This window comes from Chenopodium quinoa, unplaced genomic scaffold, assembly GCF_001683475.1.
Source record: "Chenopodium quinoa cultivar QQ74 unplaced genomic scaffold, ASM168347v1, whole genome shotgun sequence".
NCBI lineage: Eukaryota > Viridiplantae > Streptophyta > Magnoliopsida > Caryophyllales > Amaranthaceae > Chenopodium > Chenopodium quinoa.
In genome coordinates, this window is record NW_018743722.1 from 1,116,365 (window position 1) to 1,260,543 (window position 144,179).

The 144,179-nt window shown below is 38.3% G+C and overlaps 2 protein-coding genes across 6 annotated transcripts; both read right to left on the minus strand.

Annotated features, from left to right (window-relative positions):
* Window positions 1–55,487: 55,487 nt before the first annotated feature.
* Window positions 55,488–76,567, minus strand: LOC110684559. Of its 3 annotated transcripts, XR_002503774.1 has the most exons (8): window positions 76,183–76,567; window positions 75,953–76,020; window positions 73,328–73,597; window positions 72,911–73,251; window positions 72,613–72,804; window positions 72,405–72,521; window positions 72,226–72,307; window positions 55,488–56,050 (listed from the first exon to the last, which is right to left on the minus strand). XR_002503774.1 is itself a non-coding variant. In XM_021860999.1 (4 exons), exons 1-4 carry the CDS (start codon window positions 76,040–76,042, stop codon window positions 72,741–72,743), a joined length of 765 nt encoding a protein of 254 aa, XP_021716691.1. In that variant the 5' UTR covers window positions 76,043–76,567; the 3' UTR covers window positions 72,528–72,740. The 3 variants fall into 3 exon arrangements, 1 of the variants encoding a protein (XP_021716691.1); XR_002503773.1 differs by having other exon boundaries at window positions 75,953–76,567; XM_021860999.1 differs by lacking the exons at window positions 55,488–56,050; window positions 72,226–72,307; window positions 72,405–72,521 and having other exon boundaries at window positions 72,528–72,804; window positions 75,953–76,567.
* A 43,895-nt stretch (window positions 76,568–120,462) lies between these two features.
* LOC110684560 lies at window positions 120,463–140,846 on the minus strand. Of its 3 annotated transcripts, XM_021861002.1 has the most exons (20): window positions 140,498–140,846; window positions 139,443–140,369; window positions 139,271–139,339; window positions 138,980–139,169; window positions 138,768–138,849; window positions 129,272–129,340; window positions 128,934–129,015; window positions 128,731–128,790; window positions 128,550–128,602; window positions 128,313–128,479; window positions 126,255–126,325; window positions 126,146–126,159; window positions 124,672–124,729; window positions 124,498–124,554; window positions 124,178–124,423; window positions 123,670–123,731; window positions 122,349–122,405; window positions 121,546–121,639; window positions 121,243–121,383; window positions 120,463–121,003 (listed from the first exon to the last, which is right to left on the minus strand). In XM_021861002.1, the coding sequence occupies exons 2-20, from the start codon at window positions 140,211–140,213 to the stop codon at window positions 120,899–120,901; spliced, it is 2,448 nt and encodes an 815-aa protein (XP_021716694.1). In that variant the 5' UTR covers window positions 140,214–140,369; window positions 140,498–140,846; the 3' UTR covers window positions 120,463–120,898. The 3 variants fall into 3 exon arrangements, with proteins under 3 accessions (XP_021716694.1, XP_021716693.1, XP_021716692.1); XM_021861001.1 differs by lacking the exon at window positions 126,146–126,159 and having other exon boundaries at window positions 126,160–126,325; window positions 139,443–140,253; window positions 140,498–140,845; XM_021861000.1 differs by lacking the exon at window positions 126,146–126,159 and having other exon boundaries at window positions 126,160–126,325; window positions 140,498–140,845.
* Between the last annotated feature and the right edge of the window lie 3,333 nt (window positions 140,847–144,179).

Sequence of the window (144,179 nt, forward strand, 5' to 3'; positions counted from 1 at the left end):
AGGGAAGGCCCCAACCGGATCTATGAAGAAGTAAGGGATGGCACCTACCGCCTGGAAACTCCAGACGGCAGGCGTCTGCCTAGAACTTGGAATGTAGACAATGTAAAAAAGTACTACTTCTGAGAATGTAAACTTTTTGTAAACAGTGAGTCAATTAATGAAGATTCAGATTTTGTTTGCAAAATTGAGTTATTGTTTGATTATCCATCCGGGTAATATCCATACGGATTCTTCATTTACCTAAATAAGTTCGATACATAGTAAAGGTTACACTTGTTTTACCGCCTGGGTAATACTCGGATACTCGGATCTCTTGTTTATTTAAGTTTGATACTTTGTTTATTTAAGTAAGTTTGATTATCCGCCTGGGTAATACTCATACGGATTTTTTATTTACCTAACTAAGTTTGATACTTGGTAAGATTAAATAATTTCCTGTCCGTCTGGGTAATACCCAGACAGACTCGTTTGTTTAAGCAACTAAGTTCGATACTTAGTGTAAATTCAATACTCCGACTAAAAACTAAGCACAAAATGGATATACAACCGGTCTCAAACAAGACCAGAGGCTAAAATGGTCGGATGGTTGCTCATTTTATAAAATTGCCTGTCCCAACATGGACAAAGGCGTCCGGCGACACCCCTCCGGGTGCAATCGTTGCAGAGAACAGGCTATTTGTCGGTTCTTTGTACCCATGCAGACGGCAAAAATTGAACGACCAAATTGGTCAACTCATAGCCGTCTGACCAAAATGACCTGTGAAGAATGATCAAGTTGCCGAATACGGATGCCCCCGGGCATCAGTCGGTAACCGGCTAAAGGTCTTACTTGGTTATTTATTCCAAAATTGCAATTCCTACCTCAATTAGGGCAAAGGAGTCGTTCAATGGCTATGAAATCTCTACCAAGACGGATAAACACCGTCTGGGTAGTGACTGGAACGCCTGTTGGTGTACGGCTGTGCACTTGGTTTGGGGAAATCACTAGTGTGATTGATTGACTTGCAAACATATCATGCTCTTTACAGCATCAGACATTTTCAAGTCAATCAACCAAGTACTCCATTTGAAACCAATCACACAGCCGTCCAGGGGTAAGGACAGCCCGACTATTGATTAGTTAGGCAAAAATCGCCGCATGCTTTTGATAAGTTAGGCAAAAATGAAAAATTAAAATTTGCGAAATTAAAATTCAAATGCAAAATGATCAAAACCAACTCAGTCGGTGCATTTCATAAAGTCCACCCAACCAAATGGTTGAAGTGGATTAAAGTGTTAACCGGACCCCGTCCGGGAGAAAGAGAAATTGTTAATTAACCTGGCTCCTCAGCCGGTAAATACAAATATACTCGGCACGCAGGCCGGAAAATAAGTTTTGGCATACAGGCGCTGAATAAAAGAAAAAGACAAAAAACAGAGATTAGCATACTGCCGCTGAAAAGTCACTTCTGGCCTGTAGGCGGCTCCTCCTGGTCCTCTTCCTCACCGTCTGAGGGAATCTCTTGCGCTTCACCCGGACCAGGTAGCTCAGGCACGAGGGGCACATTGTTAACATTAACCCAGGCGTCGAAGGACTCGGGCTTTTGATCACCCTTCTCTCTCAGGTACACCACGTCCTCGGCATACCTGTTGGCCAGTGCCCAGATGTTGTAATCCGCATCTGGGTACAAGGCAGCCCAGGCGATCTTCATTCGGGCATCATTGTCAGCGTCACTCTCAGCAACGAGATGGTTTTGCTCCGCCTCCAAGGTTGCTGCAAAGTTTATCTTAGCCTGAGCAGCCTCCTTCTTCAGCTTCTCAACCTTAGTCTTCTGGTTGGTGTTCTCTTCAGAAACACCTTGAAGTTTGCCAAGGTCCGTCTGGGCCTTCTTGAGCGCCTCATCAGCCTTTTTGGCGCTCTCATCCGCCTTCTTCCTGGCCTCCTCTACCTTCTTCTGGTCCGTCTCAGCATCACCCTCCCGCTGTTTGGCCGTCTCTAGATCCGCCTCCAGCTGCTGGATTCTAGACGCTTGTGTCATTATGATTGCTTTAGTTTCAAGTTTATTTACGATAGTGGAGTGTAAAGCAATATTGTCAGCGTCTAGGGCGGATTTTCTGGCCCTTTTCACCTCTTCCCGTTTGCGGAAATAAGGACGTTTGAGCCCGTCCACCCGCAGTATGGCCTGCAAAAAAGCAGGCGGTATAAGTATTGTAGGCGGGATAAAACACTTGGAAAAAATAAAATTGAATTGCCAAGTTTCTTACCTCATCCAGAATGGATAGAATGCGTTCAAGATTAAACGTCTCTATCCCAAGGATACTGTCTTTATCCAACTTTTGGACGGCTTCCAACATGGCCTTGGCATGCTTCTGGACGTCTGGCCAGCGGGGAGATTGATCTGCACCACAATCAATACGTGATGAGTGCGAAACTAAGGCAGCACCTATTTGTTGCCGGCCGGCTGAAGATGACGTCTGTTGAGAGTGGGATTTCACCCGCAAAGGCCACCCCAGCTCAAGGGGGGATTCAAAAGGGTTCTTACCTTCAGAGCCGGCCAAGCGGGAACCGCTTGCAGGCGTGGTGAATCCCGCGGCTGCTTATAAGGGGTTAACGAGATCAAGGCACACGCTGCCGCCTATCTTCTCGATTCGTCCCGCTATCCGCATCTGCTGATGCCCGGCTGAGGCGCCAGGAGTTGACGCAGAGGTGGATTTTTTGGTTTTGTTGAGAACGGCGGGGGTCTCCTCCCTAGCTCGTTTGAGTTGTTTCTCAAACGACTTTCCAACCTTTCCTCCCTGCAAAAATAACCAAAGTTAAGGTTAGCATCTGGGAAAAACAATTTTAAGAGATCAACTTATGAAAGGTTAGGCGTTTGTTACCTTTGCTTTGATCTCAGCCGCAGCCTTTTCCGCAAGCGCCTTGCGGATGGCTGCAGAGGACCGCTTGGGGGTTTTCTCCGTCTGCAACATGTTTAATGCTTCTTCTGCAAAACGAAGGAAATTGGTCAATATCATAAATCAATTCTAGTAAAAAGCTACTACAGACGGATATAAAAGCCCGCAGGCGGCTAGGAAACACTCGTCCCTGAACCAGGTGCTCTTGGGGATCCAGTTCTTGGGGACTTTTATTATTTCCCCGGTTGACAAGGTCGCGTCTGTGAGGCCAAAAAAGTCTTCCTCAATGATCTTGTCAAAGTCTTCCTCTAGGATCCGGGGAAAAGCACATTCCAGCCCAACAAGTCGGGCTTCTTATTTTACAGACGTAATTCATAATTCTCCCGTCTGGATGGAGCTGACATTAGGTAGAACCTGTGCTTCCAGCCGTCGAATTTCGAGACCTTGTCCAAGTTCATCATATATTGGGGCTGCGTGGTTAGAGTGTACCACGGCCTCCAGCCGCCTGGGCTTCTACTAAGATAATGCATACTAGCAAAAGCCTCCCAGCCGGAGTTAATCCCCTAGAAATCCCAGGCGGCAACATACCCCAGAATGTTTGTCCAAGAGTTGGGGGTAAGTTGCCAGACTCCGAGGCCGTAGCCTCTCAAAATTGCCTTCACCGCCTGGTGAAGGGGAAAGCGGAGACCAACCTTGAACGCCGCCTCATAACAGCCAAAATAGCTGTTGGCGTTCTCTTGATCGTCCTCCCAGGCGACGGTGCCATTCTCAGGCGGCACCCAGATCCTGTACCCGTCTCCTAGCGGGTGCATTTTAGTAAAATTCTTCAAGTTTTCCTCCATTTGGATCCGGTCCTTGGAGGAGACGTGGATGTTTAAGGGATCATCCTTCTTGTTCCACTTTTTCCTTTCTTCCTCCTCGCTATCCGGAAGCGGGGGTAAATCTTCACTGCTCTCAGAGGTAGAGTCGGAGCTGTCGCTCTCCATCTCCTCCTCACTTTGACTCAAAGGGGCAAAGACGGCCTCGTCGCCGCCTTGGTCACATTCCTCCAAGAAGGAATCAACAGGAGTAAAAGGGGCGTCCGGACGGGATCTCTCCAAAGCCGTCTGGTCTCCCTGACCGGACGTTTCTCCCTCACGCGTTTGGCCGCCTGAGCCTTCGCTCTTGTAATTTAGATCAGTTGTCGTCTGCATTGTCCGAGCCATGGTGTCCTACACAGACACAAAACTGGTCGGAATACAAGGCAAAGGGTGGTCCCAACACCCCGAGACGGCACTCCTAGTCCTAGACTCAGCCGTCCCTGGTGACCGGCTACACTCTAACCTAGGTTGTGCCGTGTGTTTTGGTGATGCATCCATTTATTGCAAGAAATATGTACAAGCGGTGGAAAAAGAAAAAGAGCTGAGAGAGACAGTGACGGTTCCTTTGGATGTGATATCTGAAGGTAGGCGGGTCCGGCTGGGTTGATGGAGAACAAACTTTCTTACTCGCGTCTGACTCACGCGGATGACTTCTGCTCTCTCAAAGTTTTCTCTCTAGAAGATTTTTGTAAACGTACAAAATTATGAGGGTAAAACGGCTATATATAGAGGGTAAATACGGGGGCATTTCCGTAATTTACTCAAAAGGTGAACGGTTACTCTTTAATGGTAAAATTACCACTAACCGGAGCGTGACATGTGTCATAGATGCCACGTGGCGTGGCACGTCACATCTGTGAGGGGCAAATGTTTAGGGTAATTTTACCCCGCCACGTGGTCCAATCAGAGGATGACACGTGTCAGCCTCAGGATGGCCCAAAGTGGACCAATCCTTGCTTGACATGTGTCACTCCATAAATTAAGGGGAAAGGGCGGCCTTCGGGCCCAAATCCCGAGAAAGTCGCAAAACAGCGCAGCCCACCAATGATTAGGGTTCAGTGACCTAATCAGGGGAACAATTCCCAAAGACACTATAAATAGGGAGATGTCCTTCTTTTTTAGGGCACGTTTTACCATTTTATTACACATTTTACTCTTTGATAGAGACATCCTGAGCTTTGAATCCGAGCAGATACCTACCTAAATTTCCGCACCTTTTTCTCCGTTTGTTTTGCAGGTTCAGCTCACCCCGAATCAGTCTTCGTGTTGTAACTCTCCCGAGGGACAAAAAACACCCAAAACAATGGTCACCCCAACTGACTTTAGTCTCATCACGGGACTGGAGTTCAGTTCTACTACGTTGTCGTTCGACAGCAACATCAGCGTCTACTCCCCTGAGGTTGATGAGATGCTGGGTCCCATTGTTGTTTGGGCCCATGCTGAGGTGGAGTCATCACAGTTCAGCGCCAAGGGTATTCACTGGTCGACTCTGGCGGCAGCTTTCAAGGATGATGCGACCACCCGAGAGCAGTGGGTACGCATCTTTGCGCTTATCTTGCTGTCCGGGACATTTTCTCCTTACAAAGGTAGTATAGTGCTTCTTTACTACCTTCCTACAATCCGCGATCTTCACCTGATCGGGACTTATGACTGTGCCAGCTTAGCCTATGGTGATTTTGTTCGAGCGTTGCGAGACTCGTGTCGTCACCAGTCCTACACGGGGAACGTCGCTCTGTCTAGCTTCTGGAGAGTCGTAGAGGTATACTTTTATCTCTTATAAAGTTAGCTCTAAGCTTTTGTTTGCACTTGTTGATATTTTTTTTGTCATTTGTAGATCTAGTTCTACGAGTACTTTCCTTCGCTTGCGCCGGCGATACCGTCGCCATGCAGGTTTCCTGTGAGCGCCTGCTGGGGAGGCCGCCACGTTCGGGCGTCTAGCGCATATGTTCGAGAGAAGATCCTCTCGGTATGATTTTTTGCATAGTTGAACACTTTTGTATGGCTTTTGGTAGATTCTTATCTCATAGGCATTCTTCGTAAGAGCATGATGTATAGTACCGGCCATGGAACGACTTGGTTATCCCTGGGTTAGCCGTGCAGTATACTAATGAGCGTCGTTACTTCTTAGGGACGTATGGGGCGGTGTCATACCTTGGAGAGAGGGTTGCTATTCAGCACTCCTCGGATGTTTTCGTCGCCCCTGCTTCTCCGCCGCATCACATGTTCAATGGCGCGAGGCTGCTCTGCATGTCGGAAAGGGCTGGTACCCCTTAGCGATCTCATGCGATCCAAGGGCGGTACTATGAGGAGGAGCTGCTGCCGTTGTTAGCTCCGACCCCTGTTTAGTCTGAGGAGGCGGCGGTATGATTTTCATCTTTTACCTTTTGCTAAGTAGCCCCCAAGAGATATTTTACTCACATTGGTTTGCTTTCTGTTAGGCTGGTCCTACTGAGTTCGTGCCTCCTCGTATGTCCATCCATTATCAGGGGACATATGGGCCTATCGAGGAGATGATTCCTCCGGCTCCCAAGGATAAACGCTTTGTGGAGCGATCGATTCTTCGCCACAAGACTCGGGTGAGTTTATTTACTTGCAGTTTGTTCATGTCTGTCATGCATTGTTACTGACTTTATTTCTCTGACAGTTCTCGCGCGAGGTGGTCACGACGATGGCGAGGTGTATAGACGCCTTCTGGAGCCAGCTCTTTCGGATGAGGACCGTGGCCACGTGTCGTCGTGATGACGCTGTTTAGGATGTAGCTTTTTCTCCTTATTTTTGCATTGTTATGTTTCTATTTCGATTGTTTCTGACTTGGTTTCTTCTTGCAGGGTCATCCCATTCCTTCTCGTACCCAGACGAGACCTGAGGTGCGGAGAGAGTCGGCGAGGTCTAGCTCGAGGCGTCACCGTACTGACTCTGGCAGTCGGGGCGGTCAATCAGAGGCTTGCCGGACTGAGGCGGTGGAGGGCTCGGGCTCTTCATCTGAGGGTGCACGTTCTGAGCCCGCAGGCCATGGAGATGCTACCTCGGCTCCTAGAGGTGGTGGGATGTACAAAGTCGGCTCGTCATCGCAGCAGCCTCCGCAGCCTCATCCTTTATCGGTTCATGAAGGCGACCTTGAATGGACGGGTCCTGAGCAATGTTTTCCTGCTCCTGGATAGACTGGAGCTGGAGCGGGTGGAGATTATACTCCTCGTACTGCGCAATTCTTTGATATGATGGGCGTCCCTCATCTTTTTCGTCCTCCAACGCCGTAGTTTGTACCTGTTTTTATGTATTTTGACTTGTATAGAATTTTGCGTAATTGACTCATTTATTAGACATATTTGTATATACATATTATCGTTTATTTATTATGATTTACTTATCATGCATTTATCTTTCATTTTTATGTGCATATTTGTGTGTGCAAAAATAGTGATAAAAATAATTTTGCGCAAAAATTTCCGTCATTTTTATTATTTATGGAGGGTATCCGACTTTCTCTCCCAAAAATAAAAAATGAAAAATAAATTGGACTTGGAACAAACTTAAAAATTAATTATGTCTGAATAAAAACCGTAAAACAAAAATTGAAATTAATATGTACAGGTATTTGTATAAAGGGATAAAATCGTAAAGCCATTGTAGGGGTTCTAATCATAACTAGAAAAACGCGGTTTTGAATAGCTCGCTGATAAGACACATCAGCGCAACGCGTTTTGCGTTGGCGCCAGGCGCTGCTGCTGGCGATTGGCGCCAGACTCTGGTGCCAGACGATAGAGTCGTCGTTTGGCGCTGAAGGGCGCTGACTCCGAATCCTTTCCGGATTAAAACTGTATCGATGTTGTGTATAAATAGCCTCCTAATCTGCCAAATTTCTTCATCATAGTTTCAGCAAATTAATTAGTCTTAGCTTTTTGAAAAAATAATCATGTCTTTAGTTACTAAGAGTTTACCAACTTCACTCGTGAATGGTGTCGGTCTTTAACTGCAAAAGAGATCAAAGAACTAGACTTTATCCATATGGGAGGTATCTATGGTGTTAAGGGGGTAGATCTTAATATAGACTTTATTCATGCCGCCTTAGAATATTGGGACACAAATACTCATCGTTTTAAACTAGGGTGTGATGAAATTAGCCCTTTACCGTAAGAATTTGGTGCTATCTTAGGCTTCCCATCATTAGATATTGCGGTAATCCGTAAGAATTTGGTGCTATCTTAGGCTTCCCATCATTAGATGGTAGTGTAGTTAATTTGAAAGAATTTGCACGCCATTACTTTGATAGACCTTATTCTGAATCTTTTCATGTTTATAGAAGTAGGGTTTTTCCCTTTTGCATGCTTAACCAATATCTTCTCACTAGTGGTAGAACTAATGAGGGCCAAGCAATTACATCAACTGTTTTGGAGCAAATCGAATCTAGGAGAAATCCAACGTCATTAATTGTTGGAGAGACTATGCTTAGTGTAGGGAATATTTCAAGCATTATCCCTAGCTTGAACCCCATTGTGATCATACACTAAAGTACGGTGTCGTCCAAAGGGAAATAATATAGAGCAAAAGAGTCGCCAACAAGTTTTAGGAATTTGTAAACCAATCACCAGGTGAAGGTTACACCCCTTAACGATCTAAGATATCGTCAACTCCAATAGGTCTGGAACCATGACTAGTAGTTCGGGGATGAAGGTACAAATCCAACCTAAAAGAGATTTAACTTTCCCTAATAATAGGCCTCTACTTTATTCTGATCGTATTCATGTGCGCTTTCTGACTAACATGCAATCAATAGGTTTACTCTAAACCTGTTTATCTATGTTGGTTAAATATTAATGCACAAATCAAACTATTATTGGCGATCACTTGAATTATAATCATATTAACCCTAAACAAGATTATTAATTATCTTATTAAGCGTGATTACAAGTACAAATTCCATTTAAACATGCATAAAAAGCGTGATCAAGCAATAAAAATAAATATCAAGCAACATCATAATAATAATAACAATGATAATAATAATAATAATAATAATAATAATAATAATAATAATAATAACAATAACAACAACAACAACAACAACAACAACAACAACAACAACAACAACAACAACAACAACAACAACACAACAACAACAACAACAACAACAACAACAACAACAACAACAACAACAACAACAACAACAACAATAATAATAATAATAATAACAATAATAATAATAATAATAATAATAATAATAAAATTATAATCATAAATCATGTTAAAGAATAATAATAGTGTGGGGAATAAATTCAAGCGTTAACCCCTAGTTTGAACCCCACTGCGATCATACACTAAAGTACGGTGGCGTCCAAAAGGGAAGAAGATAGAGCAAAAGAGTCGCCAACAAGTTTTAGGAACTTATAAACCGTTCACAGGGTGAAGGTTACACCCCTTAACGATCCAAGAGATCGTCAACTCCATATGGTCTAGAACCAAATAAGGGTTCGGGGATGAAGGTACAAATCCAACCTAAAAGAGATTGAACCTACCTTAATAATAGGCCTCTACTTTATTCTGATCGTATTCATGTGCGCTTTCAAATTAACATGCAATCAATAGAATTAACCCTAAACCTGTTTAATCTATGTTCGTTGAATGTAATGCACAAATAAACTATTATTGGCGATCACTTGAAATTATAATCAAATTAAGCCTTATAATATTATTAATTATCTTATTAAGCGTGATTACAAGTACCAATTCCCTTAAAACATGCATAAAAGGCGTGATCAAGCAATAACAATAAATATAATCAAGCAACATAATAATGATCAAAATAAATATCATCATTATAAAATTATAATCATAAACTATAATTAAAACGATCATAATAATCATAATATCAATAATAATAATCATGTTAAAGCATAGCAAGATCCTAGGCATGATACTAACAAGATTAATAACAAACCCTAGCATGTCACTAAGTAATAAAAATCAAATCTTTATCCCTAACATGATACTAACATGAATAAATATTAAGAAGAAAATAAAAGGCATCGCAGGAATCATAATTGATATAAGCAAATCACCCTAAATATCATACTAAGAAAAGCATCTTAACATGATACTAGGAATCAAAATAACATCCTAAACATGATTTCTATATCATAACATCAATTAATCAATTAAAGTACTTACTTTGATTCCTCGTACCTCTTTCTAATAACAAAATACACACGTTAGTAACTTCAAGGAAAATAATAAACAAACAGTTAAATTAAATAATTGAAATAGAGATTTGGGACCAAACCCTCAGAAATTAAACCTTTCACGTCTAGGGCGAAGGCAACTTTGAATATGGCTAGGTGTTTCTAGATCTTGCGAATGCGGAATTTTGTATGCAAAAAGCTAGGTTTAGAAAAAAGAAAGAATTGAAAGATGAATGAGAGGATTAATTGAATGAAAACTAATTGTAGGTGAATGCGTTTTTAACGCGTTTTCGAAAATTAGATATATTTGCCGTACTGGAGGATAAAATCATATATTTTCTTCGAAAATGCTATTTGATTTTAATTAAAACTCTAAAAAGTCAACAAAAGTCAATTTATGAATGCTAATTGAATTAGGAATAGAAAGAACCTTCTAGAAGACTAAAACCATTCCTAATTGCATTAGGAATGATAAATCATATTAGGCCCTCCCCTACATCATTGGGCCGCATATAAAGCTCAAACCGGGCCCAGTTTAGTAAATTGGCCATAACTTCCTCAATATTCATCGGAATTGAGCTTATAATATATCGTTGGAAAGGTCTTTGCAATCCCCATCAAACTACACTACTATTGGACCCATATCATGGACCAACCAAACTGGATTGGCTGTTTTCTTAAAATAAGTTTTCAAAAACAAAGAGAAGAGAAAAGAAATTAAAACTATCCGCAACACTGACTTTCCACACTTTCGCTTCATTCGATTATGATTCGACGTGAAAGGTACTCATCACTGGGTTTTGTTTTGGGGAGATACAAATGGGTGAAGTCTCTGAAAGTAACCGATTTGTTTTGATGACCTCCTGCAAGCTTGAGAATGCCATCCCGCTTGAAAACCGCTACGCCCGTAACTGCTTCCAAATTAGAAGATTGCTTTGCCTGAAACGATCCTCCTCCGCTATGATAATAATCCACAAGCAAGGGAACACTATCGAAGATTATTTCTCTTGAAACAATCCTCATCCACATTGATAATACTCCGCGTCCAAGGGAATACTATCGAAGATTATTTCTCTTGAAATTACCTTCAGTTGTTTGTGACAACTCTCCACAAACTAGGGAATGCCGTCGAAGATATCCTCGCTTGAAGTCATCCTCATTTGATGCGATAATTTTCCTAAGGAAATTACCGAAGACCTCCATCTGGCGATATTTAAAAGTTCGCCTGAACTTTGCTCCTGCTATGCTTGTACGTCGGTGCTTCTGCTGCTTTGAACCTATATATCGGTGCCTTTTGCGAATGAACCATTATGTCGGTGCTTTTTTTGCTTTTGAACCTATATGTCGGTGCCTTTTGTTGGTGAGCCAATGCTTAGCCACTTTAAGCTAAGTGAGACGATCTTTTATCAGGTCGATCAATTTATCAAACCGTTTATCATGTCAAATCTCTTAGAGGGGCTAACTGGCGTACCAAGAAACCCAACAATATGTTGTAGAAAGGTAGAACAACCTCACCAAGTGGCTGGGTGTTCTGGCGCCGCCGAAAAGCCGTCAGCACCACACAATTAGCCTTAGCGCCAGGCGTTGGGATTGGCGCCAGGCGTTGGGATTGGCGCCAGGCGCCAAGCCTAATTTTTGACGCCAATGCCTAGGGCTTGGAGTTAGCACGGGGATTTCCTTAAATACTCCTTTCTTCTTCATTTGCTGCTTTGCTCGTCGTGTATGCTGCTCGAAAAACCGCAGAACTTCACTTGCTCGATTCTTGATCGTTTCTCAACCGAATTCACTCAAATCCGTTGTAAATCAATGTTCTTTACATCTACTTTCCCGATCTATGTAAGTTTTCTTCAAACTTACATCAGTTTTTATGAATTTTTGGCATGTTATTCACGAATTTCATGTAAATTAAAAATGCTCAACTCGCTTTGTTTGTCAAGTTTTATGCCATGAAATTGCTTGATTATGTTTATATATTGCCTTAGGAGTAATTTGAGACTTGTTTGACTCAGTTTGGTGAAGAAATGAGCAACTTGCCATTGTTGGACCTCTTAAGGTCGTGAAGAACAATGTGACTTGTTCTTGGTGTTTTTGCTAGAAATTCTTGTCCAATTTGTCTCAATAATTACTATAGTATTGCAATAAATTGTGTGATTGCTTGAAAAATGCCGTTATGCTCAATTTGACTTTGTGCTCTGTTTTAGTACTATGTAATCTGTTTTTTGCGAACATAGTATCATGCGGCTAGGCGAACCTTAGATACCACAGGGCCTTAATTTATGATGATTTTGCACAATGTAGTATGGCTAGACAGCAAGTTTCAGGTTCACGGTCCCGAAACACCCGAAGGGAGCATGAGCCCGTAGAGGATGACGTCACACCTTTTACTTCGCTTGGTCGAATCCCTGAGTGGGATGAGCGGACCCTGTTCTTCGCCTCCGTCCACCACATTTCTGAGAGGGTGAGACGGGGCATCACGGTCGGGAGGACGCGCTATCACGATTCTGGCTGTGATGGTTTGGGCGATTTGTACAGGATGTACATCGCCAGGGATCTTGAGACGAGACTCCTATGGAAGTCTTGTGGACTGTCTCCCCTGTTTGAGACCTCCGAGGCTATGGCTGCCTCTAGTGGGGGTCACTATATAGTGCGCGCTTTGGTGGAGTTCTTCTGGGACACCACTAACACTTTCCACTTCCCCTAGGGCGAGATGACGGTCACCCCTACGGACTTCAGTCTCATTATAGGACTGGAGTTCAACTCTGTGCCACTGTTAGCTACTGCCGTTGTTAGCTCCAGCCCCCGTATCGGCTGAGGATGTGAGGGTAAGATTTTTTAGCTTTTATTTTCTATTAAGTATCCCCCAAGTAATGTTTTACTGACTTTTTTCTTTATCAGGACGGTGCTACTGAGTTCGTGCCACCCGTATGTCCATCCATTACCATGGGACATATGGGCCGATCGAGGAGATGATTCCTCCGGCTCCCGAGGGTGAGCGCTTCGTAGAGCGGTCGATTCATCGCCACTAGACTCGAGTAAGCTTGGTTTATTTGCAATTTTTGTCCATATATTATGTATATTTGCTGAATTATTTCTTTGACAGTTCTCGCGCGAGGTAGTTTTGGCGATGGCACGATGTGTAATTTCCTTCCGGAGCCAGCTCGTCTGGATGAGGAATGCGACCACCTGCCGTCGGGACGACGTCATCTGAGAGGTAGTCCTTTTTTTTATATTTTTTGTATTACCGCTTCGATTTTTCCTTGTTTCTGATTTCATTCTTTTTGCAGGGCCAGCCTATTGCTTCTCACACGCGCACGAGAGCTGAGGTGCAGAGGGATCCGGGGAGGTCTAGCTCGAGACGTCGTCATACTACGTCAGGGGGTAGAGGCGGTCGATCTGAGGCTGCTCGTGCTGATGTTGCGAAGGGCTCGGGATCTTCTTCTGAGGGTGCTCATGCTGCACCGGTAGGCGAGGGAGAGGCTACCTAGGCTTTCAGAGGTGGTGGGATGCACGAGGTAGGCTCGTCATTGCAGCAGCCCCCGCAGCCTCAGCCTCAAGTTGATCCTGGGTGGAGCGGACCTACATTGAGTTTTCATCCTCCTGCGGAGACTGGAGCTGGAGCTGGTGGAGAGGTGACTCCTCGTACGGCGCACTTTTACGATATGATGGGTATACGTCCTCCAGCGCCGTAGTTTGTTCTTGTGATTTTTTATTTTGACTTTTTTTATAGAACTTTGCCTTAAACTCACTATATTTAGACATATTTTGTATATTTATACTATTATGAATTTATTTTATTTGCTATTATTATGTGCATGTTTGTGTGTGCAAGAGAAGTGTGACAAACAATTTTGCGCAAAAATTCCGTCATTTTTATTATTGATGGAGGGTATCCGACTCTTTCCCCCAAAAAGAAAAAATAAAAAAGGAAAAAATCAACTAAAAGCTTGTGTGTATAAAAACTTGGAAAATTAATCTAAATAAATCCAAAAAAGAATAATATAAATAATATAATAGCTATATTAATTAATAAAAGAAAAGGATAAAAACATGTTAAGATGAGATAATCGGAGCCGTAAAGTCATTAGCCGACTCGAGTTTTTAAGGTAAAAACGCGATTTAAGCGAGTGCGCCTGACGTGGCAACTTGGCGCCAGCTGGCGCCACGCAATGGCTCATAGCGCCAGGCGCTACACTTGGCGTGTGGCGCCAAGTGCTGGCGGCTGGCGCCCATTACGAAGTCCGACGCCAATTGTCGCTGATTCCGTATTTCATTCTGATTAAAACTTCTCGCGATTTGTGTATAAATAGCCCCCTGCCCAGCCGATTCTTCTCACAATTCCAGCAAGTAAAATAATTCTATGCCTTAGAAAAAAATAATACCATGTCTTTAGTCACCAAAACTTTCACCCAATACACTCATGAATGGTGTCGATCTCTTAATGCTAGAGAAAGAAAAGAATTAGTTTTGTTCCACTTGGGGGGAATTTATGGCATCAAAGGGGTAGATCTTGACTTAGATTTCATTCATACCGCTCTAGAATTTTGGAATGTTGATACTCATTGCTTTAGAATAGGGTATGATGAGATTATCCCTTTGCCCGAAGAATTTGGTGCTGTTTTAGGCTTCCCTGCAACAGACCTTATAGTAATCCCTAGAGTAGATGCATATTATTATAAGGATTTTGAGCGCTTCTTTAATTTAAAAGAAAGGGATTTATCAAAAATAGTAGATGGCAACATAGTTAATTTGAAAGAATTTGCACGCCATTATTTTGATAAACCTTTTTCTGAATCTTTTCATATATATAGAAGAAGGGCTTTCTTATTTTGCATACTTAATAAATTTTTTCTTAGTAGTGGTAAAAAAAATGAAGGATAATCAATTATAACCACCGTTTTAAAACAAATTGAATCCGAGAGAAATCCAATGTCGTTGATAGTTGGAGAGACTATGATTAGTCTAGATGAACTGAAAAGGAACCCAAAGGAACCTTTTTGCGGCTCTCCAATTTTATTACAGGTAGAAAAATAATATTTTTAATTACAGAAATCAAAATATATATATTTGTATTGTAATAATAATTTATTTGCATTGCAATTTTTTTTTTACATATGTGGCTAATGGAAAGGCTAGGATTAATTAGCCCTCCGGACGATATTGAGAAGTATACTCCCAATTTCTTCGTGAGAAGGAAGAAATGTTTCCCTAAAATTGGGCGCCATGGGTGGAGAAAGGTCTTCGGATCTCATGATTTTGCTATCAAGTGGGTCGTCCCATGGTGGAAAATAGAAAGGATGGTTGGTGTCAACAAGCAACCTTTATGTCGTCTTCCAAGTTTGTCTCGTGTGACTTGTTATTACCCTTGCAGGGTAAAAAGACAATACGGCTTGCTTTAGAATATTCCTTCCGGGGATCTTCGTCCTCCCTATGAGTACCCTATTTCTCAAGAAGTAGACAGATTTGATGTTATTGGAGTGCTAGACCTTTATGGGAAGTGATTACCCAAAAAGTTCCTCCTTCTTTCCCCAACAATGTGAAGAAGTGGTTGCTGAAGAAACCTTCGAAGGATTCGAAGAACGATCAGGGTAAAACTGATGTGAAGAGTCGTCTAGGTGACAGAGTGATTCTTACCAAGGAACGCATAGGTGCAAGAGTTGAATTCAAAACACCTGCAATGCCCAGGAAGAAAAGTGCTACCAAAGATAAAGGGAAAAGGAAAGCTGACACCACATATAAAAAGGCTTGGGTGGAAAAGAAACATGGAGTATTAGCTGAAGGGGAGACTATCTACTCTAAGATTGAATGTAGGTCCTCTAAAAGATGCCTACTAGCTAAATTTATGGATGAGGAGGAGGAAGCAGACAAAAATTGGAAAAGTGCTAGGAAAGAAAAGAAAGATTAGGAGCATTGTTTAATTCCAAATTATTAGACTTAGTTTAAATTTTCATTTAAAGTTAATTTATTTCAGCTTTATTTAAATTCCACCAATAATGTAATTTTATTTTATTAATGAAATTTCAGCTTTTAATTAAATTATTTACTTTAAATTTATTTTATTAAAGCAATTAAAACCGAAAAAAAAAATTAATTTTCTAGAAATCCTTCGAGTACGGAAGTCGAAAATTTTCCAAAAAACACCGAAATTTGCCCAGAATTTATTTTCTAATTGGCGCCGCTTATTTGCGATTGGCGCCTGCCAGGGAAGTCTGGTGCCAGGCGCCAATTTTATCGGCTGGCGCTGATGGTTGTTGGCTGGCGCCAGGTTCTTCTCTGCGACGTCGATATTTCGCCGATTTTCTGTCGAATTTTTAATTAATTCTGAGACACGAGAATGTCAAAAAATAAGGTGGTCGCACCCGTAAAGGGTTGCCTACGTATCCTTTCTTAAGGAATCAGGTCAAACGTAGCTCTCTTGAGTATCCCACTCAAGTAATTACGGGTAGTATTTGTTAAGTTGGTCAAGATTTGTCATGTTCGAGAATTCTTTGCCATCCATATCATTTAGTTTTGCTGCACCTCCTGACAGGATTGTTTTGACAATGTAGGGTCCAGACCAATTAGGTCTAAATTTACCCCTTGGATCTAAAACATTTTTTCTTATTGCTTTTAACACCAAGTCTCCTACTTTGATGTTTCTTGTCTTAACCTTCTTATTAAAATGCCTAGCCATACGAGTCTGGTAACACTGAGTGTGATGTAGAGCTTCTAGTCGTTTCTCATCGAGTAGAATTAATTCTTCATATCGTGCCCTAGTCCATTCAACTTCATCGAGTTTACTCTCTAATGCAATGCGTAGAGATGGTATTTCTAGTTCGACAGGTTGTACGGCATCCATTCCATATACCAAGGAAAATGGCGTATTTCCTGTCGATGTACGGATTGACGTGCGGTAACCCCACAACGCAAAGTGAAGTTTGTCAGGCCAATCCTTATAATTTTCCGTCATTTTTCGATGATAGTCTTTAAAGTTTTATTAGCAGCTTCGACTGCTCCATTTGCTTGAGGTCTATAAGGGGAAGAATGATGATGTTGAATGCCATATTTTTGTAGCATTTCTTCACATTCGGCTTGAAAGTGAGTTCCATTGTCACCTATCATTTCATGTGGGACTCCGTATCGGCAAATAATATTTTTCTCGATAAAGAGTGCTACATGTTTTGCAGTGAGTTTAGCGTATGATTGCGCTTCGACCCACTTCGTGAAGTAATCGATTGCTACTAGGATATATTCGTGGCCTCCTGTTCCTGGGGCAGTGATTTTGCCTATGATGTCAATCCTTCTTTACTACACATAAGAGAGCTCGACCCTTAGGTACCCTTTTATGTAGTTCGTTGTCTATGAGTACATATTTTGAAGCCAAAAGCCTTAATGCTCGTTTTGCTCTTTTGTCAGCATGAGGAGGGTATTCTCCTTTGGTGACATAATTGAGTATGTCCGTGTACTACGGTTCTTCTTTTCTTCTTCTTCGGCTTGGACTGCTTCTTCGTCTCCTATAGCCTGGATGTATGCTGCTTTGTGCCTTTTTTCTATAGTTAGAGGCACTTGCTCGATTTCCGTGGGAATCCTAACCATTGAGGCTAGTCTTTCCAAGGCATCAGCAAATTGGTTTTCTTCCCTGGGTAGATATGTGTATTCTACCTTCTCTAACTGATCGGTAAGAGTTTCCAGATAGGTTTGGTAAGGGGCTAGGCTTTCGCTCTTTACTTTCCACCTTTTAGATATCTGATTGATGATCAAAGAAGAGTCTCTGAATATCCTTAACTTTTTTACTCCCAATGCCAAAGTTGTTTCAAGGCCTACCACGCATGCTTCATATTCAGCAGCATTGTTGGTAACGTCAAAATCAAGCTTTATTGAGATTGGAACATGTTCTTCTTTAGGTGCTACTAGTAACACTCCAACGCCACATCCCTTTTGGTTCGAGGCTCCGTCGAAGTACAAGGTCCAAGTATCATTTTCAGTAGCCATTAGGTCTTTGTCTGGAAATTCATTGTCTTGTATTGGCGTCGAGTCTTCTATTTGGAAATCTGCTAGAAAGTCTGACACCAAGGATCCTTAGATAGCTTTTTGTGGCATGAACCTTACATCAAACTGGGCTAGATTGACTATCCATCTTGATATGCGTCCGTTGAGTGTAGATTTCTCAAATAGATACTTGAGTGGATCTAATCGGGAGACTACAAAGACGATATGCACTAGCATGTAATGTCTTAACTTGGTTGTGGCCCACACCAAGGCGAGGCACAACTTCTCGAGCTGGTGCTAATACGGGAGGATTTGCAAGATAGGCTTTGATCTTTTCAAAGGCTTTTTGACACTCGTCATCCCATATTACTGGTACATTCTTCTTAAGCTTTTTGAATATTGGTTCACATATTGTCGTCAATTTTGATATGAACCTACTTATGTATTGCAACCGGCCAATAAATCCTCGAATCTGTTTCTCACTCTTGGGCAGTGGCATCGACATGATTGCTTTGATCTTGGTTGGGTCTACCTCTATTCCTCTAGAGCTTATGACGTAACCCAAAAGCTTGCCTGAGGTTACTCCAAAAGCACACTTAGATGGATTCAACCTCATATTGTATTTTCTTAGCATTTCGAAAAATTTCCTTAAGGCTACTTGATGGCCTGGACGGTCTTTTGATTTTACAATCATGTCGTCAACATATACTTTGACTTCTTTATGCATCATGTCTTGGAGTAAGGCAGTTGCTGCACGTTGGTAAGTAGCACCCGCGTTTTTCAACCCGAATGGCATTACCGTGTAGCAGTAAGTGCCCCATGGTGTTATAAAAGTTGTTTTCTCCATGTCTTCTTCTGCCATGAGAATCTGGTTGTAACCTGCGTATCCATCCATGAACGAGAGGAGCGCGTGATTTGCCGTGTTATCTACCAGAATATCGATGTGTGGCAAAGGAAAGTCGTCCTTTGGACTTGCCTTATTTTGATCTCGATAGTCGACACACATTATTACCCTTCCGTCTTTCTTCGGAACTGGGATGACGTTGGCGACCCATTCGGGGTATTTGGATACCTTGATGAAACATAAAGTTATTTGTTTTTGAACTTCTTCTTTTATTTTAAGAGCTACGTCAGGTTTCATTCGACGTAACTTTTGCTTTACGGGTTTCATTCCTGGAATTAGTGGAATAGTGTGTTGAGCTATTTCTCTATTAATGCCTGACATATCTTCATATGACCAAGCAAATACATCGATAAATTCTTTATGTAAGTTAATTAAATCGGTTCTTTCTTGTTTATTCAGTGTTAATCCGATTTTAACTTCTCTTTTATGAGTTGAATCATTTGAGATATCAACTGTTTCAGTTTCTTCAATTACCGGTGTTTTCTTTTCGAGTGTTTCCATTGCTTTAATAATTTCTTTGTCTTTTTCATTGTTAGTTAAGCAATGCTTGTCATCTTGGGTTAGAGAAGAATACGAGAGGTAAGGAGAACGAGAAATATTATTATACTCTGAGATCATTACATCAAAGAGTGATATGTCCTCAAGGACTGGATCATTAACTATCCTAGGAGAAGAAATAGGAGGGGGAGGTGTTACTACTAAAGACTTACAAGACTCTAGGGGGAAAGACTCTGACTCAGACTTAGACGACTCTTCAAACATCGTTCCTTGCCCTCTCGTGATGGATATCTCCCTTCCGCTTGGAGTAGTCACCTTGATAGTCTTGCGCCACCCTTGTAGAGATCCTTCAGCCGGAGTGATTAACTTCGAGGGATTGAAGCTTTCGCTTTGTAGGACTGTTTGAATGAGCGAGGAGTTATCCTTTTTATAAGTTGGCTCATTCTTTTCTCGCCTAAACAGTAATCCCATGACGTTAAAGCCACAGCATGGGGGTGCTTTCTCCTTGTAGACAGGAGTTGGGATTTCTTCAGTGAAGTAGCAATCCAAGAAAATCTACCCGGTTGTCTTATGCCGTTTACAACAAATGGCTTGGGAAATTCATGGCATGGATAGTCCTCTCCTTATTTTATAAATTGACCATTAAGAGTAAGAAGGTATTGATCCATTGGGATTGCTTTCTATTGAATGCGAGCGTCCCTACGTGATTTTGACTTTTCCTGGGCTCACTTGAGATCTTTCCGAGTCGGTTCGAAACCAAGTCCGAAAGTGTCTAACTTAGAGAGGCCAGGTGACTCCAGCGGTTTTTCCATTCCTTTCTTCTTTCCTAGGGTCATCCCAGGAAAAATTCCTTGTTTCTTAAGCATGGCATTGACAATCATGTTGGAATAGGGGTCATGGCAAAGAGGGGTCCTTTCATCCTCTTGGATTAAGGTCTTCGTTAAAGCCCCATAAATCTTCATCGTCCTCATCGTGCTCCACATTAATGATTGGATTCTCTATAGATTTGATCCTCATAGGCAAAGCACCGATGGTGATTGGAATTCCCCCAACTATAGCTTTTACTTGTTGATGGAGAGATGAATGGACGGCCTTTAGATCATGAAGCCAAGGGCGTCCCTTATGTCGAGCATCCTCGCAGTTCTAAGTGGACAGACGTTGATGGCCGATCCATTGTCTACAAGAGTCATAGGAACATTCATCCTCTTGCAAACTACTGTGAGGTTTAATGCCTTGTAGTGTTTGTCACCTTCCGGGGGTAAATCCTTGTCAGAAAAGGTGATCAAATTGATTGGACTAGGAAGATCACTTGTGAGGAAGTTGGCTGGTCCCTCAGGAGTAGTGTCAGAATCTATCCAAATTTTGTCCAAGGCATTCATTACAGCCAACCTATGTTCTCGAGATGTTGCCAAGAGTTTCCATACATTCATCTCAACTTTTGTCTTCTGAAACTGTTTAACAATATCATTATCTTCAATGATAGGTATGGGAACTTGTTGTGTGGTTGGCATAGGTTGCGTTGAAACGGGAGGTTGCATTCTCCCGGATCTTGTGAGGACGTCTATCGATGAGTCTTCTTCAGCCCAAATGTCATCTGTGTTGTATGAAACAAAAGGTGTAGGTCCTACTATGTCCTTTAGATAGACATCTTCTTCATCACTGTCCCAAACTCCATTAATGGTTGCATCCTCTTCTTGTTGAACTTGGACTAGTCTCTTTTCATCAATAATTTTCTAAACCAAATCCTTGAATTTGAAACAGTTTTCTATAGTGTGACCCCCTGATTGATGATACTGACAGTAACATCTATCTGTTCTTTTCAACGATTCGAATGGTCTTAGTTCGAGAGGTTTGATCTCGCCACTCTCGGAGAGCACTTCGAACATTTGTGCGTATGGGATCCCGATTGGAGTGTAAATCCTATTGCCCTTCTTGGGTTTTTCAGTGACTTGTAAAGGAAAATACTTTGCCTCATAAGTCGTTCCCTTGCTAGCTAGAGGTAATGAGATCTTATTAGCTTCCACAAGATCTTGGATAAGATTTTGAAACCTGTAGCATTCATTTTTGGTATGACCGTTTCCTTGATGGTACTTGCAGTATGATTTGTGATCCCACCTCGGAGATCGCTTTTCTGGTGTTGGATCCTCTATTGGACCAATATGTTTGATTAGTCCTTGATCATAGAGACGATAAAAAGTAGCATCATAGGTCATTCCTATGGGTGTAAATTCTCTTTTAGGTTTATCTTTCGGAAGTGGAATCTCATCATGTTTCTTTTGGGGTTCCTTTATAGCCTTGAGAGCTTCACGTAGTAAATGTGATACCTCCATCATAGACAGTGTGAGAAATTGTATATCTTCATTACTTGCCGGTTCTGGAAGGTTATCCTTGACATCGAAAAAGATTTCCTCTTCCTTTTCTGCGGCATGGATTTCTTTGACGGGTCTAATGAGAGATGAGGGTTCAACCTCGTTTTCCTCATCAGAGATAGCCAGGGTATGAGCGAGAGGTGCATTTTCAATTCTTGGCTTCTTACTGGCAGGGGGAAACGACAGCTTGTTGTTGTCAATTAAGTCTTGGATAGCTTCCTTAAGCTTCTAACAGTTTTCGGTAAGGTGGCCCTTACCTTGGTGATACTTGCAGTGTGCATTGGGGTTCTAATTAGCCGACCTCTTCTCGACTGGTGGGTCCCCAAATGGTCCAATAGGAGTTATAATACCTTTTGCATTTAATCGATCAAATGCGGTGTCATAACTCATGCCAATAGAAGTGAAGTTCCTCCTAAATGGTTTCTTCTGTCCTTGATTGTTCATAGCAAGGACTTCTCCTAAATTAAAAGTGCTAATGTTGTTTGAGTGGGCGGTTTTGGAAGAAGAAGGATTGTCGTTCTTCTTTCCTTTCCAGCCACTATTGGAGTTGTTGTTGGCAGCTTTTAACTTAGCCAAGTCGTCTTCATTATTAATCCCAATGTCATAAACGTCCTTGAAGGTATGGAGATTATTTTTATACTTGAGATGCTTGGAATATTTTTATTGAAGATTTTTGATGAACAACCTCATAGATTCTTTTTCACTTGGCACCTCAATCATCTTAGCTGAGGTTTCCCTCCATTTGTTAAAGAAACAGGTGAAGCCTTCATTCTCTTTCTGCTTGAGGATTTCAAGTTCCCTATGGTCAGTCTCGACTTGAATGTTGCACTTGTATCTATCAACGAAAGCGTTTGCTATGGACTCCCAGGTAGAGCTCTTTTCTTTCTCAAGAGAAAAGAACCATTGTTGGCAAACAGTCTCGATAGATAGTGAGAACAGAGAGGGGAAAACCTTCTTATCAATACCCTTAATACTCATTATTGTTTCGAATGCTCTTAAATGAAAGTAAGGGTTTTCAGTTGCTTTGAATTTTGAGATGTCTTTGGCGTTGAACTTCTGCGGAAGAAGATCTTTGTCCACCGAGACCCCTTGTGATGTAAGTTCTTGGAATTTGTAGTCGCTAGACAGCTTGCTTAGACTCTCTTGCATGAGGTCCATCTGTTGTTGCTTCACGGGATCATCGATCTTGAGCGCGAGAAGCTTCAGTGTCTCAGTCACGGTAACCAGTTGGTTCCTAAGGTTATTGACTTCTTCTTGTGTTGCCATTATAGTGTTAACTTTCCTCTTACGAGCTATGGGTTTGTCAAAAAGTTGGACTTGTACGAAAAGGTTGTCTTTGATTAACCGTCCTTCCTTTCTTGCCCACGCGCTGTAATTTAAACCATTTTGCGTTTTAATTACTTGACTTGAATCAACTTGACTTTACGGTTTATTTTAAGGAGGAAAAAAAAAGAGAATAAAGTATATTTTGGCCAAAATAATGTACATATTTTTAGGGAACTAAGTATAGTTTTTTATTGGAGGATTAATATCCGACTTACCCCCTTAAAAAATGACGGAAAAAACGCACACACAAGACTCTCTTAAACATGGTCAAAGTATGTGTATTGGTGTGTGCGTTGAGTGTAAGTGACATGCTTGGACTCTTGTGTAAGACCATGGGACTTAGTGCCTAAACTCGATCATCGACTCAAATAAGTACTATTGACAGCAAAACTTACTCGAACTAGTTAGCAAACTGATTAATTAGACCCTAGGTGATGACTCGACCAATAATCCGAACTGTCGGCCAAACGACAGGACTGGCGTCGCAATGTGGAGCTTAGCGCCAGACGACAGAGCTATCGTCAGGCGCCTCACTCCATATTGTGGCGCTACAGCTCAAACCTTGGCGCTAATATTGGAGCTTCGATCTGGGACTGTTTTCGGTGTTATTAGTCAATTGGGGTATGCCTAAAGTCGTACTAGGTCAATTCCGATTAATATATTAGACTTTATTGACTCAAATTAATTAATTAATTAATTAATTAGGCAAAGTTCTTTAAGTCATTAATTTATTTAATCTCAACACTAGACAACAAACGGTTAAGAGAAATCATAATATTTATGCACAACAAGTAATGCACAATTAGTCAAGTAGGCACAATATGATGCAATGAGTTTGCAACCTAACTATGGCTCTAGTTCTCTAAAGTTCGGGATATGGTTTAGTCAATAGAGGGTCCATGGTTAATTGTCCAGATGCACCGCGCGGAAGCCTAACCCTGAAGGGTTGGCGTGAGTGGATGGGACACCGCGAGTTTTAGAAAAAACTTGCTTCCATGGTTTTGTGAATTCAACATCTCGGATGTACCCTTTGTTGCACGGAGCGTTCAATCGGGTAGATGGAGCATGAATTCCCAGAGGGTTATGTCCATATGTAGAACACATATGGGTTTCAGAAAAGTGAGAAAAAAATCAATCAAGAAGTAGGATCGAGCAAACAATACGAAAAACTGGTCGAAATTAGAACGCATATTTCTGGCTCGGTACTGGGGGAAATTGGCGCCAGCAAACAAAGACTGGCGCCAGCTTTTAGCTGTAGCGCCTGGGGCCAATACTCTGGCCCCTGACGCTACTTCCCACATGCCTCAGCAGCTTTCTGTGCTCGATAAAATTTTTCAGTTTCGCGCGGTGTTATTTCGGTCCTAGTTGTGAAAGATATTTCTCAAATTTCCTACGTGTAAAATCCTATGTTTTTAACTCATTACGGATGGTCTTTCCAATGAGATCTTTTTTATGCATATGACAATAATGTTAATCAAAATTACGCACATGAAATACTTAGAACGTTTCGAGTCTCATCCACTCATTCTAAATCATTGCCGAAACAAATTTAGGAATTAAAAAAGAAATCCTCCCCAACGGAGTCGCCAAAAACTGTGGGGAATAAATTCAAGCGTTAACCCCTAGCTTGAAACCCACTATGATAATACACTAAAGTACGGTGGCGTCCAAAAGGGAAGAAGATAGAGCAAAAGAGTCGCCAACAAGTTTTAGGAACTTGTAAACCGTTCTCAGGGTGAAGGTTACACCCCATAACGATCCAAGAGATCGTCAACTCCATAAGGTCTAGAACCAAATAAGGGTTCGGGGATGAAGGTACAAATCAAACCTACAAGAGATTGAACCTGCCCTAATAATAGACCTCTACTTTATTCTGATCGTATTCATGTGCGCTTTCTAATTAACATGCAATCAATAGGATTAACCCTAAACCTGTTTAATCTATGTTGGTTGAATTTAATGCACAAATAAACTATTATTGGCGATCACTTGAAATTATAATCCAATTAACCCTAACAATATTATTAATTATCTTATTAAGCGTGATTACAAGTACCAATTCCCTTTAAACATGCATAAAAGGCGTGATCAAGAAATAACAATAAATATAATCAAGCAACATAATAATGATCAAAATGAATATCATAATTATAAAATTATTATCATAAACTATAATTAAAACAATCATAATAATCATAATGTCAATAATAATAATCATGTTAAAGCATAGCAAGATCCTAGGCATGATACTAACAAGATTAATAACAAACCCTAGCATGTCACTAAGTAATAAAAATCAAATCTTTATCCCTAACATGATACTAACATGAATAAATATTAAGAAGAAAATAAAAGGCATCGCAGGAATCATAATTGATATAAGCAAATCACCCTAAATATCATACTAAGAAAAGCATCCTAACATGATACTAGGAATCAAAATAACATCCTAAACATGATTTCTATATCATAACATCAATTAATCAATTAAAGTACTTACTTTGATTCCTCGTACCTCTTTCTAATAACAAAATACACACGTTAGTAACTTCAAGGAAAATAATAAACAAACAATTAAATTAAATAATTGAAATAGAGATTTGGGACCAAACCCTCAAAAATTAAACCTTTCACGTCTAGGGCGAAGGCAACTTTGAATATGGCTAGGTGTTTCTAGATCTTGCGAATGCGGAATTTTGTATGCAAAAAGCTAGGTTTAGAAAAAAGAAAGAATTGAAAGATGAATGAGAGGATTAATTGAATGAAAACTAATTGTAGGTGAATGCTAATTAAAACTAAATATTGATGATAATCCCTTGAATGAAAACGGAGTTATTAATACGTTATTTATGGAGAAAATCAGCCAAAAGGATAAAATAAACAAAACAGAGTTTGGCGCACGTAAAACAGAGCTGGCGCCAACCTTGGCTAACTGGCGCCAATGGCTAGCACCAGGCGCCAGGCCTAGTTCCAGGCGCCAGTGCCTGGAGTTAGGCGCCAAGCCTGTTTTGAACGCGTTTTTGAAAATCAGATATATTTGCCGTACTGGAGGATAAAATCATATATTTTCTTCGAAAATGCTATTTTATTTTAATTAAAACTCTTAAAAGTCAACAAAAGTCAATTAATCAATGCTAATTGAATTAGGAATAGAAAGAACTTTCTAGAAGAATCTAGAAGACTAAAACCATTCCTAATTGCATTAGGAATGATAAATCATATTAGGCCCTCCCCTAGATCATTGGGCCGCATATAAATCTCAAACCGGGCCCAGTTTAGTAAATTTTCCATAACTTCCTCAATATTCATCGGAATTAGGCTTATAATATATCATTGGAAAGGTCTTTGCAAGCCCCATCCAACTACACTACTATTGGACCCATATCATGGACCAACCAAACTGGATTGGCTGTTTTCTTAAAATAAGTTTTCAAAAACAGAGAGAAGAGAAAAGAAATTAAAACTATCCGCAACACTAGACTTTCCACACTTTCGCTTCATTCGATTATGATTCGACGTGAAAGGTATTCATCACTGGATTTGGTTTTGGGGAGACACAAATGGGTGTCTACAAATAGTAAAATCCTAGACATGATACTAACAAGATTAATAACAAACCCTAGCATATCACTAAACAATAAAAATTAAATCTTTTGCCCTAACATGATACTAACATGCTATTAGGAAAGACAATAGGAAGCATCGCAGGAAACACAATTGTCATATTTGATATTAAAGTTACCCTAAACATGATACTAGGAAGATCAAAACACCCTAACATGACGCTAGGAATCATAATAACAACCTAGACATGATTTCTAGAAATCATAATATCAATCAATTAAAGTACTTACTTGGATGCCTCGTATCACTTTCTAATAACAAAATACACACGTTAGTAACTGCAAGGAAAATATAAAACAATTCAATTAAATAATAATTGAAAGAGAGATTTGGGACCAAACCCTAAAAATTAAAACCTTTCACGTCTAGGGCGAAGGCAACTTCGAACAATGCTAGGCGTGTCTAGTGCTAATGTATGATGAATTGTGTTCGTAAAAGATTTGGTTTAGAAAGAGAGAGAGAATCAAGAATTTCTTGATGAAAGTTGATGAGAATTGGTGAATGAGAGAATTGATGATATTTGATGAGAATTGATGATTGAAAACAGAATTTTAAGAGAATCAGTCGGATAGATAAAAAAAACAAATCAGAGTTTCAACGAGAATAAAACACGATTAGCGCCAGACGCTGGACATTAGGCGCCAGGCGCTAATGCTTGTCGTTAGGCGCTAATAATAAGTTTCACGCGTTTTTGTTTTTATCATATCTTTTGATCAGGAAGTCCAAATAATGCATATAATATGTCATTAAAAAGCTCTTGAAGTCTAATTTCCAACCCAATCTAAATCAGATTAAAATATTTTTTAGATAAAAGTATTAGACCAAAATAGTAAGACGGTGTCAGTTTTGGATAGACTTTCATATCTCATTCATATCTTGTTCGTTATTGCTCGGATTTAATATTATAATATATCATTGGAAAGATAATTTCAAGATCTATCCAACCACATAAAATTTTGATAAAGATTATTAGGCACGAAAAAAAAATTTGATAGTCTTTGAACATCTTTAAATTCGAATAGAATTAGGATTTAAGAAAAATGAAAGTTTTTTAAAAAGGAAAGTTTTTATTTAAGTCAAATTCTTTAATCTTATCTTTTCAAAAAGGATAATTAAGATCTTTTAAAAACTTATAAAAGCTTCTAATTAATCCTAATTAGTTTAGGAATAGGATTAGACCTTTGGACCCTCCACATGATCATTGGGCCTTAGGTAAGATCTGGTTCGAGCCTGGTTTAGTATTGTGGCCATAACTTCCTCATTACTCATCAGAATTTGGCTTATAATATATCGCTGAAAAGGTCTTTTCAAACCCCATCCAACTACACCATTATTGGACCCATACCATGGACCAAACTAAACTAGAATGCACGTTTTTCAAAATTAGGGTAAGAAAAGAAATATTTTTAAAAACAGAAAGAAGAGATATTTTAATAAAAACATCCTCATCACTAGACTTTTCACACTTTCGCTTTGTTTGATAATTAAATGACATCCTCATCACCTCTATTGCTAATGTATGAGGAATTGTGTTTTCCCAGATCTTGTGAGGACGTCTATAGGTGAATCCTCTTCATCCTAGAAATCACCTACTGAATATGACACTGAAGGTGGAGATCTTTCCATGTCTTTTAGGTAGACGTCTTCTTCATCGATGTCCCAAACCCCGTTAATGCTTATGTCTTCTTCTTGTGGGATTTGAACTAGCTTCTTATCATCAATCATTTTCTGAATTAAATCTTTAAATTTAAAACAGTTTTCAATAGTGTGTCCCCCTAATTGATGGTATTGACAATAGAATCTATCTGTCCTCTTTAGCGATTCAAATGGTATCGGTTTGAGAGGTTTGACCATACCACTCTTGGAGAGAATTTAGAACATTTTAGAATTTGAAGTCCCAATTGGAGTATAGAGTTTATTACTCTTCTTGGGTCCGTCAATTACTTGTAGAGAGAAGGCTTTCTTCTTCGTGGGTGGAATTTTATCATACTTTTTCTGAAGCTCCTCTGCTTGTTTATTTGCAAATTTGAGAGCCTCACGTAGCAAATATGTTCCCTCCCACATGGACCATATAAGCATTTATACGTCTTCCTTGCTTGCTGGTTCAGGAAAGTCATCCATGGAATCGAAAAAGATCTCCTCCTTTTCTTCGATAGCATGAATTTCTTCAATAGGCTTAATGAGAGATGAGGGATCAACCTCATTTTCCTCATCAAAGATGGCCAAGGAATGAGCGAGAGGTGCGTTGTCAATGCTTGACTTCTTACTGGTAGGGGGCAATGGTAGTTTGTTATTATCAATTAAATTTTGGATAGCTTCCTTAAGCTTCCAACAATTTTCAGTGAGATGGCCCCTACCTTGGTGATATTTGCAGTTTGCATTGGGGTTCCAATTAGTTGTCCTCTTTTCAACTGGTGGGTCCCCAAATGGTCCAGTAGGAAATATATGACCTTTTGCATTTAGTCGGTCAAATGCGGTATCATAACTCATACCTATAGGAGTAAAGTTCCTCCTAAATGGTTTTGTCCTTGGTTATTCATAGCAAGGACTTCACTCAAATTAAAGGTGCTAACATTGTTTGAGTGGGTGGTTTTGGAAGAAGAAGGATTGTCGTTCTTCTTGCCTTTACAACCACTGTTGGAGTTATTGTTAACAGCTTTTAGCTTAGCCAGGTCATCTTCAATATTAATTCCAATGCGTAAATGGCCTTGAGGTATGTAGATTATTTTGATATTTCAGATACTTGGAGTACTTCTCTTGAAGGTTCTTGATGAACAACCTCATAAATTCTTTCTCGCTTGGTACTTCAATCATCCTAGCAGAGTTTTCTCTCCATTTGTTGAAGAAAGAAGTGAAATCTTCATTCTCTTTCTGCTTGAGTATTTCAAGTTCCCTATAATCAGTTTCAGCTTGAATGTTGCACTTGTACCTATCAATGAAAGCGTTTACTATTGATTACCAAGTAGAGAATCTCTCTTTATCAAGGGAGAAGAACCATTGTTGGCAAACGGTTTCAAGAGATAGAGAAAATAAGGGGAAATACTTTCTTATCAATACCCTTAATACTCATTATTGTTTCAAAAGCTCTTAGATGAAAATAAGGGTTGTCAGTTGCCTTGAATTTCGGGATGTCGTTGGCATTGAACTTCTGCGGAAGAAGCTCCTTGTCCACCGACACCCCTTGTGAACTAATGCCTTGAAACTTGTAATCTCTAGATATCTTTCTCAAGCTTTCTTTCATAAGGTCCATTTGTTGTTGCTTCACAGGGTCATTGATTTTGAGGGTTAAAGCCTTCAATGCTTCAGTCATGTCATTCAATTGATTCCTAAGTTCATTGACTTCCTCCTGAGTTTCCATTATCTTCTTAGCTTACCTTTTCCGAGCGATTGGTTCGTCAAAAAGTTGAACTTGAATGAAAAGGTTGTCTTTGATCATACGCCCTTCCTTTCTTGACCACACGTTGTAAATTAAACCATTTATTTAATTGACTTGACTCAAATTGACTTTGACTTTACGGGTTTATAAAGAAAAGGAAAAAAACAAAAATAGGGTGTATATTTTTGGAAATCAAGTATAGGGTTCAAACAAGTGGTTTAATTGGAGGATTAATATTCGACTTACCCCCCCCCCCCCTAAAAAAATGACAGAAAACACGCGCATACAAGACTCTCTTTGACATGGTCAAAGTGTACATACATACTAGTGTGTGCTTTATATTTTGAGTGCGAGTGACATGCTTTGACTCTTGTGTAAGACCATGGGACATAGTGTCTAGACTCAATTAAGGACTTAACAAGATTATTATTATTATTATTATTATTAACAAAATAATCGAATTGATTAGCAAACTATTTAAATTAGACTCATAGTGATGACTCGAGCAAAATCCCGAAATGTCTCCAAAGCAACAGGACTATCGCCGCACTTGCAGTGTAGCGCCAGACGATAGAGCTGTCGCCAGGCGCTACACAACACAGTGTGGCGCTGCAGTCCAAATCGCGGTGCCATTGCTGGAACATTGATCCAGGACTGCTTTCGGTTTTATTACTTTACAGGGTATACCTAAAGTCGTACAATGTCAATTCTAATTAAATTATTAGACTTTAATTACTCAAATTAATTAATTAATTAATTAGGAAAAGTTCTTTTAGTCATTAATCAGTTTATTTAGTTTTAACACAAGTCAAACAAACGGTTAGGAAAAACACATAGAGTATGCACAACAAATAATGCACAATTAGTCAAGTAGGCAGAATATGATGCAATGAGTTCGCAACCTAACCATTGCTCTAGTTCTCTAAAGTTCGGGATATGGGTTAGTCAAAGAGGTTCCAAAGTTAATTCTCCAGGTGCACCGCGTGGAACCCTTACCTTTTTAAGGGTTGGCGCGAGTGGATGGGACACCGCGAGTTAAAAAAAATAACTCGCTTCCATGGTTTGGTGAATTCAACATTCTCGGATGTACCCTTTGTTGCACTAAGCGCTCAATCAGGTAGATGGAGCAAGAATTCCTAGAGGGTTATGTCCAAACGTAGAACAAATATGGGTTTCAGAAAAGTGAGAAAAAACTCAATCAGGAAGTAAAATCGAGCAAACAATGCTAAAAACTGGTAAAAATTAGAATGCATATTTCTAGCTCGGTATTGGATGAACTTGGCGCCAACAAACAGAGGTCGGCGCCGCAATTTGGCTCCGGCGCCTGGCAACAGAAGTGTCACCTGGTGCAAGAGTTAAAATCTCGGCGACAGACTTTGTTTTCTGACGCCAGTTCCTACATGCCTCAGCAGCTTTCTGTGTTCGATAAAATTTTCCAGTTTCGCGCAGCATTATTTCGATCCTACGTGTAAAAATCCTATGTTTTTAACACATTACGGATGGTCTTTCCAATGAGATCTTCATTATGCATATGACTATAATGTTAATCAAAATTGCGCACATGAAATACTTAGAACTTTTTGAGTCTCATCCACTCATTCTAAATCATTGCCAAAATAAATTTTAGGAATTAAAAAGAAATCCTTTACAGTGGAGTCGCAAAAAAACTATAGGGAATATTTCAAGCATTACCCAAAACTTGAACCCCACTGTGATCGTACACTAAATTACGGTGGCGTCCAAAGGGAAAGAAGATAGAGCAAAAGATTCGACAACAAGTTTTAGGAACTTGTAAACCGTTCACGAGGGGAAAGTTACACCCCTTAACGATCAAGGAGATCGTCAACTCCAATAAGTCTGGAACCATGATTGGTAGTTCGGGGTTGAAGGTACAAATCCAATCTAAAAGAGAAAGAACCTGCCTTAATAATAGGCCTCTACTTTATTCTGATCGTATTCATGTGCGCTTTCTGACTAACATGCAATAAATAGGATTAACCCTAAACCTGTGTAATTTATGTTGGTTGAATATTAATGCACAAACAAAACTATTATTGTCTATCACTTGAATTATAATCATATTAACCCTAAACAAGATTATAAAATATCTTATTAAGCGTGATTACAAGTACCAAATTCCCTTTAAACATGCATAAAAGGCGTGATCAAGCAATAACAATAAAAATATATTAAGCAATATAATAATAACAATTATAATCATCATCATAAAGTAATCACATTAAAGCATAATAATATCAAGATCCTAGGCATGATACTAACAAGATTAATAACAAACCCTAGCATGTCACTTAGCATTAAAAATCAAAGCTTTAACCCTAACGTTATACTAACATGATATAGGAAGAGAAAAGGAAACATCGTAGGAATCATAATTGTAATATTTGATATTAGAAATTATAGTTATTACCCTAAACATGGTAGTATGAAGCAATAAAACATCCTAACATGATACTAGGAATCAAAATAACAATCTAAGCATGATTTCTATATCATAATATCAATAAATCAATTCAAGCACTTACTTGGATGCCTCGTACCTCTTTCAAATAACAAAATACACGCATTAGTAACTTCAAGGAAAATATAAAATCAAATAATTAAATCAAATAATTGAAATAGAGATTTGGGACCAAACCGTTAGAAATCAACCCTTTCACGTCTAGGACGAAGGCAACTTCGAACTTGGCTAGGTGCTTCTAGATCTTGTGAATGAGGAATTTCATATGCAAAAGACTAGTTTAGAAAAGAGAGAGAGAGAGAGAGAGAGAGAGTAATCAAGAGATTCTTGATGAGAGTTGGTGAGAAGAATTGATGATTGAATATGGAGGTTTTAGGAGGCTATTTACAGAGAAATTCTGCTGGATATGATAAAAAAAAAAAACAAATCAAAGTTTCGAAAATAATAAAACACGAACGCAGCGCCAAAACACGCGTGGCGCAAAACGCTGGACTCTAACGCCAGACGCCAGGTCTAGCGCCAGACGCCAGGTATGGCGCGAGGCACTGGTCCCGTCGTCAGACGCTAGAAATAAATTTCCACGCGTTTTCTTAATTTGATAAAATTTAGCCGTAAGAGAGGGAAAAATCGTATTTTCCTTAAAAACACTTATTTTATTCTGATTAAAATTCTTAAAAGTCAATAAAGTCAATTTATGAATGCTAATTAAATTAGGAATGAAAAGAACCTTCTAGAAGAATCGAGAAGATTATAATCAATTCTAATCGCATAAGGAATGATAAATCAATATTAGGCCCTCCTCTAGATCATTGGGACGCATATAAATATCAAACCTGACCCAACTACACCATTATTGGACCCTTTCCATGGACCAAAAAAAACTGGATTGGCCGTTTTCTTAAAACAAGTTTTCAAAAACAGAGAGAAAGAAAAGAAATAAAAATTAATCGCAACACTAGACTTTCCACACTTTCACTTCACTCGATTATGATTCGAAGTGAAAGGTACTCATCATTGGGTTTGGTTTTGGGAAGACACAAATGGGTTTCTACAGTTTCCAAATTATTTTATCTATTCCTTTACATACATACGACTTATCTCATGCGCCGCCTGTCTGAATTACAAGCGGTACCCTTTCTTTAACTAGCTTGAAAAAATAATAGGAAGTTACCAACAAACATCAAAGTAATGTGAGACCAATGGCTAGATAATAAGCTAAACAAAAAAGGTTTAGTGGCTATACAACTGTCTTCCAAAAAATTAGACATGAGGCCAATGGCCGGATGGTTACCCATTTTATAAATTCGCATGCTCCAATGTGAAATATGGCGTCCGGCGACGCCCCTCCGGGTGTTATCGTCGCAGAAGGCATTCTATTGTCTGCTCTACAATTGAATGGAGGCGGCATAAATTGAACGACCTAATTGGTTAACTCATAGCTACCTGATCATGGCAATCTAAAGAATGACTAAGTCTGCGGTGGCCGGATGTTAGATACATCAATCGGTAGATTACCTCTTAATTAGATTACCTCGTTAAATTATACAAGTCCACCCAGCAGGGGCATGCGGACATTGAGTATAATTAGATTATGGCCACCTACATAGACGGCCAGTTTGAGAATTAGCCTAAGTAGGATGAAACTCACTCGAAATGGGGTGAGCACATAAGGCTTATAGAACCGCCTGCTATTGTAATAGAAAATTAGTAGGCAGACAATTGCAAACTTCCTATTTCATGCAACTTGTAACATTTGTAACATGATCACTCATCCGGATCCGTTGAACATGGGTAGGCGCAAATGGCCGCTTGGAAAATATGAGACGTCTGTAAAGGAAGAATCTCTGGTAGGCCGATGCTCACTTAACACTAAAGTTCATTCAACTTGTAATACTTTTTGCATGAACAACCATTCTACCATGGCATAAAGGTCTAGTGACCGCCTTAGTGATTGGCTTGGGGCAATCGCCTTAGTGATTGATTGACTTGAAAATCAGTCATACCCCCATCCGGCATTACCTATGTTCAAGCCAAACAACCAACTTGTAAACCCAAGTGCACAGCCACCCAGGGGCAAAACCATCCGGTATACCGTTCAAACACAAAATTCAAAACTCAGAAAATAAAACACAAGTGTTAGAAACCAAACACAAACATTAAAAACCGACCTTTTGGGCAGATGATTCATCATAAAAAGCTAACCCCTTGGCCTGCAAAATTAAAAATTCAAATTTTTAACCAGCTAAACAACCGGTGAAAAAAAAGAGAAATTGTTGATTAATTCGACTCCTCAGTCGGTAAAGAAACAAGAGATACTCGGCACGCAGGCCGGAAATGTATTTGAAATGGCCATCCGGCCACAGGATCAACATTTAAATTAATCAGCTTTAGGAGAGGACTCGGCTTCATTTTCGTCCGCCACTTCTTCATTGGCTGGATGATCCCCATCGCCTTCCCTGGCCTCGTCCTCATGCTGGTCCCCCTCGCCGCCATCAGCTCCCTGGCCCGCTTGAGCATCCAGGTCCTCTTTAGCTTGCACATAACGATACTCCCAAATGGAGTAGTCGTCATTGGGAAAGAGAGCCTTCCACGCCATCTTCATGCACAGTCGGCCTCGTTTTCCTCAACGAGCATCCTTTTCTCCTCTTCCACCCTAGCAGACCATTTGGAGGCGAGCTGCTTTTCCTGGTTGGAAAGCTTGTTTTGAAGTTTCTCATTTTGAAGCTTGAGACTATCCGACTCTTTGCCAACTGATGAGCGTCATTTATGGTGCTCAAAAGAATAAGATTTAGGTTCTTTTTCTCTATTTTCTTTCATTATTTTTCCATATTTTTCTTAGTTTTATTTGGTTTTCCATTTTAATAACTCATTTTGAGTTTTGTTTAGTTTTATGTGTTTTTCATTATTTTAGTCCTTAATTCATAGTTTTAGTTTTATTTCTTTTATTTATTTATTTTTATTTGTTTTATTTTATTATTCTTCTATTTCTCCCTCATGTTTGGTTGTTCGTGTAGGTGATTGCTCGGGACAAGACACGAGTCAAATTGTCATATTTAGAGTTCCGATGTTCAAGCTTGATGTTTCGAGGTCAAGTCATCACCCTTGCTGCCGTCTTATCCTACACCCCACTATATCCTACCCTCCACCACACCAAATCACTCCTTTTGTTGCAACACAACAGCCAACAACACCTATAACAGCAACGCTCCCCTGCTCCCAACACAACAGCCTCACAAACGACCAGCTTCCACCAGCTCCTGCTCACCCTTTGCTTCACCAATTCACAACCCCAACAACAACAACTACCACTCACCAAAGCCTCACGTTGCTGCCTCCACCGCACTTGATGGCTCAACCAAACCAGCCACCTATCCACCAATTTCCCAACACCATTTGCGTCACCAATTTAAGCACAAATTGCAGCAGCAGCTCCAGTTCATCTCCAACCACATTCCCCTGTTCCCGCAACAGCCACCACTCCGCAACATCACCACTAATCGGCAGCCACCCTTCTCCTCCTTGAGCTGCCACCAATCGAACTCAATCAAGCCCCAATTCAATTGAAATTCCCCGAGGGCGCGGGTGTGAGAGGAGCGGACGCGGGCTCGATGCCTCAAATCAGGCAGTAAGTAGCCGCGGTTGTCCCGAGGTCTTCCCGCGGACGCGGTGGCTCTGGAGAGGGCGCGACTTAGACCACCGCGGGCGCGGCTTTTTGGGTTCAATTTGAACCCGTATCACAAGCTTCTCACGTGGTTTTAATGAAGACCAACGGCCTTGATTGATGCCCGATGATAGATGATGAGATGAGCGGTGATGATTGAAGTTGATGATGATTGATGGAAGGTGAAGATGGTGATGCGCTTCAATGGAGAACAAGTAGCTGAAAAATTCGAAGGAGAAGTGTATATTTTTGGGGTCTGATGTTTTGATTTTTGATGGGGATTTGTTTTCTTTTTCTTTTCCTTTTATTTTTATTTATTTCCTTTCCTTTTCATTTTATTTTATTTCTCTTTTTAATTTATTTTCCTTTATTATTTTTATTTCCCTTTTTCTTAGTTTATTTATTTTATTTTCTTTCCTTTATTATTTTTCTTAACTTAGTTTAAATACCCATTTTTGGGGATAATTAGAACCAACTTTTATTCTATTTTCTGAATTAGTTTAGAGCTTAGTTTTCTCTCTCTTAGGTTGAGAGCTTCTCTCTCTAGATGGCTAGATTAGGAGTAGTTTTAGAGAGAGAAAGTGAGGAATTTCAATGGTGATTGAGAGATTGAAGATGCAAGTGTGACAATTGTGATGGAGATCTTCCTAATTATCAATGAGAATTTCTAAACTCTATCTCATTCAATTGCTTTGTTTAATTTGATGTTTGTTTGGCTTTATTTTGATATTTGATGTTTGATTAGAGTAATTGTTCTTGATATTTTGTTGATTCTTGTTCTCTATAGTTGATAGTTGATTTGATGATGTTGTTTGAGTAGTTGTTGACTAGGAATTGGGTGAAACTTGTATGATTGATTGATTGTGATTAATTTTGGAATTGTGTTGATTAATTGTTGAGATTAAAGTGATTAGTGAAGGTTTACATGTGTGTAATTCAATTTGGCCTTGAGAATTATGCTAGATTGCATTGTAGTTGCTAATGACATGAACAATTGATTTCGGAATTGCAATTATCAATTGGTTTTGATTGTGATTCTCTTAGTTTGTTATTCATAGTGAACCCTAGCTTAGCAATTAGGAGATAGCTCTTTGATTCCTATTGATTGCTCTTATCATTTAGTCCTCACAACCTTTGATTGACATGCTCTTCCCAAGTTGTTGCAATTGGCATGATTACTTGTTGATCCCCATTCCTAGTGTTTTATTTCCTTGGTTACTTGTTTTGTTAGTTGTTAGTATTCTCTCTTACCTTCGTCTTCGACCTAGCTTAGGCGCATAATTGAAAGTGCTTGAACATTACCGTTCCTTTGGGTTCGACCCTTGACTTGCCTCTATACTCGTATTAGGGTTTGTTAAGTGTTTATAAATTTAGTTTGACCGAGGGAAGATTAGATAACGACCTAGTTTTCCCTTCGTCGCCAACATCATGAAGCTCTTCAAACTTCTCCTTAGCCGCCTTCAGCTCGGCCTTCAGGTCCGTCACCCTCTTCTGGGCCGCCTCCAAATCTTTCTTCACTTGCAAATTTGCGATCGCCTGTAAGTATAGGATATATTGAGTCAACAACTCAGTCTTATTTACATCAAACATGGCTTTGTTAAGATTGGAAGTGGCCCTTAAGTTGGCAGCCCTTACCTCTTTCTGCTTGTCGTTGAATGGGTTTTTAAGACCATTAACTCGCAGCATGGCCTGCATTCGACAAAAAGAAAAGGAAAGGTTAGTATACAGTCGACAAGGGCAAGAGTTAGAAAATAACTTTAAAAATCCCTCTTCCAAATTTGCAAGGATTGCATCAAAGTTCAAGGAGCCAACTCCTTTGATAGAGTCACGTTGTTCAGCACAGATGGCGACAATCATGTCCTTGGCAATTTGCTTAACATCCGGCGCCTAAGGAGCGTCTACACAATCAGTACTTGGAGAGAGTCTGGCATAGATTCGGCCAAAAGACCGGCTGGTTTCAGAGTTGGTTGGCGAATGACTGTAAGTCTTAACCCTACAAGGGTAAGGCAAGGGATCAAAGGCGGAGGTACCTGGGATGATGACCAGATCCTGAGCATTCTTGTCCCTCCGCCTGCTTGAATGGCCGACTGGAGAGTTGGTGGCCCTAATTGGATTTTTTTCCTTAGTAGATTTGAACTCCTCCGCCTGCTTCAACGCAGCCATGACAACTGGCGACTTGCCGCCTGTAGAGGGGTGGGACTCAGACTGGCTGGTCGACGGTTTATGAGCAACCGTCTTCTTTCTTTAAGTCGGAATTTGGCCCTCATCCGGAGTATTGGCAGTATAGGCGGCTTCACCGACCGTCCTCAAAAAGAATCAACTTTGAAATAAGAAGTTTAAAAAAAGGCCAATGAAAAGAAGGAAGATGTAGAAAAACTTATAATGCTCAAGTTGTTCTTTCTTGAACACTTAGTTTTTGTGCTTTATTATTTAGCGATAAGCCGAGGCGCCGCCTCCTGGTTTTTTGTTCGGATCAAGCTGAGACATTGCTTCTTCTGCAAAAGGCCGAATGAAATGTTAGTAAAAAAAAATTTGATGAAATGATAGCTATGTAAAGACTCAGGCGGCTGCCCACCTCTTCCCTACTCACTGCTTAGGCAACAGGCGGCCAAATAGAAAAGATCAGTTAGCCAATTGAACTCTGGGATATAGCTTTTAGGGGTAATCTCTTTCTCGTTTCCCCCCTTTACCATTTTCACGTCAACTTTAAAAAGACCAGGCGTCAAAATCTGGTCCCAGCCTTCATAAGATACAGCCGGGAGAATAGCTTTCTGACCTAAGAGGTAGGGATTTGGTTCCAAGAATTATACTTTCGGTTCTAAATGGTATCAAGGGAAGAAATAATGTAAAATTTGTTTCTCCAATCCTTCCATTTGCTTTCTTTCCCCAAAGTCATCATGTAACCTTTGTTACATGACAAAGTGAACCACCCGGGGCTGGCTGATACGAGAGGTTTGCTTAGGTAATGCATATGGGCGAAGGCTTCAAAGCTAGGCTCAACTTCCTGCATCCTACAGGCGGCTACAAATCCTAGAATATTAACCCAAGAATTGGAAGCTAGTTGCCATATCCCCAGGCGGTACCCGTCACGGATCCTTTCAATTGCCGTATCCAACAAAAACCTATGGCCCGCCTGTATTGTGGCCGCATAGCACCCAAAGCATCTATCTCCATAACTTGGTCAAGCGGCCAGATGACTGAATCGTCAAGGGCTGGAACATTTATCTCATAGCCGGCACCCATGACATAGGTGTCCAGGAAATCAGCCAAGTGTTTCCGCATGGTTCTCTGGGTAGATGCGGATATATGGGTGAAGTAAGGAGTAAATTTTTCTTAAAGGGAGGAAGAAGTTTCTTCCTGGCCTCACTCGACAGAGGAGGCCCCTTCCTCAGAGCCTTCCTCAGCATTCACAAGCAGTTCCTCCTCACTTCTGAGGTCGCCTGAGCTAGCATCTGACTGAGACGAATCCTCTCCAGAGCCGGATGCCTCTTCGCTGGGAGCATTTTCTGGTTCAATCATAATCGAGTCAGTCGACGTCATTGGGACGCTAGATGGGTAATAAGATACCTCGCTTCTAGGCACCCTGATAGGAATCTCGTCCTCTTCATCACTATACGACCGAGATGTCCTTTTTGTTCTAGCTATAAGATCAGTTCAGGACAGGCGGCACTCCTAGTTCTAGAATCAGCCGTCCCAGGTGACTGGCTGACACGTACCCTAGGTCGTGCCGTGTGTGTTTGTGATACCATTTTTTTTATAAAAAAAGAAACAAACACAGGCCAACTGAAAGGAAATTGAAAAGAGAGAGAAAAGAGCAGGCGGTTACCTGAAAGAGGTAGTGCTGAAGTTGAACAAGCTGACTGGGTCAGACGACAAATAGCAAGCGACAGACAGAAGTTCTTTTTCAAAGAAAAGTCAAAGATTCTCTCAAATTCTCTCAAGACTTTTTTCGTAAATGAGCGAAAATGTGAGAGCCAAAGTTTCTATTTATAGAGGGACAACTCTAGAGGCATCCTGGTAAATCCCCTTAAAAAGCAAACAGTAATTACTGTTCCACTGCTGTGTGAGTGACACGTGTCACAGATGCCACGTGGCTTGCCACGTCACATCTGCGAGGGGCAAATGTTTTGGGTAAAATTACCCTGCCACGTGGTCCAATGAGAGCAGGACACGTGTCCACCCTATATTGGCCTAAATTGGTCCACTTATGAAATGACACGTGGAACCCACTGTCATCAAAAGGAATGACGGCCTTCAAAGGCCCAATTTCCAAAAAGCTGCCAAAAGTGCGGGCAGACAACCAAATCTAGGTCAAATGACCTACGTAAGGGCACACTTATCCAAAATGACCCTATAAATAGGGAGATTTCCCCCATTTGTGGGATAGATTGAATTTATTACAATATCACCGACATTCTCTTACATAAAAGAAATCTCCTGATCTTGGAATCCGAGAATATCTCACCTTTATCTTTTTTCGCACCTTTTACTTACTCCAACACGTTTTAACTTGATCGTTGGAGCGGAGCTCCAACCACCCGGAGTCTCCGTTGTTTTTCAGGTACATGCACTCCTCAACCAGACTTCGAGTTGTAACTCTCTCGAGGGACAAAAACACCCAAAACAAATGTTATTTGATTCATGTCAAACAAATTAAAGGTGATATATATTACATAAAATGAATTAAGGAATCATTAATTAAATATTAGGTTATCCTAAAAAAATATATATAGTACTATAATTATGCCAACAATGTAAATAAAAAGAGAGAAGATGTTTAATTTATTGATATTATTTTATTTACTTATCCATATATTTTTAATTTATTATCAAGAGATGGATTAATATTAGGAAATGTTGAAGATGATGTTTCAATTTAGATAAGTTAAAATCATTAAGTATTACATTACATGTAAGTAAAGAATATAGTACTATGTATTCGTCTATTGCACATTCTCTCTTTAATCCTTACTCCATCAGGGTGCGTTCTATTAATCTGATTTTTCACAAATCTGAACTCATCTTACTTAACTTATCTTAATTAAATTGTACTTATTTGAAATTATTAAAGATTATTTTAGTAGTAATATAAAGTTTGATAACCCTTAACAGAATTTATTTTTTCAAAATAGAACTTATCTGAACTTATTACACATAATAAGTGAAAATAAGGTGAACAAAACAGGCCATTTTCTAAAAATATTAAGATATATAATATATAAACTCTTATTTTTCTTGAAAAACGCAAAACATATACAACTACCATTTTTTTATATTCAAAAGAGGAACAAAGCCAAGATAAAGAAAAAATACAAAATAACAAAATAAGCTACCTACGGAGGGACCAAGCGTGGTAAAGTCACACCTCTAGAGTCCTCCTCTAAAATACGACTAAACTCCGAAGGAACATTATTAATGATAGCTAATTGAGAGTCTTGAACAACTCCGAGGTTGGTCAACCAATCCGCCGCTTTATTCCCTTCGCAATACACATGAGCCACTCGGACATTCCATCGATCATCATTCAACAGCTTCTGACAATAGATTACGTCATGAATATTTTCACCTCTTGGGACATTCTATGTTTGCAATGCTAGAACACATGCCTGATTGTCGAGTTGAACTCAAGATTTTCAATTTGTAAATTCTGAGCCCATTCCAGACCTCGAGTTAAAGCCATTATCTCGGCTCTATAGGTTGTGCAGTACCTAAAATTGGAGCTAAAAGCCGATATGAAATTGCCTCTTGATAAGTGACTTTTATGTCACTTATAGGGGTGTTTATTGAGTAGTTTTCCAGCTTATTTCCAATAATTTAGCTCATTTTATCCTTTGTTTCTATTATTTTCTTATTCTCATATTTTTTCTTTATTTTGAGTATTTTTGTAGTTTTAAATAGTTTTTAGTTTAGCATTTAATTTTAATTTATTTTATTTTAATTTATTTCCGATTACCCTCGTGTTTGGTTTTGTTTGTAGGAACGTTCGGGTCGTGGCTTGATTATAATCAAAGTCATGTTCGAAAGTCTAAGGTCAAATGTTCTAACGAGCAAAGTCTAACTCCCTCACTCCCTTGCCAAATGCCAAGCTGCTGCCCTCTTGCTAGCAGCTTATCATACACCACTCTCTCACCTATCCTCCACCATAATCGGCACTAACAACAATTCTCTACCTCCCTTGCTCCAACCTCCAACTACCTGCGAACACTACCACACCTCCCACCACTTTGCAACCTCCCCTACTCCCTGCTAAACCACTTCTGCCTCCAGCCAAAACCCACGCAAACGCCACTCACGCAGCAACTGCTAGCCACTTTAACCTCCAACCATCGGCCGTTCCACTCACAACAATAATAAAAACAACACACCCGCAACTCCAATCAGCTATGCACACCAGCCCACAGCCCCCTGCGTGCACCACCTATGCTCCTAGCTAACTCACAAGCAACTCACAGCCTCCACAGCCGCCAAAACAACCAGCAATAATCCCCATAACAGAGCAGTTCCAATCCACAACAATTGCAACCAGCGAGGAGCAACCCAGGCCAACGCAGGCGCGGCCTTGGGTCTTTTCACCCCTTGCTAATTTTCGGTAGATGGCTGGGGGATGCCTAGTCGCGGGCGCTCCGAGTTTTGCGTGTGAAACTGTACGGAATTAATGTAATTGGACAGCTGAGATGCATTGAGTCGAATTAATGGCTGCGATTTGATGATGATTGAAAATGAAGCTTTTGAAGTCGTCTAATTTGATGATGGATGCTTGCTATGGTGGTTGATAGAGGAATAAACTAGTCGTTAATTGCCTATCCCAAAATAAAACACTATTTATAAAATCCTAAACCAACCTAAAACAAGTATAGGTAAGTATAGGGTCGAACCCAAAGGAGTTAGTTGGTGTTATCTTTAGCCTAAATCAAGCTATTTCGGAGATTAAAGTAAGAAAATGGTTGGTGTTATGATAGAAAAATTAGACTAATCAAGTAATTCAATAAGCTAAATGCTAGGGATATTGGTTCCACATGCTAATTCAATAATCGTGCTAATCGACAATTTCATCGTTTGATTCAAGCATTGCAAAGGACAAACAATAGTAGCAATCAAGAGAATTCAAGAGCTATCTCCTAGAGGCCAAACTAGGGGTCACTATGAATGGCTAATCAAGGAAATTCACAATCAAACTCAATCAATTAAAGCAATTCTCAAATTGATGGTCATGTCATTAAGAAATGCAATGCAATCTAGATTAATCTTATAGGTTTATCATTCCTAATCTTATTAATCACATGCAAAACTATGTCAACCAATTTAATTGCAACAATCTTATCAATCAAAGATCATCAACTAGCACAAATTATCAATCAAGCATGCTTCCCCTTTCCCTAGCAACTAATCTACTCACTAATCATGGTGTAACTCAAGAACAAATCACTAGAATTAGCATTGATCATCATTCTAAATCAAAATCAAGATAAAGAAATATCAACTACAATATCCAATTCAAATCCAAGCAATACAAGCAATCAAAGATGAAACTAAATCAATCAAGTAAGAGATGAACTAGAAGAAGAAAATCTTACTAACATTAATGATTGAAAATGAAGAAATCCAAGCACAATTGTTCCAATGTTGAAATACAAATCCAATACCAAGAACTTCTCTCTAACTTCTCTCTCTAAAATTAAGCTAATGAAAATTATCTAAAAGTTATCTTCAAAAAGGAATTACAAGTTTATTTATAGGCAAAGAAGAAAAACGTGATTCCTACGCCCTCTCCAATAAATCCCGCGCCCGCGGAAAAATGGGTACGGAACCCATTAAAAACTCTGCGGGCTTTCAAGGCAACACCCGCGCCCGCGGCAAAAGCGCGGCGAATCCTCTGCTCTCAAAGGGTGATTAGAGGGTCGCGGTCTCTCTGGTACGAGCGGGCTCTCCAAACTACCCGCGCCCACGGCAAGCCTGCGGAGAGTTCCTGGTTGAAATCTGCCAATTTGGTGCATATGAGCCCGCGCCCGCGTCAGACTGGCAGGGCTTGATGCATATTAGTCCTTGCCTTTTTGGTGCATATTAGTCCTTTCCTTTTTATTTGGTGCATATTAGTCCTTGCCTTTTTGGTGCATATTAGTCGAAATCTGCCAATTTGGTGCATATTAGTCCTTGCCTTTTTATTTGGGATGGCTTTTACGTAGTCAATTGCCATTATTTTCCAAATATAAACAACTCAACCTTGTTTACCAATTTAAACCAAAATCCAAACTTATACACCACAATCTTCCAACATTGACCATTCCTTCACAAAAACCAAGAAAAAAATGAAAATGAAACAAAAGGCTCAAGAATTCTAAATATGAGGCTTGAAAAGAAGGGAAAAAAGTTCAAAGGGCTAGCAAGTAGGCAAATGTATCCCTAAACCCAAAAGTAAAAATAAGGAAACTATCCTAGAAAAAGGAAAAATACCTCCCCGAAAAGATGTCGTTGTCCTCCCTAGGTGGTTCGGTCTCGGTCTTAGGAATCATACGTTAAGATTCAAGATTAAGTTAGCGAAAGTCAAGGATCCATGCCGCTCATGCAAGCATATGATGAAAGCTTGAAAAAGTATGAATCTCACATGGTTGTAGCAAAAACTCACTAAGGTTGTCAAATCGAAGATAGGGAGCAACTACCAACATGCCACAAACAAGTATAATCCAGCTTCATGATCCCCCTAGTTCTAGACAACTACCCTAGCATGCTTTATCCTAGAATCAACCAAACTTATTCTCAAACCGTGCAAACCATGACCACCTAGTAAGGTTATTATCCAAAAGAAAGAGTCCATTGTTTACAAATCCAAGTCAAAAAAGAATGAAAGAGTGAAAAATAAAGCCTCAAAAAGCTATGTACAAAACCAAGAACAAAAAGAAGAGAAAAGAAGAGGAAAGAAAATAAAATATGGAAAACCAAGATAAAGGAAAAGTAGGAGAACAAAAAAAAGGACAAAGATGCAATCATAACACGTATTTCCCAATCGAAAAACAAGCGGTCAAATGGCCACATCGCCAAAGACCCAAAACACACTAGGTGTTATAATCATACATCCTCGAACCGTTCAACTCTCCTAAAACTAATCCTAATCTAAGAAACTAAGAAAAGTAAAGGAAGAAAAGTAAAGAGATAAAACAAGAAAGGCCTCACCAAGCGTCCAAGCTATGCTTCAATAATAAAGGAGCAAGAACGACCTCCTCTAAGAAGCTTCGAAGACCAAAGTAGTGGCTATGAGCAAGGTGAGAAAAAGAAAGAAAAGGACTATATACAAAATGAAATTGTTAGTAACTTCCAAACAAAAGCAAACAAAAGTAAACTTACGCGAAAACTATGTACAAAGAACCATAGAAACCATCATCATCATCATCAATAGAAGGGGCCACAAAACATCATCATCAAAAACCAAGACAACAAGATAAACAACATACCAACGAGACTACCAAGAGCGAAGCAAGAGAAACCCATCAAAGCCCTTTCAAACACATCCCCAAGAGTCCAAGGTGCCTCCCCAAAAACCTACCCTAAAACATCCTATTTGATTCCCCCCGTACAAAATAAGGGCATCGACCGCGATGCTTAAAAACATGCGAAGCTAAAAGGGAGGAAACAAAAAGGGAATCAAACAACCAAGGGGGAAACTATTGACCACTAGGGCTGGCACCACCATCATCAACATCCCAACCTCCGGTATAACCGGGAGGGAACCCATAACGACCCTTAAAAAGGTCAAGTTGAGATGTGGATAATTGGTCAAAAGGCTCCGGTTGCATACAGAGCTCGGGGTGAGTGGGGTGAGCATTGTAATAGTCGGGGTCACCCCGATAATCACTCCCCCTCGAGACCCGGTAGTCAAAATGACCGGACTCATCTTGGAAGTCACGCCTTGGCTCATCGGGGTTCGCAACCCCGGGCCAATATGGGTACGTGGGGAGGTTGTCACCACCCCGAGATGGCACCAGCCCTTGTTGGGGCGGCACATAAGGGTAGTTCACCGGAGGAGTGACCTCCCCCCTACGCATACTAGCGTCATATAGGGCGCTAGTTTGAAAAGACAAAGTTTGATGGTTTGAATACATACCTTGCATGCTCAATTGCACGCACTCCATATGCTCACGCATAGCCTCCATCTCACGGAGATATGCATCTCCTTGGTTGTCTTGTTGGTGATGTTGTTGTCTTCTTCTTCCTTTTTGTTGCGGTTGTTGTTGTTGTTCATGCTGAAATTGCCATTGTTGTTGTTGCTGCTCTTCTTCATCTTCTTCTTCTTCACCTTCACCTTCTCCTTCTCCACCTTCACCATCATGCCCATCATTATCATCATCGTCCTCATCACCATCATCCTCCTCCATAACATTCTCAACCCTCCCATTATCCTCGGGAATCCTCCAAATAATCCTAGCCTCTCGAATGATTGAGGTGGCAGCCGGGTTTGGGAGAAAACAATGGTGCACATTACGCACTAGCCAAGAGTACCCACCGTTTCCCTTAGTCTTAGAAATGAAGCGCAAGGTGTTAAGTTGCTTCATATCCAAATACATGTCTTCACTTTTTCCAATCGGAGTGCAAGACCTCAAGAAACGCTCTTGCTTGAAATAATGCACCAATCTAGTAATCATACCACCACAATGAATCTCACCCGTCTTCTTCCCATTGGTGATCAATTTACAACAATTCATGAAAAGATACCCAAAATCAAACCTTGGCCCCAAATCCGGCCTTGTAGCCTTCAAAAGCACCAAGATCTCCTCCCTCAAAAGCTTCCCTAGATCTTGCTTACTAAACAATGTATACCCAAGAATCCGATGGAGAATACGAAGAGCCGGGTGAATAATCTCGCTAGCAAGCGATTCCTTAGAGTGAAATGACTTCTTCCTAGATATGGCTCTCCACCAAGCAACCTCATTGTACTCGGTTTTGATAAGGGCAACAAAGGGCTCAAAGATGTCGGTATTTGGGTAGAAACCAAGGGCTTTGTTGAATTCCGCAAGGTTCATGGTATGCTTGGAATTGAAAAATTGAAAAGAGATGATATAGTCGGTATCCCCCGTCATATTAAACTCAAAGGTGGAGAAAAATTCAATGCATGGTTCTAAATAAGTTCGGGGGGATGACTTTACAAACTCATCCAAACCAAGATTACGGAGCAAATTTTTAAGATCGGCATCAACACCCAATTTTTCCATATCCTCGGGAAAATAGTTGCGGGACGGTCTAAATTTCCGGGATTTAATTTTATTATAGATAAGGGTGTGTTTAGCCCGGTTATGAAATTTGAGAGCGGGTAAAGGAGGAGGTGGGGCATTATCTTGAGTAGTTTGGTTTTGAGGGGGTTCTGTGTTTGAAGGTTGGCCACAAGAGGATTGGCCGGGGGATTGGTTTGAACTTCTCTTGCTACTCTTAACTCTCCTCAACAAATCCATAGTTTCAAGTTCAACCAACACAATGAATCACAAAAAACCACCCAAATTCAACACTACCACCAAAGTGAACAAACCTCCGTTCACAAGACCACCCAAAACCACCGCAAACTACAAAGTACCTGTTACAAGCAACAAACAACCAAAAATCCAACAACAACCAACAATATTAACAATCTATCACAAAAAGAAGCACAAAAACATCCAAAATAACTCCAAAACCACCATACAAACAACTAAAAACATCATACTCAAGCTTAATCAAGGCCACTCACAACCAATGCATAAAAATCAATTGAAATTGACAAAAATAAAACAAAGGTGAGAAGTATACCAAGATTGAAGACTCAAAGCAAGCACAAAACCGAGTAGACTCGAAATTCCCAAAGAAAACCACGAGAAAGAAGAGCAAACTTGATGAAAATGGAGTATGAAGGAAGTTTGGATGGAAATTTAAGAGAAAACAAGGGTGAATTTGAGTTAAATTGAGTGAAAGAGATGATTTGGGGTTAGGGTTTGAGAGGAGGAAGAGAGAGAATGGGGAAAATTAAGAGTGAATGGGAAAATAAGAGTGGAGAGAGAAAGAGAGAAGAACCGGGTCTACTAAAAACCCTGATGCCCGTGCCCTCTCTCGACAAAGTCGCGCCCGCTCCAATATTGTCGCGCCCGCAGAGAGACCGCGGGGCAACCACGGATAGTTTCTGGAAAATCCGAAAAATTCATACCTGACCAGGCGCCGCGCCCTCTCTAATTCTCTCGCGCCCGCTCCAAAATTATCGCGCCCGCGGAGAGACCGCGGAGAGACTGCGGAGAGTTCCTGATCCAAATTTGAGAAAATGAGCCGCGCCCTCTCTGAATTTCCCCCGCGCCCTCTCTAAGGCACCCGCGCCCGCGGAGAGCCCACAGAGAGACCGCGGAAAGCTACTGATCCGATTTCCACTTGTTGAAAGCAAGGGCACCCGAGGCCTCTCCAAGCCCGCGGGGTGCCCTCTCCCGTGCACTCTAAAACCTTTTATCACCCTCAACAAACACATTTAGTCCATATATGATGAATGAAGGCACCCTAAAAAACAAACTAAAAACACAAGGAAGGGTAAGAGCAAAAATCAACAAAAAAAACAAAAAATAAATGAAAGGAAGGAAAAGAGAGTAAAGGTGAGAATCCGGGTTGCCTCCCATAAGCGTTTTTGTTTAACGTCGTTAGCTCGACGTTTACCACCCCACTCAAGGTGGTTTGAAAATAATCATTTTATGAATAAGACCAACAAACACTCCATCAAAATATTTCTTAAGCCGATGACCGTTAACCTTGAAAGAAGATGAGGAAGGAGATATCTCCACGGTACCATTAGCAAAAACATCTTTCACCAAGAAAGGACCACTCCATTTTGACATGAGCTTTCCGGGAAATAACTTCATTCTCGAGTGGTAGAGGAGGACTTTATCACCCACACAAAACTCCTTTTTCTCAATAAGCTTATCATGAGCTTCTTTGGAACGAGCTTTGTAGGTGCTAGCACAGTCATAAGCATCAAGTCTAAGCTTCTCTAGCCCATGAAGATCCAACCACCTTTTCTCCCCCGCACTTTCTAAATCAAAGTTTATCTTTTTGATTGCCCATAAAGCACGATGTTCAAGCTCCACCGGGAGATGGCAAGACTTGCCATAGACAAGGCGATATGGAGTGGTACCAATAGGCGTCTTGAAAGCGGTCCTATAAGCCCAAAGAGCATCACCTAACTTGTCCGACCAATCCTTTCTATTCCTTGCTATCTTCTCAAGAATGAGCTTTATTTGACGATTGGAGACCTCGACTTGGCCACTCGATTGAGGATGATATGGAAGGCCGAACCGTTGATGCACTCCATGTTTCCTCAACATCTTTTGGAAGGCGTTGTGAACAAAATGAGATATGTTATCGTTTATCACAGCCTTAGGCACGCCAAACCTTGGGAAGATGATGTTGTTGAACAACTTCAACACTACTTTGTGGTCATTAGTAGGGGAGGCAATGGCCTCAACCCATTTAGAAACATAGTCCACAGCCACAAGTATGAATTGATTACCATATGAAGATGGGAATGGTCCCATGAAGTCAATCCCCCAAACATCGAACACCTCTAACTCAAGAATAGGTTGTTGAGGCATCTCATTCCTCTTGGATATATTCCCAACCCTTTGACATCAGTCGCATAACTTTACAAAGCCCCATGAATCTTTGAAGAGATGCGGCCACTACAAACCACATTGAAGAACCTTAGTGGCGGTTTTTGAAACGCCCATATGACCGCCACTTGGATCCGAATGGCACCTCTTCATTCGGGACACAACGCCGAAGCAAGCCATCCACCCCGCGTTTATACAAGATTGGTTCATCCCACAAGTAATGCCTTGCCTCCCTCTTAAGCTTCTTCTTTTGGTTCTTGGAGAAAGAAGGTGGAAACTCCCCACATGCTAGAAAGTTCACCAAGTCGGCATACCATGGGAGATCCTTAACCTTAATGGCATACAAGACATCATCAAGCATTCTATCTTCAATTGGTAGAACATCATCATGAATTTGATCACCCTCAAGGCGAGAAAGATGGTCCACCACAACATTTTCCGCACCCTTCTTATCCCTAATCTCTATTTCAAAAGTTTGTAATTCAAGCACCCAACGAATCAACCTTGGCTTGGACTCTTTCTTGGCAAAGAGATACTTGAGAGCCGCATGATCCGTGAAGACAATGGTCTTGGAACCCAACAAATAACACCGGAATTTCTCGAAAGAGTGAACAATGGCCAAGAATTCTTTTTCCGTTGTTGTGTAATTCTTTTGGGCCCCATTTAGTGTCTTGTACATATAGTAAATCACATAAAGCTTCTTGTCCACACGTTGTCCTAAAACACCTCCAATTGCCCAATCACTAGCATCACACATCAATTCAAAGGGTAAATCCCATCTTGGGGCTTGAACAATGGGGGTAGAGATTAGGGCCTTCTTCAATCTATTAAATGCTTCCAAGAATTTATCATCAAAAATGAACTCAACATCTTTTTGAATAAGATCATTAAGGGGCTTGGAAATGAGTGAGAAATCCTTGATGAATCTTCTATAGAAGCCCGCATGACCCAAAAATAATCTCACTCCCTTGACATTCACCGAAGGTGGAAGCTTCTCAATAACCTCAATTTTGGCCTTATCCACCTCTATTCCTTTATGAGAGATCTTATGCCCAAGCACTATCCCTTCCTCCACCATGAAATGGCATTTCTCCCAATTCAAGACAAGATTAACCTTTACACACCGAGCCAAACATTTCTCAAGATTAACTAGGCACTCTTCAAATCAAACCCCACCTACGGAGAAATCATCCATAAATACCTCCATTTCTTTCTCCAACATGTCTCCAAAAATGCTCATCATGCATCTTTGGAAAGTTGGGGGGCATTACAAAGGCCAAAGGGAATTCTCCTATAGGCAAAGGTCCCATAGGGGCATGTAAATGTTGTCTTCTCTTGATCTTCAGGGTGGATTGGAATTTGGAAAAATCCCGAATAGCCATCAAGGAAGAAATAGAACTTGTGCCTTGTTAGTCTCTCTAACATTTGATCAATGAATAGAAGGGGAAAGTGATCCTTTTTGGTGGATGTATTTAGACGTCTATAGTCTATACACATCCTCCAACCGGTGACTGTCCTAGTTGGAATGAGCTCACCACTCTCATTCTTGACTACGGTCATACCCCCCTTCTTAGGAACGATATGAACGGGAGAAACCCACCTAGAGCTTGAGATGGGGAATATGATTCCCGCATCCAATAGCTTGGTGATCTCTTTTTTCACCACCTCTCCTATTTGAGGGTGTAGCTTTCTTTGTCGTTCAATAGAAGGAAGGGTGACTTCCTCAAGCGTTATGTGGTGTGTACACAAAGCGGGGCTTATACCTTTAAGATCATCAATAGTATAGCCCAAAGCACCTTGGTGCTTTCTCAAGACACAACATAACGCTTGAGCTTGGCTCTCGCTCAAGGATTCACTAACAATTACGGGGTAAGTGGAATTTGGGCCTAAGAATTCATACCTAAGGTGTGTTGGTAGAGGTTTGAGCTCTACCATAGGCACACCTTTACCTTCTTCTGTTGCGGCCGCTTGCAAAGCTTCATGGCTTGAGATCTTTAAGCACAATTGTTCATCCACTTCCTCCATGCTTCCATTAAGCAATTCCTCATACAATGCTACCTCCTTGAATGGTACACCTAGCTTGTCTTTGTTCAACAAAACATTCTCAAGAGCATCGTTAGAGGTGAGAAAGTGCTCATGCATGGAAGACACAACATGATCAAGAGAGTCAATCATCATGCAATTTTCAAGAGAAGAAGTTAGATATTTCATGCTTTCATTCAAATTGAATTCTATGACCTCATCTCCTACCTTAAGGGAAATCTTTGCACACTTTACATCTATCATAGCACCCGAGGTAGCAAGAAAGGGTCTACCTAGAATAATTGGAATGGTAGCATCTTCATCCATTTCAAAAACAACAAAATCCACCGGGAACACAAACTTCCCAACGCTCAATGGAACGTCTTCCACTTTACCTTTTGGAAACTTGATTGACCTATCGGCTAGTTTCAAGGTAATGTTAGAAGGTAAGAGTTCCCCTAGATCAATTCTTTGATAAACCGAATATGGCATTAAGCTTACACTATCTCCTAAGTCACATAAGGCATTATGAAATTGCATCTTGTTAATAGCACAAGGGATGGAAAAGTTTTCGGGGTCCTTCAACTTGGGTGGCATTTTGTTCATGATGATCGCACTACAATTTTCAGTCAAATTGATTGTCTCCACAACATCACAAGTCCTCTTTCCGCTCAAAATGTCTTTGAGGAATTTGGCATAATTAGGAATTTGGTTGATCACATTGGTGAAAGGTAGAGAAAGGTGAAGTTGTTTAAGCATATCAATAAATATCCCAAATTGCTCATCTAATTTGTGTCTCGTGAATTTTTGGGGATAAGGGAGCTTGGGTTTCACAATCTCTTTCTCTACTCTCACCTCTCTTGGTGTCTCAACCACAACCTCATCTAAAGATGCTCTACTTCCCTCATTCTCAACCAAAACTTCCTTGGGGACCTCCTTGTTATCACTCCTCCTAGGGAATCTCTCCTCAAGAACCTTACCACTCCTTGTAACAATAGCATTCACGGGTTTCTTGGGATCTAGGCCTTGGGAAGGTAAAGAAGAAGGGCTTTCTTGGTCTTTCAAAGCACTAGCAAGTTGAAAAATTTGGTTTTCGAGCATTTTATTGTGGGTCATCATTTCATTGAACTTCTTGTCACTAACGGCCATATATGTGTTCAAAAACTTGGTTTGATTTTCAATTATTTCCTCCAAATTGGCCCTAGAAGAAGAAGATTGTGAATAGGAATTTTCACCTTGAGTCTTTGGAACAAATCTAGGTGGGGGACCTCTTTGAGAATTATTTTGAAAATTGCCCCTACCTTGATTGTTCCAATTACCCCTATTTTGATTTTGACCATAACCTTGATTATGGTTTCCACTACCTTGGTTATGATTTCCATAACTTTGGTTTGGATTACCATAATTTTGGTTTTGATTTTGACTACTATAACCTTGATTGTTATAGTTGCAAGAGAACTTTGGTTCCCTTGGTTCCTATAACCACCACCTTGGTTATAGTTGTCAAAATTACCTTGGTTTTGGTAATTCCTATTCCATTGACTTCTTTGATTATCAAACCTTTGCACATTATTACTTGACACATAATTCACATGCTCACTCTCACTATTATCAAAATCATCACCACATTCCGGATAAGCATGAGAGCAATTACAAGAGTCATGATCATAAGATCCACATGCATCACAAAACAAGCAACCACTAGGCATGTTATTTGAAGAGGGAGGGGGTTGAGAGTTAGAAAAGGTACCTATCCGCTTAAATTGGGAGGGAGAATTCGAATCTTGAGAAGAAAAGGAGCCTTCTAACTTTGCCTTGATCGCGGTCATTTCTTTCCCCTAGTTTGTCATTTGTGAGGATAAGTTGTTGATCGCATTTAGATGGTCTATAGAGTACACCGAATAGCCACTCTTTCTAGTTGAATCCCTCTCACCATCTTGCCAATCTCTATAGTACTTAACCATGTCCTCTATAATGTCCACCACTTCCTCTTCCGTCCGATTCATTATGGGACCTCCGGCACCCCCATCAAGGTATGATTTTCCTTGAGGACTTAGGCCACCATTGAAAATTTGAATGACTTGATAGGTTGGAATTCCGTGGTGGGGACATTCCCTTTGGTACTCTTTATACCTCTCCCATGCTTCGTAGAGGCTTTCATTAGGTCTTTGCTTGAACCCTTGAACCAAAGCTCTAGCCTCCGCCGTTTTCTTTTGTGGGTAGAATCGGGACAAGAATTCCTTGGTGACTTCGTCCCATGTTCGAAGGGAATTTGTCTTTACCTCCTTATCCAACCACTCCAAGGCTCGTCCTATGAGATAAAATGGAAACAACTTTAGCCGGATGAATTCTTGAGAAACTTCGTTCACTTTGATAGTGTTGCAATACTTTTCGAACTCTTTGAGATGGTTCAACGGACTCTCATTCTTAGCTTCGCTATATTGTCTCCTTTCGATCAAAGCGATCATATCCGGCTTAATTTTGAAGTCATTTGTCGGTGTTGTAGGTGGAGCAATTCCACTCTCAAACTTGTACGCACCGGGAATTCCCAATTCTTTCAAAGCAACTCTTGGTTGATCTCCCATGCCTAGTTCCTCTTCAAATCATTCTTCGCTTGAAGAACTAAATTCAAAGGATCGACTAGCAATTCTTCTCCTTGAAAGAGTCCTTTCGATTTCCGGGTCAAAAGGCACAATGGACCGATCACGAGCTCTATGCATGCAAAACTCAATGAAAATATTAGTAGCACAGCTACAAATGTAGCCTTAAGAAACAAAATCTTTTTGTATTTATTTTTATTTTATTTTTTTCAATTAAAATGAAATAGACTCAACAACTAAAGCTAAGCACCAATTTCACTCCACGGCAACGGCGCCATTTTGATAGAGGAATAAACTAGTCGTTAATTGCCTATCCCAAAATCAAACACTATTTATAAAATCCTAAACCAACTTAAAACAAGTATAGGTAAGTATAGGGTCGAACCCAAAGGAGTTAGTTGGTGTTATCTTTAGCCTAAATCAAGCTATTTCGGAGATTGAAGTGAGAAAATGGTTGGTGTTATGATAGCAAAATTAGACTAATCAAGTAATTCAATAAGCTAAATGCTAGGGATATTGGTTCCACATGCTAATTCAATAATCGTGCTAATCGACAATTTCTTTGATTGATTCAAGCATTGCAATGGACAGACAATAGTAGCAATCAAGAGAATTCAAGAGCTATCTCCTAGAGGCCAAACTAGGGGTCACTATGAATGGCTAATCAAGGAAATTCACAATCAAACTCAATCAATTAAAGCAATTCTCAAATTGATGGTCATGTCATTAAGAAATGCAATGCAATCTAGATTAATCTTATAGGTTTATCATTCCTAATCTTATTAATCACATGCAAAACTATGTCAACCAATTTAATTGCAACAATCTTATCAATCAAAGATCATCAACTAGCACAAATTATCAATCAAGCATGCTTCCCCTTTCCCTAGCAACTAATCTACTCACTAATCATGGTGTAACTCAAGAACAAATCACTAGAATTAGCATTGATCATCATTCTAAATCAAAATCAAGATAAAGAAATATCAACTACAATATCCAATTCAAATCCAAGCAATACAAGCAATCAAAGATGAAACTAAATCAATCAAGTAAGAGATGAACTAGAAGAAGAAAATCTTACTAACATTAATGATTGAAAATGAAGAAATCCAAGCACAATTGATCTAATGTTGAAATACAAATCCAATACCAAGAACTTCTCTCTAACTTCTCTCTCTAAAATTAAGCTAATGAAAATTATCTAAAAGTTATCTTCAAAAAGGAATTACAAGTGTATTTATAGGCAAAGAAGAAAAACGGGATTCCCGCGCCCTCTCCTATTAACCCCGCGCCCGCGGAAAAATGGGTATTGAACCCACTAAAAACTCCACGGGCTTTCTGTGCAACACCCGTGCCCGCGGGTCTTCTAACCCGCGCCCTCGGCAAAAGCACCCACGCCCGCGGCAAAAGCGTGGAGAATCCCCTGCTCCCAAAGGGTGATCAGAGGGTCGCGGTCTCTCTGGTACGAGCGAGCTCTCAAAACTACCCGCGGCAAGCCCGTGGAAAGCCCGCGGAGAGTTCTTGGTCAAAATCTGCCAATTTGGTGCATATGAGCCCGCGCCCGCGGCCTTCAGTACCCGCACCCGCGGCGGACTGGTAGGGCTTGATGCTCTCTCCATGCCCTCTCTGAGCCCTCTCCAAGCCGATTATTTCCTCCTTGCTTAGTTAATATAGCCCATCTTGATTCCCTTGCAAAGACTAATCCTAGGTACCTACAAGAACAAACAACGAAAAGGAATAAAAGGGAAAAAGCACCAAATAAAAGGAAAACATGAAGAAAACACGAAAAACACAAGGAAAGAAAGAAAGAAAGGAATTAAAGGAAAAAGGACCAAAAATAAGATAAGAAAGCATAAAAAGGAAGATGAAGTCATCCTAAAAGACTACCCTATGAGTTCCATAAATGACACTCATCAGTGGTGACAATGGTTGTTCGATGATGACGAAATTAGAGAAGCCATGAAATGGGTGGAATGCGTGGGTCTGATGGGATTTTGGGGGATTTTAGTTTTCTTTTTCCTTTTTATTTTCTTATAACTTTATTTTTATTTATTTTTCTATTTCCTTTTCTTTTCTTTATTTTCTTTTCTTTTCTTTTATTTCTCTTTCTAGTTTTGGAGTAGTTTTACATAGAGAAAGCTTGGATATTTTATTGAGTTTTGGATTTTAAAGAAGCAATTTGTGGAATCTTCTTCTCATCTATTCAATGAGTCTTCCTAACTTTCTCTCACCTTTATTACTTTCATTTATTATTTTTTTTTCCTATTTGTTTGTTGATTTGAGTAGATTAATTAGTCTAGTTGTTTAATTCTTTCTTTTATTCTTGTTTTACCTTGTTTTCCTTGTTTTTGTTCATCATGTTAGCTTAGATTTTGTTCTAGGGAAATGGGTGAAGGTTATGTTAATGAATTGAATGATTGATTGTGATTAGTATGAAATTGTTTCTTGATTATTGTGTATGGAGGATGATTGTATGGTTTAGAATCTTTCTAGCTAATTGATTCTATACTCTTAATTGTGCTTTCAATTAATTATGCGAAAGTGAGTTGGTTGAGAGCCTTTAATTCTTCCATACCTTTGCTAGCTAGGCTTGTTGCACGAGAGTGAATTAGCTTAGTAGGATAATTAACATGCTTAATCGTGCGAGAGTGAGTTCAGTATGTTGATTGTTCCTAATCGAGGTCATTTTCATCTAATTGTATGATGTTGTTGAATGCATTCATGTAATTGGATTCCACTTTCCCTAGTTTTAGTTGTTTGCTCTGAGTAGTGTTTAGTTGCTTCTCTCTCTATCTCACAACCTTTCCTAGTAGTCTAATTAGCATAGATTGATACACTTAGTCTTCGTTGATCGACCCTTTACTTGCCACTAACTAGTTTATGTAAGTTTAGGTTTTATAAATTTCTAATTTGGTTAGGGTTAGTAGTCCTAACGACCTACTTTCACCTTCGATCAAATTTTGGCGCCGTTTTCGGGGACTAAGCCGTTCATTTGTTTGTGTTGGTTAGATTAGCTAGGTTCTTGTATATTATTTGATTTTTGTTTGCTTTTCTTTGTTCTTTGTATAAAAATGGCATGCTTATTTTTTCCTCAATTTGATGATGAACCCTTCTTTGCTTACTTTGATAGATTAGATGGTTTCCTTGGTACAGTTACTATGGGTGTTCTCTTAGTGATGCTTGTGGAATAGCTTATTGGGGCATGAATGAGTATACTAGGGTAATGGTTGAGAATATGCACAATGGTAGATTCCATCATTTGTCTATGCATGATGCTTGGAATTTCTTCACTTGGCTTGCTAGAGATTCTTATGATAGAGAATGTCATGTTTCTTGTTTTGATTCTCAATGCCAAGATTCTTTTAATTTTTGCATGAATTCTCTTGATACTTCTAATGTGCCTTGTGATGATCTAAATATGCATTTTGACCCCTTTCCCTCTTACGCTCATTGTGATAAGGTTTGTGCTAATTTTGATGATATGAAATTTTATTTTGATCATGAACCTCAACCCGATAACATTGATGCCCAAATTCTTTCTCAAATGTAATGTCTCATCCAACAACTCCAAGAGCTTCAAGAGGAACAAAAATTGAGAGAAGTGAGTGTTATGATTGATTTATATGGATGTAATGCTCCTTACTTGGAGTGTAAGAGTATTTTTGAGGATGATGCGGGCCAAGGGTGTGAAGGTGAGGGGATATTTCCTTATGATGAGAGGATTTTGATCCTTTTCATTCCCCATTTGAGCTTGAATGCCATCCTTCCCCTTATTCACCCCATTTGAGAGCTTACCTTGGTTAGGATGTGAGTGAGCCATCTTCATATTTGAATGAGGGAGTTCATGAGGATGATGATGGTGAGTTTGAGCTACCAAGAGAGATTGAGAGTCCCTTGAATAGTGGTGGAGGAGTTGAGAATAAAGAGAATGTCAATGTTGAGGATTCCAACCCCCTTCCCCATCTTGATGAGTTTACTTTGCATGCTTGTGACTCTTCTATCCATGAGTCTTTGGACTCTTTTGAGGCCATTTCAAGTATATTCGTTGAAGGAGTAACAAAGAATTATAGACTTTTGAGAGAGTTCATTGGCAATGCCTCATAGGAAAAGGGTGAGTTTGAGAGAAACCTATATCCTTTCATGCATGGTTTAGAGACTCTAGGCTTTGAGGATCTTGAGGGAGTTGTTGTTCATAGTTGGGATAGAGAGGAGGATGAGGTTGTTTCTATTAGAGAGTTTTTGTTTGAGGGAGATATGAGTCATGAGTGTTCTTTTGAGGATTCTATGATTGATTTTCATGCCCTTATTAGTGATGTGAGGCTTTGTGAGACCATTGTTTCTCCTTCCCTTCCTCATGTCCCTTTTACAAAAAAAATTTGAACATATCCCTAACTATCCTATGTTCCTCCCCTCTTTTAGCTTAAAGCTTATTGAGGATCCTCTCTTCTTTTATGAGACTCTTTCCTCTCATTCTCTAATTATTGAGAAAATGGGTGATTGTACCACCCAAAAAGATTTTGAGGAGAGTTTGCCTTATTTTTCTTTTTGTTTCTCCTCTTATTTCTTGATTTTTCTTTTGATTTTTCTTCCTTTGTTTGGCATCTTCTTCCTCACTTAGGTGCAATAATCTTGTTGCACGTTCTCCTTCCTTCATTTGCCTACTTGTTATCCTATGAAATGTGTAGTAATGCATTTGATAAGCTCTTGCATTCGTTGCAATATTATTTACTAGAGCGGTCTTGCTTGGACGTTAAACAAGCCTTTCTCAGGAAGTAACCCAAGGTTTTTTATTGTTTTCATTTTCTTTTCTTTTTAGATTATATTTTCTCTCATAGAAATAGTTGTGTTTCCCTTGCTAGATACATTACTTGATATACTCTTATACATTGGTTTGTATCAAGAATCAAGGAAGTTTGATGCCTATTCAAGAGAAAATTGGCTTTGAAAGGTTAAATTGGGTCATTTGCGAGTATTTACACCCACCAATATCCAGTAATATCTTTCCTAGCTCTATCTCTAATGGTTGGTGACTTGTTGGACATGTGTTGGTTGGTTGGGTTGATCTCTTTCTTTTCCCCTCCCATGGACTCTTTGGTTTATGTTTGAGCATATTGTGTCATTCAAGCTTGGGAGGGGTATTCTATCATGTTTGATGGGATGTTGAGTCATATATGCGTGCACTTGAGTATATGCATTTCCATGTCTTTTCTGATATTTTGAAAAATCCAAAAAGATTTTGTTTACATTCAAAGTAATTTTGGCAACAATGTGTTTTGTTAATTCTTGTTTTGGACATATTGTTTTGGGACTTGAATCCTTGAATGTTTTTCTTCCTAAGTGGTAAATGTGTGCACGGTTTGAGAGTGTCATTGGTTGACCCTAGGATACTATATGCTAAGGTAGTCGGTTTAAGAGCTTTTAGGGGTCCATGAAGCCTTAGTTCACGAGAATGTGGTAAGATGGAGTTGCTCTCTATAGCGGATTTAAAACCCTTAGTTGGTATTTGTTTGGTTATAATCCCTTGTGAGCTCCATTTGTTCTAGCCTTCATCACCTTGTTGAGCGGCAATTTAGGATCCTTAACTATGCATGTCTTAATCCTTGTTTTGACCTCTAGCTTCCAAAATCGTGACCGAGCCACTCTAGGGGAGGAAAAGGGCACCTTTTCTCATTTTTCTTTGTATCTTCTTTTTATTTTGTTACAAATTTGGTTTTCTATTTTGCATCAACCTACTTCTTAACCGATTTGAGCCTAATGTTTCCCGCTCTTCTTTAAATCGCGTTACAAACCTAATGGCCTATGTTTACCAACCCTATTAGTTAGTGAAGCATTGGCATATGAGGTTTGAGTTTTGAGAGTGTTGAATATGAACAAGACATTTTGAGAATTGGTTTAAGTACGGTATCGAAAGTTGAGCTTGAAAGTAGTATGCAAAAAAGTTTAAGAAGAAAGATGCAATTCAAGAAAATCATATGATATTTCAAGAAAAAGCCGTCCATAGTTTAAAAAAGGCAAGGACAAATAAAAAAATAGAAAAGAAACAACACAAAAATATTTTAGTTGGTTTCGTTTCTCTTCCCTTGTTTAAGCATTGAGGACAATGCTTCGTTCAAGCTTGGGGGAGTTATTAGAGCGTTCCTTCATTTTTTGTATATATATTAACTGTGTTAGTGTTGAATAAGCTTGGGGGAGACGGCATCATTGGTATTTTTGTTTGATGTTTTGTGACTTCTTGAGTTTGTTTTTTAGGTTTGATCACCCTTTTGCTTCATCACTTAGGAAATATCACCAAAATTTTCAAATTTTGTACCTCTCCTTGACCCCTAGCCTTATGTTACAACCAATTAAAGACCCTTAGACTTTAGGGGGCTTAGGTCAAATAACGGTGGAGGGACATAGACTTCAAACCTATGGAAAGAGTATGCATAGTTGAGGTGTCGGGATTACCTTCTCAATATTTTCATTTCTTTTTCTTTTACCGGTTCCTTCGAGGAATCATGAGAAGCTAGCTTAAGGGTTGATTTGAACCTAGTGGAGAGAACACGGCCCGAATGGTTGGAGCTAGGGTGGATTGAGTCCTCATTAGTTCTCTATGCTTAGCATATGTTATGTTTCAATCAACCATTGACATCTTGGAACGTGCATACATTTATCTACTAAGAAAGGTTTGCATTCATTGGTGCTTGTTCCTATCTCTTGTCCAAATATGAACTTGTGTCTTGCTTTCCCTTTTTATGTTTTTTTTTCTTTTCTTTTTATTGCCTTGCCTTGTTTTTTGTCTAGAGTTGTGGGTTAAGCTCTTAGGAAACCCTCACGAGAGCACACTCGTCCTCTAGGGCGATCTAGGGGTTTAAAGGGCTTGTCTTTAGTTGCTAAAATTGACCGTGATTACTAAGAAAGTGAGTTAGTGTACATTCTTATCTCCTTTAGTGTCTTAGCTTTGCGTGAATAATTCACTCTCCTTCTCTCGTGTTTCATATTAATTTGCTCAAGGACGAGCAAAAGGTTAGCTTGGGGGAGTTTGATAAGTGACTTTTATGTCACTTTTAGGGGTATTTATTGAGTAGTTTTCCGACTTATTTTCCAATAATTTAGTTCATTTTATCCTTTATTTCTATTATTTTCTTATTCTCGTCTTTTTTCTTTATTTTGAGTATTTTTGTAGTTTTTAATAGTTTTTAGTTTATTTTCGTATTTTTAGCTTCTCTCTTTTTCTTATTTATTTTAGTTTAGCATTTTATTTTAATTTGTTTTATTTATTTTATTTTATTTCCGATTACCCTCGTGTTTGGTTTTGTTTGTAGGAACGTTCGGGTTGAGGCTTGGTTATAATAAAAGTCATGTTCGAAATTCCAAGGTCAAATGTTCTAACGAGCAAAGTCAAACTCCCTCTCTCCCTTGCCAAATGCCAATTTGCTGCTCTCTTGATAGCAGCTTATCATACACCACTCTCTCACCTATCCTCCACCACAATCGGCACTAACAATAACTCGCTACCTCCCCGGCTCCAACCTCCAACCACCTGCGAGCACAACCACACCTCCCACCACTTCGCAACCTCCCCTGCTCCCTACTACACCACTTCTGCCTCCAGCCAAAACCCACGCAAACGCCACTCACGCAGCAAATGCTAGCCGCTTTAACCACCAACCATTAGCCACTCCACTCGCAATAACAATAAAAAAACACACCCGCAACTCCAATCTGCCACGCAAACCAGCCCACAGCCCCCTGCGCGCACCACCTCTGCTCCCAGCTAACTCCCACGCAACTCACATCCTCCACAGCCACTAAAACTGCCGGCAACAATTCCCATAACAGAGTAGCTCCAATCCGCAACAATTGCAACAGCAGCGAGGAGCAACCCAGGCCAACTCGGGCGCGGCTGGCTGTTGTCGCGGGCGCGGCCTTGGGTCCTTCCACCCCTTGCTAATTTTTGGTAGATGGCTGGGAGATGCCTAGCCGCGGCCGCTCCGAATTTCGCGTGTGAAACTGTACGGAATTAATGAAAGTGGACAGCTGAGATGCATTGAGTCGAATTAATGGCTGCGATCTAATGATGATTGAAAATGAAGCTTTTGAAGCCGTCTAATTTGATGATGGATGCTTGCGATGGTGGTGATGATGGTTGTTCGATGATGATAATGGTGAAATGGGTGGAATGCGTGGGTCTGATAGGATTTTGGGGGATTTTGGGGGATTTTAGTTTTCTTTTACCTTTTTATTTTCTTATAATTTTATTTTTATTTATTTTTTTATTTCCTTTTCTTTTCTTTATTTTCTTTTCTTTTCTTTTATTTCTCTTTTCTTTTATTTTATTAAAGCTTGTATATAAATACCCATTTTTGGGTAATAAACTCTCAACCATTTTTCACCCTAGATTAGATTAGTTTAGCCTCTTTTATTTTTCTCTCTCTTAGGATTAGTTTAGGATTTTCTCTCTCTAGTTTAGGAGTAGTTTTAGAGAGAGAAAGCTTGGATTTTTCATGGAGTTTTGGGATTTTGAAGAAGCAATTTGTGGAATCTTCTTCTCATCTATTCAATGAGTCTTCCTAACTTTCTCTCACCTTTATTGCTTTCATTTATTATTGTTTTTTGCATATTTGTTTGTTTATTTGAGTAGATTATTAGTTTATTTGTTTAATTCTTGCTTTTATTCTTGTTTTCCTTGTTTTTGTTCATCATGTTAGCTTATATTTTGTTCTTGGGAAATGGGTGAAGGTTATGTTAATGAATTGAATGATTGATTGTGATTAGTATGAAATTGTTTCTTGATTATTGTGTATGGATGATGCTTGTATGGTTTAGAATCTTTCTAGCTAATTTATTCTATGCTCTTAATTGTGCTTTTAATTAATTGTGCGAAAGTGAGTTGGTTGAGAGCCCTAAATTCTTCCATACCTTTGCTAGGCTAGTTGCACGAGTGAATTAGCTTAGTAGTATAATTGACATGCTTAATTATGCGAGAATGAGTTAAATGTGGTGATTGTTCCTAATCGAGGTCATTTTCATCTAATTGTATGATGTTGTTGAATGCATTGATGTAATTGGATTCCCCTTTCCCTAGTTTTAGTTGTTTGATCTAAGTAGTGTTTAGTTGCTTCTCTCTCTATCTCACAACCTTTCCTAGTAGTCTAATTAGCATAGATTGATACACTTAGTCTTCGTGGATCAACCCTTTACTTGCCACTAACTAGTTTTGCGTAAGTTTAGGTTTTATAAATTTCTAATTTGGTTAGGGTTAGTAGTCCCAACGACCTACTTTCACCTTTGATAACCTTTATAATCTCTTTTGATTGCTCCTACACCTGCAGGGCCAGGGTAACCTTTAACGGCTTTATCGCAGTTCAATGAGTACCAACCAAAATTCGAAGCTCTCCAAGTAATGTACTTCTCATTTCTTGGCTTGTTGTTTTACTGCTTTTCTTCCACTATGCTTTTCAGCGCACATCTTGCTTCTTCATATCTAACCTGGAGGAAGGCACAAAAATCCAGAGGCATTTCATCTCTTCAATTGAAAACAAAGCAATTCCTCCATCTCCAAATCCACCAAACCGTTATGCTAAAAGAAGTTACCCAACTTTCTTCATCATGAGTATCCGTATTCCTCATGATTTTCGAAACCCATTCCTTGATGTTCCCTTGCTAAAATTGATGAGTTATCGAGGGAGTCAAAGTCTTTCTCCATACCACTCGAGCAGCAGAGAAATCACGCAAAATGTGTAATGTGCTCTCCTCCTGAGCTCCGCAAATAAAACATTTCAGATCATCCGTCATTTTCCTCTTAAAGCGATTTAAATTGCCAAGGATTCTATTGTGAAAAGCAAGCCATAGGAATGCGCGTATTCTCTGCTGTACTGGAGCATGCCATACAATGTCCCAACATTTGTCATCGATTGTATCCGTTTCATGCCGCATTATACTCATGACTAATCGAATGGTGAGTTTACCCTTACTTCCTTCTTTCCAATACACCAAATCCCCGAGGCTAGTATCCAATCTCAGTTCATGGTTTTGAATATTCTTTAGATTATTTGAATCCAGATATGGGCTAAAGATATTCCATCTCCACCCCACTCCATCCTCCCACATTTCCTGAACCGTTGCGCCTGCTAGCTCCTCTAGAATTTAGTGCGTTGCTAAGTCGCTAAGGGGTTGATCCGTGCACCATCTGTGGTCCCATAATAGCGTTTTCGAACCATCACCAATTGTTGTTCGAATCCCCTTATCTAACCACTTGGCATTTTAAGTGATGCCACTCCAAACATTTGACATTCCATCCTTGAGTTCAAGCATATCAACATCACTCTTCCTTTGCAATATTTTGATCTCAAGACACGAGCCCAAAGAGAATTGGTTTCTGAGAGAATTATCCACTCACGTTTTGTGAGAAATGCGGAATTTTCCTGTTTTGCCGAGGTAATACCAATTCCTCCTTCGTCTTTTGGATTTTGAAGCATCTCCCAAGAAATAAGGTGGACCTTTCTATGTTCATCGCTACCACCCCAAATAAATTGCCAAAATTTCTTATCCACATTATCACATATGGCTCTTGGAATCTTTGTCGTTTGCATTGAATACATTGCCATAGTGGAAAGGGTAAAAGTGGCTAAGGTCATCCTTCCTGCTAAAGAAAGATGTTTCGATTTCCACCCCGATAACCTTCAATCTATCTTCTCACACAAATGTTGGAAGGTGGCTTTTGTAACTCGACTTGTCAGTGTTGGCATACCTAGATACATACCAAAATCTTCCGTTGACTCCACATTTAGAGCTGCACTAATATCCCTTTGAGCATCATCTCCCGTGTTTTTGGAAAAAAAAAACACGAGATTTTGCAAAGCCTACTTTCTGACCAGAAGCATCACAGAATCTCCTTAAGCAATCATAAATAATTGCAGCTTGTTCATCATTCGCTTTTGCAAAAATAATGATTTCATCTGCAAAGAATAGATTAGAGAGCTGTAGACACCCATTTATGTCTCCCCAAAACCAAACCCAGTGATGAGTACTTTTCGCCTCAAATCATAATCGAATGAAGTGAAAGTGTGAAAAGTCTAATGTTGTGGTTAGTTTTTATGAAAAAAAAAATCTTTCTTTCTGTTTTTGAAAATCTGCTCTATTTTATGAAAATAGCCCTTCCAGTTTAGTTTGGTCCATGACAAGGGTCCAACATTGGTGTAGTTGGATGGGGCTCGAAAAGAGCCTTCCAATGATATATTATAAGCCTAATTCCAATGAATAATGAGGAAGTTATGGCCAAAATACTAAATTGGGTCCGGTTTGGTTCTTATATACGGCCCAATGATCTAGAGGAGGGTCCATTATCATTCCTAAAGCTATTAGGATTGATTATTGTCTTCTAGAATCATCTAGAAGATTTTTTTTTATCCTAATAGGATTAGGATTGATTATTATGTATATGAGTTTTACTTGGAATAAAATAAGTGTTTTATATGAAAATACGATTTTAGCCTTCGTATGGATTTTACGACTCAATTTTATCGAGAAGTGGATTTCGTGTTGAAAATGCGTTGAAAATCACTACATCGCCTGACGACAGGTTCGTCACCTGGCGCTGCAATGCACCGCCTGGCGCCAAGTTCGTCGCCTGGCGACGAGCTCTGTCGTTGGCGACAGGATGTTGTTTTATTCCTTTTCGAACACTAACTCTTTTCTATCAATTCTGGACTATTTTCTTATAAATAGGGTCCTTGGACCTCCGCTTTTAATAACCATAATTCTCTAATTCTTCTCTCTCTCTAAGCTAAAGCTTATTCTCTCTCCCTCTTTCTAGCATAACCTTTTACAAACACAATTCCTCATACATTAGCACTAGACACACCTAGCAAATTTTGAAGTTGCCTTCTCCCTAGACGTGAAAGGTTTTATTATTTAATTTAATTGTTTTGATTTATATTTTCCTTGAAGTTACTAACGCATGTATTTTGTTATTAGAAAGAGGTACGAGGCATCGAAGTAAGTACTTTAATTGCTTTATTGATGTTTTGATATAGAAATCATGTTAGGATGTTTGATTGCTTCCTAGTATCATGTTTAGGGTAATAACTAAGTTTCTTATATCAATTACAATTTCTACGATGCTTCCTATTTTCTTTCCTAATATCATGTTAGTATCATGTTAGGGCTAAAGCTTTGATTTTTAATGTTTAGTATCATGCCTAGGATCTTACTATTATTGTTAAGCTTTAATGATGATATTATTATGATTGTTATTATGATTATAATTGTTAGGATCATGATGATGATTGTTATTATGTTGCTCGATTATATTTATTGTTATTGCTTAATCACACCTTTTATGCATGTTTAAAGGGAATTTGTAGTTAAAATCACGCTTAATAAGATAATTAATAATATTATTAGATTAATATGATTATAATTCAAGTGATAGCCAATGATAGTTTTATTTGTGCATTAATATTTAACCAACATAGATAAACACGTTTAGGGTTAACCTATTGATTGTATGTTAGTCAGAAAGCACACATGAATACGTGAAGAACAAAATAGAGGCCTATTTTTAGGGCAGGTTTAATCTCTTTTAGATTGGATTTGTACCTTCATCCCCGAACTTTCAGTCATGGTTCCAGACCTATTGGAGTTAACGATCTCCTGGATCGTTAAGGGGTGTAACCTTCACCCTGAGAACGGTTTAAAAGTTCCTAAAACTTATTGGCGACTCTTTTGCTCTATCTTTCTTCCCTTTGGACACCACCATACTTAAGTGTATGATCACATTGGGGTTCAAGTTTGGGGTAATGCTTGAAATATTCCCTACAGTTTTTGGCGACTCCGCTGGGGAGGATTTTTGTTTTAATTCCTTATATTTATTTTGGCAATGATTTAGAATGAGTGGATGAGACTCAAAAAGTTCTAAGTATTTCATGTGCGTAATTTTTATTGACATTATTGGCATAAGCATAAAAAGGTTCTCATTGGAAAGACCATCTGTAATGTGCGTAAATTTGAGAAATATTTTTCACAACTAGAATCGAAATAATACTACGAAAATTGGAAAATTCTAAGAACATAGAAAGCTGCTGAGGCATGTAGGAACTAGCGCTGAGAAAGTAGAGTTCGTCGCCTAAGAAATAGCCTCGTCCCCTAGCGACAACCTTGTCTTTTGGCGACGGAGTTATTTTCCAGCGACAGACTCTGTTGTCTCGTGCTGTGTTCTTCCAATGCCGAGCCAGAATTCTGCCTTCTTGTTTTGACTGGTTCTTACACTGTTGACTAAATTCTACTTCCTGATTGAGTTTTTCATTCTTTTTTGAAACCCATATGTGTTCTACATATGGACATAACCCTCTGGGAATTCATGCTCCATCTACTCAATCGAACACTCTTGGCAACGAAGGGTACATCCGAGATTGTTGAATTCACCAAACCATGGAAGCGAGTTTAACTCACGGGGTCCCATCCACACGCGCCAACCCTTTCTAAGGTAAGGCTTCCAACGCGGTGCATCCGGACTCATAACCATGGACCCTCTTTGATAACCTATATCCTTGAAATTTAGAGAACTAGAGCCATGGTTAGGTTGCAAACTCATTGCATCATATTGTGACTACTTGACTACTTGTGCATAACCTATGTGTGTTTACACTAATCATTTGTTTGACTTGTGATTGAGTCTAAATAAACTAATTAATGACTAAAAGGAATTTGCCTAATTAATTAATTAACTTAACTAATTAAAGGCTAACAAATTAATCAAACCGACTTAGTACGACTTTAGACCTGTCCCTTTAGAGTAAAAATACTGAAAATAGTCCCATATAGATGTTCCAGCAATGATGCAAAGGTTTGGGTTGTGGCACCAAACGCTGATGTGCAACGTCGGGCGACAACCCTGTTGTCTGGCACTGCACTTTAGTGTGCGGCGACAGTTCAGTTTATTGCTCGAGTCATAATGACGAGTCTGATCAAACAGTTTATTAATCAGTTTGATCAGTTTATTAATGGAAGTAGCCATATTTAGCATTTAATTGAGTTTAAGCACTTAGTTCCATGGTCATACACAAGAGTCAAAGCATGTCATTTGCACTCACTAATAAAACACACACTAATATGTATGTACACTTTGACCATGTATAGAGAGTCTTGTATGCGCCTATTTTACGTCATTTTTTTAGGGGGTTAAGTCGGATAATAATCCTCCAATTAAACAACACTTTTTTGAACCCACACACTTGATTCCCAAAAAATATACACCCTATTTTTGCTTTTTATTGTTTTTATAAACCACTAAAGTCAAAGTCAATTTGAGTCAAGTCATTAAAACAAATAAAATGGTTTAATTTACAGCGCGTGGTCAAGAAAGGAAGGGTGTTTAATCAAGGACAACACCTTCGTTCAAGTTCAACTTTTTGATAAACCAGTCAGTCGGAAAAGAAAAGCTAAGAAGATAATGGCAAGTCAAGAAGAAGTCAATGAGCTTAAGAAGCAAATGGCTTGCATGACTGAGGTGTTGAAGGCTTTAACCCTTCAAATTAATGACCCTATGAAACAACAGCAAATGGAGCTCGTGCAAGAAAGCTTGAGCAAAATATCCAATGACTATAGATTTCGGGGCATTAGCTCGCTAGGGGTCTTGGTGGACAAGGAATTTCTTCCACAGAAGTTCAATGCCAACGACATCCCTAGGTTCAAGGAAACAAACAATCCTTATTTCCACTTAAGAGATTTCGAGACCATAATGAACATTAAGGGGATTGATAGGAAAGTCTTTTGTTCCTTGTTTTCTTTATCTCTTGAAACCATTTGTGAACAATGGTTCTTTTCCCTTGACAAAGAGAAAACCTGTACTTGGGAATCTATTGTAAACACTTTCATTGATAGGTATAAATGTAATATTCAAGTTGAAACTAATCATAGGGAACTTGAAATACTTAAGCAAAAAGAGAATGAAGGTTTCACTTCTTTCTTTGATAAGTGGAGGGAAACTTCCGCTAAGATGATTAAGGTACCTAGTGAAAAAGAATATGTAAGGATGTTCATTAAGAACCTCCAAGAAAAGTACTCCAAACATCTTAAGTATCAAACAACTTGCATATCTTTAAGGTCGTCTATAACAATGGAATTAACATTGAAGACGACCTTGCTAAACAAAATACTGCTAACAGTAACTGTAACAGTGGCTGGAAAGGAAAGAAGAACAATAATCCTTCTTCTTCCAAAACCACCCACTCAAACAGTGTTAGCACTTTTAATTTGAGTGAAGTCCTCGCCATAAATAATCAAGGACAAAAGAAACCATTTAGGAGGAACTTTACTCCTATTAGTATGAGTTATGACATCGCATTTGACCGATTACATGCAAAAGGTTTTATAACTCCCATTAGACCATTTGGGGATCCACCTATCGAAAAGAGGACGACTAGCTGGAATCCCAACGCACATTGAAAGTATCATCAAGGCAGGGGCCATATCACTGAAAATTGTTGGAAGCTTAAAGAAGCTATCCAAGACTTAATTGATAATAATAAACTCCCATTGCCCCCTGCAAGCAAGAAGCCAAAGTATCAATAATGAGCCACTTTCTGATTCTTTGGCTGTTTCTGATGAGGAAGACCATGGTGACCCCTCATCCCTCATCAAACCAGTCAAAGAGATTCACGCTATCGAAGAAGAGGAGGAAACCTTTTTCGATGCCATGAGTGATTTCCCTCCTGGACAAGAACCCGCACCTAGAGAAGAAGTCTGGATTCTCATACAATCAATGAGGTAAGGAATGGACTTGTTACGTGAGGCTCTCGAATTCACAAAGAAACGAGAAAAGATGGTCCAAAGGAAACATGTCAACAACAAAGTTCCACCCATAGAGAGGAAGTCGATTTCTTTCCAAGTAATTGACACACCCAAAAAGAGTAATAATCCTTACACTCCAATTGGGAATTCCTATGCTAAAATATTCAAAATGCTCTCCGAGAGTGTTAAGATTAAACCTCTCAAACCGAGACCATTTGAATCATTAAAGAGAACGGATAGGTTATATTGTCCATATCATCAATCAGGAGGACATACTATAGAACATTGTTTTAAATTCAAGGATTTAATTCAAAAGTTGATTGATAACAAGAAGCTAGTCCAAATTCCCAAGAACAAGATGTTAGCATCAATGGAGTTTGGGATAGCAATGACTTTCAGTGATATATCCAGTAAGTGACTTTTGTGATGAAGAAGATTAACCCATAGATTTTCTCATAAGATCTGGGAGAATGCAACTTCCCATCACAGCACAACCTTACTACTACTCAACAAGTTCCTATACCAATTATAGAATACAACGATGTTGTCAAGAAATTTAAAAGGACCAAGGTTGAGATGAACGTATGGAAACTTCTAGCTACATTCCGAGAACATAGGGTGGTGGTAATGAATGCTTTGGAGAAGATAGGAATAGACTCTGAAACCACTCCTAAGGGTTGGCTAACTTTCTCACGAGTGATCTTCCTAGTCCCATCAACTTGATCACCTTTTCTGACAAGGATCTACCTCCGAAAGGTGACAAACATTACAATGCTCTAAACCTCAAAGTAATTTGCAAGAGAATGAATGTCCCAATGACTCTTGTAGATAATGGATCGCTAATCAATGTTTGTCCACTTAGAACTGCGAGGAAGTAAGGAATAAGAGCCTAAGACAACACTCGTCGCCAAGATCTTGGAAAAATTAGCATGAATATAACGGCGGAAGTGATAGAGCATGCCACTACCTTCCAAGTAGTGGATTTTAAGGCTTCCTTCAACCTATTGTTGGGACGCCCTTGGATTCATGACTTTAAGGCCGTCCTTTCATCCCTTCATCAACAAGTAAAGGCTATAGTTGGAGGGATCCCTATTACAATTGTTGAAAATCCAATTATTAATGTGGAGCACGATTACAAGGATGAAGATTTGTGGGGCTTTAATGAAGAGGTCTCCTTAATCGAGTAAGATGAAAGGACCCCTCTTTGCTATGACCTCCACTCTAATATGACAATAAATGTTATTCTTAGAAAACAGGGACACTATCCTGGAATGATTCTTGGAAAGAAAAAGGAGATAGCAAAACAAATGGGACTACCTGGCCTCCCTAAATTAGATACTTTTGGACTTGGTTTCGAACCAACTCTAGAATATCTAAAGCAAGCCCGAGAAAAATCTAAGGCGCGTAGGAACGCTCGTACCCAAAAGAAAGCAATCCCAATAGACCAATATCCTCTTACTCTTAATGGACAATTTATAAGAGAAGGAGAGGAATATCCTTGCCACGAATTTCTTGAACCCTTTGTTGTAAATGGCATAAGGCAACATGGGTTTGAAATCTTTCTAGATTGCTATTTTGTAAATGAGATTCCAACTCCTATCCACTAGGGGAAAGCACCCCATGCTTTGACTTAAATGTCATGGGACTCCTCATTGGGCGCGAGAAGAATGAGCCAAAATATATAGAGGGCAATTCCTCGCTCATTCAAACAGTCCTACAAAGTGAGAACTTCGATCTTTCGTAGCTCATCACTCCAGAAGAGGGTTTAGTGCAAGCATGGCGCAAAACGGTAAAGGTGACTACTCCAAGCGGAAGAAAGATCTCCATAACAACACGATCAAGACCAATGTTTGAAGAGTTGTATGAGTTAGAGTCCCATTCAGAGTCTTCCCCTATCGAGTCTTCTAAGTCCTTAGCTGTAGCACCTTCTCCCTCTAATTCTTCTATTTTAGCACCTACTCCTAGGATAGTTAGTAGTCAAGTCCCAGCGGACATTTCTTTATTTGATGTAATGATGTCCAAATTCAATAATATGTATATAGTACAATTATTTAATATATTAAATAATACTTTCATTACTAATATAACGAAAAAGCAGAAATTATACGCTTACCTCCATTCTTATGTGTAGTAATTGTGGCTTACTCATTTTGAAAGCATTTCTTTTGAGGTGTGACCTATATACGTTGTAAGGCCTAAAAAAATCATAAAAAGCATTAGATTAAACGAATGAAAAATAACTTTTAATCACATGCATATGAGTACGTAGTACTAGGAATGTTGTGTACTAACATCTTCATTATTTTGGACAACTCTGAGTTTCGAGCATTCGGAGGTGATTGAATAAAAGAATCAAACTCATACAAAAGACTCATACGCAAATCAATCACATAGAGTACCCAATGATTCCTACATTTCAATAAACTTGTTTATATTATTCACATGATTAAAATAATAAAATTATGAAAAAGTAAGGATTTCAAGGATCAGTAGTACATACGCTTCCATATATGGAGCCAAAAGGAATTTGCATTGTGCATCCTTTTTCCTTAATTTAGTAAGAAAAGCATTTTTCAAATACATTTGGACTTCAAGGAAATCTTTCTTGATTTTAGCTGCAGAAATATTTTAGGGGTACAAGAATTTGATTTTAGTCTTCTGAAATAATGAGATATATTCTTCAATTAAGTACCTGCATTTTACAGAAAAAATAAATAATTAGTAAAATAAATGGATCTAATAAAATATATTTCATAGTAAAACAAATTCAAATAACTTAAATGTATGTTAGTATTTACAATATGTAGACATGGATTAATGAAATATTAGCCCATGCTCCTCGTAGTAATTCAGAGACATCATCACTAGTAACATAAATTTGTGTGTCTTCCTCTTGATAAAACAATGGAGCCTTCAATGGAATTGTCGTAGTATCATAATCTCCACTTCCTGAAGTCATGCATGCAATAATAATACAACATAGAACACTCTGTTCACCAAGACTCTCAACAATATTTTCCGGAATAGTTATGCCTTTTCCTTTAATAGTTGAATGCTCTGAGTTAATAGGTCCGCAACTATCAACTTTCTCTTTGGTTTGCACCAATTCATTATCCATCTTTTTTGCCAAAGTCATAACCTTCAAGAAAAGATAAATATTAATATAATTAAGTTACAAGTATCTTAGATAATTATGTAGCATATCAATGAATTACCTCATCAGTAAAGAAGACTAAATCTGTCGGCCACCCCAAAAAATAACCTTTCACCTGACCCAGCTTAGTGATACCATCATCAGTCTCTTCTGGGAGATTTAGGTGAGAATAATCACTGTAAACATGGTCAACACTAACTCTGTAGATGTCACGGTTCATTTTCTTGTGATGAATCACTCCACTAGGACAAGGTGCAGTCGTTCCATCGGCCACAATCACTGAGTTCCCACTGAACTCATCAACTAAAGCAAGACGACATTTAGTTGGGACCTACATAATTGATCATGTCGTAAGAAACATGAAAGCATAGTCTAAAGTTAACAACTAATAAGTATGAGAAATAAATTTATAATGGTAGTGACTTGTTAGTTACTTAGTTGAATAAATTTAGTGCTTTTGTAATGCTTACTGCTATCGAGCACTGACACGTAAGAATCTGTGTACAAAAACTACTTTTTTGTGAAATTGGCCTCTGGCAAATGGGCTTGGGAGGGTTTATATGGGTCAGGAAAGGGGGGAGGGGGTTGCAAGTTAATCAGTTGATTGGCCTCATTTAGAATTATATGGAAACTGGAAGCATTTATAGACAAGAACAAATCAGGACAGCAAGTTAATCATGCTGGTTGCTCCTAATTAAGCTACAAGTATACTAGTCGTGCTGGTTGGAAGGCTATGTCTGAGCACAGCAGCTAAAGCTCAAGCTCGAATACTGCTAGTAGTGGCAACATCATGCTATGGATCGGGCTGAGGCACAGCAGCTAAAGCTCAGTCTCCTATCCTCATGGTGTCTAATTTGTTTCATTAGTTGATGCTACTGATGTAGTAGACGATCCCTTAAGTTTGTTCAAGTTACTTGTCAAAGTGGTGGATGAGATTGGTGAGGAAAATGTTGTTCAGGTGTGTAACTTTGGGTTCCTTTTTTTTAATATATATGGCAGCTAGTAGACTAATGAAACCTTACTATCTGGTTTTTCTCATATAATATTTCTTGTATATGTTATAGGTAGTTACTTAGAATACCCCAAGTTATAAGACTGCTGGAAAGATGCTTGAAGACAAAAGAAAAAATTTATTTTGGACCCCATGTGCTGGCTATTGCATAGATAGAATCCTTGCAGATTTCACAAAGATAAAGCTGGTTGGTGAGTTCATTGAGAAAGCTAAAAAAGTTACAAAATTCATCTACAACCGGATATGGCTACTAAATCTTATGAAGAAGGAGTATACAGGGGGGAAAGACATTTTAAGACCTACTATTACAAGATATACTGCAAACGTTATTAGTTTACAAGGTGTATTTGACCATAGGATTAGTCTTAAAGATTTGTTTCAATCAAGCAAATGGCTTTTGTGTCGCTTTTCAAGATCAGATGATGGCAAGGATGTGGCGAAAATTGTTTTAAATGCTTCCTTTTGGAAGAAAATGCAGAATGATCACAAGGATCTTTACAAAAATCCATTGTATGAACAATAAAAGGTCAATACCACTCCAACAGCAAATTCCAGCAACAAAAGGTCAATACTAACTTTTATACAAACTATAAGAGCAATATTTCTGGTCAGCATGTAAACCTATCTCAAAAATATATTAACCACACAGATACGCTACAACCTGCGCCATTTCATCCAAGATCATCAAGTGCACACAAGAGGTCACTAAAATGAATTAAATGGCAATATAATGACCTTAGAAAAAAAAAGGCACAAGGAGCACATTTGTATCAGATTTGGCTAAATAGCATCATTCCAGCAAGAACCCGAAGAAGGGCACATATATTAAAGCTTTGGCACATATGATGGCAAAAGGTGTCATACTAAAGGTAATCATATAAATGTACTTTGAGAATGAGTGAAATCATAAATCATTTTGTTGTTTTAACACATATCAAGTTAAATTCTCACAGATATGAATGAAAAAATCTTAGGTACAAAATTAAGAAGCTTAGATAAAATCCATTGTATGAACAACAAAAGGTCAATACTAACTTTTATCTTCAACAAAAACATCAAATAGCAACAAAAAGAATACCACTCCAACGGCAAATTCTACAAACAATACCAACCAACTCAACAAACCTAAAATTCAGAAGACTAAACAACGCTGAACAAACTATCCATCCTAACTCAGTTCTGAATTCAGTTCTGATTTTCAGTTCTGAATTCAGCTCTGAATTACGTTCTGATTTTCAGTTTTGAATTCAATTCAAATTTTCAGTTCTGAATTTAGGTCTAATTTTCAGCTCAATTCAGGTCTGATTTTCAGTACTGAATTCAGGTCTGATTTTCAGTACTGAATTCAGGTCTGATTTTCAGTACTGAATTCAGGTCTGATTTTCAATTCTAAATTCAGGTCTGATTTTCAGCTCTAAATTCAAGTCTGGTTTTCAGCTCTAAATTCAGGTCTGATTTTCAGTTTTGAAATTCAGTTCTGAAAGTCGGCTCTAAATTCAGTTCTGATTTTCAGTTCTGAATTCAGTTTTGAAATTCGGCTTTGAATTCAATTCTGATTATCAATTATGCATTCAGTTCTGAAATTCGACTTTGAATTCAGTTCTGATTATCAATTTTGCATTCATCTCATGTGATAATAATTAAGAGTTCAATCTCAGTCAAATGAAGGTTTACCTCTAACAAGCGAGGACTTAGCTCCATTAGATTGGTTGAGGAAGATGGGGAAGGTTGAGCATCATTTACTTGCAAATCATTAGCAGGCATGTGTGGTATGAAAGCAGAAAGATAAGAATTTACAGCTGCTGTAATGCCTTCCTTTAATTTTTCTTCAAATTCCCGGGTTAAGTTCTCTTTAAATTAATCTAGTTCTTGTAATGAGCAACCATTTTTAGACATGTTTTTACCTTTTACCGGGCCAAATGCTTTTCTATAGCCGACACCAATCTCACATCCACCAAGTCCTTTCACAAATCCACGATGTTCCTTTTTCCCAAATGCTAAAGTAAGGGCATCAGCGCCTCGCTCTGATTGTTTGCACTCTCCTTCCTTAGATTCCTTTGCTTGTTTTTGCAAGTTCTCTTCCTGTTTGACAAAACATAGAAAAAGTTAATTAGATGACCTGAAATCTGTAATGTCAGTAGATTTCTTTGTTTAGATAAACTATGAAATACAACTATATTGGAAATTCGAAAAGTCTCCGTATCTTTTGGGTCAATGCCCCATGTTCCATCTGGCAACCGCTTTTCATGAGCTAAAACCCACTCAAGAGCTCGACCATCAAAAATAGAAAACTGTTTCGACCCAAGTGATGGCGACATTTGTTTAACTTTGCATTTTCCTTCCCCTTTTCACTATTTTCCTGTTTTTTTTTTATAAAAAAAAAGAAAAGAAAAGAGAGTTAAACATTATCATATTCCTCACAATCAGTTTTTGTTTGATTAATTAACAGTGCATGTGAATATGTAGTGTAGACACCCATTTGTGTCTCCCCAAAACCAAACCCAGTGATCAGTACCTTTCGCGTCGAATCATAATCGAATGAAGTGTAAGTGTGGAAAGTTTAGTGTTGCGGATAGTTTTAGTTTCTTTTCTCTTCTCTCTGTTTTTGAAAACCTATTTTAAGAAAACAGCCAATCCAGTTTGGTTGGTCCATGATATGGGTCCAATAGTAGTGTAGTTGGATGGGGCTTGACAAGAGCTTTCCAACGATATAGTATAAGCCCAATTCCGATGAATATTAATGAAGTTATGGCCAGTTTACTAAACTAGGCCCGTTTTGAGCCTCATATGCGGCCCAATGACCTAGGGGAGGGCCTAATATAGATTTATCATTCCTAATGCAATTAGGAATGGTTTTAGTCTTCTATATTCTTCTAGAAGGTTCTTTTCATTCCTAATTCAATTAGCATTGATAAATTGACTTTTGTTGACTTTTCAGAGTTTTAATTAAAATTAAAGAGCATTTTTGAGGAAAAATACGATTTTATCCTCCTGTACGGCAATTTTTATCTGATTTTAAGAAAACGCCTGAATTTCCAGATCAGCGCCAAACGCCAGCTGTAGCGCCTGGCGCTACGCTTGGCGCCTAGCGCTAGCATTGGCGCCTGGCGCTAATGTTGGCGTCTAGTGCCAATAGCTAGCGTTGGCACCAACATCGTTTTATCTGCGCCAGAACTCTGTTTTGATATTTTATCTTTTTGGCTGATTTTTCTATAAATAACGTATTAAAAACTCCGTTTTCGATAACCAATTTTAATCCACAATAATTTACAATCTACAAACTCTCAAAGATCCTCTTGATTTCTTTCTCTCTCTTTTCTTAACTAGCTTTTTCTCAAATACAAAATTCCACATTCATTAGATCTAGACACACCTAGTCATATTCGAAGTTGTCTTCGCCCTAGACGTGAAAGGTTTAATTGCTGAGGGTTTGGTCCCAAATCTCTCTTTTAATTATTATTTAATTTAATTATTGTTGTTTATTATTTTCCTTGAAGTTACTAACGCGTGTATTTTGTTATTAGAAAGACGTACGAGGCATCAAAGTAAGTATTTTGATGGTTTTTATTGATATTAAGCTGTAGAAATCATGTTTAGGTTGTTATTATGATTCCTAGTATCATGTCTAGGGTAATTTTAATATTAATTATGATTAAAAGTATGACGCCTTCTATTTTCTTTCCTAATATTTATGATGTTAGTATCATGTTAGGGTTAAAGCTTTGATTTTTATTGTCTAATGACATGCTAGGGTTTGTTATTAATCTTGTTAGTATCATGCCTAGGATCTCGCTATTATTATGCTTTAACATGATTATTATGATTATGGTTATTTTTATTATGATTTATTATGAGTATTATTATGTTGCTTGATTATATTTATTTTTATTGCTTGATCACACCTTTTATGCATGTTTAAAGGGAATTTGTACTTGTAATCACGCTTAATAAGATAATTTAATAATCTTGTATAGGGTTAATGTGATTATAATTCAAGTGATCGCCAATAATAGATTTATTTGTGCATTAATATTCAACCAACATAGATAAACAGGTTTAGGGTTAATCCTATTGATTGCATGTTAGTCAAAAAGCGCACATGAATACGATCAGAATAAAGTAGAGGCCTATTATTAGGGCAGGTTCAATCTCTTTTAGGTTGGATTTGTACCTTCATCCCCGAACCCTATTTGGTTCAAGACCTATTGGAGTTGACGATCTCTTGGATCGTTAAGGGGTGTACCTTCACCTCGTGAACGGTTTACAAGTTCCTAAAAAAAACTTGTTGGCGACTCTTTTGCTCTAGCTTCTTTCCCTTTGAATGCCACCATACTTTAGTGTATGATCACAGTGGGGTTCAAGCAAGGGGATTAATGCATGAAATATTCCCTACAGTTTTTGGCGACTCCGCTTGGGAGGATTTCTATTTTGATTCCTGAATTTGTTTCGGCAATGATTTAGAATGAGTGGATGAGACTCGAAACGTTCTAAGTATTTCATGTGTGTAATTTTGATTAACATTATTGTCATATGCATAAAAAAGATCTCATTGGAAAGACCATCCGTAATGAGTTAAAAACATAGGATTTTACACGTAGGAAATTTGAGAAATATCTTCCATAACTAGGACCGAAATAACACTGCGCGAAACTGGAAAATTTTATCGAGCACAGAAAGCTACTGAGGCATGTAGGAATTAGCGTCAGCTACCAGAGCATTGGCGCCAGAAATTTAACTGTAGCGCCAGATGACAGGCTTGTCGCCAGGCGCTACAGCTAAAATCTGGCGCCAAGCTCTATTTGCTGGCGCCAAATTCTTCAAATACCGAGCCAGAAATATGCGTTCTAATTTCGACCAATTTTTCGTATTGTTTGCTCGATCCTACTTCCTGATTGAATTTTTTCTCACTTTTCTGAAACCCATATGTGTTCTACATATGGACATAACCCTCTAGGAATTCATGCTCCATCTACCTGATTGAACGCTCTATGCAACAAAGCGTACATCCGAGAATGTAGAATTCACCAAACCATGGAAGCGAGTTTTTAACTCGCGGTGTCCCATTCACTTGCGCCAACCCTTCAAAAGGGAAGGCTTTCTCACGGTACATCCGGACAATAAACCATGGACCCTCTTTGACTAACCCATATCCCGAGCTTTAGAGAACTAGAGCCATGGTTAGGTTGCAAACTCATTGCATCATATTGTGCCTACATGACTACTTGTGCATTATTTGTTGCGCATATATATGTTTTCTTAACCGTTTGTTTGACTTGTGTTGAGATTTAATAAATTAATGACTTAAAGAACTTTGCCTAATTAATTAATTAATTTGAGTAAATAAAGTCTAATATTTTAATCAGAATTGACCTAGTACGACTTTAGGCATGCCCCTGTTGATTAATAACACGGAAAACAGTTCCAGATTGAAGCTCCAGCATTGGCGCCAAAGTCTGAACTGTAGCGCCACTCTGTGGAGTGTGGCACCTAGCGACAGCTCTGTCGCCTGGCGCTACACTACACAGTGCGACGCCATTCTTGTCGTTTTGACGACAGTTTAGATTATTGATTGAGTCATCACCTAGTGTCTAATTAACCAGTTTGCTAAATAATTCGGTTAATTTTTACTGTCAATCATACCTTGTTAAGTCATTAATTGAGTCTAGACACTAAGTCACATAGTCTAGCCACATGGTCATGACACGAGTCTTAACGTACCACCTACACTCACTAGTCTTAGGTTCATGCATGAGTCGGCCTTTTCCGTCATTTGAGTTGGGGGTACATTCCATTCCTAATTCTTCATATCCCTCCATCTACGTAATTTTTTCTTCACATTTTATTCCAATCTTTCTTCACTTCCTCCATCCATTGCATGTTGAATAAAGTTTGAGTCAAATAATTAACAATGAATATCCCCAAATTCCTTTTCCACAGTACTTGGTCGAGGAGAGAAGGGCGATTAATCAAGGACAACACCTTTGTTCAAGTCTCACTTTTTGATAAACCAATTCGTCGAAAGAGGAAGGCTAAAAAGATAATGGCAACTCAAGAGGAAGTTAATGAACTTAGGAATCAATTGAATGACGTGACTGAGGTGTTAAAGGCTTTAAACCTCAAAATTGATGACCCTGTGAAGCAACAACAAATGAACCTCATGCAAGAAAGTTTGAGAAAGCTATCTAGTGACTATAAATTTCAGGGCATGAGTTTACAAGGGGTCACGCTGGACAAGGAACTTCTTCCGAATAAGTTCAACGCCACTGACATCCCTAAATTCAAGGCAACAGATAACCCTTACTTCCATCTAAGAGCTTTCGAAACTATAATGAACATCAAGGGTATCGATAAGAAGATTTTCCCCTCTCTGTTCTCACTATCTCTTGAGACCGTTTGCCAGCAATGGTTCTTTTCTCTCGACAAAGAGAAAACCTCTACCTGGGAATCGATAGTAAACGCTTTCATTGAGAGATACAAGTGCAATATTCAAGTTGAAATCGACCATAGACAACTTGAGATGCTAAGACAAAAAGAGAATGAAGGTTTTACTTCTTTCTTTAATAAATGGAGGGAAACTTCCGCTAAGATGATTGAGGTACCCACAGAAAAAGAATCTGTGAGGATGTTTATCAAGAATCTCCAAGAAAAGTATTCAAAGCACTTAAAATATCAACACAATCTGAATACTTTCAAGGCCGTTTAAGACATCGGAATTGAAATCGAACATGACCTCGCAAAACAAAAAGCTACTAACAATAGTAACCACAATGGCTGGAAAGGAAAGAAGAACGACAATCCTTCTTCTTCCAAAAACGCCCACTCTAGTAATAATGTTAGTACCTTTGACCATAATGGTGTCTTAACCATGGACAATCAAGGATCCAAAAAGAAACCCAGGAGAGAGTTCACACCCATTGGAATGACCTATGATGCTGCTTTTGATCGTCTCTATGACCGAGGGTTAATCAAACCTATTGGCCCTATCGAGGATCAAACACCAGAAAATCGATCTTCGAGATGGAATCCAAACTCCTATTGCAAGTACCATCGAGGAAACGGTTATACCACTGATGAATGCTACAGGTTTCAAAACCTCATTCAAGATCTCATAGAGGCAAATAAGATCCCATTGCCTCTAGCTAGCGAGAAGATTGGATGATGTCGGAACAAACAACACAAGACAGAGGCGAGCTTCAATGACGAGATTTCATGACCTCTTTTTTCTATTTCTTTTTCATTTTTTCCTTTCCCCAATAAGTCTAGCATAGGCACCTTTCTTTTCCCTTAGATTACTTTTGTAGATTCTTTATTTATTTCCCTTTTTAATAAAATGAGCATTTATTCTCTTACATATGATCATTTCATTATTATTGCATAAAAAAAATAAAAAAAAAATCCATGTCAAACTAAGCACAAGGTATACCAATGATTTAAGGCACCCCTTATAGCCACATCATATTATCTTTCACCCTTTAAATATACAATATTTTCTTCATAAACCACTTTGAGCCTTGTCTAACGATAGACCTTTCATTTTTCAAACCATATCAACCTAACCTTAAGATGGGATGGTGTGTAACTTATGCAATCTCAAAAGCTTGAGTGATTTCAAAAGATCAAAATAAATAAAAAAGAAATAGAAAATAATAAAAGTGTAACTAAGGGCAAGTGTTCCAATGTCATTGACATAAACATGTCATTGATATGAACACGTCTCAAATTGCGTCTCTTATCGAGTGCTCGGTACCGTGTCTGCGAAACATGAATGCCAAGTGAGTGATAGACCGCATGATCGGGATTTCTCACACTTATAAAAATAAAATAAATGCTAAAGCAAAAAAGAGCTAAAAAAAGAGTAGAAACTCAAGCATAAAAATACAAAGATTCAAAAGCAAGGTTGCACACCTTGGGGGCTTATCTAGGGTCTTGAGCCTTTTATCCCCTTTTTCTATAGCCTTTAGCCTAACCACGTTACAAAAAAAAGACCTTTTTGAGGTATACACATACTTGTGCGAGGTTCGGCTAGAGCTACGTTCGGCTTGATTCCTAACGGATATGTAGGCAACCTCACATCGAGGTGCGGTCGTAATAAAAATGCATTCATATTTACATTCATAATTGATCATATCAAGGGATCTCCTATGCTTATCCCTATCCATGTAGAGCTAGACTTGGGGGCTTGATCCCTACATTATTAGTTTACCTAGCCTAAGAGTAACCACCATTTGAATCTTTTAACAAATAATATCTTTCCACACACTTAGCTCTTGTGGCCTAGCTTTAGTGTCACTTTCACACACTGCACAGATACATGACCAAATTTACTTCCCTTAGGAACCCTTTGTCATGAAATCTTAACATAACGCTGAAGCATGCCTTGTCACATCACTCATCAATCATAATTGTCATTGCATCACGAAGTACAAAGTACTTATCCTCCGTGCCTAAGTTACCCAAATACTTTCATCATGGAGTCAACAATTGAGATAGCCTAGGATGGGTTAATCCTTTCACCTTGAGAGATAGTATCAAACAACATTTGACTAAGCTCATTCAACATGCACCTTCAAAAAATTCGCTTCAATTCTCTTTCGCGTCTTTCTTTTTCGGGAGAAAGTCGGTACCTCCCTCCACAAAATTGACGGAAAATTTTTGCTTTTTTGCATTTTCGAGTCGCACGATCACATTACAATGCACACACGAGTCATGTACACATTGAGTCATGTTGTGTCATATCACTTTGATTTGAGTCTAACACATGTGTCATTTCACTTCAAGTCGAGTCAACCTCGAGTCAATCACAGTGAGTCAAGTTTATGCCTTGAGTCAAGCAACGTCAAACCATAGATCAACCCTAAGATGATTAAAGTTATATAGAAAAGTTCTATAGTCAAAAATAAATACAGGTGCAGAAGAATAGGGAAGACCTTACTCCAGCGCCAGATGACAACATCTAGCGTCTGGCAGTAGGTTTCAGCGCTTGGCGCTAGATCCCAGCGTCTGGCGACAGAGCCAATTCTTGGCGCCAGCGATATTTCAGTAGGGACAGAGCTCAAAGCCTCTCAGCAAGGTGATTTCGACCTCATACAGCAATTTCGGGTTCCTTGATACGCCAGTTAGCCCCTATAAGCAATTCGACATGATTAGTAGTCGGCTCGATTACAATCGTAGTAAGTGATTGACCAGACAAAAAATCGTCTCACTTAGCTTAAGCGCCTAAAACACTGGATCATTACAAGCACCAACGTATCGGTTTAAAAGCAAGCACTTAAACGACAATATTTCCAAATACGGATTGTCGCGCATTCTTCTTAAACGAAAATTTTTCCAAGATTGGATTGTTATTTCCAACTGACAATATTTCCAAAAATGGATTGTCGTGCATCTTCTTCAACGATAATTTTTCCAAGATTGGATTGTCGTCTCTGGAAAATTTTCCAAGCGTGGATTGTCGTGCTCCTTCTTTGTTTGGCAAGTTTTTTCAAGTTCGGATTGTCATACATTCATCGACTCATTGGCAAGTTTTCCGAGATTGGATTGTCATACACCCGGTTCCCTATGAAAAATTTCCCCAATGGATTGTTGTAGGTCTCTATTCATCATAAATTTCGGCAAAGGTTCCTCAACGTGGATTGTCATTCATTTCAGTAAGTGGCAAATTTTCCCGAAGTGGATTGTCGGTCGACTCTTTTTTGCAAATGTTCCAAGACGTCGATTGTCAATTGTGGCAATATTTTCCTAAAAGGATTGTCGCATAGCAATGACAAATTTCCGAAAGTGGATTGCTTTCAAGAGTTATATTCCAAGATGTGGATTGTCGATCGTTGCAAAATTCTTATGACAGATTGTTACGAAGCATTGGCAACTTTTCCCTAAAATTGGATTTTGGCAAATTTTCCGAGATACGGATTGTCGCTTCATTGTGGCAACATTTCCAAGGATGGATTGTTACGAAGCATTGAAAATTTTCCCTAAATCGGATTGTCATACATAATAAAAGAGTTGTGTTGGCAACTATTCCCTAATAAAAGAGGATTGTCATCACAGCAAAAGCACGGACATAATGGTTCACAAGCAGCAAATCATCGACGTACTGGCATAACGGAAGCAAAGTTGAAGCGAGCTTTAGAGATCGGCAAGCGTTGGTCTTCGGAAATTTTTCTTCGGAATCCTATCATCAAAGCTCTTTTGTTCAGAGACGCGTGGACATATCATCGAAGTTCTTTGCTCCTGATACGTGTGGGCATCCTATTATCAAGCTCTTTTGCTCCAGAGACGCATGGACACATCATTCAGAAGTTCATATTAACAAATAAGCTCTTTGTTCAGAGACGCGTGGACATGTATTTCAAGCACTATTGTTCAGAGACGCGTGGAAATATCCAAAAAAAAGGTGAAGCTCTTTGTTCAGAGACGAGTGAACATCGAAATAGCAAGGTGGCGTCCCCTAGATTGTGGATAGTTATCACAAACAACTGAAGGTGATTTCAAGTGAAGTTTTCTTCGATCATGTTCTCTTAGACGTGGAAGGTGGTCATAAAGCGGAAGAGGATTGTTTCAAGCGAAGCAATCTTCGATGTTATTCCCTTGGACGTGGAATATTATCAAAGCAGAGGAGGATCGTTTCAAGCGAAGCAGTCTTCAATATTGGACGCAGTTACAAGCGTAGCGGTTTTCAAGCAGGATGACATTCTCTTGGAAGGAGGTCATCAAAACAGTAAAGCGGCAACAAATCAGTTACTTTCAAAGATGTGTGCTCGACGGTGCAAGATACGCGTTTCTTAACTCTCTTATCTGTTTAACTAACGCTAGTTTTCAAGGTATCGGCGTTACAAGAGTGGTTTAGGATCGCAAAACGTTCTGAATCATTCTCCGTCCCTATCAATACTTTGACTTTTGTTTTCGAAACTTGCGTTTCTCCAAACTCAGTCAAAGTGGGGGCTTCTATAGACACCCATTTGTGTCTCCCCAAAACCAAACCCAGTGATCAGTACCTTTCGCGTCGAATCATAATCGAATGAAGTGAAAGTGTGGAAAGTTTAATGTTGCGGATAGTTTTAATTTCTTTTCTCTTCTCTCTGTTTTTGAAAACCTATTTAAAGAAAACAGCCAATACATTTTGGTTGGTCCATGATATGGGTCCAATAATAGTGTAGTTGGATGGGGCTTGACAAGAGCTTTCCAACGATATAGTATAAGCCTAATTCCGATGAATATTAATGAAGTTATGGCCAGTTTACTAAACTAGGCCCGTTTTGAGCCTCATATGCTGCCCAATGATCTAGGGGAGGGCCTAATATAGATTTATCATTCCTAATGCAATTAGGAATGGTTTTAGTCTTCTAGATTCTTCTAGAAGGTTCTTTTCATTCCTAATTCAATTAGCATTGATAAATTGACTTTTGTTGACTTTTCAGAGTTTTAATTAAAATTAAAGAGCATTTTTGAGGAAAAATACGATTTTATCCTCCTGTACGGCAATTTTTATCTGATTTTAAGAAAACGCCTGAATTTCCAGATCAGCGCCAAACGCCAGCTGTAGCGCCTGGCGCTACGCTTGGCGCCTAGCGCTAGCATTGACGTCTGGCGCCAATAGCCAGCGTTGGCGCCAACATAGTTTCATCTGCGCCAGAACTCTGTTTTGATATTTAATCTTTTTGGCTGATTTTTCTATAAATAACGTATTAAAAACTCCGTTTTCGATAACCAATTTTAATCCACAATAATCTACCAACTCTCATCAAGATCCTCTTGATTTCTTTCTCTCTCTTTTCTAAACTAGCTTTTTCTCAAATACAAAATTCCGCATTCATTAAATCTAGACACACCTAGCCATATTCGAAGTTGCCTTCGCCCTAGACGTGAAAGGTTTAATTTCTGAGGGTTTGGTCCCAAATCTCTCTTTTAATTATTATTTAATTTAATTATTGTTGTTTATTATTTTCCTTGAAGTTACTAACGCGTATATTTTGTTATTAGAAAGAGGTACGAGGCATCAAAGTAAGTATTTTGATGGTTTTTATTGATATTATGATGTAGAAATCATGTTAAGGTTGATATTATGATTCCTAGTATCATGTCTAGGGTAATTTTAATATTAAGTATGATTAAAAGTATGACGCCTTCTATTTTCTTTCCTAATATTTATGATGTTAGTATCATGTTAGGGTTAAAGCTTTGATTTTTATTGTCTAGTGACATGCTAGGGTTTGTTATTAATCTTGTTAGTATCATGCCTAGGATCTCGCTATTATTATGCTTTAACATGATTATTATGATTATGGTTATTTTTATTATGATTTATTATGATTATTATTATGTTGCTTGATTATATTTATTTTTATTGCTTGATCACACCTTTTATGCATGTTTAAAGGGAATTTGTACTTGTAATCACGCTTAATAAGATATTTAATAATCTTGTTTAGGGTTAATGTGATTATAATTCAAGTGATCGCCAATAATAGATTTATTTGTGCATTAATATTCAACCAACATAGATAAACAGGTTTAGGGTTAGTCCTATTGATTGCATGTTAGTCAAAAAGCACACATGAATACGATCAGAAAAAAGTAGAGGCCTATTATTAGGGAAGGTTCAATCTCTTTTAGGTTGGATTTGTACCTTCATCCCCGAACCCTATTTGGTTCAAGGCCTATTGGAGTTGACGATCTCTTGGATCGTTAAGGGGTGTACCTTCACCTCGTGAACGGTTTACAAGTTCCTAAAAAAAACTTGTTGGCGACTCTTTTGCTCTAGCTTCTTTCCCTTTGGACGCCACCGTACTTTAGTGTATGATCACAGTGGGGTTCAAGCAAGGGGATTAATGCTTGAAATATTCCCTACATGTAGTTACCTTGAATTTTGCTGATTTACTATATATTTCGAATCTCTTCCATTTATCCTCTCTAAAGTAACCTTCATACATTTCCCATTGCTTCATATTTGCTTTAGGAGAAGTGGTCGGGTATGGGTTTTTAAAAGTGATGAATCGTGCCCTTAAATTTGACTTGTGACAGCTAAATCGTGAAGCCACAACACTATGAAACCTTTTTTGCCTTTCTCCACTTGGATCTTCAATGTGGAACATTCGCTGTGGATTAAAAAAAAGTTAACTAATATTTTGAATAGCAACATGACTAACTAGTAAGTGAATAGTTTATACCTTTGTCTCCTCCCATATATTTTTACCGATCCACTTTATCTATTTTTGTATACTCATTCACAGTGATGTCTATTCTCTTAGCACATGCACCAATTTGTTTTCCATAAGCGGGTTCCCACTCACCAGTAGGCAAGTCAAAATCATTAAATTCAAGCACCATAGGCTTACTTGATTGTATTTCCTTCGATGGCCCCCTACTCCTCTTCTTAGATGATGTGGCTTGCAAAGCAACATCTTAGCTTGAGGAAGGTTGCTCTTGACTTCGTTGAATGGCCACATTTATGCTCCTTGATCTAGAAGTGCCTGTATAAAACAAAAGACAGAAACTGGTAGAATTAAGTATCACATGAAAAGATCTATATTTTTACAGATTATAAAAGGTTTCTATCTACAAGTAACAAAGCAAGCAAATATAAATAATAAAAGCAACCTGCAGAGACATTATTTTTCAATTCCTGAAGTTATAATACCAATAAAAACAGTCAAGCTTGTGCCGCATATATAAGAACTATGTAAAATTCTATTTAATCTATCAAAGCTCAAAAGACGAAAATCCAAGTGAAACTGGAGATTCTATAGTCATCTGAAATTATTGTCTAGCATTACAGTTACAAATTAATCGAAGAATTAAAAAGAACTACAGATTGATAAAAAATGAAGCCTAGGTATCAACATATTCTCCCTCCTCATGGGCACACTCTTCATCAGCAACAATGTCTTCCCCCTCTCTTAGAGGTTGAACCCCAATAGATAGAGGTGTTTTATCATCAAATAGGTCATACTCTTCCTCATCAACAACATTTTCGACACAAACAATTCTTCTCTTGCATTGAACAATAACCTTCCAGTGATGATCAAATGTTATCCCTTATATAGAAAATTTGTTTTGCCTGTGAAGCTAAAACAAAGGGCTCCTCCCCATCCACAAATCGAGTTGAATCCACTAAAGTAAAACCAAATAGTTCATTTATCTTTTTGCCTCGCCGGTTGTCAGCCCACCTGCATCGAAAAACAGGAACTACAAAATCATCATAATTCAGCTCCCATATCTCTTGAATGACCCCATAATATGATTGTGTTGCATTAATAGGCCTAGCATCCTTAGAGCTTGAGTATTCCGTAGAAGATGCGACAACCATAACACCACTATTTTGATGTACACTCTTATCATCATGGCGAATAGTGTAGAAACAATACCCATTGATGTCATAGCCTTCATAAGTGTTCACAAACAATTGAGGACTCGTGAAAGCCATCTAATCGCATCAGATACATTATTATTCGGTTGCCCCAACTCACACTTCACTTAGTTTTGAAACCATTCAACAAGAGAATGATTATGTTTTTGCATCAAAGCATATGTACCTATTCTTGGATGCATTCTTTTCAAATAATTGAGATGAGTTTCTATATAAGGATTGACTTCTTAAAGATTTTGAAGAGCCTAACGATGAGCTTTTTGGATTCTATCTGATGGAGGCTTCACAAATTGACGACCGATCGTCCCTTTGCCCTTGAAGTCTTCCCTCATGACGAGATTGTGGAACTCCAATTTCTTTAGCCTTAGTTAAGAACACAGAACAAAAGTTACTAGCCTCCTCTGCAATGGTACCTCGAATAATACTACCTTCTGGATGTGCTTTGTTGGTCGCCTTTTCTTTCAAAGTTCCCACGTGTCTCTCATAAGGGTACATCCATCTCAAAAAAACCGGGCCACATTCCTTGATTTCTCGTACTAGATGGACAACCAAATGAACCATTATGTCAAAAAATGAAGGAGTAAAATACATCTCAAATTTGCATAATGTTTCTACAACATCAGTTTGCATTTCATCAAGTTTATATAGATCAATCACCTTTTTACATATGGAATTAAAAAATAGGCAAAGTTTAACAATAGTGTGCCTAACATGTTTTGGCAAAAGACCTCAAAGTGCAATAGGCAACATCACTTGCATCATGACATGGCAATCATGGGATTTCATACCAATTAATCTCTTATCGGCCATTGAAACTAGATGCTTAATGTTCGACGAATACCCTGTAGGTACTTTGATGCCGAACAAACACACACAAAAAAAAATTTCTCCTCTTTAGACAATGTGTAGCAAGCTCGAGGGCAAAAATGTCTTATTTGTTTCGTCATTTTCCACGGGACATAACTTTGGTCAAATATTTGCAAGCTTCATGTCTTTCCGTAAATCTTTAGTATCCTTTGTTTTGTTAGGTATATTCAATAATGTCCCAATTATTGAATCGCATACATTTTTTTCAATATGCATAACATCAAGACAATGTCTAACAGACAAGTGTTTCCAATAAGGAAGAGTCCAAAATGTAGACACCTTTTTCCAAAGACCCTAATTAGAGGTAGGTTTACCAACTTTCCCGAAAACTGTCTCAACATCTTTGATTCTCTCCCACAACTCTAAACCACTAAGTGGCTCACGCAACCACCGTTTCTCCAGGAACCCATTGAACTCAGCTTCTCTCTTACGATAAGGGTGATCTCAAAGAAGTAGTCGTCTAATATGCATATAAACATCCTTTCCAAAATTCTTAAGGCGTGTCGATTCCATTTTGTCCTCACAAATGGGGCATGGTTTTTTCCCTCTGGCTTTGTACCCAGACAAGTTCCCAAAAGCCGAGAAATCACTTACAGTGCAAAAAATCATGGCACGCAAAGTAAAATTTGTTCTTGTATAGGCATCGAACATTGGAACACCTTTATCCCATAATAGTCTCAAATCCTCCAAGAGAGGCTCCAAGTAGACATCTATGTCATTACTGAGTTGTTTGGGACTCGATATTAGAAGCGACAGCATGATGTACTTACGTTTCATGCATAGCCAAGGAGGCAAGTTATAAATCGGAAAAAGCACCGGCCATGTACCGTAAGGATTAATCCCGTCGGTACTTAATGCAAGTCTCGGGTTCCTAGCCTCTTCACCAAACTCAGGAAATGTATCATCAATATGTTTCCATTGCTTCATATCAGCGGGATGCTTAATGTACCCATCTATCTTCCTCTTTTGTGCATGCCACACCAAGTTTTTTGCATCCTTCTTGATAGAAAAAAGTCGTTTAAACCTCGGTATTATAGGAAGATACCATAACACCTTAGCTGGTGGCCACTTCTTGCGATTGGGGTTTGAACCCTCGCGCTTGTAGCGATCAACACCGCACTTTGGACAAGCATCAAGGTTTTCATACTCATTTTGAAAAAGTACACAATCATTAGGACATGCATCGATCTTCGTGTACTCTAGACCTAAGGGACACAATAGCTTCTTTGCATACTATGTAGACTTAAAATGTCATTCCCTTCAGGAAGCATGTCTGATAAAGCTTCTAACAACGAATTGAAACTTGTATCGGTCCAACCGTTCTTCGCTTTCAAGTTAAATAATGTTAAAACCCCTAAAAGCTTAGAGTACTTTGCACATCCAGGATATAAAGGTGTCTCGGCGGCCTTTGACACATTTTCAAACATACGAGATTCTTCGTTCACATGACCACTCAAACCATCCATCATCTCAGGAATGCGATATTCCTCGAAATTTTCATCGGTGTCCCTTTCATTATCATCATATTGTTTTTATTCTCCATATCAGCGTCATTGATTGATGATCTACTAGTTGTAGGAATTATTTTCTCACCGTGCCAATACCAAATGGTATAATTTTCCATGAACCCACGGCGAAATAAATGGTTTTCAACCACACTAATTTCCTTCCACTTCTTCACATTGTTGCAATCACGACAAGGGCAAAAGAATGTTTCCCCTTTAGTAGTCCTCTAGTGTTCAATAGCAATTCTACAAAATTCCTTAATCTCATTCAAGAACTCGGGTTGAGTTAGATTTTCAACATACATCCAATCACTATTCATTTCTTACTACAAATTATAGAAAAAGCAAGCATATAACTATTAGAACAAGTACATTAGAAACAAACAAAGACAATTATAACAGAACAACAACCAGAGATTATCAATCAACTCCCACAAGATAAAATACCTCAAAAAACAGTCAAATTCACAAGTATGATCAAAATGCAAGCACACTTCATATATGCCTACCAGGCTACCACTAATTCATTTTCTATCTAGAATTATAGTTCGGTAAAATCAATACAACCAATTGGAATAACCGAATAAAATTGGTGTGTTTACTCATTTTCAGCTTTGAATTTCAACTCTGATCATTTTAGTTCTGATTCTCAATTCTGAAATCAATTCAGAATTTCAGCTCTGAAATCAGTTCTGAATTTTAGCTCTAAAATCAATTCTGAATTTCAGCTCTTAAATAAGTTCTGAATTTCAGCTCTGAAATCAGTTCTGAATAAGCTTTATTTAGTGCAAAATAGTGCATGCCGGCAGATGTTCTGCTTAACAAACAATGTTAATTGTTAACTTCAATTCCTTATGATGAAAGAGGTATATAAGAGAAGCTCAGAATGGAAAACAGTGCATGTCGGCCAGGAATATTCCATAATATGTCCAAATATCCAATCACCACAACAAAGGCACGCATGTTTCGTTTACATTTCAGGTAGTGTAGGCATCTAGTAGCAACTAAGTCTAATGCATAAGTACAACACAAATGACTGCAAACCCACATAGCAAAGTGTAAAACTGTAAATACTACAAGAACCCAAATCAGCCATCTCTGTAAGAAATGCCTATCCACCTACGAATATGTATAAATTTGATAGGTTGTGGGAAATCTCACTAATCAAACTTTAGCAATCTCACATACTGAAGCTTTATGGTGACAGTTCATCATGCAATAAGAACCCAAATATTTAGATACAGACCATCTGCATTAACAATCTTTATAAAAAAAAAAGATAAATAATATTGTCCATTTATCATATAAACTGTCATTAACCCAGTATTATTATCAATATGCTTCATATTAAAAAATAACTAAGGGTTCTAGGGTTACTCCAAAACATTACCTGAAATCTAAAAAGATGAATCCCATAATATAATCTTTATCTAAACAAGTCATATTTCTTGACTATTCATTAACAACTTTCATGCTCCCTATACCCAAACAACTGAATCAGAAATTCTTTTTTCATACTCCGTTTTTTTTTTTTGGGTCTAGAAACTTAACTATGGATCATAGGCACAAACATTTGTGGATTTACCTAAATAATAGAAGAAGCAAAGAAATACTCATTAATGCATATTACAATTCCATTTTTGCAGCTGTCCAAGTTGTGGATTTGAACTTGAATGTTGATATCGGACCTAGCAAAAAGTAACTGATGGCTACTAATTTTAGTATTAGCGAATTGGTCAAGTACTATCTCATCACTCAAAACTTAAAAGGATCCAAAACAGTTGCACATTTTTTCTTATCATGTGTCTACTCCGTATATACTTTGCATATTATTTCACTCTAAATTAGTAAGTGAATAGCTCAATGCTACCTTGCACAAAACATTCAATAAGGAATCAAGAAAAATGAAAAAAAAAATGGTTTCTCTAGCAGCATATGGGGTATAGGGTATTGTAAAAGGCAACTAAACTGATATAGGCAAATAGCAACCATGAATAACAGTCAGAGTGAAAAGAAAAGGCATCACTGGTTTAATACACACATTAGCATCATAGCATGACTATTAAACCGACATAAAGTAACAAGAAACTACAATTACAACACAACAACAACCACAACAGCGTTCAACAGCAAAATTCAATTTGAATTGGAAGACTATTCAATTCGAATTTTAGGGCTTTATTGAATTCAAAAAAAGGATAATTACAAGAACACTAATTCGAATATTACATACCTTTAAACCTCAATTGAAGCAATATTTTTGAACCCAAAATTCAAAATTCAGCCAAAAAAAGTTGTGGGAGAACCTGTAAGTTGAAGAAGTTCGTCGTTATGGTGGAGTACTTACCAAGAACAAAATCAAAATTACTTAGATAACTGATTAACAACAAAATTCAATTCGAATTGGAAGAAAATAATTGAATTAAGAAAGGGAAATACTAGAACCCTAATTCGAATATCATACCTTAATTAAGCGGTGAAGAAAAAGGAGGAGCAGTGAAGGCATGAAGGAGGAGCAGTTTGTATTGGAGCGAAAGTGTGATTGGTTTTTTTATTTCTGCGAATTTACCTGAATAATAATACCTTAATTTTTTTTCTTCTTTTTTTTAACCTTTAATCAAAATTTAAATGAAAATTACTTTCCAAAAAAAATATTAATGAAAATTAAATAAAATTAATAGAAAGTAGAAAACTAGAAACTCAATATTTGTTGCTTTTAAAAAACAAAAATTATTGTTAGACTTAATAATTATAACCATCGTTTGTAAGCTAGTTACAAAATTTTTGGTCAAATTCACTTTGACTTATTATTTGTAACTGGCGTTTGTAAGCTAGTTACAAATGTTTTGGTCAACTTTTCTTTGACTTTATATTTGTAACTGGCGTTTATAAGCTAGTTACAAAACCTTTGGTCAAATTTTCTTTGACTAAGTATTTAAAAACTGGCGTTTGTAAGCTAGTTACAAGCTTTATAGTCAAAGTTTTTTTTGACTGATCATTTATAACTGACATTTATTTAGTCAGTTACTAATTAAACTTCAAATAATGATAAACCACATATTAATAACTGACATTTACTACGTTGGTTACTAATTTCATGGAATTTGTAACTGGCATTATCTTAGTCGGTTGCTACTGATGCTTCCGTAACTAGCATAATATACGCCAGTTACTAATAGGGCGTTACAAATAGCATTTTTTCTACTCAATCTTCTTCCCCTTACTCCTCGTGCTACTCTCTAACCCAAGATGACGACATTGCTTAACTAACAATGAAATGACAAAGAAATCATTAAAGCAATGGAAACACTTGAAAATAAAACACCGGTAATTGAGGATACCGAAACGGTTGATATCTCAAAAGATCCAACCATTAAAAGAGAAGTTAAAATCGGACTAACACTTAATAAAGATGAAAGAACCGATTTAATCAATCTACTTAAAGAATTTATTGATGTATTTACTTGGTCATATGAAGATATGCCAGGTATTAACAGAGAAATAGCTCAACACACTATAGCCCTAATTCCAGGAATGAAACCTGTAAAATAGAAGTTGCGTCAAATGAAACCCGACGTAGCTCTTAAAATAAAAGATGAAGTTCAAAAACAAATAACTGTAGGTTTTATCGGGGTATCCAAATACCCTGAATGGGTTGCAAATGTGGTACCAGTTCCCAAGAAGGATGGAAGGGTAAGAATGTGTGTCGACTATCGAGATCTAAATAAGGCAAGTCTAAAGGACGACTTCCCTTTACCACACATCGACATCTTAGTAGATAATACAGCAAATCACGCGCTTCTCTCATTTATGGATGGGTACGCTGGGTACAACCAGATTCTTATGGCGGAAGAAGACATGGAGAAAACAACATTTATAACACCTTGGGGTACTTACTATTACTCGGTAATGCCATTCGGGTTGAAAATAGCGGGTGCCACTTACCAACGAGTAGCAACTGCCCTACTCCATGACATGATGCACAAAGAGGTTGAAGTCTATGTGGATGATATGACTGTGAAATAAAAAGATCGCCCAGGACATCAAGTAGCCTTAAGAAAGTTCTTCAAAAGGCTAAGGAAATACAACACGAGGTTGAATCCATCCAAGTGCGCTTTTGGAGTCACCTTAGGAAAACTCTTAGGATATGTCATAAGCTCTAGAGGAAGATAGACCCAACCAAGATCAAAGCAATTATGTTAATGTCGCCGCCCAAAACCGAGAAACAAATTTGAGGATTTATTGGCCGGTTGCAATATATAAGTAGGTTCATATCCAAGCTAACAACAATATGTGAACCAATATTCAAGAAACTCAAAATGAATGTGCCAGTAATATGGGACGATGAGTGTCAAAAAGCCTTTGAAAAGATCAAACCCTATCTCGCAAATCCTCCCATATTAGCTCTTTCGCTTCCAGGGATTCCTCTTAGGTTGTACTTGACAGTCACCAAATAGACAATGGGGGTTATGCTCGCACAAGAAGTAGAAGGAAAAGAAAACACCATCTACTACCTAAGCAAGAAAATGCTCGAGTATGAAGTACGCTACACACTACTTGAGAAATTGTGCGTACCTCGCATTAGTGTGGGCCACAACCAAGTTGAGACATTATATGCTCGTGCATACGGTCTTTATAGTATCTCAAAGGGATCCACTCAAGTACTTATTTGAAAAATCTACACTTAATGGGCGCATATCAAGATGGATAGTCAACCTAGCCCAATTTGATGTAAGGTTCATGCCTTAAAAGTCTATTAAAGGATTCGTGGTCTCGGACTTCTTAGCGGATTTTCCAATAAAATATTCGACGCCAATACATGACAACGGATTTCCAGATGAAGACTTGATGGTTACAGAAGATGATACTTGGACCTTATACTTCGATGGAGCCTCAAACCAAAAAGGATGTGGCGTTGGAGTATTATTAGTATCACCTAGAGAAGAACATGTTCCAATCTCCATAAAGTTATATTTTGACGTTACAAAAACGCTGTAGAATATGAAGCATGCATGGTAGGTCTCAAAACAGCTTTGGCATTGGGAGTAAAGAAACTTCGAATGTTCAGAGATTCTTCTTTGATCATCAACCAAATCTCCAAAAGATGGAAAGTCAGGAGTGAAAGTTTAGCCCCTTACCAAACTTATCTGAAAACTCTCACCAACCAATTAGAAAAGGTAGAATACACATATCTACCTAGAGAGGAAAACCAATTTGTTGATGCCTTGGCAAGACTAGCCTCAATGGTTAGGATTCCTACGGAAATCGAGCAAATGCTTTTAACTATAGAGGAAAGGCATAAACCGGCTTAAATTTAAGCCATAGAAGACGATGAAGTGGTCTAAGATGAAGAAGAAGAAGAAGAAGAAGAAGAAGAAGAAGAAGAAGAAGAAGAAGAAGAAGAAGAAGAAGAAAGAAGAAGAAGAAGAAGAAGAAGAAGAAGAAGAAGAAGAAGAAGAAGAAGAAAAGAAGAAGAAAGAAGAAGAAGAAGAAGAAGAAAGAAGAAGAAGAAGAAGAAGAAAGAAGAAGAAGAAGAAGAAGAAGAAGAAGAAGAAGAAGAAGAAGAAGAAGAAGAAGAAGAAGAAGAAGAAGAAGAAGAAGAAGAAGAAGAAGAAGAAGAAGAAGAAGAAGAAGAAAGAAGAAGAAGAAGAAGAAGAAGAAAGAAGAAGAAGAAGAAGAAGAAGAAGAAGAAGAAGAAGAAGAAGAAGAATATCCTCCTTATGCTGACAAAAGAGAAAAACGATCATTAAGACTCTTGGTTTCCCAATATGTACTCATGACAATGAGTTACACAAAAGGGTACCTAAGGGTCAAGCTCTCTTATGTGTAGGCAAAAAGGAAGCCCAAAGAGCTATGAGGATAGTCCACGAAGGCGTCTGTGGAACTCATGTTAATGGCAAAATGCTAGTCCAAAAGATAATGCGATAAGGGTATTATTGGACTACCATGAATATGGATTGTCATCAATACGTAAAAAGATGCCCTAAATGCCAAATATATGCTAACTTGAAACATGTTCTCCCATCTCTACTCTACACCTACACATCACCATGGCCATTTTAAACATGGGGAATTGATATCATCGGAAAAATTACCCCTCCTGGGACAGGATGTCACGAAAACATTCTAGTAGCAATCGATTACTTCACGAAGTGGGTTGAAGTACAGTCATATGCTAAAATCACCAAAAAAAAAAACATGTAGCACTCTTTATCGAAAGGAACATTATTTGTCGATATGGAGTCCCACATGAGATGATAGGTGACAACAGAACTTACTTTCAAGAAGAATGTGAAGAATTGCTACAAAAGTATGGTATTTAACACCATCATTCTTCTCCTTATAGACCTCAAGCAAATGGAGCAGTTGAGGCGGCTAACAAGAATTTAAAGACTATTATCGAGAAAATGATAGAAAATTATAAGGATTGGCCCGACAAACTCCATTTTTCATTTTGGGGTTATCGCACATCAATTCGTACACGAACAGGAAATACGTCATTCTCCTTAGTCTATAGAATGGGTGTCGTACAACCTGTAGAGCTAGAGATACTATCTCTACGCATTGCGTTGGAACGTAGACTCGATGAAGTCGAATGGACTAGGGCAAGATATGAAGAGCTAATTCTACTCGATGAATATCGACTAGAAGCTCTACATCATACTCAATGCTATCAAACTCATACGACTAGACACTTTAAAAAGAAGGTCAAGACAAGAAACATCAAAGTAGGAGACTTGGTGTTAAAAGCGCTAAAAAAATGTTTTGGATCAAGCAAATTTAGTCCTAATTGGTCCGGACCATATATCGTCAAAACCATCCTGTTAGGAGGTGCAGCAAAACTAACTGATATGGATGGTAAAGAGTTCTCAAACATGACGAACCTTGACCAACTTAAAAGCACTACCCATAATTACTTAAGTAGGACACTCAAGAGAGCTACGTTTGGCCTGATTCCTTAGGAAAGGATACGTAGGCAAACCTTTACAAGGTGCGGCCACTTTAATTTTCATAAATCTCGCGTCCCAGCATCAACAAAAATTCGCTCAGTCTGTCGCCAAACGACCGATTGCAGCGCCAGACGACGAAGTGCAGCGCCTGGCGACAAAAGCAGCGTCTGGCGACAGACTTAAAATTGCGGCGACAATTTTCTGCGAATATCTGGGGAAATTTTGGTGTATTTCGGAAAATTTTCGACTTCCGTACACGAGATATTTTCTAGAAAATAATTTAAGTTATTTTCATTGCTTTAATAAATTAAATGTAAAATGTTGAAAATTTCATTAATAAAATAAAGTAAAATTATATTATTGATGGAATTTAAATAAAAGCTTAATAAAATAAATTGACTTAAAAATTAAACTTGTCTAATACATTGGAAGTTAAGCATTGCTTCAATATTTCTTCTCTTTCTTTGCTCTTTTCCAATTCTTGTCAGCTTTTTCCTCATCATCCATCACTTTAGCTAGTAGACATCCTTTAGAGGACCTACATTCAATCTTGGAGTCAGCTAGAATACCATGTTTCTTTTCCACCTAAACTTTCTTTTCTGAAGAGTCAGCTTTTCTTTTTTCCTTGCCCTTAGCAGTGTCCTTCTTCTTAGGCGTCATAGGTGTCATGAACTCAACTCTTTCACCTAAACGTTCCTTAACAGGAGTTATCTTGTCACCCAGACAATTCTTCACATTGGTTCTACATGGATCCTTCTTCTTGTCCTTTTAAGGCTTATTAAGAAACCAATTCTTCGCATCATTGGGCAAAGAAGGAGGAACCTTTTGGGTAACCACTTCCCATAAAGGCCTAGCACTCCAATAAGTGTCAAATCATTCTACTTCTTTAGAAACACGGAATTCATAAGGATGACGATGATCTCCAGAATGAATTGTTTGAATAAGACTGCCTTTTTACCCTGTAGGGATAATAAAAAGTCATCTTGGTTAAGCTTGGAAGAAGGCAAAAGGGTTTCTTGTTGACACCAACCATCTTCTCAATTTTCCACCATGGGATAATCCACTTGATAGCAAAATCACGGGAGGCGAATATTCTGCTCCACTCATGGCAACCCATCTTTATAGAGAAACGCTTTTTTTGCCTCACAAAGTAGTTTAGAGTGTATATTTCAATATTATCAGGAGGACTAATTAATTCTAGTCTCTCCATTAGCCACATCTGCAAAAATTCAATGCAAATATTTAATATTACTATACAAAATTATATGTTTAATTAAAAATATTATTTTTCTACCTGTAATAAAATTGGAGAGCCTTGAAAAGGTGCTTTTGGATTTTTCTTTAATTCTTCTAGACTAAGCATAGTCTCTCCAACAATTAATGGCATTGGATTCCATCCAGATTCAATTTGATCCAAGACAAATATTATAATTTCTTGACCCTCATTATTTCTATCACTAGTGAGAAGATATTGGTTTAGCATGCAAAAGAGAAAAGCCCTTCTTCTATAAACATGAAAAGATTCAGAATACGGTCTATCAAAGTAGTGGCGTGCAAATTCTTTTAGATTAACTACGCTACTATCTACAATATTTATTAGATCTCGGTCTTTCAGATTAAATAAGCGCTCAAAATCTTTATAATAATACTCACTAAAATTAGGAATCACCGCAAGATCCATGGAGGGAAAGCCTAGAATGGCACCAAATTCTTCTGGTAAAGGACTAATTTCATCATAGCCTAGTCTAAAGCAATGAGTATTAGGATCCCAATATTCTAAGGCGGTATGAATAAAATCTATGTCAATATCTACCCCCTTATTACCATAAATACCTCCCAAGTGGAAAAGGTCAAGTTCTTTTCTCTCCTTAGAGGTCAAAAACGATCAAAGACCGACACCACTCACGAGTAAAATCGCTCAAACTCTTAGTGACTAAAGGCACGATTACTTGTTGAGAAACTAAGGTTATAATTAATGGTTAATCTGTTCGAATTATACATAAATCGGCATATTAGGGGGCTATTTATGCACAAAACTGGTGCAGTTCTCCTCCTAAAAGGATTTGGAGGAAAACACTACAGCGCCAGACGACAAATTCATCGCCTGGCGACGAAGCTTGTCGCTTGGCGACAGGAGCAACGCCAGGCGACGACATGCAACACCCAGCGATGAAGAGGCGGTGCAACACCAGCTTTACGCGCTATGCAAACTGCGTTTTTTTTTACTATGATTCGAATGTGTACAATGACTTTACAATTACGCCACTTGTTCAAACACCCTATACGCAAAATTCAATATATTTTTCCTTTTTCTTGGATTTAATTGAGCTTAATTAAATTTAGGCTTATTTTAGTCCAAACTAAACTATTTTTCATTTTTTCTTTTTGGGGGAGAAAGTCGGATACCCTCCATCGATAATGAAAATGACGGAAATTTTTACGCAAAATTAATCACAAATCTTTGCATGCACACACACATATACACATAAAATGAAAAATAAAAAGGTAATACAGACACAATATATAATAGTTTGTATATACAATATGTCTAAAATATAAGTCATATAATACAAACCGACAAAGTCCTACTAAGTCAAAATAAATAAAAAGAACAAGTAAAACTATGGTGTCGGAGGGCACAAATGAGGAGGCACGTTCATCACATAAAAGAACATCGCAGACCGAGAGTATGCCCTCACCAGCTCCGGACCCGCTAGAAGGCGGGAATCTCAAATCAGGGCCAGTCCACCCAAGCTCATCCTGATACTCGAAAAGTAAAGGCTGAGGCTGTTGTGGCTGCTGCGACGACGATCCAACCTCGTGTGTCCCACCACCCATCGGAGGATCCAATGTCGCGCTCCCTTGGCCCATCGGCCCAGCAGGTGAACCCTTTGACGAAGAGCCCGAATCCTCCAAAGTCTCGGTAGGAGCTGCATCAGCACGACCACCTCGGCCACCAGAAGTAGTGCAGAGACGCCTCGAGCCATACCTGGACGGCTCTCTCCTAGCCTCGGATCTCGTCTAAGTACATGGTGAAGGAATCGGTTGTCCCTGCAAAATTAAACCAAGTCAGATGCAAAGAAAGTATGACGATAAACAATACAAAATAAAGAAAAAGAGATGCCTCCTCAGCAACGCCGTCACGACGACAGGTAGCTCGGTTCCTCATCCTCACCAGCTGACTGCGAAAGGCGTCTATATACCTCGCCATCGCTGTCACCACCTCGCGAGAGAACTGTCATAAACAAAGTCAGTTACCGTACAAGACAAGTACAAATAAGCAGTAAACAGGTAACTCACCCAAGTTTGATAACGAGGAATAGACCGCTCGACAAAGCGTTGATCCTCAGGAGCCGGAGGAATCATCTCCACAACCGGGCCATGCATCCCCTAGTAGTTGATAAACATCCAAGGAGGAATGAACCTTGTAGGCGTAGCCTGGCAAAAAGCAAATCTGAGTAATTAAAATCCACTTGGGGGCAATCTAGAAAAAGCAAAAGGACTAAATGCGTACCGCCGCCTCCTCTGACACAGTAGGGGCCGGAGCTAACAGTGGCAGCAGATCCTCCTCATAACTCTTCCCTAGATGGGCATGAGATCGCCAAGGAGTACCAGCAGGCAACCTCTCCGACAGGTCTATCAGCACCACCTGGTTGATCATATGTCGAGGCGGGTGAGCAGGGACAACAAAGATATCCGAGGAGTGCTGGATAGCCACTCTCTCACCGAGATACACCACGGCCTTGTATGTCCCTTGGAAGGAGTGACGCTCGATAGTGTACTGCGCAGCCAGCGTAGGAACAACCAGTCGGCCCATGGCCGATACGCGACATCAGGCTCCTACAAAACATGTCAGTGAAATAAAAGTTTATTAAAAGGCAAGGCAAAAGACAAACGTCCAAAAGAACATGCCAAGAGGATCAAATCTCGGACACGGGCAGTAGCGGGCTGACTACTGATGCGACCTCCCCAACAGCCGCCAATAGGGAGCTCGCGAGGAGAAGGCCTCGCCGGCACCAGCGATGGAAAGTACTCGTAGAACAAAATTTACAAAGATAGAGGAAAATCAGCGAATGCTAATAAGAATCTAGAGCTTGCTTTAAAAGGGGATGAAGTATACCTCTACGATTCTCCAGAAGCTGGAGAGTGCGATATCCCCCGTGAATGCCATGTGACGACAGGAGCGTCGCAAGCCAAGCAAAAAATCAACATAGGCCAAACTAGCCCAGCCATAAGTCCCGACCAGGTGAAGGTCGCGAAGATCAGGTATGTAGTAGAGGAGTACTCAGCTACCCCTGCCAGGAGAAAAGGTCCCTGACAACAAAATGAGAACAAAGATGCGTACCCGCTGCTCACGGGTGGTCGCACCATCCTAAAAAGCCATTACAAGAATGGACCGATGGATAAACCTAGAACTAAGTCGTTTCGACTGAGCCTCGGCACGGGCCTGAATAGTAATCGGACCCAGCAACTCCTCGACCTCCGGAGAAAAGACGATGATCGTAACGTCAAACGGTAGCGCGGCAGAACGAAACTCCAGTCCCGAGATAAGACTGAAGTCAACAGGGGTGACAGTCATCTCACCCCAAGGGAAGTGAAAAGTGTTGGTGGTGTCCCAAAAGAACTCCACCAAAGCTCAAACCACGTGGTGACTCAACTCAAAAGAGTACATGGCCTAAGTGGCCTCAAACGGGGGAGTCAACCCACAGGACTCCCTCAGCAGTTGCAACTCCTCACGGTTACGGAAGTAAGTGTCGTATAACAAGCCAATAGTCTCATTGCCAGAGCCATGGCTACGAGTCCTCCCGCTGACAATCCCACGTTGCACCCGTTTTGAGATATGGTGCTCGGGAGCAAAGAACAAAGTATGCTCATCCCACTCCGGGAAGGGTCCTAGAGCGGTAGACGGTTCCTCGCCGACGGGCTCGTGCTCCCGATGAGTGTCCCTAGACCATGAACCGGAGTCGCGTTGTCTAGACATACTATATTATGCAAAATAAAAAAAATTAAGGCTCTATGGTATCTAAGGTTCGCCTAGCCACATTATACTATGTTCGCAAAAACAGAGTATTTAGTACTAAAACAGAGCATAAATTCAATTTAAGCATAAATGGCATTTTCAAGCAATAAAACAATTTCTTGCAATACTATGACAACTATTGTGAAAAATTGTACAAGAATAGCTAGCAAAAACGCGAAGAACAAGCCACATTGTTCTCATGAGCTCAAGAGGTTTAACAATGGTAAATTGTTCGTTTCTCCACCAAATTGAGTCAAACAAGTCTCAAAACACTACCAAGGAAATATACAAGCATAATCAAGCAATTTCATGGCATAAAATCCAACAAACAAAGTAAATTAAGCAAAATAAGTTTTGAATTTTCGGAAAATACGTGAACAAAACACGCGCAAATTCAGCAAAATTTGAGGTGAGTTTGAAGAAAACTTACATAGATCAGGAAACTAGATGAAATAAGCTTTTCTTTGCGACAAGTTTGAGCGAATTTGGTGGACAAATAAGCAAGAACAAGCAATTTGAAGATTTGGAGCAAAACGCAAAGCAGCAACAGCAATGAACGAAAAATGAAAAAGAAACAGGTTTTATTCGGAAATACCGATTGCAGCGCTAGACGACAAAATAGTTGCTTGGCGACAATCCTGTCGTCTCGCGACAAGCAAAATTTGCGGCGACAGGTTCTTCCAGCAAGCGCTGGTGCGGCGACAGAGTGTGTGGCCCCGTAATATGGTTATGTGGACCTCATGCAGTAGTTTGGGTTCCTTGGTAAGCCAGTTAGCCCCTATAAGCAATTTAACGTGATCTAGTAATCGGCTCAATTACAATCACAAAAAGTGATCGACCTGATAAATGATCGTCTCACTTCGCTTAAAGCGCCTAAGCATTGGCTCATTGCAGGCACCGACGTAATGGTTCACAAAAAGCAAATGCGCCGACGTACTGGCATAGCAGCAATTTCAGCAAATATCGCAACAGCAAAATTCAATCATTAAGGATCAACAAGCAGTGGTCTTCGATAATTTTCTTCGGAATATTATCGCCAAAAGAACTGAGGATCGTTACAAGAAGAATGGTCATCGATGGTGTTCCCTAGCTTGCGGAGAGTTATCATAATAAACTGAAGATGGCTACAAGCAGAGTTATCTTCGATCGTGTTCCCTAGCTTGCGGAGGATGGTCACAAACGGTAGAGGATGACTACAAGCAGAGTTGTCTTCAATGGTGTTTCCTAGCTTGCGGAAGAGTATCACAGCGGAAATTGGAGGCAGCTACAAGCAGAGCGGTGTTCAGTAAACGCAACAAAAATCGGTTACCTCTAGAGACGTGTACTCGACGGTGCAAGATACGCGTTTCTTAACTCTTTTATTTGTTTAAAGAACGCTAGTTTTGCAGGTATTGGCGTTACAAGAATGATTTAGGATCGTAGAACGTTCTGAATCATTCTCCGTCCCTATCGCTACTTTAACTTTTGTTTTCGAAACATAAGTTTCTCCAAATTAGTCAAAGTGGGGGCTTCTGTAGACACCAACTTGTGTCTCCTCCAAAACCAAACCCAGTGATGAATACCTTTCGCGTCGAATCATAATCGAATGAAGTGAAAGTGTGAAAAGTCTAATGTTGCGGTTAGTTTTTATGAAAAAAATCTTTCTTTCAGTTTTCGAAAATCTGCTCTATTTTATGAAAATAGCCCATCCTGTTCAGTTTGATCCATTACAAGGGTCCAATAATGGTGTAGTTGGATGGGTCTTGAAAAGAGCTTTCCAATGATATATTATAAGCCCAATTCCAATGAATGATGAGGAAGTTATGGCCAAAATACTAAACTGGGCCCGGTTTGGTTCTTATATACGGCCCAATGATATAGAGGAGGGCCTATTATCATTCCTAAAGCTATTAGGATTGATTATTGTCTTCTAGAATCATCTACAAGGTTCTTTTTTATCCTAATAGGATTAGGATTGATAATTATGTATATGAGTTTTATTTGGAATAAAATAAGGGTTTTATATGAAAATACAATTTTAGCCTTCGTAGGGATTTTACGACTCAATTTTATCGAGAAGTGGATTCCGTGTTGAACACGCGTTGAAAATCAGTGCATTGCCTGACGACAGGTTCGTCGCCTGGCGCTGCAATGCAGCGCCTGGCACCAAGTTCGTCGCCTGGCGACAGGAAGTTGTTTTATTCCTTTTCAAACTCTAACTCTTTTCTATCAATTCCGGCCTGTTTTCATATAAATAGGGTCCTTGGACCTCCGTTTTTAATAACTAGAAATCTCTAATTCTTCTCTCTCTCTAAGCTAAAGCTTATTCTCTCTCCCTCTTTCTAGCCTAACCTTTTACAAACACAATTCCTCATACATTAGCACTAGACACACCTAGCTAATTTTGAAGTTGCCTTCGCCCTAGACGTGAAAGGTTTGCTATTCTGAGGGTTTGGTCCCAAATCTCTATTTCAATTATTTAATTTAAATGTTTTGATTTATATTTTCCTTGAGGTTACTAACGCTAGTATTTTGTTATTAGAAAGAGGTAAGAGGCATCGAAGTAAGTACTTTAATTGCTTTATTGATATTTTGATATAGAAATCATGTTAGGATCTTTTATTGCTTCCTAGTATCATATTTAGGGTAATAATTAAGTTTCTTATATCAATTATGATTTCTATGATGCTTCCTATTTTCTTTCCTAATATCATGTTAGTATCATGTTAGGGCTAAAGCTTTGATCTTTAATGTTTAGTATCATGCCTAGGATCTTACTATTATTTTTAAGCTTTAACGATGATATTATTATGATTGTTATTATGATTATAATTGTTAGGATCATGATGATTATTGTTATTATGTTTCTTGATTATATTTATTATTATTGCTTGATCACACCTTTTATGCATGTTTAAAGGAAATTTGTACTTGTAATCACGCTTAATAAGATAATTAATTATCTTATTTAGATTAATATGATTATAATTCAAGTGATCGTCAATGATAGTTTTATTTTTGCATTAATACTCAACCAACATAGATAACTACGTTTAGGGTTAACCTATTGATTGTATGTTAGTCAAAAAGCGCACATGAATACGAGAAGAATAAAGTAGAGGCTTATTTTTAGGGTAGGTTTAATCTCTTTTAGATTGGATTTGTACCTTCATCCCCGAACTTCCAATCATGGTTCCAAACCTATTGGAGTAAACGATCTCTTGGATCGTTAAGGGGTGTAATCTTCACCCTGTGAACGGTTTACAAGTTCCTAAAACTTGTTGGCGACTCTTTTGCTCTATATTTCTTCCCTTTGGACGTCACCATACTTAAGTGTATGATCACAGTGGGGTTCAAGTTTGGGGTAATGCTTGAAATATTCCCTACAAGAGCATAGGACCATCCCGGCTTGCTCGAATAGGCTTCCATTTTTTCTGTACGATGGATTCTTCAATTGTCTAATAGAACTGCTCCATACACATGACCAATAAATATGGCAAAAGGGGATCCCCTTGTCGTATTCTTCTCGAAGGCTTGAAACTTGGAGACGGTTCTCCATTCCACAAAACTTGAAGAGAATCTGATGTGATACACTCCATGATTAGCTCAATCATAAGGATAGGAAGATTCATTTGAACCATAGTATCACGGATAAAAGACCAACGGAGTCTATCGTATGCCTTTTCAAAATCGATTTTTATTGTCATAAGTCCTTTTTCTCCCTGTGATACGTGCCATTTATGGAACCTTTAGGCTATGTTTTCTTTATATTTGTATGCTTTTTTAGTCATTTATGTCGTGTTTTTAGAGAATAATGCTCGATTTGCGTGTTTTTGTGTTAGTTTAGAGAAATGCGTGCTTTTAATGGTTTTCTTATCATTTTATTCATTTCCCGGCTATTTCTCTCGCTTCTCCATTTCTTTGTCTTGTTTTTTAGGTACGTCGCGGGCTATATGCATGGGAATTGAAAATAACATCCACTAGGATCGATATGCACTTTTCGGAATTAAATTTGAGTTAGAAACAAAGGAAAACGAAGGTTTGCAAAGTATCAAAAAGGACCTTTGTGCATTTTTTCAGTAATATCTCAAGTTATACAAATAGTACTGAAGTGATTCAAGTTTTGTTGGAAACTAGACTTGAAGAGCTTTCCACTGATAGTTTGCACGCCTTCATATGATTCCTAGATTGTGAGTTACAGCCTTCCGAAGTTGACCCTGAAAATCTGTCGCGGCCGCGGGGCTGCTGCAACCTATTTCTGCCCATTTTCGACAAGGAACTTGGAGAGGGCTGGCCGCGGACGCGGGCCTAGCCCCGTGAGCACGGCCGATTTCTCCGCGGGCGTGGCTTTTTGGGTTTTACTTGCGATTTCATTTATTTCCTCCTTTTGTATATATAGTGTATGACCTTCTTTATTCTTCATTCATGAAATACTTTAGTTTATGATAGTTTATCTCTCCTCTTAGGAGGATTAGCTTAGATTAGGAGTTCCTCTCTCTAGATTAGGAGTAGTTTTAGAGAGAAAAAGTGAAGGATTTCAATGGTGATTGAGAGATTGAAGATACAAGGGTGACAATTTTGTTGAAGATCATCTCTATTATCAATGAACATTCTTAACTCTGTTTCACCTTATTGCTTTGTTAAATTTCATGTTTGTTTGGTTTAATTTTGATGATTGATGGTTGATTAGTTTAATTGTTCTTGATATATTGTTGATTCTTATTTCCTTTAGTTGATAGATGTGATATTTGAGTAGTTGTTAGGCTAGGAATTGGGTGAAACTTGTATGATTGATTGATTGTGATTAATTTGGGAATTGTGTTGATTGATTGTTGATATTAAAGTGATTAATGAAGGTTTTCATGTGTGTAATTCGATTAGGCCTTGAGAATTATGCTAGATTGCGTTGTAATTGCTAATGACACGAACAACTGATTTAGGAATTGCAATTATCAATTGGTTTTTATTGTGATTCTCTTGGTTTGTTATTCGTAGTGAACCCTAGCTTAACAATTAAGAGATAGCTCTTTGATTCCAATTGATTGCTCTTATCATTAGTCTTCACAACCTTTGATTGGCATGCTCTTCCCAAGTTGTTGCAATTGACATGATTACTTGTTGATCCCCGTTCCTAGTGTTTTATTTCCTTGGTTACTTGTTTTGTTAGTTGTTAGTATTCTTTCTTACCTTCGTCTTCGACCTAGCTTAGGCGCATAATTGAAAGTGCTTGAACATTACCATTCCTTTGGGTTCGACCCTTGACTTGCCTCTATACTCGTATTTAGGTTTGTTAAGTATTTATAAATTTTGTTTGACCGAGGGAAGATTAGATAACGACCTAGCTTTCCCCTCGTTTAAATGGCGCTGTTGCCGGGGAACGGTGTCTATGTTTGAGTGTTTTTGATTGCTTGAATCTAGGTCTTTGTGTATACTTTTCTTTTATTTGATTTTTGTTAGTTTTGTGAAGAAAAAAAAAGAGAGAAAAAAAATGGCATATCTATCATTTCCTCAATATGACAATGAGCCTTTTTGTAAATATTTCAATAGACTTAAGGGATATTTCAATTATAATTGTTGTAATCTTTGGGAGGCTTATGAGATTTGTTATTTTGGTTTGAATGAGCAAACTAGAAATGAAGTTGAATGCATGCATAATGGTGAATTTAGAGCATTTTCAATTGATGATGCTTGGGATTTTTATGTTGATTTTCTAGGGATGTCTATAATAGGGGTAATCATGTTTCTAATATTGATGTGCAATGTCTTGCTTCTTTTAATCTTAGCATGAATTCCCATGATTTGTTACATGATCCCTTAAGTGAACCAAGAACACATGATTTCAACTTTATTTCTCTTTTTGTTCAAGATGCTGAAGTGCATGCTCAAGTTGATGCTAATGGTGTATTTTAATATTCTTCATTATTTACCATGCCTTCTTGTTATGTGCTTCATTCCCTTGATGATAAATCTCATGTGTTTGATTGTTCCCCCACTCCCCAATGTGATGTATATGCTCATGATCTTAATGTTGATTCTTTCAATCTTAGTTGTAATCCTTCTTCTTCTCTTGTTGAGCCTCAACCTTCTACATCTTTTGAATCCCTTATTGATATATTTGAGTCTCAAATTAGGTTCATTGAGCTTGATAGCTTGGGCCTAGTAAGGAGATGATTCTTAATTCTATGAGAGGTCAATTAGAGATAATGAAAAAGAATGAGGAGCGTATTGAGGAGGAAAAGAGAAGAGGAGAAGAGTTAGAAAGCCAATTGTCATCCTTGATGCTTGTTTGTGAAAAATCTCAATTTAATGAGTGTGTTGAGGATGATGATGATGATTTTGAGCAACCAAGAGAGTGTGAGGATCCTATTGGTGAGCATTTGAGTGATGGTGAAGGAGTTGAGAATGAAGAAAGTGTTGATTTTGATAACCTTAACCCTACTTCTCATCTTAATGAGTCTATTATGCATGATTGTGATTCTTCTATCCATGAGTATTTGGACTTGATTGAGGTTATGACCAATGTGTTTTTTGAGTGTCAAATGAAAACCCATAGCCTTTTGAGTGAGTTCATTAAGAATGATTCATGGGAGAGAGATGAGTTTGAAATGAATTTGCATCCATTCATGCATGGCTTTAAGACTTTAGGCTTTAAGGAAGTTGAGGGAGATGTTGTTCATGGTTGTAGTGAAGGGGATTATGTAGTTCCTCTTGGGAGTTGGATGTTTAAGGGAGATGATGATCATGAGTGTTCTTCTTTTGAGGATTCTATGATTGATTTTCATGCTCTTATTGGTGATTTGAGACATGGTGGTGAGAAAGAGTTCATTTGTGAGACCATAGCCCCTATTCCCTCCTCTCATGTCCCTTTTTCGAGCAATTCCAACCACATCCCTTACACTCCTATATCCCTCCCTTCCTTTGTTTATGAGCTTATTAGGGATCCCCTTGTCTATGATGATTTTCATGTCCCTCATTTGTCTTTTATTGAGGAAAAGGGTGATGTTGTCACCCAAAAATATTTTAGTGAGGAGGATTTGCCTTTTTCTTTTTCTTTCCATTCTTTTATTCCCCCTTCTTCTTCTTATTTTCTTATTTTTCCTTTTGATCCCTCTTCTTCTTTCTTTTGGCATCTCCCTTCTTACTTGCGTGCAATAATCTTGTTGCACGTTCTTTTCCCGTCATTTGACTACCGTTTATCTTACGAAATGTGTAGTAGTGCATTTGACAAGCTCTTGCGTGTGTTGAATTATTATTTTCTAGAGTGGTCAAGCTTGGACCTTAAGCAAGCCTTTCTCGGGAAGTAAACCATGTTTTATTAATTTCATTTTCTTTTCTTTTTAGAATATATGTTCTCTCATGGAAATGTTTGTGTGCCTTTTGCTAGGTACATGACTTGATATACTGTGGTGCTTCGATTTGGATCAAGAATCAAGGAAGTTTGACTCCTATGTTTGCTACCATATGGAAGGCAAGGTTCAATTCTTGAGGAAATTAGTTTTGAAAGGTTTAATTGGGTCATTTGCGAGTATTCACACCCACCTAATATCCGGTATTATCCTCCTTTGCTCTTTCTCAAATGGATGAGGACTTGTTGGACATATGTTGGATTGATCTCCTTGTTTTCCCCTCCCATGGATTATTTGATTTATGTCTGAGTGTAATGTCTCATTCAAGCTTGGGGGAGGGTTTCCTATCATGTTTGGTGGGAATTTGATACATATATGCTATGCACCTTTGTATATGAGTTTCCATGTTTCTTTATCTTGAAAAACTCCAAAAACATTTTTGTTTTTATCAAGGCAAATTGCATTGTATCTTTGTTTTGCTCTTGCTTTGGACATAATACTTTTAGACTTGTATAATTGAATTCTTTTCTTCTTAAATGGTAACGGTGTGCATGGTTTGAGAGTACTCTTGGTTGATTCTAGGATAAAGCATGCTAAGGTAGTTGGTTAGAACTAGTAGGACCATGAAACTGGATTCTACTTGTTTGTGGCATGTTGGTAGTTGCTTCCTATAGTCGAATTGACACCAATAGTGAGTTTTTTGCTACATCCATGTGAGATTCATTATTTTTCAAGCCTTCAACATATATTTGCATGAGCGGCATGGATCGTTGACTATCGCGGACCTAATCTAGAATCTTGACTCATAATTCTCAAACTCGAGACCGAGCCATCTAGGGAGGACAAAGGCATCTTTTCGGGGTGGTAATTTTTCTTTTCTAGGTTAATTTTCTTTCTTTTTAGTTCATTGGGTTTACATTTGCCTTCTTGCTAACTATTTGGGCCTTTTCCCTTCTTTTCAAGCCACATCTTTAAAATTTTGAGCTTTGTTTTCATTTTTGATCCCTTTTTGGTTTTTGTGAAGCAAATGGTCATTTTATTGGAGTGTGTGGTATATGAGTTTGGATATTGGTTCATATTTGTAAGTAAGATTATGTTTTGTATATTTGTGTGAATAATGGCAAATGAATAAATGAAAAAGTCGTCCAAACTTTAAACACAAAAAAGAGGCAAGGACATATTACATGCAAATTTGTAAAAGCCGTCCTTAGTTAAATAGGCTTGGACAATTGCTTTGAAAGAAGAAAAAAAATAAGAAAAATCAAAAATATTTTGATGTGATTTCTTTTCCCCTTTTCAAGCATTGAGGACAATGCTTCCTTTAAGCTTGGGGGAGAAGCATTTACACTTTTTGTATATATATATAAGTGGATATAGCTTTGAATAAGCTTGGGGGTGTGAGTTTGTTTTTGTTTGGTGACTTCTTGATTATGGTGTTGAGGATTGATCACCCTTTGCTTCACTAATTAGGAATACCGCCAAATTCTAAATTTTAAGCCTACCCTCACCCTTTTTGCCGTTATGTTACAACCATTGGGAAAGACCTTTCGACCTAGAGGTTAAGTCATGTACCGAGGGAGGGCAGTATGAGTTAAAGCTTAAGGAAAGGGGATGCATTGTCAACACGTCGAGTAGCCCAAAATTTTCTCTTTTTCGTTTCCTTCGTGAAACTTTTGAGATGCTCATTAGGGGAAGATATGGGACTAGTAGGGAGGACGCGGTAAAACCGTTTGGGATGAAAGTGGATTGCGAAAGCTAGTTCCTATGCTTAGCATATTTATGTTTCAATCAACCTCGGGTATCTTGAAACGTGCATTCCCTTACTTGTTTAGAAAGATTTGCATTCATTTGTGCTTGTACATTTAGAAAAGTCCTTTCATGAACATGTGTTTGTTTTTATTTTCTTTTTATTTCCTTCTCATGCTTTGCCTTGTTTGTATTATTACGAGAGTTATAGGTTAATCTCTTAGGATACCTTTACGAGAGCATCACACGTCCTCTAGGGCGATCTAGGGGTTTAAATGGCTTGTCTTTAGTTGCTAAAATTTATTGTGATTCTTACGAAAGTGAGTTAGTGTATATTCCCATCTTTTCTAGATTTCTTGTTTCTTTCTTTGCTTGAATAATGTCTTCATTTTTCCCGTGGGTTGGATTTTGTTTTGCTCAAGGAAGAGCAAAAGTTTAGCTTGGGGGAATTTGATCCGTGCCATTTATGGCACCTTAAGGCTATGTTTTATTTATATTTCTATGCTCGTTTTTAGTCGTTTATGTCATGTTTTTAGAGAAAAATGCTCTATTTGCGTGTTTTTGTGTTAGTTTAGAGAAATGCGTGCTTTTAATGGTTTTCTTATCATTTTATTCATTTCTCGGCTATTTCTCTCGCTTCTCCATATCTTTGTCTTCTTTTGTAGGTACGTCGCGGGCTATATGCATGGGAATTGAAAATAATATCCCCTGGGATCAATATGCACTTTTCGGAATTGAATTTGAGTTAGAAACAAAGGAAAACGAAGGTTTGCAAAGTATCAAAAAGGACCTTTGTGCAATGTTTCAGCCATATCTCGAGTACTACAGATCGCATTGAGGTGATTCAAGTTGTTTTGGAAACTAGACTTGAAGATATTTCTAATGATAGGTTGCACGCCTTCATACAATTCCTAGATTGTGAGTTACAGCCTTTCGAAGTTGACCCTGCAAAACTGCCGCGGGCGCGGGCTACAGTACCGCGAGCGCGGGGCTGCTGCAACCTATTTCTGCCCATTTTCGACCAGGAACTTGGAGAGGGCTGGCCACGTGCACCCCGCGGGCGCGGCTTTCTGGGTTTTACTTGCGATTTCATTATTTCCTCCTTCTGTATATGTAGTGTACGGCCTTCTTTATTCTTCATTCATGAAATACTTTAGTTTATGATAGTTTCTCTCTCCTCTAAGGAGGATTAGCTTAGATTAGGAGTCCTCTCTCTATATTAGGAGTAGTTTTAGAGAGAGAAAGTGAAGGATTTCAATGGTGATTGAGAGATTGAAGATACAAGGGTGACAATTGTGTTGAAGATCATCTCTATTATCAATGAACATTCTTAATTCTATCTCACCTTATTGCTTTGTTAAATTTCATGTTTGTTTGGTTTAATTTTGATGATTGATGGTTGATTAGTTTAATTGTTCTTGATATATTGTTGATTCTTATTTCCTTTAGTTGATAGATGTGATATTTGAGTTGTTGTTAGGCTAGGAATTGGGTGAAACTTGTATGATTGATTGATTGTGATTAATTTGGGAATTGTGTTGATTGATTGTTGAGATTAAATTGATTAATGAAGGTTTTCATGTGTGTAATTCGATTAGGCCTTGAGAATTATGCTAGATCGCATTGTAATTGCTAATGACACGAACAACTGATTTAGGAATTGCAATTATCAATTGGTTTTGATTGTGATTCTCTTGGTTTGTTATTTGTAGTGAACCCTAGCTTAACAATTAGGAGATAGCTCTTTGATTCCGATTGATTTATTTTATCATTAGTCTTCACAACCTTTGATTGGCATGCTCTTCCCAAGTTATTGCAATTGACATGATTACTTGTTGATCCCTGTTCCTAGTGTTTTATTTCCTTGGTTACTTGTTTTGTTAGTTGTTAGTATTCTCTCTTACCTTCGTCTTCGACCTAGCTTAGGCGCATAATTGAAAGTGCTTGAACATTACCGTTCCTTTGGGTTCGACCCTTGACTTGACTCTATACTCGTATTTAGGTTTGTTAAGTGTTTATAAATTTAGTTTGACCGAGGGAAAATTAGATATCGACCTAGTTTTCCCCTCGTCACCCTGCTTCCTCTTCATAGTGTGAATTACTTCTTGCACTATCACAATGTTATCTGTGATTTGCCTTCCCGAGACGAAGCTTGCTTGGGTACTGGAGATTAGTCGTGGAAGTACAGATTTTAGTCTATTAACCACCACCTTGGTAACAATTTTGTAAGCTACATTACACAACCCAATCGGACGAAACTGAGATGCAAAATCCGGATTGTCAATTTTTGGTATAAGGGTGATAAAGGTTTCATTCATGTTATGCAGCAGACCCTTTCCTTTCAAGATGGGCATGATTGTTTTATAGACCGTATCAGCAATAATGTCCCAATTTTTCTGATAGAAAAGAACTTGGTATCCATCTGGCCCCGGAGCCTTCATGGCACTCATCTCCTTGATCACAGCCTCCTCTTCAAGTTTAGGGTAGGGTCGAACCAAAGAATTCCATTCTGGCATAGGCAATTCTGGAAATATATCTTGAGGAAGGTCGAAAGTATCAGAATCCCCTTCTTCCTCAAATAATTTCGAGAAATATTTAACCACTTTTTCACGAATTTCCAGCTTGTCATGAAGCCATTGACCATCCTCCCCCTTTAGAGCATTAACCTTATTTTTCCATCTTTTGACAATTATACTAAGGTGGAAAAAACTTGTATTTCGATCACCATTTTTTAACCACTCTATGTTGATTTTTGGTACCATAGCAGCTCTTCCCTTTCAAGAATTTCATCAAGATTTCTTCTCAACTTGGCTTCCAATTTTATGAGCCCACAATGTAGGTTGATGGCTAGCTTTTTTTTCACTCCAGCTATGCGTGCAAGATAAGCTCGTTTCTGTTTAAAGATGTTCCCAAACACATCTCGATTCCAAGATTGGAGGTCAGTCGACAGTTTAGCAAGGGAATTCATTAATCCACCTTCATTATCCCATTTCTCTTCCACAAATTTCTTAAAATTTTCATGAGTTAACCACGTAGCTTGGAAGCGAAAGGGTCTATGAATTGAATTTAAAGGAACAAATCCATTTGGTGAGATGAAAATAGGACAGTGGTCTGAATGAAAGGTTGTTAAATGCTTCATCGAGGCGTGATCGAACCGAACTTCCCATTGTTCATTGCAAAGAGCCCTGTCCAATCTAGCACTTTGTCTAGTTTCTAGCAATTTCCCTCGTGCCCAAGTATGAGAAGCCCCAGAAAACTCTACTTCTAAAAGGTCCATATCCTCAACCCAATTATTGAATAACACTGATCTTTGGTTTGTTTCATGTCATGAATTATTCCATCCGAGGAGAATCTATATCGTTAAAATCCCCTACCATGAGCCAAGGTTTGTCATGGGTTAAAGCAAAAATTTCCAGCTCGTCCCAAAGCTCTTTCCTATTCGAAGGGTCTGGACTTGCATAAATTGCTGAAAAATACCAAGGTACAGCCCCCACACAAGAGATCTCCATCGTAATATGTTGTTTGTGTTTCAAAATCGGGCTCACACCACATTTGATTGCTAATAGACCCAAATTCCTTCACTGAACCCCATAGCATCAACTCTTAAATGACCATCATAATTCAGAATATTGCATATCTTCTCTACTTATTCTCCACCCATATGGGTTTTTAATAAAGCAATCACATTTGGGTGATGAGTTCTTACCAAATCTTTCAGCAATGTGATGAATTTGAGCTTCTGGCTCCTTGCACGCTCCACACCATGCAAGAAATAGGTAAGGAGTCCGGATTTAAATTTGGTATACTATCTTCCATATAAATAGGAATTGAGGGGAGAGAGAACACATAATCTTGTCTAAGCATCAACAGCAAACGCTGGAATTCATTGGGTATCTTTGCTGTAATCACCAATTCTGGGGGGGCTCGAAATTGGTGGCAGCATTGATTCCATTTGCATCTCCATCGAATGGAGTAGGCGACACATGAGAACTATGTATTGTTCCTCCATTGGGTGGCCAACGCACAAAATTTTCTCTGGTGGGATTATCACTTTGATTGGAGAGGGAGTTCGAGACATGAGTGATACTTGGGGATGGCTCATTGAAGACATTTCCTGGCTGTTCAATAGCTTATGATGGCTTACGAATTGCTACTAGTTGTGCTTCTTGTTTTCCCTCTCGAATCTTTTCGGTATTTTCCTCGCCTTGCACAAACTCTACTGGGCTCTTATCTCTCGAATCCTTGGGAATATTAGTGCTTTCCTTAAGTGGCTTCGTTGATTTTCTTCCCAATGCTTATTTCTTTTCTTCATGGGCTTTTTTTGGGAAATTTTTTTATATTGGGATTCTGCTGACTCGATGAGATAATCTCTACATTAAAATTCAAAGAAATATCTTTTTCCAAGCGAAAATTTTGGGAATTTTCCCCTAAATTGATAGAATTATCATAATTTCCATCATTACCTTTCTCACTTTCCTCATTATTTTCCTCTTCAAAGTTTCCTTCTAAAACGTTAAATCTTGAGCCAAATCCGATATTTCCTCCTGGTATATCTTTTCCTTTATTCTTGCCTAGATTAACTCCCAACTTGGTTACAGCCCCACTTGCCTGAGCAGCCCCTTTGGCACCACCACTGCCTCCTTTGTCCACCACAGTCACCACCTTGGCTGGCTTTGTGTTCTTTTTTCTTCCCTTTTTTAACAAGCATCCATGAACCGAAATCTTCTCTTTCCTATGGCTTTGGATTGTTAGTATGGAGTGGATTCTCATGCACTATTATTGAGGAGTTGTCACCATCCATCTTATTCAATGGACATTCATCTTCAACATGCCCCAATTTACCACATTTATAGCACACCATACGAATTCCTTCGTACTGAATTCTCCAAATACGACCCTTTAACCAGAATTTAGACAATAAAGGCTTCGAAAGATCAATTTCGACACTTATCCACTTACAGAACTTTACCAATTTTTGTTCCAATTTTATTTAAGAAGTTAATGTCGAAATACTCAACTGGCAAGTTTGGTATGCGCACCCAAGCAGTGAGAACTTTGATTGGCACTTCATCAGGAACAAAGTTCGATATCCATTTGCGAATTATCAGATAGTTATCATCGAGAAGCCATGGCCCTTGTGTGAGGACATAGTTATAGTCCACACTGTTTGTAAACCGAGCGATATAGAAGTCATATCCAATATCTGTGAGATTCAGTTCTCCTCTGATATTCCACTTTTTCTTCAGCCTTCTCATAAGCCCCATGTACCCTAATCTCCCACTGAACATCTTAATTATCAGTGAGTCCTTCCATGGCTTTCGCAATTGCCTTTTTTCTTCCCTGGACAGAGTGATAACAGGGCATCTCTCATCCTTCAAGACCTCTTCCGGAATTTCCTCATCGTCCGATATCTCGTCTACATCTTCCTCTTCTTCAATCGGGATAAATGATTGACCCTCTTGATGGTAATTCATCATCCCTCTCAGCCTATCACAAAATGAAGCCCCTGGAGATTAAATCTCATACCCTTGCTTTCCAGCAACCCTAATTAATTGGTCTGGTTGGGTTTCATTCTTCACCGCCATTGTATCCACCATGGGTTCATCCGATTCCTTCTCGGCATTGAAAATCATCTGATTGATTTTCCATTTTGGTTTCTTATTCGAGTGATCTAGTTGATCTCTTTCATCTGTAAACAGAGTTTCACCATTTCCCGTTTTTCGAGTTTTCCATTGAGAGAATTTTTTTAGCCCAGATGGTTGAGTAGCTAAGTACACCGTTACTAATAATATATGGTACATATACAGCTACATGTTTGTAAAGGAATAACAAAATGATTTAAATATAGCATTGATGTGTTGTATATTGATTCTAATCACACCCTAGTCACAAATGAAATATATTAATGGATAGAATATGTATGTATTTTTAATTGAACGGTATTTCAAAATAACTCTCTATACATACATTTGTATAATTTTTTTTATAGGAAATTCTATATGGTATCCCTCAACTTTTAAAAATTCTATATGATGGTATGGCAAATTTTCATTTCTTAAAGTGACACCCTACTTTTTAATTTTATAACTAACCCGCCATTATACACCTAATTATTGACCCTAATATGTGATTTTACCAACCAGCTTCTCTAATTAAGAACATCAATCATTTATCTTGTTCATGCACACTCTTTATCTTATACAAAGCAAGAATTAAAAGTTAAGAAGTTACAACAAACTCCCAATCACCAAAACAATAACCCTAGTACGGAGTATGTGAGAATCCTCTAATGTACCACTTTCATTTGTACAAAAAATTTCAAGCAGGGACCAACCAATTATTTGAACAATAGCCTAACTGATGTGGGCACCCATTTATATGCTTTGATCTCACAATCTGAAATCCTTTTTTTTATATAGGATGTATTTGTATATCTGAATATAAGCAAAACTAATAAAAAAAAATCCAAATTTATATACTATGACTAATGTTCTTAAATGTTAAATGATAAAAATACAAATTTGGAAAAAGATAATCTTTTTAATATTACATAACTTGTAATGTTTTTAACATATTATTTTTGGCTGAGATGATTAGAAATAGATTTAGTCAAATATATCACCATGTTAATAAGTTAAAATATTTTAACAAATCTTTTTTGGCAAAGACAATTAAGGATAGATTTTTTTTTTCGGGAATAAAGGATAGAATTAGTCAAATATATCACCATTATTTAAGGAAAATAACAACAAAAAAAAAAAAAAAAAAAAAAAAACCTTCTACGTTTGTTTCATTTTTTTCCTTTTTAAAAAAAATTAACTGTATTTTCGTTTAAATTCAAATAAAAAAAATACAAACAAAAAAAATAAAAAATAAAAAAAAAAAAACGGTATTGCATTGTCTTGTCGTTGGTTTTTTTACCATCAGTTAATTATTTTACATGGGATTATATTCAAAACTCATCAATGGTGATACAAAATAAAAAATAGAAAAAATGAATTAATAATAACTAATTAATTTGGTATAATATCTTACTATTTATTTTTATTCATTTCTAACATAAAATCATGCTCAAACTTCAACTTTCAACAATGGCGGATGATTACTCATGGAATCATATGCTTGATCAAAATTAAACTAAAAATCATTCCAATTCTAATATTAATCCCAAAAGATATAATCAATAATTTTTCAATCGAAGTTTTTATAAAGTTAAATTAATACAAACTCTAAAATAAAAAAATTAAAGCGGTGATGAATAAACATTAATCTTATTGATTCAAATTCTAAAATATGTAACTTGATAATTTTTGGATAAATAATGAAGATTGGAGGTTGAAGATGGAGCTGAGTGCCCCTTTAAAATTGATCAAAAATTAGGTGCGCCATTAAAGATGGATGAAGCTATCAAAATGGGGATGAAGACATACATAAGAATTTTGTCAATCGTTTATTTTGGATGATTTTCTTCAATGTTATAACTTTGAATGATTATTTATAAATGATAATATTATAACTTGGAAAAAAAAAATATCCTCTTAAAGTAATGAACCAAACAACCCTTTGCTGATTAGGCGCTGACTAGTCGCTGATTTGTCATGACTTAAATACTGTGTAAGTTTGATTTTTTTAATTTTTTTTAAAAAAATATTCGAAGACTAAGATTAAGCAATAAAAAATATCAAGGGTTTAGATTTAGTCTCATATCATAGTCGACTATAGTCATCTGTAGTCGTCCGTAGTCGACAACTACGATAGAACCATGAGTTTTTGATGGCAAAACTCTCTAAATATATGCATCACTCAAATGATCATTGGCTCGAAATGCTCTTAATACATACAAGTTGGTGATTAAGTGGTATAAGAGAGAGGTTATGAACATCTTGGCTCTCACTATTGTGAATTCCACTCCACCATCACCTTTTGTACACTCCTTTTGCCCTAATTCTTCCTTTTTCACATACCATTGAGGTTTGATGTCATCTAATTCCTAGATTTCCTACACATGGATGAGATTGAGAAAGTGGTGAGTAAAAATATGTAGAAGAGTGGAAATGGAGAAGGGGAATGAAGATATCAAATTATCTTCACTTTCACTTAACCACAGCTGTCACTACTAAGTTGTATTACCTCAACCACTTTTACATTGTATGGTAGTTTGGGAATGAGATTGAGAAAATGAGAAAGGGAAGTCAAGAGCTTGAAGAGAAAAAAAATGTGGGAGAACATGTAATTGCATATAAAGTAAACCTGTATTATGGTTGACTCACCAAACTTGTGTCTCCAACCCACCCAATGCTTTTCTAATTCAAAAACCCAATTAATTTACATGCAAAGCATATACACGTAGCCAATATTAACGAACACAAAAAAAATCTCTTTTTTCATCTTTTTCTAGGAGTCTTCTAAACCAAAAACCAACTTTGTAATAAATGCTTTTATGAGCAATAAATATTGCATTAGACATTTTGTTACAGGGAATGCTTGTCTAACAAAAACTGTTATCAGCAAGCTTATTTACAATGAAACACTTTTGTTTCTTATGACCACTATAGAGATTTATTATAAGAGTGAAAAAGCACATCAACAATTCCACTACTAACATGTATACACTCAAAATCTCTTTCTTTTACTTTTCTAAGATGCAAATGCAGCCCAGGTCTTCTAGAAAAATTCTGTAGCATGAAAATTTGAAGTGAAAGAAAACAAAATCTATAAACTCCTACTAAAAGAACAAGTATTTTCTAAATCTAAGAAACTTTCCTTCCCATTTCTATCTTTCCCTTTTCACCAGTGAGGCAAAGATTCATTGAAGTCCAGCTACTTATGACAGCTCCAATAATCAGGAAGATAGCCCAGATTCATACATAACTCCCTCTACACTTTTCTCCAGCATAACTGTTCCACTGAATTCTGTCAACTGAAAATCCCTGGTATACAGAGACAACTGCAGAAAGACAAAATTACATAAGTCACTGTTTGAAGAACTCCCTGGTTTTCAACAAACAATTAATATTATAAAAATAAAAATAAAAAAAAAAAAAAATCCAACAAATTAGTCAAGAGGCAACTACTTCCGGCAGCTTCACAATTCTATTCACTCTATTGCGTTGTTCAGATGCAGTCACACATATGTTTATCTATATGTTGTAAATTTGAATATATATTATATAGATGTCTACTTACTCTTTCCTGGCTAACATCTCTGAAACCAAGTTTATTTACCCACATAAATTTGGCTTTATCAGCAGCAGGAAGCACTAAGTTTTTCACCTCCAGGGCACAAAGTAACTTCTCTATCCGAGAGAATAATGCAAGAAAGTAACCCTGCAACAAAATCAGAAAATAAATAAATAATATAAATGTAATTAAATTTAAAACATCTTAAAACTGACAGTCACCCTCAATGCCCACTTTAAAGACTTGTCAATAACAAGAAAATGCACAGCTCATAAGATATTCCTTAATTGGCCAAGATTGAATGCTTACTTTTCCTTGATATTCCTTGCTTGTGGCCACAAGGGGAAGCTCAGCCACTTCACGACCAAATATTCTAAGAAGACCAGCTGACACGACAACTGACCTGCAAATTGCCAGGAATCAATATTAAGGGGTGGGCATGTTAGTCATAGTCTATTAGTAGTTACTAGTTAGAGGTTAAGTTAGAGGTTTGTTAAGAAAGATTTTCTATAAATAGGCCTCATTAGGAGGAAAAAGAACATGTTGAATAATGTGAAGTTTGTCATTGGGAGAGAGTGAGCCTCTCAAAAGCTCATGTTAGGAGAGCGCATCCACCTCTCGAAAGTGATAGTATCATCCAAATCAATGTAATTCTCACCTAATCAATATAATCAGCCTATTTCTTTTGTTTTCTGCCATTACTAGTGCTGGAAACCATGCTAATTCCTAGCACACATATGTTAAATGCACCCAATTTTATTTTTTTTTAAAAAAGAAACAAAACAAAACAAATGCTCGTTATGCAATTTTCCTCCGTTTAGTATGCAAAGGAGATAAGAGGAGAACTACTATTCTCCTTTTATAAATTCAATTTCCAATTATTCCTCTATCCCTTACTTTCCTACTCATCGCTTCCATGTGCACCATTCACTCACCCTTGACAACGCATATTATCATTTTTATAATTTAAAAAAAAAAATCAGTTGACACTATTCCGACAACATATAACATAATAAAAAGTGATGTGGTATAAAAAAAAATAAATTATAAAACGTGTGTGTGTGTACCGAGAGAGAGAGAGAGAGAGAGTTAGCTTATAACAAAAAACTTACTTAACCATCAAAAGTACACAATACATTCCTCCAAATTCCTGGCCCGAAATATTTCTCCTGGTAAGAAAAAACGATGAATAAAAATCAGCTAACAGGCTGTGCAAACTGATAAGAAAATAAAGTTTGAGGCCTTTATGGTCTTTATGTCCAGACAATAATAAAAATAAAAATAAAAATAAAAAGAACTATCACCATCTCATACTTTAATGCATAAATCAGATCCATACAATGGAGACAAAGATACAGCAACAATGTATGTTTTATTATGAAGTACGAGTAATTCATGATACAACAGACATTAATGGGAAAATATTGCACATAAATTTTCAAGGCTCTAATCTATTCAAATTATTCTGTCTTAAATAAACTTATTTGTGCATGAAATATTGCCTAAAGACTTAATTTGACTGAAATTATTTGTACTCCCTCCGGTTTTTTATTTTTTTTGTTCTATTCACTTTCAATTTTAGTTTGTTCTTTTATGTTCCACTCGTTTTGCTTTGTTCTATTTTAGGCCTACCCCTTTTACTATCTTACCCCCTCAATTCCACAATAATTCACATTTCCACACTCTTACTTTATTCTCTTTTTGACATTCTCTATCGTAATTTATCTTACACCCATTCAACTTTTTCAATATTTCCTTATATAAGTTAAAATGCCTTCAGCTTATATCTTCTTCTATATTTATGATTTACAACTTATGCATTACCCATAAATTTGTTCCTCTACCCAAACCTTCTGAACACCTCCATTATAGATAGCCATGGAAACTGGGAAAGCATTTCAGCTAAAAAACAAGATGACTGAACACTGTTGTGCTGCTTCATACAATATTCATGAAACAGTCAATCACATCAACATTAAAGTTAATGGAATAAAAGCAGAATAAAGGTCATTTAGATGTTCACATAGCCCCTAACAGAAGGTTTTACAGGAAAGAATGTAATGAACACACTTTCATGCAGCATAACTCTTATTGGTCAAATTCAATCCATGTTAGCAAATAATTAAACTGTGAAAACGGTTTCTAGCCCCCAGAGTAGAAACGTTGGAAAGAACAAAAAAGCATAACCTAATCTCAAATATATGGTAGTCCCCATCCCCCAATCAACCCAACAACAGTATCATCAGTAGGTATGAGCGGTAAGCCCTGAACCTAGGGCATGAGTTGGTGACTCATAACCGTCAGAAAAGTGCTAGCAACAAATGATGCGATCAATATTGGAAATAAAAGCATGTAAAAAATTTAAGATGGAGTCATAGATACTGCCAGAACTCCAGTCATCCACAAACATATAAATCCATTTAATGAACTTACCCATGAACCATTACAGGAATTAGATCGCGCCCAGTCTTTGCAGTTATAGGACTGAAGCACTCCTGTATAGAAAAGAAGAATATAACAATGCAATTTAAAAATAATCAGCATAATTGCAGCAGTATGAGAGCAAGTTCAAAAAAAAAAATCAACATTACAACAGTTACAACAGAAAAAAAAAAAAAAAAAAAAAAACCCTTTAGAGCTGGAGAAGATATTAACGACCACGATGAAAAAGAACACACACTTATCACAAGCAAGTGCACACAGGAAGCCCAAAACATTCATATGTTAATGGGCATGTGCACTTGCAAGTGTGATGCAAATCAATCCACATGTCCAAAAATGAATGATGTAAAAACAAAAACATAATCATATTAAGTAACTTCACATAAATATCAGAATGAGAAAGAAATACATCCATTCCTCTTATCAATAATAGCAAAATCTTCAACCACGCAGAATAACAAAAACAGCAAAAGAAATTAAGATGCAGATAGATCCTCACTCGAAATATCGAAACAGCTGTAGAAAGCAAAGGCAGATGTTCAGGACGGCGACATTTCCCACTCAATATGCGCCATTGAATATCATTATCAGCGAACTCACTCAATCCTTTCTCCAAAAGCTTCATATTGATTTTGATCAACTCTAAAGATGGAATTAAGTCTGACCCTCTTACAACAAGATCCCTTAAAGCAACGTAAATCTTATCACAATCATTGCAGCAGAACCATTTGTCCTTGGGAAGTTCCTGCAGTAAATTGTGATAGAGAGTAAGAGAAAGACTATTAAAATTCATAAGATCGTAACAAAGCAGTCACTTACTTTCAAATCGCAACGCCCATCACCCCTCAAGCAACCAACATGATATTCCTTTTCACACTGATTAGACACAAGTAAAACAACACTTATGAGGATCTGGACTTGAAGAAGGAGAGAAACAGGATAAGAGAATGATCTACTATGTAAAATCACACAGATAAAGGTAGAAAAACATACTTGGTCACAAATTATAACAGTTCTATCATCAAAGTTGTCAACACTGAAATCATCTGCCCTGGACACAATAGAGACAAAAGATCCATCAGCATCAATAACTTAGCAACAAATACAGTCAAAAGAAGCATTCTTAGAAAGAAAAAAAAAATGAGTATAGCATTCAACATTTCAACATGAATAACAGAAAATCACTCTAAAGCATGAAAATAAGGAGACAAATACCCATCAATTCCTCAAGATAATATAATTTAACTGTATAAGCTGCAGGGAATAGATCGCACAACATGAGATAATAAATATGTAACAATTGTTATTCTGTATTAAAAGAATCTGGAATTTATTGTAATGTGTGGAGGTATGACAATTTTAGTCCAATATGCTGAAATTTTCTCATAGTCAAAGTAAAAGAACACTTGAGGTCATCTTAACCGTGCATCATAATTGGCTTTAAAAGTTTATCATAACTCTCCAAGCCCTCCAACCTTTCAATCAATTTACTCACTCTTGAAAATTAGAATAAATATCTCTTTCTCAAACAAATTAACATCAAAATACAAATAAGTTCACCAAACTTCCAGTTCTAAATTCAAGATTTTCTCTGTTTTTAAATTAGGGAAATTTATCATGCAATAGAAACAACATAATCTAGTTCAGAGAAATATCAATGAAATTTGCAACAAATTACTTTTTTTAAAAAAAAAAAAAAAAAAAAAAAAAAAAGCAATCAATATCATCTAATTACGTGATTATGTATAAAAGAGAATCTTGTGTGAAGACTTTAAAAGTAAAATGAACAGTTATGAGTAGTCATAGGATAAGTTAGAATGGTTGCAAATTGTAAAGAGCATATAATATTAGTGTTAATGCATACAAAAAGTGTGCTAGGATTATTAGTACTAAACATGGAGCCGGAATTCTTCCATGGTAACTATAGATCCAACAAAGTTCTTATTCATGAACTCAGGAACAATACAGTTAGAACACACCAAATGAAATAACACACCCAACATGCAGTATTAAGAAAACTATATTAATATACCCACAAGTGGGTTTTCTGATTAGTGAGTAGTAACAACCCAGTCGATAGTCAGCTAAAACAAAGCATACTGAATACCTTCATGGCAGTCTCTAGAATGATTATAAGACTGGTAGCGTTTACTTCCTCCGTTCCTTTAATATTGCAACATACCCATTTTAACACCCATATATACCCTTGTTATTTTGCCTCTCTCTCTTCGGCTCTCCACTACCTAAAATCTAATGCATTCTTCCCCCCCCCCCCCAACCCTCACATGTCACAAAATTAAAGGAAGAAGTATTTAATTTTGCATGCCCTCTTTAGACATGAGCATGCAATGTAATCAAACATACAAGAACATCTGGCATTGAATAAATACATATTAGTAGTTTTGCAAAGAGAATTTATAGCATAAATACAAAGGAAGAAGGGGCAGAGGCAAGCGCAACATATCACCTACAGTCACCAACCTGCAGAGAACACAACCGCCACTAAGAGTTTCAGAGTTCTTTACAACACGCGTCAACCTGATAATAATTGGCTTAGAGCTATTTGAAGAGGCTACCTCAGCTTTCCTATCATTACAATCAGGGCAGCGCCAATCATCCGTAGGGGCACTCTGCAAATGCAGACAGGCTGAAAATAAAATAAAACAATGAAACATTACTTAAATGTGATATTCAAAATTTCAGGTGTTCTTGAATATTTACAGAGAACATGCGGGACGAAAAGGCATATAGTATATGTATATTCGGGTGGTCTTGGACCACGTCTCCACAAGGCTTACATTAATAGCTTTCCACCACCACTAGCATACATTAAAAATAAACTAGAGTGTAGAACTAATAAACAAACAGCATTCTATTATCCATATGCTTAGATGAAGAGCTGAATAAACCTAATTAACAAGTTCATTGTAAACCACGATCCACTTAAAGGACTAGGAGGAATCAAATGCAAGAAGGGTGATTCTATGCCCTGTGAACTCAGGTAAATGTACCTATTCTTCTCTCTGTTTGGAAATAGTATTCTTTGTCTTTTTTATTTTTGAAAACATATTCTTTGTCTTGTGCTTCCAATATTCCTTACTTAACAAAAATCACAGATAATGAAAGAAAATAATTAGCGCCCCATCCTTTTATGTATGCACCATTTGTGTTTGCAACAATATTTTATATTTGGGTGGGTGGGTTTAATTTACTGAGCTAAAAGCAGTGGAGCATACATTGAGGGACGTCCTAAGATAGAAAAGGGAAAACAAAAATGGATGGAGAGTGTAAACAATGTACATAGAATGTTATAGATTCAACAGGTAACTTTTAGAGTCCATGGGTTCAAGGGTCACAACACTCAAAATTCTGCATTGGTAGGGGTTACGATAAATTCATTTGCTCTGTTCCTTTATGTCTCAATAAGCCATATCAATCGTGTGCAGCGAAATACCCCTGACCCAATGAACACTATGCTTACAAGTAAACAAAAAGAATAAAAATAAAATTAAAAAAAAAATTATAAAAAAAAAAAAAAAAACTTTTCTTATTTGCAGAGGTTGTTTGACCAATAAATTTGTCGATGATCTAAAGTAATTTTCATCCACAACACAAAATCTGTAAAGGAATACAAGTGGAACTAGTAGGAAAGAGAAAATGAAAGCTATTTGTAGGAAGATAATTATATTCAAAATAGCTGATCTGACATCTGGGTTTTGTACTTCTCAAAGTTATCAAACAAAGGTAATGAACAAGAAGGAAAAACAATACATAAAGAAAAATATACTTTGTAATACATATAAAATCAATACATATGTTATCTTACTTCTTAATAATTCAATTACTATTAATACAGAGTATCTTTCTCTATAGCTCAACAGCAACAATAACACCGAAGCCTTAATCGCAATGATGGGGTTGGCTACATGAACAAAGATTTCATCTCCAGTGATCATCAAACGTGATCTTGTCCCTCCATTCCCTTCTCTCAAATGCTATGTGGTCATCTACATTTATACACTTTAACTCTCTTTGGTTGTAACAATTTCATTCAAGAGGTGGAAAGCATATAAATTAGAGAGCTTTATCAACTGTATTTCTTTTAATTAAAATGTCTGGCCGACAAAACTTCTCTGTCCCATTCCATCTGTAATTTTGACTAAAAATTAACAAAGGGAGATTTTGTTACTTTCATACCGCTAAAAAGTGTGGCATTTATGCCAATTTTCCGTCTAAGAAAATTATGAAAATAGTGTGAATTGTGAAACCATGTAAACAAAATATAATCAAAGAAATATATTATTTATCCTCAAAATCTAAAACCCAGATTGACAGGAGAGATATCTGAGAAAGATAAAGAAACTCACAGCCTTACCCAAATGGAGCTGAGGAAAGTAGGGATAAAGTTGTGAAGAAGCACACAATAATAAAAAAATACTAATACAAGTAATACAAAAAATTAAAAAAAGAAAAGACACGGACACACATAACTCATTACTGCAGAAAGCAATTGAAAGACAGCTCGTTCATATAATATCCACAAACAAACAGAATAATAAAATGAAAGAAATAAAAGCACAGAACAATTCAACAAGTACAATACTTCACATCAAAAATTATGGAAAGAGATTTACTTGGGTGGTAAGCTCTAGGGCAGCCACTACAAGGAATAAGCTCTCCTCTATCTCCACATAGTGTACACATGTCATCATTATTTCCAGTGGTCAATTTCTGTCCATTAGCTAGTGACATGGCTATGTCATGGAGAGTAAGCCCATTGGCAGTATATATGTTACGATAGCTGTAAAAGATCATATTATCAATTGCCATCTCGAAAATTAGACCAAAAAATACAAATTAATGAAACTCACGGTTGTCTTCTGGCAGCCCATCCTGCATGAGCTTCAAACTGCGAAGGGCTAATCTGCAATGTATAAGATAGAGAAAGTGATCATCAAGAAACCCAGAACAAAGAGGTTAAAAATACATTTTAAAAAAGTTATAAATAAATAAATAAATAATTAAAAAAAAATCCAGAGGTTAAAAAAATACCTCATATTCGCAATGACCACAGACAATACCATTCCCTTGCTTGTAACCATCAAGAATTTTCTGTATCGGAATAGATGTCATAATAACAAACAAACTCTCCCAATAAAAAGAAAAATACAGGAAAACCAAGAAATGCAATATTGAACAGAAACAAATTCAGATGAAAAAAATATTTTTCTATAGCTTATTATTCTATAGCTTACCTGTCCTTTAGCATAGTACGCCAAATAAGCACCATCTGGAAGCCCATTTGGCAGGAAGAGCAACCGGTGCAGATCATTGTCCCTGGTACATGAACCAGGCAAAAAGCTTTAAGAAGAGCGTAATTACAAAACAAAAAGCAGCACCAAAAATTGGCAGAGTTTAAATATCAAGTGTGGCTGTGATTGCAATAACAGTCTTAGAACTACATTGATGGGCAATGTGGATGGTTTGCAGCTATCGTGGCTTAATAACAAGGTCGCGATAAGCTAAAAACCTTTGCAATGCAGTCATAATGCAGCCATGATTTAAAAACCTTGATGGGAAGAATCATCATTACCTCTTCTTAACACCACCTTCAAAACTTCTCTTATGTGATCCAGTGACGAAACAGGTAGAGTCATTTGACCTGTAGACATGAAACTCAAAAGATAAATATTGCATCCAATACTAACTTGCACATGCATACCAATATCACCAATGTAAAGGGAAGGAAAGAGACTTTTGAGGTCCAACCAATTCCCCAAAAGTTTTAACAGAAATGCTCTTTGTTTGACTAATCTTTGATCATCATCCATACATTTATTAGAGACACTGAGAAATTTATTCAGTGTAGGAGTAAATTTTTTGAAGATAAAGGAGATATCATAAATTTCCCAAAACTATCCAACAGATCTGAATGACTAAACTAAGGAAACTCAGAACCACGTGATGTAGTTCATGAAAGGTTGTGTTATAGTTTACTATAATACTAATATCGTGCACCATCACAATTTGTGCACTTGTAATCCACAAACCATTCTCCATTTAATCATTAGCCTTAAATATCTAGCATACTAAGAAGAACAGACTTCAAAACCATGAACATAGCATCAACCAATAGGTAGCAAAAGAATACAGCAGTTTATCCATATTTCTATTTTTGTTAGTTCTATTTGAAATCTTTATTCTCAAGATGCAGTTTTATAATATCAACTTTTTTGACAGATTATTTAAATACGTAGTTGGTAAAATCTTATTCCATGTGCATTGGAAAATGTTAAAAGGTGGAACTAATTTTTGTTTTTCATAATATGTTATTGTCAAAGCACAATCAAAGTAGAAAGTTCAAACAAAGCCAATAGCTCATAACATTAAAGTTTGATATTACTTCACATGTCTGACAAAAAATAAGCTCCAACACCTCTAATTATCTATTTTCTTCTTCAAGCAAGTGACATGGCCTTCTCCATTTTGCATCTCCCTAAATGTCATAATACTTTTCAAATTAATCTTATCACACATAGTTTTAGGTGTAAATTTGTTTCATTATCAATTGTTATCTTAAAAAAATGTATGTGAAAGAAGATAATGGGGGTGTTTTTATATTAAATGTAATGTGAACTATGCCTTTTTGGTAGCGGGTAGAAAGATGTATTTAGATGATTGTGGCACCTTTTCCAAAATAGAAGAGAAATTTAAGACATCAAATCACTAAAGTGATATTTATTGTAAGGAACTGAATGGAGATTGAAAAAGTACAAGGCGATTAAATGACACTTAACCATATACCAATATGCATATATCCGGAATTTCAACCAAATAGTTTAGAAGAAGAGAATCTTAATAAGTCATCCTTAGATGGAATTCTTACAATAACGGAGACTAGCTACTTAAATGACCTTATGTCAGATTGCTCAACCAAATAGGAATATAGAGAAATAATTAGCGGGTTACCACAATAGAATTTCAGCATATCAAGCTCCAAACCAGAAAATATCAATATTTCATTCCTCATTAATAATCCTGAGTATAGACTATAAACACTTGTGAAGACTTAAGAGGGATAAGAGTGTAGCAAATTGGTTCAGTATGAGCATTAGAGGCAACTGCATTCAAAATCATGGGTAATGTTGACACATAACATATTCAGATGCTAGAGAGGATGGTCGATTATCGAAAATGAACCCAAGTTAAATAAGGATTAAGCAGATTATGGTAATGCTTCTTAATGAATGTTTAGAAATTTTGATGGCCAAATAAAGACCAAAGAAGATAAGTTATCCATAATTGTTAGGCGAGTTACAAAAGAAATCAAGTATTTGCTAGTATATCCCACCGATTCTAAAAAATATCAGTCACTTAAGTTGACTGTGTATGAATAAATGCACCATCTACGTATATAGTAAGGTCCTACCACACTTTATATACTCCCTGCATTCTACTTTGTTCTACCAACTTCCATTTTTGCCCATTCTTTTTTGTTCTAACTACAATTTGCTTCAATCTATTTTAGGCATAATCCATTTACCATCTTACCCCACAATAATTACGCCTTTTCACACACTCTCGTACTTTATTCACCTTTTTTACACACCCCACCACCACCACCAGTTTACACTCTCTCTTACTTTATCTTACTTTATGTTACATTCGTTTACCTTTAAAAAATAAATATAAAAAAAACAAAAAAACAAAAAATCTCTTAAACCTATGTAAGTAAAACATAAAAAACCATAGGGAGTATTACTTTTTATACTCCCACTTATACATTATAATACTAATTCTCAAAACAGACTTGCACAATTTTGCATTACAAAACTACTTCCCCCCACTTGCCCCCACTTTTTACATTAGAATACTAAATTTATACCCACACACAAAAAATCTTCTAAAACTAAGTGTAAATACAAGTGCAGCTTTTATTTGTCATGTACTGTGTTGAATGTAAGATTACAACTTAGTACTGTACAAGTATATCTTAGGGACAAATCTACAGACAAACATTAGCCTTTGACAAAATATTCCTATTACAAGTATAGAAGTACAAAATCCAACCCTTAAACCCAAGGAAGGAAATTTATATTATTTTCTGAAGCCATTTTTGCTACAGTACAAATTTCACATATACTTTTGATGCTTAGAAAAGAAGAAAACTCATTGTTTCACTACATACAGTCTGTCATTAATACGTCACAACTGACTTCAAGACAGTTGGGCAGAGAAGAATTCCCATATAAAATATTACAATTTCATTTACATCTGAATAATACCTCATACAGCAATAAGTGAATCATATTTGGAAAAAAAGTTAAAACAAACCAAGAAAAGGACTTAAATGAACAAGTCATTAACAGCAGAGCATAGTGCAAACATTTCATCTTTAGTGAACAGAAAACAAGAAAAACTAATTTATAATAAATATTCCCCCTGTCTCTATTTAATCTCCACATTTACCTTTTACATCTGTCTTAATGTAACACATTAATGACATGGACTTCCTTTTATGACATGGACCCATTGCTCACTACCAAAAGTTAGGTCCAACACCTTCTCTCATTCAAATAAAAAAACTCAAATACCATCTATCATCGTATCTGCTATCATTTAATACAAGAAAAATTGACAGCCTATCACATAAAACTATGTGCAAAGCATGGTGTGACAATTAAATTGAGATAGAGAACTAAAGTACAGCAATGTATGCCTTAGATCATCTATATATCTTATGTAGTACTTTATTTTTCAAAAAACTTACTATGCACATCATCTCCTTGAATGGTATCTTGCTAGCGAAGCATACGAAGACAGTTAAAATCAAGACAGTCAAAAACACTGACTGAAAACCAATGGCTTAAACTAATGTCTGGGCTCTGGGTTAAAACCAACTAAAACGAAGGCTGTAAAGGCCAAAGTGGCTAAAAAGAATGAACTGAGGAAAATGAACCATATGGAATGGAGCAATGGTTCGGCAGTAAGGCACAACATTTTATTTTTTTGGAAAAGACATGTGAGAAGCACATAAGATGAGTTCCCAGCATTACATAACGACAATACCAGTTTTGTTTCCATTTGAGGCTAAAAAGAAATTTAAGTACATGGAGATAGCATTTACTTAGGAGATTTCTCAACTCTACTAGTTATATCTAATTGTTCCAAATTCTCATTAATTCAATTATTTTAGTTATAACACTTCCTGAGAAAGTGCAAATAGCCGCTCCTTTTCCTCTCTTCTCTCTCCTCTCTCCTCTCTCTTCTAGGGTTTTAATTTTCTTGGCCGTTTAGGTCGGAAATAGTCTAATTTCCGAAATTAGACTATTTCCGACCCTTTTTCTTTAATTCAATTTAGTTTTTTGTTTTATTTTACGTTTTGGTTTATTTGTTTTGTTTTGTTCTCTCCATCTGTGAGAGTCTGTCCCAATTTTCTGGGTTTTTCCCAATTTTTTGGGATTTTGATTCTCATCTATGGATGAGAATTTTATTTTTAGGGTTCTTATAATAATAGGGAAGGCGATTTGGATTCCTATGGGTCTGGGATTTGTCATCGACCGGTCGATCAAAACATCAGCCCAAATTGCGGAGGTCTCAACTTGGAAAGATGCAAAGATATCGAAAATCATTGCTCGCGTCAAGCTTGAAGCGGTGGAGTATGAGCTATGCCAAATATGCAAATTAGTTATGATATTTTCTCTAAATATGTGGTTTACAAATCCTTATTATTGTAGATGTCGTATGGCTTTTATTTTATGGCAGCTGAAATTGAGGCAGGTAATCAAAAATGGGCTAATGCTTTAGTCTTCTATGTAGTTGGCTTTTACCCTACTATTGCTGTTGTTCTTCGTTTTTTTGCTCAACAATGGCATGATGATGGGTACTTTATTGTTAATCTATGTTCTAGTGATGATAAAGATACTATACTTTGTTCTGGTCCTCATATGTTCCTTGGAAAGCCTGCAATAGTGAAGCCTTGGTGTCCTAATTTTGATTTTAATGCTGAAATTCTTAGAACTGTTCCTCTTTGGGTTAAGTTCCCTAATCTCCCACTTAATTGTTGGGAATCTGACACTCTTAGCCGCCTTGGTAGCTTGCTTGGAGTGCCAATTTGTGCTGATGAACGTACTACTAGACAACTTAGAGTGTCTTTTGCTAGGGTTCTAATTGAAATTGATGTTACAAAGCCTATGCCTAATTCTGTATGGGTTGAAAGTCCTTCGAAGGAACTGTTGGAGCTCAAGGTAGTGTATGAGTGGGCCCCTCCTTTTTGTTCTAAGTGTAACAAGGTTGGTCATGATTGCTCTGTTAAGCCTCCTATGCCTAGGCAGGCTCCTAAGCAATCGGCTCCTGTTCCTCCTAAGCAAAAGCAGGTTTGGGTTCCTAAGCCTAACCATGCCCCTGCTTCTACTACTGTTGTTGATGTTGGTGTTTCTGTTCATGGACAATCTATTATTACTCCACAGGTTCATACTTCTCAGAGTTCAAATGAGGGGTGGAGAATAGTAGGAAGGAAGTTAAAAAGCCAGCAATCTAGAGTTCATCAGCCTGCTTCTACCTCTAATGCTTTTGTTGCTTTATTTGCAAATGAAATGGATGGTGCAGGTGGTTTCACTATAAATCCAAGTGGGGGTGAGGTTAATCCCCCTCTGGTGTCATGATTTACAGGAAGTTTGGCTCTTCTTGGCTCTGGTTGTGTAATTATGACTATTCTCCCAAAGGGAGGATTTGGCTTGGTTGGAATGCGGATAGAGTAACTGTTAATGTCTTGAAGGTTCATGAACAGTTCATTCATAGTAGTGTTTCTTCTAAGGACCTCTCTACTCAGATTCATCTCAATGAATGTTGTTTATGGGCTTCACTCCATTCATGATAGGCTTCCTTTATGGGAGGGACTTAGAAGCATCTCTATTCAGCATTCTCCTTGGCTTTGTGTTGGTGACTATAACTCTGTTCTTCATACCTCAGATAGGCTTCATGGTACTGATGTTACTGATTATGAGACTAGAGACTTTCAAAGCCTGGTTGATGATTTGGACCTCACTGAGATTAAAAGCAAAGGGGCCTTCTACTCTTGGTCTAATAAGGCTCATACTGGCCCTAGAACTCTCTCTAGAATTGACAGAGTTTTTGGTAACCAAGCTTGGTTAGCCTCTCATGGGCATGTGGAGACTGTCTATCTCCCTCCTTCTTTATCTGATCATAGCCCTGTTCGGGGAAAGGTAGACCTTTCAGATTTCTAAACTGTATTGCTGATCACCCTGATTTCCTTGATACTGTTTCGCAGGCTTGGGGTTATGAATTCTGTTTGGCAGAAGCTTAATTCTGTGAAGTCTAGTATTAAGTCCCTTAATAGCAAGCAGTTTGGTAACATTGAGGAAAAGATTGATTAGGCTAATGTTGAGCTTTCTAGAATTCAAACCTTAATGGCACAGAATCTGATGCTACTAAGGTTGTCAAACATTGAAATGATATCCAGGAAAGCATCTTCAAGCAAAAATCTAGAATCAATTGGGTTAAGCTAGGAGATGGCAATTCTCACTATTTCTTCTCTGTGATGAAGACTAGACAGGCAAGGAATAGAATTGACTCCATCTTTGATTCTAATCAGGTGTTGCTTAAGGATCCAGATGCTATTTCTCATGAAATTATCTCTTTCTATAAGTCTCTTCTAGGGACTCAGGCTCCTTGGCCCCCTGTTGTTGATCTTGTCACTATGAGGAGGGGTAAGCAACTCAGCTTTGCTGCTCGGAGCTACCTCATTAGGCCTATTTCTCATGCTGAAATTGATGTTGCCCTTAAGGGAATTGATAACACTAAAGCTCCTGGTATTGATGGCTTTAACTCCTTTTTCTTTACGAGAGCTTGGCATATTGTGAAAGATGATATTTATGCTAGTGTTATTGATTTTTTCACTAAAGGGACTTTGCCTAAGTAGTGGAATTGTACAACTATCACTCTGGTTCCTAAAATCCTTTCTGCTTCTCATGTTAAGGATTTTAGACCTATAGCCTGTTGTACTGTGGTCTATAAGCTCATTTCTAAGGTCATAACTGCTAGGCTTGCTGCTGTCATTGGTGAGGTGCTTGATGATGCTCATGCAGGGTTCATTCCAGGCAAGCACATTGGTGACAATATCCTTCTTGCAACTGAACCGATCAAAGGCTATGATCACAAATTTATCTCTCCTAGGTGTATGGTTAAGGTGGATTTGAAGAAAGCTTATGATTCAGTTGAGTGGGGATTCTTGATCACTGTCATGCAGGAGCTTGGTTTCCCTCAGAGATTTGTTGGTTGGATCTGGACTTGTCTTACTTCTGTCTCTTACTCTATTCTTATTAATGGTTTTCCTGCCCCTCCCTTTGAAGCTAAGAAAGGGTTAAGACAAGGTGACCCTATGTCTCCCTTTCTCTTTGCAATTGGTATGGAATACCTCTCCAGATGCCTTGATGAGCTTAGGTTAACTCCTGATTTTAACTTTCACCCTAGATGTGAAAAGTTAAACCTAACTCACATGATGTTTGCTGATGATTTACTGATGTTTTCTAGAGCTGATAGTTTCTGTTAAGCTTCTTTTCCAAGCCTTCTCGAAATTTTCGGGTGCTTTCTGCTAATCTTGATAAAAGTGAGGTCTATTTTGGAGGGGTCTCTGCTGATATTCAGAAAGAGTTGAGGGAGCTTCTTGGTGTTTCTCAAGGTACCATTCCTTTTAGGTATCTTGGGGTCCCTCTCTCTTCCAAAAAGCTTACTATTGCTCAATGTAGGCCTTTGGTGGAGAAGGTCACTGCTAGAATCCAATGGTGGATGGCTAAACACTTGTCCTATGCTGGGAGGCTTCAATTGGTGAAGAGTGTGTTGTTTGGTATTCAGACTTATTGGGCTCAAATTTTTATTCTACCGAAGAAAATTCTGAAAGAGATTGAGGCTAGGTTCAGGTGTTTTCTTTGGACTAGATCCTCTGCCCTCCTAAGAAATCTTTGGTTGCTTGGAATAATGTCTGTCTTCCTAAAGTCTGTGGTGGCTGGAACTTGCTTTCTCTTCCTGAGTGGAATAAAGCAGTTGTCACTAAGTTACTTTGGGATTTTGCTCACAAAGCTGATAATCTTTGGGTTAAGTGGGTCCATATCTACTACTTCAAGCATAAAGATTGTTGGACCACCCCTACCCCTACTAGATGCTCTTGGTTCTTGAAGAAGATTTTGAGTTGTAAAGATGTTGTGAATGATCAAGGGGGATGGGATGGTTTCATACAAGGCAACAAGTTGAAAATCAAGAAGCTTTATGCTGCTATTAGGCCTCAAGTGCCTAAAGTTCCTTGGAAGAGAGTTATTTGCCAAAACTTAGCAACTCCTAAGAGTGTGTTTATCTTGTGGCTAGCTTTGTGGAATAGGCTTATCACTAAGGATAGGTTGCTTCAATGGCACATTTCTTGTGATCCAAAGTGTTTCTTGTGTCTGAATAGCAATGAAAGTGTTTTATTGTGAATTCTCTAGGAAGGTTTGGAGCAAGGTGTTGGGTATCTTACGGGTTTCCAGCCTATTCAGCAGTTTAGTGATGAGGTTGACTGGATGAAGAAAATCTGCAGAAGTTCCAGGTTGAAAAACAAAGTGATCCAGGTGGCCTTCACTGAAACAGTTTATGGTATTTGGATACAAAGGAATGCAGTTCTCTTTACTGGTTGTTGCAAAACTATTGATGCTCTAGTTAGGGATATTGTCTTTCATTCAGTTTGTAGAATCCCAGCGGGAAGCAAATATTTGATCGTTTAGGAGCTTGTTTCTGGCTTCTAGTGTTTGCGTTCTGGTTTCTTTTCTTGGGGTTTTTTGTTTTCTCTGTCTTGTTTCTTGCTGTTATGTATCCCAGTTGCTTCTGCTGTCTTTGCTGTTTCTGCCTGCCTGCTATCTGCTGTGCTGTTTGCTGCATGCTGCTGTCTGCATGCTGTGCACTGCTGTCTGTATTGCTGTGCACTGGTCTGTGCTGCTGTGCACTGCTGTGCATTGCTGACTGCACTGCTCTCTGCTGCTTGCTGCACTGCTGTATGCTGACTGTTATGCACTGCTGTCTGCTGACTGTCTGCCTGCTGTCTGCTGCTTGTTGCTATCTGCACTGCTGCCTTTCTGCCCTGCTGGTCTGCATGCTGGCTGTATGTCTGCACTGCTGTCTGTCTACTGCTTGCTGTTGGGGTTTGCTGCACTGCTGTTCTGATGGTGCCAGGTTGCTGTTTTGTGCTGCTGTTTAGCAGACGGGGGTTTGGTTTGCTGCTGGTTGTTGTTGGCCTCACCCTAGTGCTTTGCTGCTGCTTGTTTTTGTTTTTGTTTTTGTTGGTTTTACTGGTCAGTTTGCAGGCATGTCTGCTTCTGATTGTTGTTTTTGGTGATTTTTGAGTGTATGGCTTTGTTGTTTATTGCTAGTGTTGTTGTCTGGTCCTGGTTTCCAGAACCCTTCCTAGAAGGTGGCTGGAAATCTGAGTCCAGCTGTTCTAGGCCCTTCCTAGAACCCTTCCTAGAAGGTGGCTAGGTTTGGATCTAGAACTGGTTTTGGGGTTGGCCTGTTTTTTCAGGTCTTGTGGTGTTCTGGTGGTAGTTATAACTTAGCTTTTGTAAGTTGTAACTTTCTCTCTTTGGTAATAAAATCTTATTTTCCAAAAAAAAAAAATGATATTATTCTTCCCGTTCAAAAAAAAAAAAAAATAAGAAAGATAACCAAGGAAATCTTACAGCTCCAAATATATCTAACTCATCTAAGAACAGTTGACAAATACCATTATATCTAGCAATAACACATAGGTCAATTTATACCTAACAATTCAATCATCAACATTTACTTTTTTTAAAAGGTCCTTAACCCTTTATATTTAGTTTAAACCATCACGAGTCTAGAATTATTATGGAGGAGGTTTCCAAAGGAAAATATTTTACTCTTAGACAACCAAGCAAACTCAATGAAAATCCTAAACATTATTAATCATCTAGAAACATCAATCGTGAATTTCAGGTAAAGCAGATTGCATGAGTGAACAGAAATTAGAAACAAAAACAAAAGAGCATAGAGTGATGCAAACTAACAGAAAAGAAAGTTGCTCTTACCTCAGATGTGACAGAGGAAAGCTTGCAGATTTTTGATACTTCCTTTCTGTCGAAACCAACTGATTGCACGGTTGTAGATTTACTGAAGTATACATACAGAAGCTTGTAAAAAAAATTTGTACACAAAGTGCCACGGACACATCAAGATAACAGCAAATTAATAATCCTTCAGCAATTCCAGTAAGACAGAAAATAAATGGTTAAAAACTCACCTTTCCAAGCTTGATTGACAGATGAACCAGCCATATCAGTCACCACTTCCTCGAGCATTCCAAGTGGAGCAGTCTTCAACTCTTCAATAATGCTATAAATTGGCCTCCCATTCTCCAAAAAAATGTGATTGTTTGGATGCCTAGTTTTCGCCCCTCCAGCATGCTGCTCGAATTCATATGCACTAAGGACCTGCTCATAATTTGAAAGTACTGTAAGATTATATATGTAGTGAAGCTCAAAAATAAAATTTAAAAATAAAAAAGACAAGCCATATTGTGCAAGTAGCTCACATTGGTAAAGTTGCATACTGAACAACCACAAAGGTATCCACAACCTCGAATTTCCCCAGGTATCTCTTTCTAGAAAGTGGCAACCATATAAAGCAAGTTAGATCCACATGAAAAAAGAAATGTCAACTGAATACTACACAACATTTATTGAACACGTCGGAGTCATAAATACCTCCCCAGAGGTGGAAATATATTTCACTCTTGCTCCTTCTAATATACCAGTGGACAGCAGCTTTTTTACATTGGTGGGGTAGCTATCAGGGACAACCTTCTTCGACATTTTCAACTCCATGTTATATGAAACGCGATCAATTGAATCGTCCAATCCAACCTCGCCATTTAAATCAATAATTGAATCTCCATCATGGAGTCCATTAGACAAAACCCGAGGTGTCATGGGAAGTACTTTGTTCTCATGTTTCTTTTTACTCATACTAAACTTAAGAGTAATCTTTCGAATCCCAGTAGTGCTAGCATGCTCAGGAATTTCCAGAGTAACTTGAGAACTAGAGACTCCGGTGCAGCCACGAACCCTAGTCACCTCATCACTAAAGCTCACTGCGCAAGAGTTCCCCGAACTCTCAGAAGTTATTTCATCAGGATTTACTAGATTATTCTTATTATTTCTACTGCCACCTGATTCAACAGGAAGACTGCTAGTAGTCTCCAAACTAGATACATTCTCAATCTCATTTCCATCATCATTTTCGAATTTCGACGAAACAATTGGCCGAGTTGGGTCCAATACTTCCGATGTTACATCATCACAATTCGTATTTAAAGCTTCTTCTTTAGCATGTTTCTTTCTACTAGGTAAAGCTCCTAACTCAGCTTCACTAACAACACAACCCAGTTCCCTCTTCAATTCATTTCTGACTTTCTTTGGGTTTTCGGCATTGTAACAGGGTAATGCAAGCAATACACAAATTTCCCTTTCTCCCATATTAATCTACTATGATGTGACCAACAATTGCAACACCAATCTGTATAACAAAATTCCCAATTTAATAACAACACCATCCAAATTGAAATTCCAATATCAATGCAAGAACGAAACCATTCCAAGAAAACTTGTATAACAATCTCCCGTCGAACAATCCTAAATTAATTAACCAAAAAAAAATTAAAAATTCATAACAATCTATAAGATAGAAAGAAAAATACGAAATTGAATGAAAAATTAAAATTGAATTCGATTCAAAGATTGAAATTAAATTGAAAATTTACCTCTTCAGATGTTGTAGATTTAAATCTGCATGATAAAACTGTTACTAATTTTTGAAGTTAGTAACAGATCTTTCGGAGATTCAGTTATGAAAAATTCAAATTCCCACAAACGAAATAAAAAATAAAATAGATCTGAGACTTTTAATTTCCAGAAAAAAAAAAAAGGGGGGAAAAAGAGAAAGAGAAAATTTTAGGGTATTAGGATTTGATTTGAAGAAGAAGGTAAGTTTGAGCGGCAAACGAAAAAGCTGATTTCGCGGTCGAGAATTCTGAGGAAGAAGTGAAGAAATTTTCAGTAAAAAATAAAATGAAAATGACCAATAATAAAAAATAAATAAAAATAAATAAATAAATAAAAAATAAAAAATAAAAATAAAAAGATAAAATGAAAGAAGAAAGTACTACGTAATATTTTTTTTGAAAACAAAGTACTCCGTAATATTTATTTGTTGAGGAAAAAAGTGGGGGAATGTAACGGCGAGAAAGATGGAAGGTACGAGAAGAAGAGCATGATCAAATCAAGTGTGAAATGAAATGATAGTGTTAACAATAACTGTTGTTTGTAGGATTAGGGTGGGGCCCAGTATGTGTACACGTGGGGTTTAGAGATTGTTTTTTGGTTTTTAAAGAAAACTAAGATTTTAGTAAGACTTCTCTATTTTTGGATAGACTAGTATGAGGGTTGGCAATCCCTAAACCCCAAGCTTTCGCAATTTCTATTATGCTCACGGAGTACCGTGGGCATGGTATTCCAGATTAATTATACAACTTTTTATTAAAATTTAAAAAATAGAAAAGGGGAAAAAGGAGAATGATTTGTCCGATTGGTATTAATAAATAAATAAATTACTAAAATAGTGTTCACTTAAAAATATTTCTTAAAGTAGTGTTCATGTAGGTTCGGAAATTACAAAGCTAGGAATTAAAAATTAATGGCTAATACAATCCAAAAATACATATATTTAAACCATCAAATTATTTATTTTTAATGCTTACGGTATCTTGACCAGAGTATGGATTATGAATACGAAGTAATATAAATGTTTAAAAAAATTAGCATTTTTGATTTGGATATAACCTTGTCAAAAAAAAGTATATGTAACATAATACATAATGTTTTGGGTGTTTTTGTCCCTCGGGAGAGTTACAACACGAAGACTGATCCGGGGTGAGTTGTACCTGCAAAACAAACGGAGACACCAGTTGGGTGGTGCTCCGCCTCCGACGCACAAGTTAGAAACTTGAAGGGAGAAAAAATATGCGGAAATTTAAGTGGATCTGCTCGGATTCCAAGCTCATGATGTCTCTATCAAAGAGTAAAAAGTAATAAAATGGTAAAAAACGTCCTGTCAAAATGAGGGACATCTCCCTATTTATAGGGTCTTTGGGAATTGTGCCCCTGATTAGGTTACTGAACCCTAATCATTGGTGGCTGCGCTGTTTGGCGGCATTCTCGGGATTTGGGCCTGAAGGCCGCCTTTTCCCTTGATTTCGGGAATGACACTTGTCGAGCAGGGATTGGTCCATTTTAGACCAATCTGGGGCTGACACGTGTCACCTTCTGATTGGGCCACGTGGCAGGGTAAAATTACCCTAAACATTTGCCCCTCACAGATGTGACGTGGCACGCCACGTGGCATCTGTGACACATGTCACGCTCCGGCTGGCGGTAATTTTACCGTTACAGAGTAACTGTTCATCTTCCGGGTAAATTACGGAAATGCCCCCAAATTTACCCTCTATATATAGCCGTTTTACCCTCATAATTTTGTACGTTTACAAAAATTTTCTAGAGAGAAAAACTTTGAGAGAGCAGAAGACATCCGTTTGAGTCAGGCGCGAGCAAGAAACTTTGTTCTTCCGCAACCCAGCCGGACCCGCCTTCCTTCGGATATCAAATCCAAAGGTACCGTCTCTGTCTCTCTCAGCTCTTTTCTTTTTTTCACCATTTGTACATATTTCTTGCAATAAATGGATGCATCACCAACACACACGGCACAGCCTAGGTTAGAGTCCAGCCGGTCACCAGGGACGGCTGAGTCTAGGACTGGGAGTACCGGCTCGGGGTGTTGGGACCACCCTTTGCCATGGATTCCGACCAGTTATGTGTCTGTGCAAGACACCATGGCTCGGACAATGCAGACGGCCACTGATCCGAATTATAAAAGCGAAGGCTCAGGCGGCCAAACGCCTGAGAGAGAATCGTCTGGTCAGGGAGACCAGACGGCTCTGGAGAGATCCCCTCCGCGCGCCCCTTCAACCTCTGCTGACTCTTACTTGGAAGAGTGTGACCAAGGCGGCGACGAGGCCGCCTCTGCCCCCATGGACCAAAGCGAGGGGGAGACGGAGAGCGACAGCTCCGCCTCTACCTCCGAGAGCAGCGATGACTTGCCTCCTCTTCCGGATAGCGAGGAGGAAGAAAGGAAAAAGTGGAATGAGAAGGACGATCCCTTCAGCATCCACGTCTCCTCCAAGGACCGAATCCAGATGGGGGAGAACTTAGAGAACTTTAAGAAAATGCACCCGCTTGGAGACGGGTATAAGATCCGGGTGCCGCCTGAGCTGGGCACCATCGCTTGGGGGGATGATCAAGAGAACGCCAACAGCTATTTTGGTTGTTATGAGGCGGCGTTCAAAGCCGGCCTTCGCTTCCCCCTTCACCAGGCGGTGAAGGCAATTTTGAGAGGCTACGGCCTTGGGGTTTGGCAACTTAGCCCCAACTCCTGGACCAACATTCTGGGGTATGTTGCCGCCTGCGAGTTCCAAGGGCTTAACCCCGGCTGGGAGGCCTTTGCAAGCATGCATTATCTCAGCAGAAGCCCAGGCGGCTGGAGGGCGTGGTATACTCTAACCACACAACCGCAATACATGATGACCTTGGACAAGGTCTCCAAGTTCGATGGCTGGAAGCACAGGTTCTACCTGATGTCAGCCCCAACCAGACGGGAAAATTATGAATTCCGTCTGTATAATAAGAAGCCCGACTTGTTGGGCAGGAAGTGCGCTCTTCCCCAGATCCCAGAGGAAGACTTTGACAAAATAATCGAGGCAGAATTTTTCGGCCTCACAGACGCAACTCTGTCAACCGGGGAAACAATAAAAGTCCCTAAGAATTGGATTCCCAAGAGCGCTTGGTTTAGGGATGAATGTTTCCTAGCCGCCTGCGGGCTAGGGCACATGTTTAATAAACGTATGCACCTGGGTTCACACCGTCTGTAGTATTTTTCTATCGGAATTGATTTATGATTCTGATCAATTTCTTTCTTTTTTGCAGAAGAAGCGCTAAACATGTTGCAGTCGGAGAAAACTCCCAAGCGGTCTTCTGCGACCATCCGCAAAGATCTTGCGGAGAAGGCTGCGGCCGAGCTCAGGGCCAAGGTATTGAGCGCCTGACCCTTTCTTAAGTTTATTTTATAAACTGTCTTGCCCGGATACTAACCTTTACTTGTGTATTTTCACAGGGGGGAGAAGTTGGGAAATCGTTTGAGAAGAATCTCAAACGGGCTAAAGAGGAGGCCCCAGCCGTTCTCAATAAAATAAAAAAGTCTGCCTCTGCGTCAACTCCTGGCGCCTCAGCCGGGGCTAAGACGATGCGGGTTGCGGGGCGACTCGAGAAGATAGGCAGCAGCGTGGGCCTTGATCTTGTCAACCCCTTATCAGCAGCCGCGGGGTTCACCACGCC

Coding starts and splice junctions, on each gene's coding strand:
- LOC110684559 (XM_021860999.1), bottom strand. CDS start 76,042: ATGCCTGCTAATGATTTGCAAGTAAATGATGCTCAACCTTCCCCATCT. Junction 73,598..75,952: donor TAAGTCCTCGCTTGTTAGAG/GTAAACCTTCAT, acceptor TCAATTATGTAG/GTCCCAACTAAATGTCGTCT. Junction 73,252..73,327: donor TAGTCTTCTTTACTGATGAG/GTAATTCATTGA, acceptor CTTTTCTTGAAG/GTTATGACTTTGGCAAAAAA.
- LOC110684560 (XM_021861001.1), bottom strand. CDS start 140,213: ATGGGAGAAAGGGAAATTTGTGTATTGCTTGCATTACCCTGTTACAAT. Junction 139,340..139,442: donor ATATTTCCACCTCTGGGGAG/GTATTTATGACT, acceptor GCCACTTTCTAG/AAAGAGATACCTGGGGAAAT. Junction 126,326..128,312: donor CCCTAGAGCTTACCACCCAA/GTAAATCTCTTT, acceptor TTTTATTTTCAG/CCTGTCTGCATTTGCAGAGT.